Genomic DNA, 144,179 nt, shown 5'->3' with positions numbered 1-144,179 from the left:
ATATGTCTGGAGCAGGGGTGGCTCAACCCATTATGCAAAGTAAGCATTTGCAGTATAGTTGATTTTTCCCAGGGGCGCTCTTGAGGTGCTCTTGGGGAAAAATAGACCTTGACATATGTGAATTGTAGTTACTGGGATGTATAGTTCACCTACAATCGAAGAGCATTCTGAACTCCACCAATGATGGAATTGAACCAAATATGGCACACAGAACTCCCACGACGAACAGAAAATATATATCAATGATTGGTTGGGGGGGGGGGGGTGGCGCCAAAATACTGTTTGCTTACCATTGAAAATGACTTGGAGTTAAGTGACATGGGGAGTGGGGTTGTTCTCTCCCTCTCTCCCCACTAAGCTTGTTGTTTTCTAGATTTTGGGGGAAGAATTCAGAGCAAACTCTGGCTTTGGTTAACACGCTTCGAAGCTGATTAAGCAGCTTTGGCCTGTGTTAACCCGGATCAGCTTTGTGCATTGTTTAGCTGTCATAGAGGCAATTCATGGGTGCCTTCTCACTAAGTGGTCCATGTAGATGTGCCCATGTTTTAGTGATAATAATGTTAGCTACACTATACAACAACATCTTAACACCGTACTGTGACATTAATAGATCTTTGTAGTGACTCTATCTTATTGAGCTGGTATAGCTGGAGGAAATGATTATGCTCCAAAACACCATGTAATTAAGTAGCCTATTTTAAGAGCAATTGAGTACCCAACTTAATGGGCTTTGTTATAATTAGCTGATGACACATAGCCCAAATGTGCATTGGAGGTGTCATGCGGTCACTCTTTATACTGTAGATTAGGATGTGCCCAAGAACAAGAATGTATTTGCCATGTTGTTATATCAGTGTCAGCTTCTTCAACTATTAGTTCAAAGGGACATCCTATGTAAGGGGATACAGCATATGGATCAATCATTATAGCAAATGCAAAATAACTCTTTAATTATTATTTTTCAAATATAGATAAATCTAATCTGTTACTGGGAATCTATAAATACTTTTCTATCCTGGTCTTCTAAGGTGACAGGTTAAGCAGGTTCAAGCTAATCCCTGTTTTCGACCTAGCTTTGGAAGGATGTGGCTAATCATTTTTCCATCAACACCAAGTCTGTGGGAAACAGTAGTATTAGAAATCGGAAATAAAAGACTGAAAAAGCGTGTATATTTTTTTTCACCCTAAAATGTGCTAGTTATGTTCACTCATTTTTATGGTGGTTACACTGAGACAAACCAATCACTGTTATCAAGCTAGATATAGAGTGACACCCCATCATCATGCAACTGATTATGTTATCTGCCTCTGTTATGAACAGACAGATTTTTTGACCTTTGTTGCTGTCATTTCTAGGTTTGCTTTTCCCCCCTTATCTTTCTCACATAATAAAAAAGGGTGACTGAAAAATGTTTTGCTGGAAAATGGAATATCAACTACTGACACTAGATGTCACCAAAAGAGTACAGATTTCTTTCCAAACTGTGTCAGCCCTGTCTTGACCATTCAAAAAATAATGTAGCAATACATTTGATAATCTCTATCAAATATGGCAAAAAATGACATGATAACAATTAAGCTTGGATTTTCATAGCACGGTAAGTGGTTGAAGGCTCCAGCTGTGTTGTAATAAAGTCTGCAATCACTATGTTAGTTCTGTAATAGGCTGAATGGATTGTTGCTTGCCAAATTATTCATGCCCACAATCTTACAGGTTTTTAGAAAAAAAAGAGGCAACAACATCAAACTTCCTTTGAAGAGCATTGCTGTACCTGTTGATGTGCAGTCAAATCAGATTGACTAGAGGCACTGCTTATGCAAGGTTCAAGACTGCTTTAACTGCCATGGCAACATTCTATGGAATCCTTGGATTTGCAGTATAGGTAAAGGGCATTTTGAATTTCCAGACAGCTCTAGTCTCTCATCAGACTACAAATCCCAGAATTTCATAGGATGAAGCGATGGTAGTTAAAATCGAACCATGGTGAACAGGCCCGTAGCCAGGATTTCGTTTTTGGGGGGGGGGGGTTAATTTTTTTCAGGGGGGGGGGTTCGGGGGGGCTGAGTTTCGGGGGGGGGGGGCTGAGTCTGAGTGAAAGAGGGTCTACCCTAGCAAACCTTTTGTATCATTACCCCAATACCCCCATGCATATGGGATATATTGAGCATGGTGATCAGATAATGATATTAATAAACATAACAGTTTAAGTAATGCACCAGTAAGGCCTTTTCGCGAACCACCATGAGAATTTGGGGGGGGGGCTGAAGCCCCCTGAGCCCCCCCCCCCCCCGGCTACATGCCTGATGGTGAAGTATCCTAAGTGAGGCATCCATGTTATGGTTGATATTCCAGTGATGGAAATGTTGGCCAATAAAGATGGTGCCTCTGTGCACACATTGTCAAGCCAGTGTTGACAATGTTGACAAGACTTGACAAGGCTGTCAAGTCAGCCTTGGTGATCTCATGGGGAGTGATGTCATGTATGAAATGTGCCTTGTATCATCTTCCATCACAAGCAACCTTATTCAATATACCATATTGTCTATAAGACTGAAAGACTACAGCAGATATTACTACTACGCTTTTTGTATCCACAGAGTTTTAGGCATTGATTGGTATGGGCACAGATTTAATTTGGGGGTTATCCTTTCCCCCCTGAATGTTTATCTATGGAATATAGTTGCCCATGAGATGGTGAAGCATGGTGGGTGTCACATAAGAGCTATAAGGCAGAAAAGAGAAAGAGAGTGAGAGAAATAGAAAAGATAATTTTCTAAATCGTTTATTCAGTTTTGTAATTGTCCTGGAATAAATATAAACTAGTACAAGAATACTTTAGATCACATAATAGATGTGAAATGTGAATGTTTTTAACCTTCTGGAAACCACTTGAAATATTCCAATCCACCCCCCTCCCCTTCCACCACTTTACATTTCATATGATTTCTATTTTGGTGTGCAAACCACAATATGGGAGGAGGGGGAGGTCTAGTGGGATAAGGTCATATATATATATATATATATATATATATATATATATATATATATATATAATTTATTTATTTATTTATTTATTTTGAGCCCTTCTACCCCGCTCTTCTCAATCCCCGAAGGGGGACTCAGGGCGGCTTACAAAAAGGTACAATTCAATGCCAGCAATACACATAATAAAATAAAATACAGAGCAGCAACAATTATAAACAGTTAAAACAATCCAGTTATACAATAACAGTTAATAAAAACCGATCTAATGACCAACGTTCGCCAAGTTCAAAATCCGTAAATTCATTCTGCATTGTCATAATCTTATCAAAATCTAGTTGTCATTGTCCTTTATCTGTCTGCCAGATTACCCAAAGGCCTGGTCCCATATCCATGTTTTTAGTTTCCTTCTGAACGAGAGGAGGGATGTCGATGACCTAATTTCCCCAGGGAGTGAATTCCACAGGTGAGGGGCCACCACCAAGAAGGCCCTGCTCCTCGTCCCCGCCAGTCTCACTTGTGATAAAGGTGGGGCCAAGAGCAGGGTCTCCCCAGAGGATCTTAAACTCCAAGGTGGGACATAGAAGGAGATGCATTCGGACATACTGGGTGTAAATGGTGAGGCAGACTCATGTTCCACACTGTGTCTAAGTGTTAACATAGGTTCAATAAGGGATTCTGGAGGCAGATGCTGTTCACAGAGTTATCGTGGGACTGGTTAAGATCTGTGTTCCTCCTGTAAAATTAGTTAAGGTAAGATCCCATTCTACTCAGCTAAAGCTTTATTCAGTTATTTTCTCCAGACACACTGCTTCAATATGGCACTGAAAATCTGGATTTTTTAAAGCCTTCATTCACCATCCTCCAAGTGTTGGTGCTGCCAAGATGTCTAGCTGGACACAGAATGAAGAAGAAGATGAGGAGCTGGGTGGGCATAAAAAGACTTTGTAAAAAAGGAACTTCCTTGCCAGAGGAACTCAGGACTTCATCATATGATGGGCTGCAAGTGTCCTAGTATGCTTGCAGAACAGCTGATTGACAGACTCCCAAGCTGCTCTTCACATGATGTAGGCTCACTTCTATTGGGCTCTATTGATGAACTGGGGCACAAGAATCCTACAATGCTGCACCCAGAACATGGGAGGCTTCCCGTGTTCCATTGGAGACTGCAGGGCCAGCATGAGGGGAAGTGATGCTGCAATGCCTCCCCATGTGTGATGGGAGATGTTACTGTTGGTGAGGTGGAGTGCTGGGATTACCCTACTGCCCCGTCAATTCACCACGGAGGCTGGTGAATCACCCTGCAGCACCTCATCTGCGTGTGGAAGTCCTGAGTTATATGTATAAAAATTAAACAGAGCTAGTGATGGCAAAGGAGTAAAGATGAAACTGAGCTAATGATGGAGAGATGCCTTCCCTTCATAGCATAGAAAGTTTGCTACTGGGATTGTGGCGCAGCTGGCTGAGTGTCAGCTGCATTAAAGATCACTCTGACCAAAAGGTCATGAGTTCAAAGTCAGCCCGGGTTGGAGTGGGTTTCCAACCAATTTTGTGTAGCCTGTTGTCGACCTTTGCAACCCGAAAGACAGTTGCATCTGTCAAGTAGGAAAATTAGGTACCACCTTAAAAGTGTGGGGAGGGTAAATTAACTGATTTATGAGGCCATAAAGAAGACTCCAGCAAAGCATTCCAGCGAGGAAGCATTCGGGAATGCGGAAGTGCTTCATCAGCGTCGCAGATGGACAATTAAAGCGACAGCTTCCCTGACGGCCAGAAAAAGTTCAATAGCCTCTGTGTATGTCTGTATATGTTGTATGATAAAATTGGCATTGAATGTTTGCCATATATGTGTACACTGTAATCTGCCCTGAGTCCTCTACGGGGTGAGAAGGGTGGAATATAAAAGCTGTAAATAAATAAATAAATAATAAATAACTTTATTTTAGGTGTCTAAACTTCCATATTAGACACCTAAAATGCAATATAAGTAAGCCAGCCCTTGGAATCAGTATGTAAACTATGGCTGCTACAGAATCTACCCTAACACACACTGATGAGAGCTGCTGTTGAGAGAAAATCAGTGTTGGTTACAGTTTTGTTGTGGAGCCAGCACTGGTTTGGCCTTAAATGTGTTTCTGAACAGTGCATGGAAACCTGGATTGTAAGGTCTGGCAATGACCCTTCCAGATCCTTGTTGTGGGGAGCTGAGATGCTCCTTTATTATGACCAAAGCTGGGAAGGATTACTGATTGGGACAACAATTCCCATTCTCAAACAGTATGGCTACTGACTGTACTTGCCATGGGATCCTGGAGTTTTAGGTCACAAAAGGGAACAATTCCAATTTCCCACCAAGAACAGAACTCCTTCTGGAAATTTACTGGAGTTATGTGCTTCCCTAAAATTCTGGCATTCTCTATTGGTCTTTTTTTTTTCCATAGGCAGGCAAACAACTTTTTGCTGTTGTTCCCAGTCATTTGGAAATCAGATTATTTTTTACTCTTTAAAACCTAGTTTTAAATTGTGGTCTTTACAGTCTTTTTGTCAAATAGTTCAATAGTTCTGTTTAATTTCATGCAAGCTAATCTTCTAAACTAAATATAAAAACATGTGCTTTTGTTGTTTATTTGTTCAGTCATTTCTGATTCTTCGTGACCTCATGGACCAGCCGATGCCAGAGCTTCCCATGTGCTCTAGACAGATTATTATTTGTACCCACACTGACAACTAAATAGTGATCAGAATTTAAATTTTTTGCTTTATTCTTGTTCTGCCATCGCTTCAGTGTTGTTGTTTCTTACATGGGCACACTTCTATAATATATTATTTATTCCACAGTGTGAAGGTACTGAGAATGAGGGAAAGAGTAGTTTGCCAAATGAATTTGTACAGGTTGAATATCCCTTATTCCACATGCTTGGGATCAGAAGTATTTTGCATTTTTGACATTTTTGGATTTTAGAATCCTTATATAAACATAAAGAGATGAGATCCAAGTCCAAACACAAAATACATTTATTTTCTATACACCTCGCTCGAGAGCAGTACGTGTGAAAAAGATCTTGGAGTCTTCGTGGACAACAAGTTAAACATGAGCCAACAATGTGATGTGGCGGCAAAAAAAGCCAATGGGATTTTGGCCTGCATCAGTAGGAGCATAGTGCCTAGATCCAGGGAAGTCATGCTACCCATGCTTTATTCTGCTTTGGTTAGACCACACCTGGAATATTGTGTCCAATTCTGGGCACCACAATTCAAGAGAGATATTGATAAGCTGGAATGTGTCCAGAGAAGGGCGACTAAAATGATCAAGGGTCTGGAGACCAAGCCCTATGAGCAGGGCCATAGCCAGAAAAAAATTTCGGGGAGGGTTGACAATTTCGGGGGGGGGGGGGGTTGACAATTTCAGAGGGGGGGGGTTGAAACCTGCTTCCTAGCTCACGCTGAAGCAAAGAGCACAACAGGGGGCAGAGCAGCCTTCAATAGCCTGCAGCTCCACCCCTGTCAACCACGTCCACCAAGTCTGGCCTGCTTAATGAGAGCATTCAACACACACTCCCCCCCCCCCCAACTTGGTTGCTTCATTACATCGGCTATTGCTGCAAGTGTGAATAAATTGTCAAGATTTGCTTGAGATAGTGCTTACAGTTCTGGAGGGACTTAATTTTTTTGCATCTCATAGACTTAGCATGGGGATTTGGTTAACCAGTTAAAATTCATGAGTAAACCAGGTTTTTTTAAAAAAAATCTGAAACATTTCGGGGGGGGGTTGAACCCCTAAAACCACCCCCTCGCTACAGGCCTGCCTATGAGGAGTGGCTTAAGGAGCTGGGCATGTTTAGCCTGAAGAAGAGAAGGCTGAGAGGAGATATGATAGCCATGTATAAATATGTGAGAGGAAGCCACAGGGAGGAGGGAGCAAGCTTGTTTTCTGCTTCCCTGGAGACTAGGACGCGAAACAATGGCTTCAAACTGCAAGAAAGGAGATTCCATCTGAACATGAGGAAGAACTTCCTGACTGTGAGAACCATTCAGCAGTGGAACTCTCTGCCCCGGAGTGTGGTGGAAGCTCCTTCTTTGGAAGCTTTTAAACAGAGGCTGGATGGCCATCTGTCAGGGGTGATTTGAATGCAATATTCCTGCTTCTTGGCAGGGGGTTGGACTGGATGGCCCCTGAGGTCTCTTCCAACTCTTTGATTCTATGATTCTATGATTCTATGGTCTGAAAGATAGGCCTGGATAACAACGGAAAAATTTGTTTCTAAAATCGATTTGTATTTGGGGGGTTTTTTTGTTTCGACATTTAAAATAATTACAAAATGTTCCTTTAAAAAAGTTCGATATTTACGAAATTTCGTAAATGGTAAAAAATTAACGAATCGATTTCCAAAACAATAACGAATCGATTCGTTAATGGCGGACGCGACTGCGAAATACGCTAAAAAACCTCCAAAACCTTCTGAAGCTTCCCTTTCCCTCTGTTGTTGACTGTTGGTATGATATTATAATTTTTTTCACTAATTAAACCATAAAACTGGCCCAGACATGAGGAAATAATAACGAAACGACCTCAAAACAATAACGAAACGAATACAATATCGAAATACGAAGCATTTACAAAACGTTTTTGAAAATTCTTTTTTTAATAATTGCTCCAGAATGGTTCGTTATCGTTTTGTAATTGAAAAAATTAACGAATTATTAACGAATTACGAATTAACGACACGAAACCGCCCAGCCCTACTGAAAGATATTTCATACAACTTTTTAAATAACTTTCAATAAGAAACAAGTGTGGCATACATTGGAGCATTAGGAAGCAAAGGCATCATTGTCTTAGCCATCCATATGGACAATTTTCGGATTTGAGGTATATCAGATTTTGGAATTTCAAAAAAAGGATATTCAACCTGTAGTGAGTTAGTAAAAGATCTGATTTGAAGCAATGATGTACTGGCTAGAGATATATTCTGATTTTCTTCAGTATGTTTTGATTACATTGGTTGATTCAAAGCTAACTATTGCTTAGGGACAGGCTCATAGATGCCCAAATAAAACCTTTACTTCTTGGTGTGGCATCATTTGGTAAAACATGTCCCACAGTTCATTGAAATCAGGTCCTGCCTTCAGAAGCACATACCTTTGCATCAAGGACAATTACTCTTAATAGGATTTGCTACTTGGAAGCTGTTGGTATGTCTCTTGCAAGATCTGCACTGTGTTTACTCACAGAAGAATATGGACCTCGTGCATCACACGTTTCCGTTCTTTCTTCTTCTCTTCCTTTATGGAACAAAAGTGGCAATTTCATCTTGTGTCACAGGATGCTCCTGTTCCAATGATAACTTTGGAAGGTAAGAATATTGCAAACATGAGAGAAAAATGTGTGGGGAGGGTTCTGTTAGCTAGCAGATTGATTATGCGGAGTACTATCATATATGGAAATGGTGGCAACAAGCACAATTCAGCAAACTGTAAGCTTGCAATAAATGGAAAATAGATGAGCTCTCCAAGTGAGTTACATGCAGATTTATGGGGATAAAAGATGCATAAAAGAGTGAGATGCACTTTTGAATGAATAGGTGTAGGACTGAGCAGCATATTTCATTATTTTCAGTTGAACTTAGCGTCAACTAACTGATTAATAGCTGGATTGTTAGTAGCTGGAGTTTGAAAAAATGCTGTTTGATTTCAAGTGGATTTTTAATGTTAAGGTATTGTGACTTTCCTATTTAGCATTAGGATTTTATGTTAATAACCATTTTAATGTGTTTTTGCACATGTTACCAATTTTATGACCAGTAAGATGAAAATAAATACATTTACTGTTACAGTGCCAATAAACCTGTAAAAAAACCCCTACTCCCCCACAAATCCACAGCACACCTGTGTTTGTCTGTTGTAGAAAAAGAATGAAGGTTTTTTTGGCACACTGAAAATGAATACATTTTATTTAGCATAAGATTTTGCAGACTCCAGACCATGAAAATGCCAAATCACACCCTTTTTTTCCTGTGAAATGAAAAGGCCCTTTGCAAAAAAACAAAGTCTGCCTTGCAGTCAATTCAATGAATTAATATTGTATGGACAATCCATACAAATAATGTGCTAACTTTGCTGATTTCCATTCTAGGAGTTTGCTTTGCATGTCAACATCTCTGAAAAAGATTCCAGCGGGCATCCCACAAGATATCAAAAAAATTAGAATAGAAAACTCCCACCTAACAGAATTGCCTCGTGGGTCATTCTCGAATGTTAGTGCCTTGCAGTATCTTTGGCTTAACTTTAATAACATCACCGTCATGCATCTAAAAAGCCTTGAGTACCTGAAAGATTTGACTGAGCTGAGACTACAGGGGAACAAGTTGAGTTCAGTACCATGGACAGCATTCCAAGACACCCCAGCTTTAAAAATACTGGATCTAAAACACAACAAGCTCGATGTCCTTCCGGAACATGCCCTCCGCTATCTGCCTAGTCTGACCTATTTAGACTTATCTTCCAATCAGCTTACTGTCATCTCCAAGGATGTTTTCTATAATTGGCCTGTGTACCAAAAGGCCCAGCAGCTGGAGAAGAAGGTGGAGGCTATTTCCAATGCAGTCTTGGCCTTGCATGACAACCCTTGGATATGTGACTGCCGTCTTCGTGGATTTGTCCAGTTCATCAAATCTATTAGCCCACCAGTCATTCTGATGAATTCCTATTTAACTTGTTCAGGTCCCAAATTTAGGGCAGGCAAGTACTTCCATGAAGTGGAGCTGAACAGCTGCACGAAGCCCTTGGTATCACCTCTTGAATCAAATGTGACTGTGCTTGTTGGGCTCAATACTACCTTGACCTGTTTGGTGCAGGCCAGCCCCTTCCCAGTAGTCTGGTGGATTTATACACTAAAACACCTACGAGGATTTAATGGTAAGCACAATGTCTTGGAAAGCTATTAATGACCTCATCAGATGGCTCTATATAAAACAGAGGACAATAGGGGAAATCATGGGGCAGCATAGGGAACCATCTTGCTGTGTTCCCTATGGTCGGGGTCCGTGGTATCCCTTTCCACAATAGGTTCTTGTGGGTTTTTTTGGGCTATATGGCCATGTTCTAGAGGCATTTTTTCCTGACGTTTCGCCTGCATCTATGGCAAGCATCCTCAGAGGTAGTGAGGTCTGTTGGAAGTAGGAAAATGGGTTTATATATCTGTGGAATGACTGGGGTGGGGCAAAGAGCTCTCTGCTGCAGCTAGGTGTGAATGTTTCAGCTGACCACCTTCATTAGCATTTGAAGGCCTGGCTGAGCCTGGGAAAATGTTTGTTGAGAGGTGTTAAGATGTGCCTGGTTGTTTGTTTCCTCTCTGCTGTTTTGTAATTTTAGAGTTTTTTTAATACTGGTAGCCAGATTTTGTTCATTTTCATGGTCTCCTCCTTTCTGTTGAAATTGTCCACATGCTTATGGATTTCAATGGCCTCTCTGTGTAGTCTGACATGGTGGTTGTTGGAGTGGTCCGGCCTTCAAATGCTAATGAAGGTGGTCAGCTGAAACATTCACACCTAGCTGCAGCAGAGAGCTCTTTGCCCCACCCCAGTCATTCCACAGATATATAAACCAATTTTCCTACTTCCAACAGACCTCACTACCTCTGAGGATGCTTGCCATAGATGCAGGCGAAACGTCAGGAAAAATGCCTCTAGAACATGGCCATATAGTCCGAAAATACCCACAAGAACCTAGTGACTCCAGCCATGAAAGCCTGCGACCTTTCCACAATGTTTCCACTGTCCCCCATTTCCTCTTTGGCTCCTCTACCTTTTTTTATATGAGGGGTTGGGTGTCCACCTGACTCCTCTTGGCTCCACTCCTGCAATGCTGCCAGCATGGAGCTCCACAGAATTTCGCTGGAAGAAGCCCTGTGTCATATGATGGGCTCTGGGGGACTCCATGTCAGAATCTGAGAAAAGCAGAGATAAGATACTTCTCTCCCTGCATGTGATGATGTCGTAAGTCTCTAGCAGTAGTCCCTGTTTCAAAAAGATTCTCCTGCCCCTGAACTACGAATTGGAGGCTTGACCCTATATCTGCTAAATTGATAAAGTCCATTGAGTTCAGTGGGTGTGAACTGTGATAAGACCAAATATTTTACCTGTTTTGTTGACTGGGTTGCCAGTATTGAAAATAAAGGTTGGGAAGGCCTCAAGCATAGTTTATCTATGTTGATTGAGGAATACAAAACCACAAGATGCCTTCCTGACCAACATTTCCATTTTTATTTCTTAAATTAATATCTTGTCTTTGTTTTCCTAAAATGCTCCAAGTAGACCACCACTGGGCTAAAAGTTTCTAGTCTGGAGTAGGAGTTCCTAAGTTACTAACTCAATCTATTCACACAGATTTCAATTCCAGTTTTGTTGGTTAATCTGCTTTGTGTTTTTTAAGGCCATAGGGTGGAATCCTGTTGATAACAGTGTATGACAATACATGTTGAGAGCAGTATAAGGACCTAAACCTGGTGCCTAAAGACACCAAATCCTGTCCGATCTTGAAAATGAAGTAGAATCATCCCTGGTTAAGACTCAGACCAATGGTAAATAAATACTTGGTGCTGTAGGGTATATTTCAGAGGAGGAGATAGGAAAATTGGTTTTGTGTATTGCTTACCTAAGAACACCCTATAAAGTTCATGAAGTTGCCATGAGTCAGCAAGCATCTTGAAGCTCTCTCACGCAGCAATAGAGCAGCAAGGAGCAGGAGGGAGGGTGAACAGCAGAGAAAAACATCTCCTTTTTCAGAGGAAACTGCCTTGACAGTTCCTATATATTTTGGCAACTGACAGGACACATTTCCTCCCTAACAAGGAAAGTTTTTTTCCCCTGTTGTCTCTACTGGCATTGCATTTACTCGAGCTGTGACTGCTGGTATACTTATACCAGACAACAGGATCATGCCTTAATGAGATTATCCAGGCATGGGGTTCGCCCACCCTTCTGACACCCAGAAGAGTGCTGTTTTCATAGCATTCTTTTAATAATGTTATTATCTTCACTTGTGTCCCAGCTTCTCTAAATCTATGACTCTAGTTCAGGGGTCCTCAAACTACGGCCCTGGGGCCGAATACAGCCCTCCAAGGTCATTTACCCGGCCTCACTCAGGGTCAACCTAAGTTTGAAACGACTTGAAAGCACACAATAACAACAACAACAACAATCCTATCTCATCAGCCAAAACAGGCCCACACTTCTCAAGGAAATACTAATAAATTTATATTTGTTAAAATTGTTCTTCATTTTAATTATTGTATTGTTCTAAAGTGTTTTTTTGCACTACAAATAATATACGTGCAGTGTGCATAGGAATTCATTCATTTTTTTAAAATTATAATCCAGCCCTCCAACAGTTTGAAGGACTATGACCTGGCCCTCTGTTTAAAAAGTTTGTAGACCCCTGCTCTAAAATAAAAACAATATAGTTTAATCATACCCAAAAAATCAACATTCAAATGTAATTAATCTGTCCTTGGTGTTCAAAACACAAGGTTAAAAACCACACTTCTCATCAGTGCTTTCTTTAAAAACCTCCAGTTATCAAAACTGTGTCAGAGGGAGAAAAAACCATTTGCCTGCTGATGAAAGGATAGCAAGGACTTTCTCACCTATCTAGGAAGGTGGATTCAGTGCTTGACTCTATCTCACATCCCCAGCAGCTGTTCCTCTGACAATGATTGGAGTAAGAGAAGGGCTTCCCATGACCTTTTGAGGGCAAGAATAGGCTCATATGGTATGATACAATTTGTGTGAAAGACTGGACATGAACTATATAGGGATTTATAGGCCATAACTGGCACCTTGAATTGTGCCTGGAAGCTGAGCTGCAACTAGTGTTGCAGAAGCAAGGAAGTTATAAGTCTATAACTGCTATACCATAGGATGTGGATAACACATCCCCTTGTGGATGTTGTAAACCTATGATGCCCATCAGTCTACATCAGCCTGTATTGGATAGGGCTGATTAGTCGATCCATGATCTCCAGCCCTGGGGTACTATCTGCTTGCTTTGTTGTCATACAGTATTGAGTTGAAACTGCTGTGTCTCAATAGCCAAGACTCTTCATAATGGCTTGCCTTGCATAACTTTTTGTATCCTTCAAAATGAACTCCTATTAGTAAATAGTGAAGATAAATACTCAGAGGCGGCCCTAGGTAATTTTGAACGGTAAGCAAACAGTATTTTGGCGACCCCCCCCCCCCAACCAATCACTGATATATATTTTCTGTTCATCATGGGAGTTCTGTGTGCCATATTTGGTTCAATTCAATCATTGATGTAGTTCAGAATGCTTTTTGATTGTAGGTGAACTATACATCCCAGTAACTACAACTCGCATATGTCAAGGTCTATTTTCCCCCAAGAGCACCTCAAGAATGCCCCTGGGCAAAATCAACTATACTGCAAATGCTTACTTTGCGTAATGGGTTGATCCGCCCCTGTAAATACTCCTATTAGTAAATAATGAAGATGCATATTGGGACAGCTCATTGAGCTCTCCTGGTGCACATGAGCCACCTCTGGTGCACATTGGACACTTCTGACATTCATTGAGCTTTTCAGATACACATGGGCCTCTTCTGATGTATGCTGGGCACTTCTGATGCAGACTGAGAACATCTGGTACAAATCCAGTACTCTGGTTTTGCTCCAGTACTTTCTAGCTGCACATTAGGGAATACAGGACGTTGATCAGAATGGGGTACTAATTGAGGAGCACCCCAATGCATATTGGCATCCACTGCAGATTGAACCATAGCACATCAGTCATTCACTATTGTACAATGGATGCTCACAAGTAGTAATGTCAGAATATCCCTAGATGATTATGAACATTGCCAAATGGATCCATTCTATTTCCTATACATGTAAGTCCACTTACAATAATATCAGTCCACTATACCAAATTCCAGCTATCATCTTTAACACTCAGCTGCAATGTGACAGCTAAGTATGATCCAACACAAATGAGCCATAACTATTTTAATGGAAATCAATGGGATCCAGGTTACTCACAATTGAGAATGTTTCCATTGCTTTCAATTGAATATAGTTATGACTACCTTGTAGTGCAGTGGTTCTCAACCTGGGGTCCCCAGATGTTTTTGGCCTACAATTCCCAGAAATCCCAGCCGGTTTACCAGCTGTTAGGATTTCTGGGAGTTGAAGGCCAAAAACATCTGGGGACCCCAGGTTGAGAACCACTGTTGTAGTGAGTTGTGCCCGTTCTCTTTACAGTATTACTGATCCTTGGCTTTTTCAGTTGCTCTCTCATGCTGCAGATTTACTGTCATTGTACATGTTAGAACTGAGCATAAAATGGATATCATTGTCAACAAAATTAAGACTCAATTATCATTTTGCAGCCTTAGCACATTGGCAAAATTGCTCATAACTTTCTCAGACAGATTCCTAGAGGGGTTTACATTTTTTTCAACTAGTCTCAGCCCTGTAGTACATTGTTCTTGACAGCTCAGACCAAATTGGTTCAGCTATTTCCAAATTTATCTGCAGACAAAAAACCTAAGATAAATATTTAAACTCAACAAATAGTGTATACCATATTTTCCCATAGGATTTTCTTGCAATTTTCTTGCAGTTCACTCAAATGGTTGCTGCTAGGAACAGTAAACTTGATTTGATTTATGAGTTATGTAGCAGGGCTGGGGAACATGCGGCCTTGTGGATATTGTTGACCTGCATGTCCTACTGATGATGCTGGCTAAGAGTTATGGAAGCTGTACTTCATTTATATCTGGAAAGCCATTTTGTCTGTACCTTAGTGGTACTACTTGCTTTCTTTGTTTGTAACATTTGCATATAATGGACTTAATACAACCCTAGGAGCCCCCGGTGGCACAGTGGGATAAACCCCTGTGTTGGCAGGACTGAAGACGGACAGGTTGCAGGTTCAAATCCGGGGAGAGGCGGATGAGCTCCCTTTATAAGCTCCAGCTCCTCATGCGGGGACATGAGAGAAGCCTCCCACAAGGATGACATCAAAAAATCATCCGGGCGTCCCCTGGGCAACGTCCTTGCAGACGGCCAATTCTCTCACACCAGAAGCAACTTCTGACATGACAAAAAAATACAACTCTAGCCAGCCAATAGTGAAGGATGATGGGTACTGTGATTTAGAATCATCTGGAGAATGATTCCCAGTCCTGCCTTAGGAAGGTTGAAGGGTCATGGGAAGAGTGCCATACTATTTCAATTTTATTCAGGAGACTTCATCACAGATGTGTATGGATTGCTGTTTGCTTGATTTAAAGTTATTTCCAATTTATTGATTGGTTGATTATTTTTGCAATCAAAGTAATATACATTAAAAATATAGAAACAGAAAAATAGAACAAAAAAGGGAAAGTCATATAGCTAAAATATTATAGGAGCCTGAGCCTCCAATCCTTTCACACACAAAAAAAAAATCAAAAGGAAAATATTCTGCTGTTACAGATTTAACTACATTTCTTGTTTAAGTCCCGATTGAATCATAAAGAGAAAAGACATCCTATCTTAAGAGAAGGTTTCTTTTATTTATTTAACCTGCCAGTGTCGCTGTGCCAGTGTGCACAGAAAATTTTAAGATATTAAGATATTTTAAAATAGATTTAGAACAATTCTTAATAACTTTAGACACTATTGTCACTGCTTAGTTATCTCTAGGCTGGGGTGGGCAAATGTTTCCCTCGCGGTCATTTTTGTGGTCCCTAGTTAAGGGTAAAAAGAAAGCTTTGTCCTTCCAAACCCTTTGTGTGTTTTTAAAGCCTATCATTTAGGTGGGGTGGAAAGTGAAAATGTCCAGAGAGTATTTGGAGCATTTCATTTTCAGTTTTTGCAAGCAGCCTCCTGCAGCTGTCCAACCCTGCCCAAGATAATGATGGACAATTTGTATCTAAGATTTTTGTTTGTTCGAATCATATCTGACCTTTCTCTAGTCTGGGGCCCAAAATTACAATACAGTTTTTAAAAGACACCAGTAAAGCTGTGATTTCTTTATAACAAAATGCTCTTAGGAATTTGGAATTTACAAAGGTTGCTGTTCTTCAGCTCAGCAGCTGACCAACGCACTGTTTACTGATATGCACATCATAAAGCCCTATGCCATCATTGCCTTCTCATTCACACAGATTTTGGACCTCATCACACTGAGGTCAATAAGCTGGGTGTCAGCATCAGGATTCACTATGCAGTGGACAGTGGGTGAAATGGTTGTCCCGCACCCTGCATTGTCTGCTGCAACCTTAATAATAATAATAATAATAATAATAATAATAATAATGGTGTTACTGGGGGACACCTGTTCAACTCCACAACCGTTGTCTTGTGGAGTTCCTCAGGGTTCCATACTGTCCCCCATGTTGTTCAACATATACATGAAGCCGCTGGGGGAGATCATCCGGAGTTTCGGGGTACAGTGACAACTGTACGCGGATGACGTCCAACTCTGTCACTCCTTCCCACCTGCTACTAAGGAGGCTGTTCAGGTCCTGAACCGGTGTTTGGCAGCTGTGACGATCTGGATGAGGGCTAACAAATTGAAACTGAATCCAGAAAAGACAGAGGTACTCCTGGTCAGTCGTAAGGCCAAACAGGGCATTGGGTTACATCCTGTGTTGGACGGGGTCACACTCCCCCTGAAGACACAGGTTCGCACTCTGGGTGTGATCCTGGACTCATTGCTGAGCCTAGAACCCCAGGTCTCGGCGACGACCAGGGGAGCATTTGCACAATTAAAGCTTGTGTGCCAGCTGCGCCTGTACCTTGGGAAGTCTGACTTGGCCACGGTAGTCCACGCTCTCATTACATTCCGTATAGACTACTGCAACGCTCTCTACCTGGGGTTGCCTCTGAAAACTGTCCGGAAGCTTAAACTGGTCCAACGGACAGCAGCCAGATTGCTAACTGGAGCGGCTCTCAGGGAGCATACAACCCCCCTGTTGCGCCAGCTCCACTGGCTGCCAGTTTGCTACCGGGCACAATTCAAAGTGCTGGTTTTAACCTTTAAAGCCCTAAAAGGTTCTGGCCTAACTTACCTGTCCGAACGTACCTCCTCTTATGAACCATCTAGAACCTTGAGATCGTCCAGAGAGGCTCTGCTCTTGATCCCACCTTCATCACAGGTACGCTTGGTGGGGACGAGAGACAGGGCCTTTTCAGCAGTGGCCCCCCCAGCTATGGAATGCCCTCCCTAGAGAGATTAGATCTGCTCCTTCCCTCTTAACGTTTTGGAAGCAAGTCAAAACGTGGTTGTTTGAGCAAGCGTTCACAAACACAGAGTAACGGATATGGATAAATGATATAGGAAATTGATGATTGACAATGGAATCGGACAATGCTTGATAATAAGGAGACGCCAATGATGTTGTTTTTATTGTTGCTGTGGTTTATGTAATTGTAATGTTTTAAAATTGTATTGTGATACTATGTATACTGTTTTGTTGGAAACCACCTTGAGTCGCTGATAGGCTGAGAAAGGCAGTATACAAATACTTTATTTATACTCCGCCACCATCTCCTCAAGGGTACTCGGGGTAGCTTACATGAGGCCAAGCCCAACAAAATACATCAGTAAAAACAACACAGTAAACAAGCAAATAAAACACAGCACAATTACTAAAAATAACAAATAAGCTATGACACAGAGAGAATTTAAAAACACCGTGGGTAGGGTCAGACATATTGATTAATTTTTTAAAAACTTCCTGCAGAGGAAGTGTTGCTGCCCAGATTCCCCCCAGTCTTTTGAATGAGAGCACAGGAAGCTTCCCGTGTTCTCTGGAAACATCCTAGCACTGCTAGGACACTTCTTCTATGGATCCCCACCTAAAATAGACTTATGTCATGTGATTACATCCAGTGGACACCATTGAGGAAGCATCCTGGAAGCATACCAAGATGCTTCCCGAAGACCATGTGATGAAGTGGTATAATGAGATTTAATGATGGTGAGGAAGTCTTATTCAAGACCAGAGGCCTTCTACTGTAAGGAGGTCTTGATGTCCCCATTAGTTCATGTAAGAACCTATACTCCTGAAATGAAGTCATGTCATTTCCCCCTCAACGTTCCATTAATTACTTTGCTGCTCAGGGCAAGTTCCTATCACTAATGAAGTCATGAGAAAATTACATTCAAGAACCTATGCCTCCAAGCCAAGCATTAAAATGAAATGAAAGTGGGGGGGGGGGGGGGAATAAGCTGCTACATAAGCAATATGAACTCCTAGCACTCTTTTAAATCCAGTTTCCCTACATCTCTGCCCAGTTCTAGAGTTATGTAAGTATTTCTACATTGGGTTGTTGTAGGTTTTTCCGGGCTATATGGCCATGTTCTGGAGGCAATTTTTCTTCTGACGTTTCGCCTACTTCCAACAGACCTCACTACCTCTGAGGATGCTTGCCATAGATGCAGGCGAAACGTCAGGAGAAAAATTGCCTCCAGAACATGGCCATATTGCCCGGAAAAACCTACAACAACCCAGTGATCCCGGCCATGAAAGCCTTCGACAATATTTCTACATTGTTTGCAACTTCTTGTCTAGTATGTTGGGGGTGTGATAAAGTATTGTAATGACCTCATCAGACGGGGTTGTTTTTGGTGGCATACACTAGTTCTTCAGCAGTTTTGCAACAGAGCCCACGAGCTCCCATCTCACAACACAGAACTACTTTTGTTGGGGTTCCAATGCAAGACTGATGAGGAACCAGCATATGTCATTGCAGTGACAACATGGGAGGCTTCCCATGTTGCCTTGGATCAATGGGAGCATGGGGTGATTGGTTCCCCCGGCACAACTGGATTCGCCATGATCTGTAGGGATTCCGGCAGCACATATAATAATAATAATAATAATAATAATAATAATAATAATAATACTTTATTTGTACCCCGCTACCATCTCCCCAAGGGACTCGGTGCGGCTTACATGAGGCCGAGCCCGAACACAACAATACAAGCAATAATCACAACAATACAAGTAATTAAATAAAAAAACATAAACAGTAAACATATAACATTATCAATAAGACAACACACAATTAAATACTGTGGGAAGGCCAAATGTAAAATTAAAATGGGAAATAGTGCTGAACGTGGATGAAAGGTGATAGTAATGTTTGTGGAAGGACATACGAGCAGACCTAAAAAATATACAGTGCTTAGAGGGACAAAGTGCTATGGGAGCGTTAATCCGGGAAGGCACAGTGGTACAACCACGTCTTCAAGCTCCTCCTGAAAACTGCCAGGGTTGGGGCCTGCCTGATGTCCTTAGGGAGTCGAGAGGCCACCACTGAAAAGGCCCTCTCTCTTGTCCCCACCAATCGTGCCTGTGATGCTGGCGGAATCGAGAGCAGGCCTCTCCAGATGAACGAAGAGATCGTGTGGGTTCGTATACAGAGATGCAGTCATGCAGGTAGGCGGTCCCAAACCGTTCAGGGCATATGACGAGGTTGTACATCTATGCTAAGAAGAAAATGCTTTCCCATGGTTTGGATGGGGCTATTAAGGGAAACAATATTATAGGGCATTTAGGTTGCTACTGTTGCTGAAAGGAAATTTTTAATGTATTTGCATTTTTATCTGTTTTCTCTCTCTAGTTTCCACCACTTATATCAGTGAGGACACAATTAAGTCAGAACTGGTTATTCCTTCAGCCCACCGTGTAGATGAAGGCAATTATACCTGCATAGCGGCCAACTTCCTTGGTAACAGCTCAGCCACAATGATTCTGAAGATCCAGGCCCCTCGAATGGTGGCTTCTTCCTTCTCTTCTTCCATCCCAGAGGAGAATTCATACATTGATGTGAGAATTGCCAAGCAGACTGTCTATGGGATCACTCTTGAGTGGTATAGCATGACGGAGAATCCAGAAGAAACCTGGTATACCCTTCATTTTGGAAAATATGATGACATTAAGAAGGACATGATTTATATTGGACCTGGCATCAATAGCTATTCAGTCAATGATTTGATCCCTGCCACCAAGTATGAAGTCTGTGTCACTTTGAGGAACCAGATGCCTCAAAAGGGGCAATGTATTGTGTTTGTGACAGGAAGTGACATCAGTGGACTGGAACAAAGGGAGAAGCTCATCCACATCATTATCATTGTGTGTGCCATGGTCTTGGCTGTCCCTGCAGGGATGTATGCTTGTACCACCGAGACCAGGTTCAATTGCATGGAGAAATGTACCGAACTCTGCCGCAAGAACCGGAGAGGGCAAAACCTGAAAGCAGTGAATAAAGAGAGCACATTTGACAGCTTACCCACAGGCAGTGAAGAGGGGCTCTGCCGACGAGAATCTAGTGATGACAAGAAAAAGCTGAAAACCAGTGAAGACAAAGAGAAGGCCAACAAGCAGAAACCTGAGCACAGAAACAGTGCTGATCTCTATTAACCTGTCTATAAGCACAATTTTGCATTAGATAAGAGAGAGAGAAAAATACATATAGGAAGGTGGGCAGAAGTATCCCACATGTGTGGACAGTAGACCTTTGAGTTGCAACAGAGTCAATGAGGGGCTAGTATAGAAAACTGATTTTTTTTCTTTTCAAATGATTATAGAGCTGCCAATCCTTGCAATGGGCAGATAGGCAGATAATGCACAATTCATACTGATTCCAATGGGAACACCATGCCTCTTTCAGACATCAAGCTGTGATTTACTGTGTACAAAGTAGAGAATAGATTATGTTTCTTATAGAACAATTGTACCAGTTTGAACTGTCATAATGTGCCTAGAGGACTTTTATGTAGGCCGGTCTACATTTTAGATTGCTAGGCTGTTTGGTCATTTCGTCAACATTACTGTTCCCATTGTAACTGTTTGCTTTTGTTGTTTGATGAACTTTAGAAAATCCTCCTGACTTTACTGACTACAATTGCACTGGCAAAGCTAAGAACAGTTTGCTCAACCGTATTTAACCCAAGCAAATAGCGAAATGTCTCATTTATATGAAGAACAATTTCATATAGCTTTGGCTCAAATGTGAAACTGAAATAATATAAGCAAACAAATCAAACCCAGAAGCAAACAGTTTCTTAACAATGTTCTGGTAAGTTGTGCTGGGCGAGGTGAGGAAGAAATATGTTTTGTAACATTTCTTCCAATCCGTATGTAGTCACTTGAAACTTGAAACTAATAAGTGGCTCTGAAACTAAACATCAGCATTAGAAAAGGCATCATTCCATTTTAGTGGGATAGCCAGTACTCCAGAGGACAGGAGCAGGATTCAAAACGATCTTGACAGATTAGAGAGATGGGCCAAAACTAACAAAATGAAGTTCAACAGGGACAAATGGAAGATACTCCACTTAGGCAGAAAAAAATGAAATTCAAAGATACATAATAGGGGATGCCTGGCTTGAGAGCAGTACGTGTGAAAAAGATCTTGGAGTCCTCGTGGACAACAAGTTAAACATGAGCCAACAATGTGATGTAGCGGCAAAAAAAAGCCAATGGGATTTTGGCCTGCATCAATAGGAGCATAGTGTCTAGATCTAGGGAAGTAATGCTACCCCTCTATTCTGCTTTAGTTAGACCACACCTGGAATATTGTGTCCAATTCTGGGCACCACAATTCAAGAGAGATATTGACAAGCTGGAATATGTCCAGAGGAGGGCGACTAAAATGATCAAGGGTCTGGAGAACAAGCCCTATGAGGAGTGGCTTAAGGAGCTGGGCATGTTTAGCCTGAAGAAGAGAAGGCTGAGAGGAGATATGATAGCTATGTATAAATATGTGAGAGGAAGCCACAGGGAGGAGGGAGCAAACTCGTTTTCTGTTTCCTTGGAGACTAGGACGCGGAACAATGGCTTCAAACTGCAAGAGAGGAGATTCCATCTGAACACGAGGAAGAACTTCCTGACTGTGAGAGCTGTTCAGCAGTGGAACTCTCTGCCCTGGAGTGTGGTGGAGGCTCCTTCTTTGGAAGTTTTCAAACAGAGGCTGGATGGCCATTGTGATTTGAATGCAATATTCCTGCTTCTTGGCAGGGGGTTGGACTGGATGGCCCATGGGGTCTCTTCCAACTCTTTGATTCTATGATTCTATTATTCTAGTGGGATATATTTAGTGTAGAATATATTCACACTGGCGTCACAGGAATAATCTTAACTTCCTTTCAATGATATCATAGACAGTTTCTAAAGGGGAAGGGTAGAAATCATGGACAATGAGTTTACCTATGGTTACTAGCCAGGATAACTAAATCTTATCCAGATGCAGGGCACTTTTTAACATAGTTTAGAAAAATAATATTTTGGAATAATATAGAAGGAAAAAAGAAAGAGGGGTCGATCAAGGGCAAGATGGATGGATGGTATCCTTGAAGTGACTGGCTTGACTCTGAAGGAGCTGGGGGTGGTGACGGCCAACAGGGAGCTCTGGCGTGGGCTGGTCCATGAGGTCACGAAGAGTTGGATGCGACTGAATGAATAAATAACAACAATTCCCAGAACAATCCAGCTGACATGGGAATGCTGGCCAAGAAATTTGGGGAGCTATAGTCCCAAAATTAAATTTGCCATGTTTTGCTTTGAATATTAGTTGCTTAGGATAGACGTGATAGAAGGATAATAGTTTCTTATCTTGCCGATGTACCTCTTGGTACATGTTATGCCAGGCAACTGCTGAAAAAAAGGATATTCAGCTTGGTGTGAACCAGAAAAGATCTTCATAGATTCTAAAAGAAGTTCCTTGCTAGATCAAAGTATAACTGGGTTTAGCTATTCTGTTGAGTCTGCAGTAGTAGCATAAAAAAACAGTAAAAAATCAAAACCAAAAAACACTCGGATTTAGTTAAGGGCCAAATTAAAAGATGGAGCTGAAAATAAAATATATTTATGTTGCTTATTTATCGTGTCATCGGCAACCATTGTTTTACAATTCTAACAGAGCAAAACAAACACAGAGATTAAAAAGAAAAAGAAAAAAAAACCACACAGATTTTGTAAATTTGGTATTTGGTTAAATGTCCTTTGACCAGTATCTGGCCACTTGGAGTGCCTCTGGGGTTGCCGCAAGAAGGTCCTCCATCGTGCATGTGGCAGGGCTCAGGGTGCATTGCAGCAGGTGGTCAGTGGTTTGTTCTTCTCCGCACTCGCATACCGAGGATTCCACCCTGTAGCCCCATTTCTTAAGATTGGCTCTGCATCTCGTGGTGCCAGAGCGCAATCTGTTCAGCGCCTTCCAAGTCGCCCAGTCTTCTGAGTGCCCAGGGGGGAGTCTCTCATCTGGTATCACCCATGAATTGAGGTGCTGGGTTTGGGCCTGCCACTTTTGGACTCTCGCTTGCTGGGGTGTTCCAGCGAGTGTCTCTGTAGTTCTAAGAAAACTATGTCTTGATTTAAGTCGTTGACGTGCTGGCTGATACCCAAACAGGGGATGAGCTGGAGATGTCTCTGCCTTGGTCCTTTCACTATTGGCTGCTACTTCCCGGCGGATGTCAGGTGGTGCAATACCGGCTAAGCAGTGTAATTTCTCCAGTGGTGTGGGTCGCAGACACCCCGTGATAATGCGGCATGTCTCATTAAGAGCCACATCCACTGTTTTAGTGTGATGAGATGTGTTCCACACTGGGCATGCATACTCAGCAGCAGAGTAGCATAGCGCAAGGGCAGATGTCTTCACTGTGTCTGGTTGTGATCCCCAGGTTGTGCCAGTCAGCTTTCGTATGATGTTGTTTCTAGCGCCCACTTTTTGTTTGGTGTTCAGGCAGTGCTTCTTGTAGGTCAGAGCACGGTCCAAAGTGACTCCCAGGTATTTGGGTGCGCTGCAATGCTCCAGTGGGATTCCTTCCCAGGTAATCCTCAGAGCTCGGGATGCTTGTCTGAAACATGCTGAAACATATAGAATTGTGTTGTTGTTTTGAAATGTGTGCACATGTGCATATGTAGCACAAAGTACATATTATTTGGAAATAAATGTATAATTATGAGGATTGGGTTGTTGTAGATTTTTTCGGGCTATATGGCCATGATCTAGAGGCATTCTCTGCTGACGTTTCGCCTGCATCTATGGCAAGCATCCTCAGAAGTAGTGAGGATTCTTCACTTGATGTGTCCATACAGATCACAATCCCGTACATGTGACGAAAAGAGGCAGATTCACATTTTGATTTCTTGGTATGAAAAAAGGCAAGCAAGGGCATTCTTTTACTGAAATTCCTTGCACAGAAAGTGGTAGAGCCTTTGCCTCCACAAAAGATACTGTCACGTTCGGCACTTCTCTCATCCCAACCTGCACTAAAATAATAAAGAAATGATAAATATTTTACAGATCTTCAGTGGCATTGAGGGGAAATGCAATCTCCCCTCTCTCTCTTTTTGAAATATTTATTAATCAATTTCTCTTCATAGAACAAAGGGAATTTACAATTTAAAAAATTAAAAGACAAAGAAATAACAACCAAAATGTAAGAAATGATTGGTGATAGCACAGTACCTAAACAGAAAAAAAATGAAACATTTTTGTCAATATGATTGTGGAAGTAATTTTTTTTGAGTGTGTTGCAACTCTCTAAATGTGCTGCAACATCAATTGAGTTGGTTCTCTACATATAAGGGTTTACCTTTTGTAAACATGTTATTTGTGGATTTAATTAATATGTTCTCTATATGAATTTGTTACTTCCAGCAGCACAACTGAATGTTGACATAGAGTCATATACGAGGCCCTAGAGATTTTTTAAAGAGAACATACTTATAGGAATCTTTAGATCTTCCAACATGATTCTTTGATCAAATTCCAATAGAAGTTGACCCCATAGAGCTATATTGGAGGGCTTAGAGCAGTGTTTCTCAACCTGGGGGTTGGGGACCCCTGAGGGGTGTCAGAGGGGTCGCCAAAGACCATCAGAAAACACAGTATTTTCTGATGGTCATGGGGATTCCATATAGGAAGTTTGAGCCAATTTTATCGTTGGTGGAGTTCAGAATGTTCTTTGATTGTCATGAACTATAAATCCCAGCAACTACAACTCCCAAAAGTCAAGGTATGTTTTCCCCAGGCTCCACCAGTGTTCACATTTGCACATATTGAGTATTTGTGCCAAGTTTGGTCCAGATCCACCATTGCATGAATCTACAGTGCTCTCTGGATATAGGTGAACTACAACTCCCAAACTCAAGATCAATACCCACCAAACCCTTCCAGTGTTTTCCATTGGTCATGGGAGTTCTGTGGCAAATTAGGTTCAAATCCATCGCTGGTGGAGTTCAGAATGCTCTTTGATTATAGGTGAACAACTATAGCAACTATAACTCCCAAATTACAAAATCAATCCTCCCCCAACCCCACTAGCATTTACATGTAGGTGCATTGGGTATTTGTGCCCAGTTTGGTCCAGTGAATGAAAATACATCTTGCATATCTGATATTTACATTATGATTTATAACAGTAGTAAAATGACTGTTATGAAGTAGCAACAAAAACAATGTTATGGTTGTGGGTCACCACAACATGAGGGACTATATTAAGGGGTCACAGCATTAGGAAGGTTGAGAACCACTGGCTTAGAGAATCCTAGAGAGGTGTTTTTTTTTTAATTGATGTTTTCCCACTTTTGTGGAGATCCTGACCCGTTAACCCCTGAGAAAGTGGAGGATGTTTTGTAAAAAGTAAAGGTAAAGGTTTCCCCTTGACATTAAGCCTAGTCGTGACATTAAGCCTAGGGAAGTGGTGCTCACTTCCATTTCTATGTCGAAGAGCTGGCATTGTCCATAGATGCCTCCAAGATCATGTGGCCAGCATGACTGCATGGAGTGCCGTTACCTTCCCACAGAAGCAATATCTATTGATTTACTCACATTTGCATGTTTTCAAACTACTAGGTTGTCAGAAGCTGGGGCTAACAGTGGGAGCTCACCCCGCTACTTGGATTCAAACCATCAACTTTTCGGTCAGCAAGTTCAGCAGCTCAGCAGTTTAACCTGGTGTGCTACCAGGGGATCTACTGTACACACCTGCATATTAAAAATGTATCTTTACAATTGAAGGATGCAATTAAATCTGAAATGATTGAATGTGGAGTTTTGTTACTTTGTTTCTGTTTTTTTTCAAGTATATTCGCAAGTCGCTCCCGACACAAAAAATCAAGTTGAAATACTGGTTTATTTCTTTTTAATGGATGTGTATTTACTCTTTCTGCAAATAGTTCGGAGCGCAATGTTTTCTCCTGGAGGAACTTTGTGAAAATAGTTTTGGAAGATAGTTTTGTCTGATCTAGCATTCAAAATAAACCTATCTAATGATCACATCAGAACATGCCTCACAGAATGCTAATGCCATATCATCCAATCAGAGGCGGCCCTAGGTAATTTTCAACGGTAAGCAAACAGTATTTTGCCCCCCCCCCCCCAACCATCACTGATATATATTTTCTGTTCGTCGGAGTTCTGTGTGCCATATCTGGTTCAATTCCATCATTGGTGGAGTTCAGAATGCTCTTTGGTTGTAGGTGAACTATACATTCCATTAACAACAACTTGCATATGCCAAAGTCTATTTTCCCCCAAGAGCGCCCCTGGGCAAAATCAACTATACTGCAAATGCTTACTTTGCGTAATGGGTTGAGCCGTCCCTGCATCCAATAGATTTAACTCTGAGAAGGTATGCAAATTTGGGTTTCCCCTTGCCCAAATGCATCCTTTTCTATTACATCACAGTAATATAAGTTTTCCTGTGACTCACATCTCAGAGCTTCTAATCAGAATAGTTCCCTTAGGACCTTTCTTAGCTCATCTAATGACAGCCATTACTATATCTTATTATCCTGATCCGTACATAGGATTGTTTCATCACATGTTATCTTTACGATAACAAGAATATGCAATGTAGCAGAAAACTCGTATTAGTTGTAAATCCATGCTTTAAAATTAAATACATAATTTTCCAAATGTTGGAAATGTTCCTGTTCTTATTTTGTTTTGTTGCGCTTTTATATGTTTTATGCCTACACATGGAAATTGACTTGGGAATTGTATTTATTAAAAGCACACAGTAAAATGAAAATTCCTGAGCCATAATGCTTCAAATGATACAAAGGCAATCTATTGGTGAATGACTGTTGTTGTGGAGTGTGTGTGTGGACGGGGGGGGGGGGGGGGAGGGTGTGTGTGTGTGTGCGTGCAATTTCATGCATTCAGAGACTTCATTTACAGGGCCAGTGCAAGGTGCAATTCTGCCCAAGGCAGAGAAGCATACATCACCTGAATGCTACATGAACCTGCTTAGTGCTTAAGAACAGACAGATCATTTTGTCACCTGAGGCAGAATGTTGGAAATGCACTTGTCCCTGTGCTATGGCAACAAAAACACAAACATGTTAAATTAAATAACTAAGAACACACTGCCCTTTCATGACATATTGAAGCTGCTGATAGGCACGCCTTCTTCAGCCTGTTTGATGGTAGGGCCAGTCCTGCTTATTTTATAGCCATAGTGGGTGGAATTTGGAAGTGTGGAAAACTCTGCCTATAGTTGTAGAATTGAAGTGCTCCAGTCACAAAGCACTGTTGGGAATATAGAATCCTTGCATGATGGCTTCACAGTGCTTTGCCATTCATTCTCTTTCATCATCATCATCATCATCATCATCATCATCATCATCATCTTTAATTACTTATTAATTGCTTCTATCTGAGAATGCTCTAGGCGATTTACAGCTAAATTCTCGGCTAACGGGGGCTAATGGGGTCAATGAGACTGAGCAGCACTCTACCTGAGGCAAAGGTAGTGTATGGGCAGCCTCACAAATCAAGCAAGCTGTGGCTCCTCCTCATTTCTTTCCCAGCAGCCCCCTCAATCCCTTCCTGAAGTAACCCCCCCCCAGCACTTTCCCAACAGCTCTTTGTGTGGTGCAGGCATTGATGGAGCCTCTGTGCTCCCTTCCAGGCAGGCCCGTAGCCAGGATTTCGTTTTGGGGGGGGGGGGGGCTGAATTTTTTTCAGGGGGGGGGGGGTTTCGGGGGGGGCTGAGTTTCGGGGGGGGGGGCTGAGTCTGAGTGAAAGAGGGTCTAGCCTAGCAACCTTTTGTATCATTACCCCAATACCCCCATGCATATGGGATATATTGAGTATGGTGATCAGATCATGATATGAATAAACATAACAGTTTAAATAATGCACCAATAAGGCCTTTTCGCGAACCACCATGAAAATTTCGGGGGGGGGGGCTGAAGCCCCCCAAGCCCCCCCCCCTGGCTACATACCTGCTTCCAGGGTATGATGGGAGTTGTGGTTTTCCTCTCTGTGTGTTTCTCACTTTCTTTCTCAGCCAGTCAGAGTCCTGGTTGACTGCGTCCATTCTCCTCCCCTCTTGTGACATACACTTGGGGCTTCAATTCCAAGAACCCCCTCCTGTGTATGTGTTTTTTTAAATGTTATAGTAAAATTTTAACAGTTTTCCAAACATCAGTGGATTAGTGAAATGTTCTGAAACTTGGCAGGCTTGCAGTAATAAATATCCCCTATTAGTGATGTGAGTTTCATGCCAATAGGCCTAAAAATGATGGATAAATTAGCGTCAAAAATTTCCCCATTGGCGCCAATGGATCAAATATTACTGGTATGAAAACAGAATCCCCCTGTTGGTTTTGGGAAATTCCTGGTAAAGAAAAAGGGGGAACAGAGAGAAAACAGAAACTAAAATAGGATGGGTTTTAGCTGAGTTGCACACCTCTAACAATCTGACTATTGCCATTAAAAGTCAGTGTAGGACCTACTTTTTTCCTCTTGTGGAACTGCAGATGGACCAACACATTTTGTCTCCTGAAGAAGAAGATAAAATGCCATCCCTTGTTTATATGCAAACATCACTCAAAATATGCTTGAACAGTGGTGACAAGAAAATATCCTCTGCTGCAGTTGAGGGCAACAAGATAGTGTAAACAAAGTACAGCCTGCAATTGGCTTACAGAGCTCCCCCTCCTTCCCAATATTTGTGTCACCTTCTCATCCCCTCATGGTAACTATTCAGGACTGGAGGACTACATTGGCTCCTCAAGGGGAGCCTCCTCCAACTTTTCAGAAATGTTCCTTATGACCAAATAATGTGACTAAGTTCCCCTGCAGTGATTTCTGCCTCTCTGTGTAACTTCTGTTTCTCCGCCTCACTCTGTTACACTTACCCCTTGCATCACAGAGCTGCAAGAACATAAAATCAAAGCACTCCATCCAGCAGCCTCTGTTTTAAAAAAAAACCCAAAGAAGACTTTTCCACACTCCTGGGCTGCTTATTCTACTGTAGAAAAAGCTCTTATCATCAAAACATTGTTCCTAATGTTTAGGTGGCATCTCTTTACCTGTAGTTTGAAATATTGCACCATGTCCTAATCTCCAGAGCAGCAGAAAATAAGCCTGTTCCATCTTCAATGTGACAGTCTTTCAAATATTTACGAATGGCTGTCATATCACTTATTTGCCTTCTCTTCTCCAGTCTAAACATACCCAGATCACCAGCAGTTCCTCACTCGTCTTGGCTTCCAGACCATTGATTATTTCAGTCATCCTCCTCTGGACACAGTTTGTCAATATCTTTTCTGAATGATGATGTCCAGAACTGGACACAGTATTCTAGGAACCGCATCACTTGGAGTGTTTCCCTCATTATAGAGCACTTTATCCGGGCTACTTCTGGATGAATCCATTGACCTCCATCCTTGAAATGGAGGTGAAATGTGCTGGAAGGAGGTAGATCAGAACATGAGTGAATAATCATGTTCTGAGCCCTTGGTTAATGCCGAAAAACATGTGATGGGATTTGACAGGTTTGCTTGTGTTTAATCATTTCACTGATGTGGAGGAATGGGTGTTCCTCACCACTTGGCTTTGACTGTATTTTCTTCTTAATATAATCTAGGCTTGAAATTGTGCTCTTGCTAGTTTTTAACATAACACTGATCTACTGGAGAGAAGCACAGCCTAGCAGGAGGGAATCGTGGCAAAGTGGTTTATAATTACACTAGTCTAATGAAGGAAAACACAATCTTGCAATAGGGAATAAGAGCAAAGTTGCTTATAATTATATTGCTATAATGGAGGGCGGGAAGGCATAGGAAAAACCTTACCATGCCAAAGGGGTTAAAATTTCCTCCAAGATGGAATGAAGTCCATAGTAATTTTGGCTTTTGATATTGAAGTTTTCCCTGATTAAATAAAGTAATATGGAGAGGAAGGAGGAAAGGATTCTCGATGTGATGGTTCGAATGTGGGCAACAACCAGGGGGAAACGGAAGTGATAAACATGAATGATGAGTCGCCCAAGGGCTTTGAGTCACCCAAGGGCTGAGAAAAGCAGTATATAAATGAAGTAAATAAATAATAATAAATAATAATGGGAAGACAGTGATGGGGAGACAGGAAACACAATGATTGAGGATTGAAAGGTATGATTCCCTTCGCCAGAGAGATCTGTAGATTGGAAGAGGCTATATTTTCATTCAAAACCCTTAGAGGCAATATATTTTCATCCACCCTCCCCCCCCCCCCCCCCCCCCCCCCCGTTTGACAGACATATTGAAATGATATGCCAAGAAAATCCCCGGTTCTTGCCTCTTGAGAATGGGAGGAGCCCTTTTCAGAAGAGGTTTTCACAATTTGAACAAAATGTCTCTGTGTAAAACTAGTATTTTCCCCCTCTTTGAAACAAAAACATGAGGAACACATATAGGTAGACTGACTAATCAATGAAAAATTGCAAAAAAAAAAAAACCCTACCTGATCCTTCAACAGTATTTTTTGAAAGTGCATATAAGAAGACAGCAGGTTTCACAACTCTGCACAACTGTGGTGGTGGGGTGGGGGTGGGGTGGTCCATGCCTTGGTCACCTCTAGATTGGACTACTGTAATGCGCTCTATGTGGGGCTGCCCTTGAAAATGGCTCGGAAATGTCAGTTAGTCCAACGGGCAGCGGCCAGGATGTTAACTGGTGCTCCTTACAGAGAGAGGTCAACCCTCTTGTTCAAGGAGTTCCATTGGCTGATGTTCATTTTCCGGTCCCAATTCAAGGTGCAGGTGCTCACCTACAAAGCCCTAAATGGTTTGGGACCTGCCTACCTGCATGACCGCATCTCCGTTTATGAACCCACGTGTTCTCTTCGTTCATCTGGAGAGGCCCTGCTCGTGATCCCACCTGCGTCGCAGGCGTGCCTGGTGGGGATGAGGGACAGGGCCTTTTCTGTGGTGGCCCCTCGACTTTGGAATACCCTCCCCAAGGACATCAGACAAGCCCCTACACTGGCAGTCTTTAGGAAGAGTTTGAAAACCTGGCTGTTCCGGTGTGCCTTTCCAGAATAGGAACTCCAGCAATATGTCCCAGAAGCACTTTATCAGAGATTTAAGATTGTCTGCACATTGTACTTACCTTAAAATCCTACATTTCACCTGTCATATTCAGCACTTTTTAATCTGTACCCATTACATTCGGCCTGGCCCTAGTTTTACTGGGTTATGGTGTATTGTTTGTACTGTTTACTGTTATTGCTTAACGTTTTGATTTGCTTTATAATGCTATGTGTATTGTTATGCTGCTGTTTTTATTGAGGCCTTGGCCTTTGTGAGCCACATCGAGTCCTTCGGGAGATGTTAGCAGGGTACAAATGAAGTTAATAATAATAATAATAATAATAATAATAATAATAATGATACTAACACATAATTTGTATGAAAAAGCAAAAAGTATACCATCCTCCCGAGTACTTCTGTATCTGCTGAGTTCAGCAGCTATCATACTCTGCTTGACAGCAGGACCAGCCCTGTATGGGAAAATGATTTCACTTCCTATATTGTATTGCAGTAAGTAACCAGTATTGCAGCAAGTAACCAGTTCTGGCAGCATCTGGATTACGTTGAAACAATGTTTTTCTGGCACAGCATAATCACAATATTACAAAGAACCAATTATGAAAAGAATACACTAAAAAAATCGGAATTATGGTAGGTAATGGGTGCATTTTGCAAGTTTTATTATCAAAAACACTGTATTCAGTGAAAAAAACTGCATGTTGTACAATAAAAACAATTTTTCAACCTATACTCTAATGTTTTTCTTAAACACTTTACTTACAGAGGGTTACTATGATTTAACCTTCCAGTCCTACCATTTGACATGCAGGTGGGCCTCTTATTACAGGAAGAAAAATGAGAAATAAAAGATTGCATATACTAAACAACCACAGAATGACAAATAGGCTTGTTCTGAGCAGGAAAAAAGTATTTTGCATGTTTGTTGGATTTTTTTTTCAAGTGATGAAGTAGTACATTGGAAAAGAGGTCAAGAATACAAACCAATGGACACAATAACACCTGGCTCATGGAACTGGAACATGTGGCTATCTAGATGTCCTTGGATTGCAATTCCCATCAACTCTATCAAATGTCAAGGAATTGTGAAAGATGCCAGATCAAGGACTACATGTTCCCCACTCACTGTTTTGGGTGAAAATTCCAGAAAGAAATATGAAAAAACACATTTGCATTTCTTAAATGTATGACCTGCTGTAGCCTTTTTCAGCTTCCAGCAGCGTTACTTTTCTACTTTAAAAGCATCATTTAAAAATGAAATGGATAATGGATTAAACTTTCAGCATAAAAATCTGATTTCACAAAAATATGGCCACATTCTGTGACTATAATAAGCTTTCTAACTGCTATTTGGACAGTGTTTCAAAAATATGAACAATCCATATAAATTACAAGCAGTGGTAATGCTAGAGCCGTTTGATCGTTGCCGCATAAACATTGTTCCTTATGGCAATATGTCATTGTGAAAAGAAAAGAGCAGTACAATCGTTAGGAACTTTTGGTTAAGTATTTCAGTCGATTTAGAAATAAGAGATTGGCATTGTATTATTTAGAAACCATTACTTCAGCTGGATTTAATGTGGACCTCTAGATGGTATAATGGACTTCTTTTCTCCTAGTTATTTATGGCACTTTGTTGTAAGTTTTCCTCCTTAGAGTTCAGAATTGCTTGTATACAGTTCCTAGAATCTGAATATCTTATGCAGCCAGATTTGATAAACTTCCACAGTAGAGGTGATCATGAGGACACCGGCTGCACATTTGGGAAAATAGTGTAATCTAATAGAAGAACAATGCAAATATATAGAGTATGACCTTCGTATCTGGGAAGGATACATTTGCAAGCTTCGTATGGATCTATATAACCATTGATAATAGTGAATCCTATTGTAATGAAGGATTGCCAGTTGTGCTGAAGGTCTTAGATAATATTTTGTTAGAAGCGGATATGTGAAACTGCAGGTGTTGGTCTCAATGATACAAGGATCATACTGTGTTATGGATGTTTTAGAAAGAAATTGAAATGGTGTTATAGGTGTTCTGGACTGAAATTGAGAATCTGTTCCCTGATCAAAACTATTATTGACTTTCTCAGACATTTTTGGATCCTTTCTAATCACAATCCTCTCCCTTCTAGTCAGTATTGTCTTGTGCTGACCCATCTGTGGGTCACAGGTAGTTTCATTTCATGCACATATATTTATGTGTCTTGATATGTAGAACAGTTAAATAAGCAAGCAAACAAAAAAAGTAAGTCTCTCTTCTCACACCACTTTTGGTAAGTAAGTCACAGTGCACAACATTTTATATCTTCTATGTATACTACACATGCCAGGGTCTGATGTATTAACTACGATGGTTACCAATAACACCAGAATAGAGGTTCGACTAAATTATACTATACTTCAACACACAAGATTGCTTGTAAGCTTGCTTTTTAAAAATATCTTGTCCACATACTTTCTTTCCTTGGTTCTATACCAACATACATTTTTGATACCATATTTCCTCTTCAACTTTCCCAATACAGGGAAAACCAACTGATCCCTAATCCAGCTAAAACACAGACATGTGCCTTTCACCTTAAGAACAGACAAGCATCCCGAGCTCTGAGGATTACCTGGGAAGGAATCCCACTGGAGCATTGCAGCACACCCAAATACCTGGGAGTCACTCTGGACCATGCTCTTACCTACAAGAGGCACTGCCTGAACATCAAGCAAAAAGTGGGCGCTAGAAACAACATAGAAAAGCTGACTGGCACAACCTGGGGATCACAACCAGACACAGTGAAGACATCTGCCCTTGCACTATGCTACTCTGCTGCTGAGTATGCATGCCCAGTGTGGAACACATCTCACCACACTAAAACAGTGGTTGTGGCTCTTAATGAGACATGCCGCATTATCACAGGGTATTTGCGCCCTACACCACTGGAGAAATTACATTGCTTAGCCGGTATTGCACCACCTGACATCCGCCAGGAAGTAGCAACCAATAGTGAAAGGACCAAGGCAGTGACATCTCCAGCTCATCCCTTGTTTGGGTATCAGCCAGCACGTCAACGACTTAAATCAAGAAATAGTTTTCTTAGATCTACAGAGACACTCGCTGGAACACCTCAGCGAGTGAGAGTCCAAAAGTGGCAGGCCCAAACCCAGAACCTCAATCCGTGGGTGACTCCCCCTTGGGCACACAGAAGACTGGGCAACTTGGAAGGCGCTGAACAGACTGTGCTCTGGCACCACGAGATGCAGAGCCAATCTTAAGAAATGGGGCTACAGGGTGGAATCCACGGCATGCGAGTGCGGAGAAGAGCAAACCACAGACCACCTGCTGCAATGCACCCTGAGCCCTGCCACATGCACAATGGAGGACCTTCTTGTGGCAACACCAGAGGCACTCCAAGTGGCCAGATACTGGTCAAAGGACATTTAATCAACTACCAAGTTTGCAAAATCTGTGTTATTTTTATCTGTTTGTTTGTTTTGTTCTGTTAGAAATGTAATACAATTGTATGGTTGCTGATGACACGATAAATAAATATCCCAATAATTTGATATAATAGAATTTTTCACATTCTTTCTGTGTAAGACATTGCTTTCTTCTCCTACTTGAAATTCCCACAAATCCAACAAATGGAAACATTCAGTGGTTAAAATACTCATAAATGCTGTAAACAACAACTTTGCAGTGCATAGGGAGCAGTTCTATCTTTCAATATAAAGAGAACTTGACTTCCCACTTGTTTGAAAGAGTTTTATGCCACTGATCTGGAGCATGAAGTCTCCTAATAGATTCACAAATCAATCCTGAATAACATTGAGTGTGTGAGTCAATGAATTGTTCTCTATGACAAGAATACTATCTGGTATTTTCTGGAGGGCTTAACAGGAAAAAGAGCTGCCCTAGATATAGTCAGGCCTCCATTGCCACCACAAAGGGTTTGGATTTAGAATGTTAAGAGGTAACACAGGTCCAAGTGAAGTCATAATAAAACTGGGAGTACTTCAGACAATGCAATGAGTACAGGCAGTTCACAAGTTATGAGCAAGAGGTTTGTTCTCAAGTTGAATTTGTATCTACTAGAACAGGTACATTTTAAGTGAAACCATCTATAAATTTTGGATAGCACAGAGAAGGGCTAACACCCCTGTAGTATTTATTTTTCTGTCTGTGCTCCAGTTCAGAAGATTTCACCTGACTTTCTGTACCTGCATTTTGAAAAAAATTGCTTGTTGTGGAAACAAGGATCAGTGAGAAAGTCTCAGTGGAGATACCCTTTCCCCATGATAACTCTTTCAGGAGTGAATTTCCTTTCTTAGGGTTAGATTTCTCTAACTTCCTGTTGTCTCACCCCAGTACTTAATATGTAAGTTGTAAGGATTCATTTGTAAGTTGAATGTTTTCAACACGGGGACTACCTATAACTAGATTCTTTGTAGGATGAGAAATGAGATTTTCAGGTCAGAGGGTGTGACCTTAAATAATGGTTGAGTCTCAACACCTCTCATTCTACCAAGAATGGTCTTCTTCTCTAGAAACATCATCCCAATAAAAACTGCTGGCACTTCTATGAAGACAATGTATATATCTCCCACGTATAAATTCAGTATAAATTCTGCTATGCTGCCTGTTCCTTGACAGAGGGCAGATGAATGTTGTCTGGCATATTATCTTATATTATTTTTAAAGTATTTTCATTCATCTCACATGAAAGCTACAACTTTCCAAGAAACAAATTTGTATAGCAAAGAAATGCCAATCTGTCAGTGAGAGCAAAGGGTGACAAGCTTATTTGCTCAAAGGAGACAGTTTCAATGGCAGCACCCTTGTTTATATATGTATGTGTGTTGTGTGCAGGCTACTATTTTCTCTCCAAAATGTCCTGAATGATGATCACAAAAGGAAAATAACCAGGAGGCAGCTACCAGATCCCTTGGTACAGCTGACCAATGTATGTCTAACCACTTTAAAATGTTTAGAATAAATAGCAAGTAGATCCAACTGGGAATAATAACATTTTCATTCAATGGAATATCAAGAAAATGCAGTCAATTTGATCAAATTGTCATTCACATCACTATCAAAATATTGAGGCATTTCAATATTTGTATGCTGAAATGAATAGCAATGACGACGACAACAACAACAGCAACATTTATTTCTTACCAGCCTCTCCCCATGGATCAAGGTGGTGAACAACAATGACATTTATTAAATTTTATTAAAATTTTCAGTCATTTTTTTGGGAGTGGTACCCCTATATTTTCATTCTATTTCATTTTCTTTAATAACATTCTTGTAAGCATGTTTCAGCTCAACCAAATCTCTGTAGAAGGAAAGATTGCTGGCCAAGCCAGCATGCTCACATTGGGAGAAGCTTAAAATTTTGGACATGTTGTTTCACAAGTTGTTGAAAAAGATACAATGATCTACTGCAATCCTAAATGTGCTTACTTAAATGTCCCTTTGAAATGAAGGCATACCTTCCAGCTCTTTTTAGCTTTTCTTGTCTTTTTGCTCATGTCCTCAACATAACTTTATACTGCATCCAAACATCCAAGATCTGCCCAAATTACAGCAGTCATGTTTCACTTGGGTCATATCAATCAATTTGCTTAAAAGTCTGCATGGTATCAATTTTTTCTCTCTCCCTGGGCTGTATTTGAGGCTAGATCCCCATATGCTAGTTGGGGCAGTTCAATTTCTGAAATAGATCCAGGACTGACCAAATTTCAATGGTCCACATTTTGAGACTGTTAGCCATGGTCTCTTTGATACTTCTTTGTTATATCTGGAGTTTTGTGGCAGAAAAGTCAAGATTTTAAAATATTTCAGATTGGATTTTTAAGAACTGAAATTTCTTAAAACAAATGTTGCTCAAAATCAGAACAAAATCATCTTGGCATATCACAGAAAACTGACTTTGTACCAATAATATGGATAGAAGTTAACAAATTTACATCATGCATTGTCACAGCGCTATAGATGAAACAATTCCTTAGTGAAATAGGATATGTCTCGTCATGCAGTACAAGCAAATGACTGTGAAATACTGGTATGAAATAGAGAGCATGTGTAGCTTGTGAGATGATGAGACATTGGTACAAAATACAAAAGAACAGACCACATCATGTCCCCGGAGATACACCCACATACTTGACATGCAGCTTTTGGAGCAGGAATACGCATTAAACCTGGAGTTGATCAGATACTGCATTTCTCAATTCAAACTTCTGCTTGAGCTCTGACACCAGGGCGTTGTGTGACATGCAAGTGGTGCCTGCTTTCTTCTTCAGCTTGCTTACAACCTTGTCAGGGCTCAATGATCCTGATACTGTGGGCACTCTCCATTCAGAGGCATGAGTCTTGAAAGCTGAGGCCGGAGGCAGGGCCGGAGCAGTAGGTGGTGGTGGAGGTGGTGGCACCTGGAAGTTGTTATTGCTGTTCTCATTGTGCAGGCTCTTGGCATCCTCTTGTACTGTAAACTTTTCTGCAGCACTGCTGGACCTCTTGAATTTCAGCCACTCCATCCTGATTGTCCTGGGTTGATAGTTCTGCCTCTTTTTAATGATCCGTCGCACAGGCATGACTTTGTTGGACCTTTTATTGCGCCAGAACATGGCAGTGGAGATCAAGATGGTGATCACCACCATCACCCCCATGACACCAGCTAGCACTCCTAAGGCTTTCATGGGGTTATCTTTTGTTTGCATCAAAAAGGCGGCCATAGGCCCTTTGTGGAGAGTCTGTAAAAGAGTACAAAGAGAACATGTGACTTACTCTGGGGCAAAGACAGAGACAGCATTTTCATTTGTCCAAAATATGTGACAACCAGGGTTGACCACCATACCCACACACTGTCTCCAATTTGGCATTTGTAATTCAGGTTTAATATCAAAAGGCTAAAGGCAATGCTCCCACAGTATTGAATTGTAGAAATTAAAGAGTGGAGCCTTTCACCCAGGATGTTGCAATAGTTTTGAAGCATTCATATGCAAGAGTTTATAATCTGTTCTTTGCAAGTGGAAGAAAAACCACTGGAGCCCCTGTAGTGTACAGCCAAGGGAATACAGTATCTATACTACAAATTGGTTTAACAATTACTTCCTCTTCCCATGGCAACCTGGGAGCTGCTGTTTTGTGAAAAGGGAACTTCTCACAAACAGTTAAAAATGCTAAACACAAAGATAAACTATAATTCCTGGGATTATTTTAAGAGAAGCCATCTCTCTGAGATAATTTTAGAGGACCCGATATACCAAAGGTGGTCGTTATTTCTTTGAGGTGCATTTTAGAATTCCCCCAAAGTAACACAGCATTCTCAGAGCAAATATTAGCAGCAGACTTCTCTCAGCTGAATATTCAATAGAGTAAGTTTTCAATTTTCAATTTTGAGAGTGTTCAATCAGTTTTGAGGGGCAGAAACTGAGCATGCTTTCTAGTACTCTTTTACAGACATTACAAAAATAAAACAAACTGTTCCATCATTCTGAGGTAAAGAAACAGATTTGAATTAAAAAATTGTTTTCTAAAAAATTCCAAGAGTTAAATAAGAGGTAATGTAAGTTTTTATATATGGCATATTGAGGACAAATGAATAAACAGTTCATTTAGCAGTTTAGCACACAGTATGCCGTGGTGGTCCCCGTTTAATTTTCCTGATTTTAGCCAGAGGATGAAGTCTGGATTTTTTCACACTTTTCCAATACATGATGGTGGAGATCATCATGGTTAAAGAAATGGTGGAAGCGATGCCACTCATGCAAATCCCAAATATTGTCCATGGACGTCTCTTGAGGCCCAAGACATAGGATCTTACCCTTGATTTGATCTGAAAATGTCAAAAATAATAATTATAATCAAACAGCCCACAAACTAAAGTTGTATTCCCCACCCTCTTTTCAGTGTAGTTTTGCTGCTGAGGAGCTAATTGATATGTCTAACCCTTCATGAGAAAATTGATGGGAGAAAGGGGAATTATTTGTATTACAAACTTATAAACTACCTTTGGAATACTGATTGAATGTCTGAGGTTGTTCATAATAAAATAAACAGAATGATTAGATGACTAAAGGAAGGAAATACAGAATGAAAGAGGGAAATACAGAAGATAAGAAGAGCTACAATCTTCCTAATTATGGCTTTGTGGGTATATTGTATAGCAAGGGTGGGCAATTGCAGGGGGTTCATCTCTCCCCCACCCCTACCCTTTGGTGGGCTAAACTGTTGTGTTTCAGGAAACTGAAAGTGATAAATCATCAACTCCTGTTGCCATTTTCTTTTATTTGACTTTTTGGAGGGTGGTGGTTGAAAACTAAGTACCTCACCCCATTGACCTATTTTCCAGTCCACTTCAGGCTCATTTCAATGATGGAAAGGCACAAAGCCCATCACATGATGTTGAAGTACTTCCCACCATCATGTGTTCCCATCCATCATTGAAATGAACCTAAAGGAAGGAGCTCCCACTACTGGTGAGTAATTGCCTTGTGAGCTGCTACTGCAATTTGATCCTCTCTTTAAAGCTAAAAACATGTGGGATGGGAAGGATCCTTCCTCGTCCCATTTTGTTGCTGCAAAGCCAGAAAGAGCTGCTGCAGACAGGGAGAACAGTTTGGGGAGAACAGTTTGGGGAGGCAGTAGCAAAGGCAGCAAAGAAAAAAGAGAAAAAGAGAGGTTTTTTGGCTGATAGAGAAGGAAGAAAAGCAGAGAGGACTTGACAAGCCTTCCTCCATGTGATAAATGTGAAGGCGGGCAATAAGGGGTCAAGAATGCTTCAAGAAAACAGTGGTATAGGAAGAAGTAAATGTTTCACTGAACGATTTGCAATTGAAAAGCATTATTGCCATTGCTATAGGGACAGACCCCCACGCTTCTCTACAAATCTGTAAGTCCATGTGATGAAGTCCTAACTCACACGTTCACTGATGGTTTTGGGGTGTTTGAGGATGTGCGACTTTTTCTTAATGTGGAGGTTGGATTTTGCAGGCTTCTGGGAGGCTTCAGGAATCACACAAGGGCTACATATTGTTTGCAGGCCACCATTTGCCTATCCCTGAGTCTTTTTGGAGAGAGGGGGTGGGATATATTGTAAATAAAGCTATTGTTAAAGTTATTATCCTTGCAGCACAGCATGTGCAGGAATGGTGCATTTTTGGGTACACCCAGACCTGATATATGAAACTTTTTTTTTTCACCTGGGGATTCCTGAGCCTCGAGACAGAGCTGGAAATGGAGTGTGAACTCTAATAGGCAGATAGTATTCATTACTTGACCAGCAAAACAATAAAAAACAGGCTTCTGTTATTGATATTGCATTTGGGAAAACCAGAAGTTTCTTGTTGAAAAGGTTATTAATATAAAGCCTACATCAAATCACATAGCACATCTCTGCAGTATTTACTTATTTACTGTATTTATACTGTGCCCTTCTTGCTCCGAGGGGAACTCAGAGCGGCTTACATGCACCACTCATTTTTAACATCTGTGTGTCCTTTCTTACTTCCTATTAGGTGCTACAATGGTGGAAGCATAATGGGGGGGGGGGGGGATGCCCAATATGTTTTGCTCCCTGAGTGAAAGAACAAGATGATGGTATTGTATATAATGGGTGAGTATACTGGCTGTTGATTTTCTTCAACACTGCTAATGGAAGATCATCTCCTATCACACACAAGAGTGATAGCTTAATGTAGGGATGTGAGACAACATTGTATTGTCGAAGGCTTTCATGGCTGGAATCACTGGGTTGTTGTAGGTTTCTTTGGGCAATATGGCTATGTTCTAGAGGCATTTTCTCATGACGTTTTGCCTGCATCTATGGCAAGCATCCTCAGAGGTAGTGAGAAGACAACATTCTTTTCTCAACCCCTTGCTGCTATCTCCCAGCATTTGCCACCTGAGGTAGTAGCTACCTCACTTTGCTTAATTGTAGGACTGGTCCTGGTAGCAGTAAGTAATTACAGCAGCACAAAGGATTGAAGCCTTAGAACAGTGGTTCTCAACCTGGGGTCCCCAGATGTTTTTGGCCTACAATTCCCAGAAATTCCAGCCAGTTTACCTACTGTTAGGATTTCTGGGAGTTGAAGGCCAAAAACATCTGGGGATCCCAGGTTGAGAACCACTGCCTTAGAACATAACCAAGTCCAAGTCAATGGGAGTGTTTTCCCACTGATCATCAAGGTTTCTGAGATTAACTGGTAGCTGGAGTACAATTACTATATAGGGACTTTGAATAAGATTATCCCTGATGAGCTTTACATTCTGCATACAAAGAAGTCTATGCACAGAAAAGCACCATATATATATATATATATATATATATATATATATATATATATATGAATGACCAGAATTGTTTCTTCAGTTGCTTTGAATCCAAGGAGCATTATAAGAATTCTATTGACCAATAAAATTAGATGGGACTGTATATAACATACTTATGCAGGTGTGTTGTTGCTACAGCAGCCATTTCATTTGAAATCTCTTTTCTGTCTGTATTGCTTGGGCATAAAGTTAAGAGCCTTAAAAATATGTCATCTGAATGCCATCTAAGGGCCCATCCTGGCGGGCACAAAATGCGGGACCTGTCTCAGTTTTTACCGAAGGTGTCCAAACAACTCTTTTGGTATAAATGAATTAATTTAGAATTTATTCTGAATTAAATACCTTATTAGATTTGGGCCTTTCTGAAAGGCCCAGGTCTAATAAAGTATTCGGTCTGTGGGGACACTTTCGGGGTTGCAGACCACAACACTGGGGGTCAGACTCCACAGCCATCCTGCACATTTTGGGTTCACTCCTTCTCTCCAGCTCCTGATTTTCCCCTAAAACTTACTAAAAAGGTCCCTTGATGTCATAAAGCCTCTCCTTGCACCCCCCTGGTATGAAAAAATGATGACTGAGGAGACTAGTGGGTTGGGGGAGAGAAAGATTTTCTTCCTCATCCCTACCATCTCCTCTGGTGTCATTTTCTCATACCAGGAGAATGCGAAGAGCTGCAAGGGACCTTTTTTAGTCAGTTTTACAGGGAAAATGGGGGACCGAGTTGGCTTCATTCCATCCCAATTTTAACCACCCCCTCCCCCTAGGGAAAGCCCAGAGTTTGGGTGGGTGGGTGTAAACTAGAGCCTGCACCAAAGTGGATTATTTTTACCCACTTTGCCACATCCTAAAAAATCCCACTTCACCACCACAAGGTGACATGAAGGTCTATTTTAGATGGATTGAAAAAAAACCAAAAACCCCATTACCATTCATGCCATTTTCTACCTGACATGGACTTGTGCTACGAAAAGAGTAGGGATTGGTTTGGCTAAGCTATATCTCCCAGGTTTCCCAGAGGCTTCAGCATCTTTTTGGATAGATTGTCTGTCAGAATCTAAAGTGTACTGATACAGTCATTTTGATTGTAAGTGCAGATCTGGCTGAGTGGCATTTATGCTTAGAGTTTGGGGAAAAATTCCCCTCTCACCCCATGGTTTTGAATATCTATATTCCAGTGTGCCTTCCCAGGATAAGGAATCTCCCAGCAATATGTCCTTAAAGGCACTTTATTAATGATCTAGGATTGTCTGCACGTCCCATCCCTCTCCGAAAACTATATCCTAGCCATATTTCACCTGTTCATGCACAGCATTATCTTTAAAATTTAATTATTACATTTGGCCCAGCCATAGGTTTTTTAATGTCATTGTGTTACTGTTAATGTTTATTGGTTATTTTTTGTTATGAGTTTTATTTTATTGCTGTATTATTGTTGTTATTGTTTGTATTACTGATGTATTGTGGGCTCAGCCTCATGTAAGCCACACCGAGTCCCTTGGGGAGATGGTAGCGGGGTATCAATAAAGATTATTATTATTATTATTATTATTATTATTATTATTATTATAATATACATGAAAATATTTTGAAATCATAGTATTTCCTAGATAGACACAATCTATTGTGAAAACCTCCATCTTTGAACATCAAGTGAATGTGGGACTGCCTCTGAAGATTGTCTAGAATCTAAACTTAGTACAAAATGCAATTGCATGTCTAATAACTGAGACCCTATCTGACAGTGCTTGAATAACTGTACTGGCACAATACAAAGTTTTGATGCCCTCCTTTAATACATAATATGATATGAAGGATGAGTTGACCCCACATCACTGGTGTAAATCCTCCTCTGGCTTCTCCCACCATCGGATGTGAGGTCAATAGCAACTGTATGTAAGTGCTTCTCATTTGTGAGATACATATTATATAATTCTCCTTCCAGAGTGTTGCAGTTTTAACTATCAACAATTCTCTATTTTCCTAGTCTTTTTATAACATGAGATATTTTATGCAGCTGCATTACATAATACTCTTTTATTGGTGCATTTTGTTTTAGATATTTTTGTTTATTTTTTAATCATTCTCAAAATATTTCTTGAATATATAATGAACTGATGAACAAACAAATAAAGGAAGGAAACTTATTAAGTTAATTGAACCAAGAATTGAACCAAGTTATTACCATACCTGCAGACAAAATAATATCTCTATGAGGTAGTGTGTGGCCACTGCCTCAGGTGACCAAATGGTTTTGGGGAAACAGTATTCCTTTAATATTTTGTCTTGTTCAGGATTGAGACTCAGAGGTGGGAAATATGTAGCTCTCTAGCTATTTTGGGAATGCAATGATCTTCACATGACCCACTTACTGTGCTGGGTGGAACTGATGGGATCTGGTGTCTGCCAGCATTTGGTAGGCCAGAGTCCCTACTTTTGGTCTGTTCATGACTGTCAACCTTACTAATTCCAATTGTAATGGCTTTTTACATATGGCTTTTTACATAGTCAAGTAGAATAGTTCTTGCAGGGTATCAGGAACCACTCTACTGGTTCCAGGCTACAGAACAATCCTGTCATAAAAATATCTGTATTCATGGTCAGATGGAATTAAATAGCCTATGTTCTTTGGCACATAGAATCATAGAATCATAGAATCAAAGAGTTGGAAGAGACCTCATGGGCCATCCAGTCCAACCCCCTGCCAAGAAGCAGGAATATTGCATTCAAATCACCCCCGACAGATGGCCATCCAGCCTCTGCTTATAAGCTTCCAAAGAAGGAGCCTCCACCACACTCCGGGGCAGAGAGTTCCACTGCTGAACGGCTCTCACAGTCAGGAAGTTCTTCCTAATGTTCAGATGGAATCTCCTCTCTTGTAGTTTGAAGCCATTGTTCCGCGTCCTAGTCTCCAAGGAAGCCGAAAACAAGCTTGCTCCCTCCTCCCAAAATTTTGTTTTGTAATCGATGGCATTTTCCAATAATGAATCCATTAAATTAAAATACCTGGGGATTTTTTTTAAAAAATCACTGCATTGTTCCAAAAGCAACAGATCTTTAGAAGGATGACGGCACCACGCCTAGCCTCAAGGCATCCATCTCAAAGGGAGCAGCCTCATGCTAATTGTGGTGGTAAATGTTAATCAAAAATATGGCTGTTTAATTACTCAACGTGATTAACACTGCTGGGCACCTCTAGTTATGTTGTCAAAGAAGCTTTTGCTTCAAAAGGAAAAAACAGTGGCTCGGTCTGTAGGCAGCAGAGGGGTGGGTCACATACAATGAAAGAGGAACAGATGCATTCAGTGACAGCCTGAGTACATAATTCAAAGAAGAGGCCTCATTTGCATGCTGTTGGTTTTGATCATGCTATTTCCATCTGAAATGATTCTCCAATGACATATGCTGATCTTTTTTTTTGCTTCTGAAAATGTTTAACTCAGCCTTAAAGAGAGAGGTCACGGAAACATTCATGCCCCATTGTTACAAGGGTAAATGCAGTTGCCATGAAGGTACAATAAGAAGGCAAAAAGCAACAGGACCTCATCTAGAAAGTCAAGAGACTGAAGATTTACAATCAATTTTTCAAGCTGGGTTGTTGTAGGTTTTTCTGGTTGTATGGCCATGTTCTAGAAACATTCTCTCCTGACAACAACCCAGTGATTCCAGCCATGAAAGCCTTCAACAATACATATTTTCAAGTGACTGCTGAGGAAATTACAAGCAATATATTGAAAGCTAGGGTGTAGGAACATCATGCGAAGCCCTGAAGATTTTAAGTTCTAGGGATAATAAAGCTTGGGTTGGGGAAAATTTTAATCTCTTTCATTATTCATTTGCAAGTATTGTTTCATTGTTTTGTTGTTTTTAAATTGCTTGTATTGTTGTTGTTATTGCTTGTATTGTTGTATTTTGGGCTCGGCCTCATGTTAGCCGCACCGAATCCCTTGGGGAGATGGTAGTGGGGTATAAATAAAGTATTATTATTATTATTATTATTGTTGTTGTTGTTGTTGTTGTTATAAGTTTTAATTAATACAAATCAGTATTTAAAGTAGATTGCTTGATGGAGCCCTGGTGGCTGCTATTAACAGCAATGAGATAACATTTTGTGGGGTGGGCTTTCATGAACATGAGTTTCATTTGTCAAATTGTACCACCATGTCTGGTTCCTGAAATTGGGGATGATGCCATGTGAACATGGCAGCTCTGTCCTCAGGAAGTAATTGGAGAGGTGCTATTTAGAAGGTGGGCATGGTGGGGGGAGTGATGACTAGCCCCCTAACTTACCTCCTGACAGGCATGTAGCCGGGGGGGGGGCTTGAGGGGCTTCAGCCCCCCCCCGAAATTCTCATGGTGGTTCGCGAAAAGGCCTTACTGGTGCATTATTTAAACTTTTATGTTTATTCATATCATGATCTGATCACCATACTCAATATATCCCATATGCATGGGGGTATTGGGGTAATGATACAAAAGGTTTGCTAGGGTAGACCCTCTTTCACTCAGACTCAGCCCCCCCGAAACTCAGCCCCCCCCCCAAAAAAACCCCCTGAAAATTTTTTACCCCCCCCCCTGAAACGAAATCCTGGCTACGGGCCTGCCTCCTGAAGATCAGACTGCCATATGAAAGTTCACAGGGCAGTCCCATCTTTGGGAGCAGGGTGTGCCATGTGTGTTTCATTCAGTACCTTGCTTCATTTCCCTGGGCAAAACATACACAGGAAAAGGAGAGGAGCAAGATCTACAGCAGTGGTTCTCAACCTGGGGTCCCCAATTATTTTGGCCTACAACTCCCAGAAATCCCAGCCAGTTTACCAGCTGTTAGGATTTCTGGGAGCGGAAGGCCAAAAACATCTGGGGACCCCAGGTTGAGAACCACTGATCTACAGGATATGTGAAGTGGTGGCAGTGCATGGGGTCTGTTCTCCCTCCTATTTTTCCTGGGATCACAGGAGGTAGCTCCTCCCCGTCTCCAAAGACCAAAGTTACATCACCTCATTTCTCCCTCCCCAGAGATATTGACAGTTTTCAACTTCTTGTGGGGGGAGGGGGGAGAGTGTAGGCCAAGAAAATTGAGGGTCTCACTATAATCATATATGAAAGAAAGGTTGATTGATTAGAAATATCTCATGACGTTTGAAATTGTAACCTCACAGATCTTGTTACACAGTTTATTCTAGTTTATTCCTCCCTCCACCAAACCCCAGAACAATAATGTTTTATAGGCAGGGATAACACATGGGGTGGACATTTTGCTCTTCACCTACCATCTTGACACAATTCATTCTTTATATATTTTATAGACTGCTAAGTAACAAGAAAGCCAGAGCATTTTCTAAGAGACCTCCATCAACAGCAGCATTCTGCAATCACTTAAGCGATTTCTAAGCAATTTTACAAAAACATACAAAATTTTACAAATTTTACCATGTTATTATAGTTCAAAGGAAATGGTAGTCAAACCTGCCTTTTACAAGAATGCTAAGCAAAGGGATGTTGTAGTCACCATAACCACCAGAAATGGAAGTAGATCCAGAAGCATCCTAAAATTGAGAATCTGCTTCTATAGCAGGTACCTCTCTTCTTTCCCAAGAAGTCATCTCTAATCTGAGATCAGTTTTCTTACTGACCAACATCATTCCCATCTTGTCCAGGTGGCTTGCCAACCCATTTTGTGGGCTATTAAAGGCACCGGTTATCTCCACTCCCTTCCAGGATTCAGTTGACAAATATAGATAGAGTTCTATTGTCACCCTACACCACTCTCCCAGCCTATGAACAGCGTTTCTCGGGGATTTCATCCAGATACATACAGATATATATATATATATATATATATATATATATATATATATATATAAGCACTACTTTCGGGAATCTATCCTTCAAGGAAGACCAAAATCAGCAAAAAAGAAAAACCACTTGCAATATGTCCAGCTGATTCAGAAACATACCATAATGGTACTAGGAGAAACTAAATACTATTGGAAAGAACCAAGAGGATACAACCTATCTAGTTCTTGTTGCAGATCATTAACCACGGTGACCAAGGCATTGTGAATCCTCAAACCAGAGGTAAATCTAATTATTAAATCCTATTAATATTGCATCACTGTAAAGGGAAGGGGGACACTATCAGCTTCCCAGTTGAAAATATTCCCTTCTTCCTTTCAACCAAGAATCAATATACTTAATATATTTTCTTTGGTGCATTACTAACTGCATTTCGTTTTTCAGGCAAAAAACTTGCTCTCACATTTTCCCCTAGTGTGCTGTCTGCTTACCTCTTCTGTGATATCAATCTTCAGGACAGCTGTGGTGCTAAATGAAGGAGAGCCGCGATCTTTGGCTTGAACTACCACTGACCATATGCAATCTTTGTTATTGGTGATGTTATGAATGATGTCCAAGGATCTTATGTAGGATTTCAGCTTTATTTCCCCAGTGTTTTGGTCTATATCAAACACATTGGCTGGATCTGCTTGCATAATGGAATAATCGACTATGTTATTGGGTTCTTCTGCATCTTGGTCTATTGCCTATATTTTTGTGAGGAATGAGAGGAAACAAAGAGAAAATGTTATTGAATGTCAATTTATTTTAACAAGAGGAAGCAAAATAATTCAGCTGATAGTTATGGAAAGCAAAAGAATTCACCTAGTTTATGTTCTGGATTTAATTTTTTTTTCCATTTCTAAAATGGTTTTTGAGAATTTGGTGGTGGTGGGGAAATAGAGGCATATCTTAATATTTCCCTAGGTTAAACTAACATTTTTTTAAAAAAATGAAAAATTGTGCAGTACTGATTTACACACACACATTTATTTATTTATTTATTCATTCATTTATTTACATTATTTATATCCCGCCCATATCAGCCCGCAGGCGACTCAGGGCGGTCTACATATCAGCAAAATTCGATGCCATCAATACATACATTCAAAAAGTAAAAACAATTAAGTGCATTTAGACAAAAAAGACAGTGCAATAACAGTTTAAAAAGAGCTATATCCTCTCATTCCAGTCCTCATCCGTTTCATCGTCTTGGCCATTCCGGAGTCATTCTCCATCTCAAGCTTGACTATCTATTCAGTGGTTCCGAAAGTTTGCTCGAAGAGCCAGGTTTTTACTCTCTTCTGAAAAGTCAGGAGGGAGGGGGCTGATCTAATATCCCTAGGCAGGGAATTCCACAGCCGAGGGGCCACCACAGAGAAGGCCCTGTCCCTCGTCCCCGCCATATATACACACACTGAAGAAATGGAGCCAGCTATCATTAGATTTGTTTTTATAAAGAAGGGGAAAGGAATAAGAGATCTCATTTTGAAAAGCTAAAGCCACCAATTAAAGATTGATTCTCACCAATCCACATAACCAACCTATCCTATCCTATCCAATTTATCATCAATCCACTCCTTTGGGCTTTATGCAAATCTATCATTTTCCACATTACCATATCAACATCAACATAGCCAAAATAGCATTTCTGATTAATATGCTTTTAATAATGTTGTGTATTGTATTGTCTATGTTTTTTAATTGCTTGTATCAATGTTTTATTGCTTTTGTTGTTGCATTGGGCTCGGCGTCATATAAGCCGCACTGAGTCCCTTGGGGAGATGGTAGCGGGGTACAAATAAAGTTAATAATAATAATAATAATAATAATAAGTAATGGAATGCACAATATTAAAGTTTTTTCTCCTAATCCCGCATTTCTACTATCCTTCCCACAAGGCTTGTGCAATTTAGCTGGAGGGCAATCCATTTTTGGTATCCAAATTTTGTTGGATATCCAGATCCATTTTTGGGAGCCTCCTGAAAATTGGCTAATGGGGAAAGATCCGGGAAAATTCGGCCCATTGGTGGGAATGGGGAACTTATGAGGCTACCCTTTCCTTTCCTGGGATGATTTCCTTTCTTCCTTTCAAGGGAGTCCGGGTTTGAGCAATGTTTTTTTTTTTTTGTCATGTTAGGAGCAACTTGAGAAACTGCAAGTCACTTCTGGTGTGAGAGAATTGGCCGTCTGCAAGGACATTGCTCCGGGGATGCCCGGATGATTTGATGTTTTTATCATCCTTGTGGGAGGCTTCTCTCATGTCCCTGCATGAGGAACTGGAGTCGATAGAGGGAACTCATCTGCCTCTCCTCGGATTCGAACCTGCAACCTGTCGGTCTTCAGTCCTGGCAGCACAGGGGTTTAACCCACTGCGCCACCATGGGCTCCTTGAGCAATGGTGTTAAGAAAGCATCCTTCTCAGTACCTTTTCCTCTTTTCCTTTCAAGGGAGCCTGGGTTGGAAGAATGGGGATAAGGAAGCACCCCTCCTGGGACCTTTTTCTTTCTTCCTTTCAAAGGTGTCTGGGTTTGAGCAATGGGGTTAAAGAAGCACCCTTCCTGGGCTCCTTTTCTTCCTTCATTTTGAGGGAGCCTGGGTTTGAGGAATAGGGTTAAGGAAGCATGCACTACAAGCTCCTGAATAGAAAGGAAGAAGTTGTGCCCAGCAGCCATGTGGGCTGTTTCAGGAAAAAAAACACATGGTGGCTGAGCCTTTATCATTACGGTTGTCTGAACAAGTCGGATTGGCTGAAGGGAACAGACCAAGCCGATTCCATGCACAAGCATACTTCTCGCTTACTTAACCTGAATGACTTCATGAGTCAGTAATTGTCAGAAAAGCCAGAAACAATAAAGCAAATAAACAGAATTGCAGAAGACATCAGGTGGTAAGAAGACTTTCTCTGTCCTCCAAATCTTCATTCAATTTCTTTGAACTATATATACCTCCCTGAAAATATTTCACTGGCTCTGTTTTTCTCTTACTCCAATGTCCCCTAAGATCTCTCTGTTTTCCTTAAAACACTGCTCTGCCTTTGGGCTTTTACAGTTAAAGAAGTGTGAGTTCTCATGATAAAGCTCCTTGAGTTTTGCTATTTTCTGCCTGCTTTTATCACCTCTTCATTTACCTGCCCTGTCTTCTGAGGGGCTATTTCTGGCTATTTCATGTATTGGCCCTAGAGCTTTTCAAGGGCTTTTAAAACTATGACATGGTTTGTTGAGGTGACTCTATGGTTTGAAGGGCAAGATTTCTCCTAAGTTCTTTTTTTAAAAAATGGAAAAGTTATAGTATAGAAGTGCCATTTCACTATAGTAAGTATAGTACTATAACTCAAAGAAAAAGTTAAAAGAAAGGAAGTCACAGAACTTTTTTGTTCTATGTATTGTTGAAGGCTTTCATGGCCGGAATTACTGGGTTGTTGTAAGGTTTTTATGGCCATGGTCTAGAGGCATTCTCTCCTGATGTTTCGCCTGCATCTATGGCGAGCATCCTTAGAGGTAGTGAGGTCTGTTGTAACTAGGAAAAAGGGTTTATATATCTGTGGAATGACCAGGGTGAGACAAAGGACTCTTGTCTGCTGGAGCTAGGTGTGAATGTTTTTTGTTCTAGTTGGTATTGGAACTACAAATACCACCACCACCCCCCAGACAGTGAGAATAAAATGTTGCACCCTATGTTAGGAGTTGCCAAAAATCCAAACATAGCTACATTGTTTGGATATTTTAAAACCCCCGAAGAATTATGATAAAAATATGGCATGCCTCAATACATTTGTCTGAATTGGAGGACTTGAAGGACTCTCTGTCTAGCTCTGTCTTTCCATTTCAAGGTTTGTTCTCTTTGTCCACTGGTGCCCTTTTTCTCTCCCTTTCTTCCTCCCCAAATGCAGGTTTCAGTGTTTCTATAGACATTTTCCCTTAATATTTCCACAAAAATATACAGAAGCCCTATCACGACTTTTGCTCCTTGGTTTCTCTAAGGCAGAATAAAATAATTAAAGGAGTTAATAACCATACGGATAAGTTCACATATAACTGGATGTTAATGAAAACATATTATTATGAAACATGACTTTACAATGAAATGATCATAATGATACATGCCAGCACATATACTCATGAATATAAGTATCATGGATCATGACTCACCTCTACTTTCACCGGCGATCCAATAATCATTGTTTTTTCCTGGATGTTCTCATTGAACTCTGGGGAGTGGTCATTGACATCAAGCACAGTAATAAAGACTTCTGCTAAGCTGTACTTTCCTTCAGTATCTTCTGCCTTCACATAAAAGTTATATTTGGAAATGACTTCTGCATCTAATGTAGCCCATGGCTGGGTGTAGATAATTCCAGTGGATGGATGGATCAGGAATCTAGAAAACAATATACGAGGGGTATTTTTTAAGTAAGGTTCGTTTGAACATAAGTACACAACGAAAGTTTATTTCAAAAAAGTAAATTTATTTTCAGAAAGTACATACTTCACTCTATTTTTCGACATAGTTGCCAAGTTTGTTCAAACACTTATCATACCTCTGAACCAATTTTAAAATACCCTCTTCATAAATCCTCGCTTCAACTGAAGCCACCAAATCGTCTGTAATCAAAGAAGGGCGACCGGAGCGGTCCTCATCATGGACGTTGTCACAGTCATCTTTGAATTGTTGTACCCACTTACGCACTTTGCTTTCACTCATAACAGTATCACCGTACACTTCACAAATCTGTCGATGAATTTCTGCAGCAGGCAGGTTCCTTGCTGACAAAAACCGTATCACTGAGCGAACCTCACATGCGGAGGGTGAGTTGATAGTCTTAAACATTTTTAAAGCACAGAACAGAACCGTACAGGTTAGCTACAGAGCGAAAACTGCGCACAGTTGTTCCCGAGGCATGCCAGTACACGACGCATGCACTTGTTGCGGTATGCACGCGAACTACTAGTGTCTACAACAAAACGGACCTTACTTAAAAAGTACCCCTCGTAGAAAGTTCATCAACTACAAAGAAAAGAGTAGAAGGAAGGACAAATTCTTTGTCCAGATGGATAATTTTCAGAGCAAATTCTCCCACTTACTGCTACATTGGCTCTATTCCCAATAATGCATGAATAGTTGGAAAGTATTTGTTAATTGGTTTATTTACAAATTCCATTAGACCATTCTCTATAAAACACACAGTAAAACAGAATTAATTACTGGAATGCATCTGTTCAAAACAACATTTGATATTGATAGCAATAAAATACTTGTTTTAGAATCAAGCTGAACTCAACCATCCAGCATTTTCAGAAACTATTCAGAATACATTAAAATTTCAGGTTAAAATGCACATTGCACAATTAATTCTTTGGAAAACAAGCTAAGCAGAAGCAATACCAGGATTTAGAATTGCATATCTTCGGCCCTTCTGAATTTGCTGGGTATGTTGTTGCTGTTGTTATACCAACACAATGTATTTTGTGTTGTTTTATTAAAATACAAGTAAGTAAAATCCTCAACAACCTGCATTTCTCAACTTTCTTAAAAACTGCTCCAAAGTCCCTGTCCATCTAACTCACTGTAATAGAAAACCTAGCATTTATCCACAGCCCGATTACCAATTGCTTAAGGCAGTAGTTCTCAACCTCCGTATGTCTTAGAATAACTCCCAGAAGTTTCATCTATCATGCCCAATGGTCAGGGATTCTGGAAAATATCAGGAGGTCCAAAGGTTGAGAACCATTGGCTTAAAGGATGCGCGGTGTTGTATCTAAAGTCAATAATGGCTTTAAATCCAAATCCATGCTAGTCAATACTGCAAAAATCAGTACAACATTGATATGTTTAGCTGTAATGCTAAGTATTATACAAGTTCTCTTGGGCCTCTTTGTCTGGCAAAGAAATGTGAGTGGGAAAGATTTATTGCCTGTCATTTCAAATTGCGTATTTCTAATCCACTTTGGTTATATTTCCTGTTAACCATTTTTTGTAAGTGGGTGGCACAATCTAATAGTTTTCCTTTCACTGCACTGAAAGAAAACAGCACTGCACAGTTGTGGTGGTGGTGGTGGTGTGTATCTATCTATTTTCTGTTTGTGTGTATACACACATACACAGAGAGAGAGAGAGAGAGAGAGATTCAGTCATGCTCTAAATAAGATAAGACCGAGACATTCAGAATACCAGCATAGCAAACATGATACACACAATATTTGGCAGTTTTGTTAGTTTTATCAGCCCTCATTTAGAACTTCAAGGGGAGAAGACTTTATTTTCTTCTAATGCTCAAGCTAATGCAAAACAGTAATTGTCTGGTATGTTTGGAATGTCCTGTACTAGATATGCTGGAAATTTTAAAGTTAAATGCTTGTAATATTGAATCCTTACCCTTTCTAATACATGCTAATGGAGAAAGGGTAGAATGCATTTACACTTACTCAAATAATCCAAAGCATTGTTATCCTTCCCAAACAAATACAGCTGGAGGGATGGCATCTACACTTACCCAAATAATCCAAAGTTCTGTGGCCCGGAGCTGCCCCAAAGCAACAGGAAAGAGCTCCTGGAATCCTTTTGGTGTCCCGATGGTTGGCCCAGCTGAGAGTGCATTGTGGCTGCCACCATTAACTGTGCACTGGCCAAAAGCAGCTCTCTCTCACACCTCATCGGAAATTATGTCACCAGCAAGCATCTGTAAGGACCAGCTTCTGGCCAGCTACACAGTAGTAGGTCTGTTGGACACTGTATCGGGCTGGATCCAGCCAGATCCAACTGTTTACACTTCAAAAAAACTAGGATCACTCCAAAGCTTCTTGGAAGCTCCAACTGTACATGATGTAGATATCATGCGGCAATCACAGGGTGAGTCTGTGCCTCTCCAGAGAAGAAAAGAAAGTCTGTGAGAGTTCCAGTTTTTGTTCCTGTACAAACTGATTTTATTTTGCAATGTTTTCCTCATTGCAAAGAATTCTGAAATTAATCCCCTGCATAGCTAAGGATTTTTCCCAATCTCTAGGGACCTCATCAGATAGGCAAAATTGCCCATCCTACAACAGTTCACCCTCACTTCAGGCATGGAGCCTGCCAGATCCCATCAGGTGATGTCAACCTGCTTCCGATGGGGCTCTGTGCCTAAAGTGAGGGTTTTTTAAATTATTTTTTATAGTGTCAGAGGCAACCGGACAATTGTATTACATTTCTAACAGAACAAAACAAACAAACAGATAAAAAAACCCACAAAGTTTGCAAGCTTGGTAGGTGATTAAATGTCCCTTGACCAGTATCTGGCTACTTGGAGTGCCTCTGGTGTTGCTGTGAGAAGGTCTTCCATTGTGCATGTAGCAGGGCTCAGGTTACATTGCAGCAGGTGGTCAGTGGTTTGCTCTTCTCCATACTCGCATGTTATAGATTCCACTTTGTAGCCCCATTTCTTAAGGTTGGCTCTGCATCTCGTGGTGCCAGAGCACAGTCTATTCAGCGCCTTCCAAGTCGCCCAGTCTTCTGTGTGCCCATGGGGGAGTCTCTCATTTGGTATCAGCCATTGGTTGAGGTTCTGGGTTTGAGCCTGCTACTTTTGGACTCTCGCTTGCTGAGGTGTTCCAGCGAGTGTCTCTGTAGATCTTAGAAAACTATTTCTAGATTTAAGTCATTGACGTACTGGCTGATACCCGAACAGGGAGTGGGCTGGAGATGTCTCTGCCTTGGTCCTTTTACTATTGGCTGCTACTTCCCGGTGGATGTCAGGTGGTGCAATACCAGCTAAACAGTGTAATTTCTCCAGTGGTGTAGGGCGCAGACACCCCGTAATAATGCGGCATGTATCATTAAGAGCCACATCCACTGTTTTAGCGTGGTGAGATGTGTTCCACACTGGGCATGCATACTCAGCAGCAGAGTAGCATAGCGCAAGGGCAGATGTCTTCACTGTGTCTGGTTGTGATCCCCAGGTTGTGCCAGTCAGCTTTTGTATGATATTGTTTCTAGCACCCACTTTTTGCTTGAAGTGAGGGTGAACTATCATAAAAAGCAGTGCCAGCAACACGAGTGGGTTCCTGCGTTGCACAGAGAACAACAAAGCTGGGCAGTGATGCTTTCCCCCATGGGATGAGGTAGTGGTAATTTGGGCAAAGTAGGGTAGGGTTTCCCTGCAACCTCCACTGCATTTGCCACAATCCATGATGAATCCGCACTCCAGATCAGTGACCTCAATGTTATGAGGTCCTAGGTCAGTTTAAACCCAGTGTAATCTTAAATGACAAGTAGCTCTCTATGACTGTTTGCGTTAAACATTAACCCAGTTAGATACATTTGAAAGGTACCAGATAAACTCTGATTAAAAGGGAGAGAGTGGTGCATTGTTCAAACTTGGAGAGAAGAAACAGATTATAGTTAAGAATGAACCGCCATCATCTCTTAGCCTGACTTATACCACAGGGTTGTTGTGATAGCACAATGGGGAAGTTTAAAATACAGTCAAAGAAAAACTAGCTAATAAATCACATTAAATAATTTGGAGTAGTGGGAAAATTGTTTTGGCATGACCATGAATAGTAATGGCAAAATATTGGATTCTTCCCGTTCTTCTTCTACAGTAACAATAACAAACATCTAGGGATGTACAATTCATGCTGAGCAAAAAAATTCTTGTCAATAATTTCAGTTAAAGAGGGGAAGATAATGAGTCACTGTTCTCACTTTTTTATTTGTCAATGGCCACAACTGGTTCATGGTCCTGATTATAGCAGTATCCCTAATTACTTGTTTGCAAAAGCAAACGGGAGAAATGATATTTGAGAGCAGGAGAAAACTGAGGGGCATTGCCCTTCCAATATGAATTCTGCCTTCTATGGGGGCCTAGATAACCTAAAGGCACCATACCCTATCTGATAGCTAAGCAGGGCCATCTTTGGCTAGTACTTGGATGGGAGACTACCAATGAATACCAGGTTGTAAAAGGATATTTCAGAGGAAGGAATTGGCAAACTGCCTCTGAGCATTCCCCATCTAAGAAAATTCTGCAAAGTTCTTGGGGTCCCATAAGTGAACAGGTGACTTGAAGGCACACACACACACAAACACACATACAGCATTTGCCTTCAGTCCTTGCATTTCTAGCATTGGAAGAACTTAAAATATCAATCAAACATTTTAAAATACAGTTTAGGCATCTAAATAATATGAAGTTACTAAGGGAATTCAAAAACAGCAAATAAAAAGTAGTGTTTAAAATAGAGCCCTGTTAACTAGCATACATCATCTTTAAGAAATAAATACTGTGCTTGAATTGGATTCATCACAGAACTACCTTTATTCTTGTACTTTACCCACGACCTCTCAATAATATCCAAACTTGTTCTATAAAAAAATCATTAAGCTATCTATCTATCTATCTATCTATCTATCCATCTATCCATCTATCTGTCTGTCTGTCTGCAATACTTACAGATCTGCTCCTGTTCCGTATATAGAGTATTTTGTTTCACCCCAAAGTCCTGAATCCGGGTCTGTAGCCTTAAACACAGAAAGGAAGAAGGGATCTGATAAAAATGGAAATGATTCAACTTTCACATTGAATACTGAAGTAGCTGCACTGAGGATGGAACTACAATGTATAAATAACAGGGGCATCTCCCGGGGGGGGGGGGGGGACATTCTTATGGTCATTTACTAAGTCCACGGATATGTCACCCTTTTCTCCAGCTTAGGATCCAATGTGGCTGACAAAGCTAAAAGCACTGCCTGAGAGCCCACGTTAGGGACATTCATTCACTGATCTGTTTTGTGGCACTGGTGAGCAAGATGTGACAACAGTGCAATTCGGAGTTGAGACAGGACTTGGTAGGGAATCCTACTTCTGCTCCTCACATCATCGCCTGCTGGTAGGAGAGAGTTGTGGAATGCTACATAGATCTTCATATAGTGCCTCCTCCAATGTCACAGAACTCCATCTTTCAAGAATGGCTGATTGGCTTTTAAGATAGCATTTACCCGACCCTTGCTCAGGGTCAACCTAAGTCTGAAATGACTTGAAAGCACACAACAACAACAACAACAACAACAACAACAACAATCCTATCTCACCAGCCAAAAGCAGGCCCACACTTCCCATTGAAATACTATTAAGTTTATATTTGTTAAAATTGTTCTTCATTTTAATTGTTGTATTATTTTTAAGTGTTTTTTTGCACTACAAATAAGATATGTGGAGTGTGCATAGGAATTCATTCATGTTTTTTTTTTCAAATTATAAAACGGGCCCTCCAACAGTTTGAGGGATTGTGACCTGGTCCTCTGCTTAAAAAGTTTGAAGACCCCTGCTATATACATTGAACTTTACATAGTTTTAATCAATTTTATCAATTTTATTTTAATAACATTATTTTTCAAAAGTTAAAAATAGTGCAACATAAAAGTCTCCCCTGCAGGCAGTTACACATTCAAAGCTAGTTGAACAAAAAGGATCTTGTCAGTGAAAGGAGATTGGGAAAAGGACTAGGTTCGCTTTCTGTTTGAAAAAGCATTATTTGGTGAGTGTATTTCTGAGAGTGCCTTGGACTGCGAGAAGATCCAACCAGTCCATCCTCCAGGAAATAAAGCCTGACTGCTCATTGGAGGGAAGGATACTAGAGACAAAGTTGAAGTACTTTGGCCACATCATGAGGAGACAGCAAAGCCTAGAGAAGACAATGATGCTGGGGAAAGTGGAAGGCAAAAGGAAGAGGGGCCAACCAAGGGCAAGATGGATGGATGGCATCCTTGAAGTGACTGGACTGACCTTGAAAGAGCTGGGGGTGGTGATGGCCGACAAGGAGCTCTGGCGTGGGCTGGTCCATGAGGTCATGAAGAGTTGGAGAGGACTGAACGAATGAACAACAACAACAGATTCATATAAACTGCATGATAATGATTCTACGTTGATCATACAAAGCAGTTTCAAATTGCAGATGTGTAGATGGGACCAGAGTTTTGCAGGATGGAAGCAGCTTTGGGAATCTGAAATATTGAAAACAGTAGCTGTACATAGATGGCACTTCTGAGATGTGTAAAACACTTCTGAGATGTGTAAAACACTAAAATATGTCTCAAGATCAGGTTCCAGTAACCATTAACTTGGACTCAAGACAAACCATACAAAGAAATAGATGAAAATTTCCACCCAAACTCTCTGAACCGGCAGCATAAACTTGTCTGACCACATGATGGCTCTCTACACTTAGGAGAGATGCTGCTGACTTTAGGCTAAGGACAGCAAACATAGGAAATGTTCCTTGATCCATTTATACTGTCTATTAACAAAATATCTTGGCATTATGGAGATTGGGAAATTAGAAAATAAAGTCTATTTCTGAAAATCATGCTTTTGCTCTTTGCCATCTACGTACAGCCACTGTTTTCAATTGTTGTATGATATTCCAGTTTAACAATATATGAAAGAGAGGAAGCATGCAGTGCAGGAAAGGGCAAATCTATAGTAAATAGATACATTGTATTTGCATATACTGAATTTAGATGACCGCAGGCAAAGAATTCTGGGAACTGCAATTTGGTGAAGTACAAAGACCCTTTAAAATGGTTTGAATGTTATTGGTTAGTAACAGCTAGAGCAGACCAAATGAATCAATGTTGGAGTGATGAGTCAACACAAATCAATCCAATTGATTGAAAGCTGTACTCTAGTTGGGACTAACAATTGGATTTGAGCCACTGTTATTAGGGTGCATTAGTACCATCAAACCACAAAAAGGCAAACAATGGCAGCTGAAAATCCATATTGCAGATATGCTTTTGATAACCCAGACATTACTAAAAAGGTCACAGAATAGCAGTAATTTGATGTGCCACTCAGCCATACTGTCATAAAGTCAAACTACTCTGCTCCTAACTGTCATACTGAATATGCTCTGCGATCGGGACTGTATAAAAGAATTTCCACTTTAAGATAATTATGTGGGAAATATTTTGTGGAAAATATTCTACATATCTGTTATTCTTCCTGTGCAATTCTTGTTTCAGAATGTAGGGAAAAATGCTGGAGGAAATTCAGTGTCCTGCACCATTTCAAGTGGAAGTTCTGTTATACTATTTTCTCAGGGTGACTCTATTACAGATCAGATGTATAGTGTAGCCATTTAACCAATGCATTTCAACTTGTCACATAAGTTCCAGATTTCACTTCACCACAGTAGACCTCCTGATGAATTCAAATTTAGTCTGAAAATTCATTTTAATTTGATTTTCATAGAATCATAGAAACATAGAATCCTAGAGTTGGAAGAGACCTCATGGGCCATCCAGTCCAACCCCCTGCCAAGAAGCAGGAATATTGCATTCAAATCACCCCTGACAGATGGCCATCCAGCCTCTGTTTAAAAGCTTCCAAAGAATGAGCCTCCACCACACTCCGGGGCAGAGAGTTCCACTGCTGAACGGCTCTCACAGTTCGGAAGTTCTTCCTAATGTTCTGTATTTAAAATAAAGTGAGATCCTACTGTCAATGCATGATAACCTAGTGTTTTGTGATTTTTCAGAGGAACTTACTGGGATGTACATAAACCAATTTAGAAAATAACTACTGGGAACGTACATCTTTTTAAATTTTGTTCTTGAAAGCAAGAATGAATAAGTTGACCCCTTTTCTCTTTGCTACAAGAAAGATGTTGAAAATGGCACCAGTTTCAAAGACTATTTGCAATCTGGGAATTGCTCTCTGCAAAAACATTCATGTGGGATTTTGTGCAGAAAATTCATTTTTTTGTGTGTACATTTTTTGTGTACATTTCTGTAAATTACAACCGCCCTAAGTCACTTCAGGGAGAGAGAGTGGGTTAGAAATAAATACATAAATTATTATTATTATTATTATTATTATTATTATTACTTCCTGTGCTGGAAAAAACATTATTTTTGTGTGTAGATTATTATCATTATTATTATCACTATTATTATTATTATTATTATTATTTATACCCCACCACCATCTCCCCAACGGGGACTCAGGCCAAGCTCAGACAACATATTACAGCAAAACAAAACCAAAAACATAGGCAACAAGCAACAGCATCATAATCACATAAAAAAACATATGAATACAATAACAATATAACATTACAATAAGTCTCAAAATTTGAATTTTCATCTTTCTAGGAGTCTTCATAATTTCCTGACTTTTGAAATATCTATTTTTCAAACATTCTTTTAATATTTTCATTTTTTCTACCCCTCATAACTACAGATATTGAGATAATAATGAATTCAGTAAATTTAAACAGAACATGAATCTCATGGAATAAAACTTACTGTTACAGCCACTACATTGGAGCCACCAGGAGAATTCTCTGGAATTCTAGCAATGTAGTAATCAGAGGAAAATTTGGGGACATTATCATTAGTATCCAAAAGACGGATCACAATATCCGCTGTGGAACTAAACTTCTCAGGTGTGTTGACTTCTATTGCAAGAAGCTAGGGAGGTAATGGGAGAAATACCATTATTAGAGTTAGAAAAAATTGAGAAAACCACATAGTATCTTATTTTTTTAGATCACTGGAATTTTATATGAAATTTACAAAAGCGTTATGAAGAAAAACAAGAGAAAGCTCAACACACTTCACATAGAATCAAATAAAGTGGTGACCTTCAAAAGGTTAGCAAAGCTGATAAGAAAAAGGAAGTCAATCTGCTAAAATCTACGAATAAACATCTTAGCCACATTCCTGTTGTATATTTTTTGAGTTGACCCTCTTGGTGATTATTAGCTTCTCAAAAGTTTCAACTCATTCAAAATCTATAGGGGAAATTAGACAACTCGCACATTTCTAACCATTGGTTAGTCAAGCTTCTGATAGCTATAGTCACAAACGACTGGATGCCACCAGATTGTGATGCAACGGTTGCATCATCAGAAGGTTTTGCCAAATAAGGATATTATGTGATAACTGGGCACAGCATTAAAAGAGGAGGAAATGAAGGAAGAGAAGGCAAGGAGTTGATTATGTTACACACTATACCAGAACAGATTATGTGATATTCAGATATATTAAGCTAGAGGGAGAATTGCAGAAATTTTATGAGAATTATGAGTTTATCCTTGTGTTCAGTTATTTGATCCCTTACTATGCCAAGCTGTCTCACTCCCTTACCATTTGAATATTTGATCATTCTACAGTGGTTTGAATGTAAGACTTTATGAGATTGTTTGTTTAGTCATTAGGATTAATGAATATTCTTGGGGCACTTAATATTAAGCAACAGGATTCTTAAGAGGACAACATACAGAAACTTTCATATTCATCTCCAACTGTGAATTTAGGTAAGGTGGTAAATCTAATGTAGGATATAAAGGATAATAATTATGAAGATATTTGGGTTGAGAAAGCACATCCTTAACTTTGGTTGTCCTATTGTTCCCCTTTCTAGTTCAGGAAAGAAATTCTTCTTGATCACGGTAGGGATTAGAAGTTCATTCTGGGATGCTTTGTTTCTTTTATAATGTATAACATAACTCACCATCCTAAGCCATTCAGATTTCATATTCTCTCTCATTCTCTCTATTTTTATTAGAATAAATATTTAATACAATATCATAAAATAGGGATAGTAAGGGCAGGAGAGTGGGCTTTTAGGATAGAAGTAGGGAACAACTATCGCCTATGGAGGGACTATTTCTAGGAATACAGGGAATGACAAAGAATATGAGGAAAGGAAGAAAAAAAGGGGGAGTTTGTTGACCTTCAATCTTCTTCATAATGGTTAAAAAGTCTTTTTTTCATCTCTTGTTGATTTCTGCTTCCCTACTTGTCTTTTCCCCAAGTGTAAACAGTTTTTCTATTTCCCTTTGTTATACTATATTATCATTTTCATTTTCTCTTGTTTCAAATAGTCTTTGAATGGTGGCCAGTATATTGTTCTTTTGGTCCTACATTGGTGGTTAGTTAGTAGCTGAGTCAGGCTGTCCATACTCATTATTTTGGCTATTTTCATAAGCCATTCATCCACTGATGAAACTTCTTTCTTTCTTCAATTTCTTGCATAAATTATTCTCCATTGAGTTTACGCCTAACATTTAATTCTTTGGGAGGTGCCAAAATTTCGTCTTGCTTTCAGTTGGGCCTGATTTAATGCCCTCAAATCAGATACAAAGGGATGGATTACGAACACAGAGTCTGCCCTTGCGGGGAGGGTAAAATCGAAACTGTAATACATGTACTTTTTATTTGCACAGTTTGCAAGAATGATAGACTAAGGTTAATATCCCCTCTACTCACCAAGTGGCCAGGAAGAACCCTAAGTTGGTACTGTACTTATTTACTGTCTGATCTTGACAAAAGGGTAACGGAACAGGTGGCCAAATTTCTCTTTGCAGCTGCAAAAAGCCGCAAGTGCTTAATGAATAACCTGTAAACGCTAAGAGTGTAACAAAGAGTACTCAGGAGACTTATTAATTGGTGATCAGTTTTTAGATTATAAAGACAGCCATTCAACCGATAGAATCATAGAATCATAGAATCAAAGAGTTGGAAGAGACCTCATGGGCCATCCAGTCCAACCCCCTGCCAAGAAGCAGGAATATTGCATTCAAATCACCCCTGACAGATGGCCATCCAGCCTCTGTTTAAAAGCTTCCAAAGAAGGAGCCTCCACCACACTCCGGGGCAGAGAGTTCCACTGCTGAACGGCTCTCACAGTCAGGAAGTTCTTCCTCATGTTCAGATGGAATCTCCTCTCTTGTAGTTTGAAGCCATTGTTCCGCATCCTAGTCTCCAGGGAAGCAGAAAACAAGCTTCCTCCCTCCTCCCTGTGGCTTCCTCTCACATATTTATACATGGCTATCATGTCCCCTCTCAGCCTTCTCTTCTTCAGGCTAAACAGGCCCAGCTCCTTAAGCCGCTCCTCATAGGGCTTGTTCTCCAGACCCTTGATCATTTTAGTTGCCCTCCTCTGGACATATTCCAGCTTGTCAATATCTCTTTTGAATTGTGGTGCCCAGAATTGGACACAGTATTCCAGGTGTGGTCTAACCAAAGCAGAATAGAGGGGTAGCATAACTTCCCTAGATCTAGACACTATGCTCCTATTGATGCAGGCCAAAATCCCATTGCCTTTTTTTTCCGCCACATCACATTATTGGCTCATGTTTAACTTGTTGTCCACGAGGACTCCAAGATCTTTTTCACACGTACTGCTCTCAAGCCAGGCACTCCCCATTCTGTATCTTGGCATTTTGTTTTTCCTGCCTAAGTGGAGTATCTTGCATTTGTCCCTGTTGAACCTCATTTTGTTAGTTTTGGCCCATCTCTCTAATCTGTCAAGATCGTTTTGAATCCTGCTCCTGTCCTCTGGAGTATTGGCTATCCCTCCCAATTTGGTGTTGTCTGCAAACTTGATGACCCTGCCTTTATTTCGATAGCGAATGGTGATACCTGTTTTCTAGGCCTGGGCGGTTTCGTTCGTTAATTTTGTAATTCGTTAAATATTCGTTATTTTTAGCAATTACAAAACGATTACAAAACATATTTTCAAACCCAGAAGTGTTTTTAAATATCGAAACGGCATCCTCCATTTTTTTTACGGGCTTCCGCCCATTTCGGAAATGACATTTTAGGGATGGAGGATGCTGGGTGCGCTGGGAGCCAATCCTGTGCTCCCAAGCACCATGGCTGATTGTGATTGGGCGGGCTGCCCTTTAAAAGCGGCTCCGCGTGGCCGCATTGCTCATTGCTGGCGAAGGTGAGGAGACGGGAGGTTCGGGAGGGAGGCTTGGCTTGCATTCATTCATTGCTTGCATTCATTCATTCCCTGGGCTGGGAGCAGCGGGGAGGCTTTGCCGTTCGCTCCACAACAGGGCAAGCATTTTTAAATATTTCTGAAAAATATCTTTCTTTTATTCTTAAAAAAATTCAAAAAATATTCTAAAGAAAGAAAAGACCCTTGTGTGCCTGTGTGTGTGAGTTTGTCCCTGTCCTGTGGCTGTGTTCGCTCCACAACAGGGCAAGCATTGTTAATTTTCCATTTTTAAATATTTCTGAAAAATATCTTTCTTTTATTCTTAAAAAAATTCAAAAAATATTCTAAAAAAAGAAAAGACCCTTGTGTGCCTGTGTGTGTGAGTTTGTCCCTGTCCTGTGGATGTGTTCACTCCACAGCAGGGCAAGCATTGTTAATTTTCCATTTTTAAATATTTCTGATAAATATTTCTTTTTTAACGAATCGATTCGTTGCCACCTTAACGAATCGACCCCCGTCTTCATAACGAAGTTTCAGAGGTGATTTGCGCATGCGCGGGGGGTCCGCCATCTTAATGAATCGATTCGTTAATATTAACGAAATTTCGTAAATACTGAACTTTTTTAAAGGAAAGTTTTGTAATTATTTTAAATATTGAAACGCAAAAACCCCCCAAATACAAATCGATTTTATAAACAAATTTTTGCGTTGTTACCCAGGCCTACTGTTTTCATTAATCATAAGCCAAATGTGATGTTATTAATTACTTAAATGTTGTATTTCATTATTTTACTTTCACTTGACTTAGCCGAAGGTTTGTTGACCGAAATAAAGGCTACTGACTGACTGGCATAAATTATTCTAGCTGCCGTCACAAGGTAATTGAACAATATATCCTTGTTTTTATCTATGTCCATGTCCATTATGCCCAATAGGGAAATATTCCAGTTTCAATTGAATTTTTATTTATATATATTTTCTGAATTCTTTCTTGTATATTTTTCCAGTAGTTAATTTGCTAATTTTACAAGTCCACCACATGTGCATGGACAGTTGGACACTGCTTTCAAAAACAGTTCAAAAGTTATGGATTGCCCTGTTCCTGATAGCTATGGCTGCTTCCAGGTATGTTCTGCCACTTATACAGTGTCATTGTAGTGTTGATCTCACAGTTCTTTAAAACCTTCTGAAGGCTCAAAAACTAGGATGTAAAGGTAAACTTTAAAACATTAACTTGCTTGGGCAACAGTTTTGGCTTGACCTACAACGTATTCAGTCAGGAGGATTCAGGGAATTGTAATCTGATTTTTTCCCCTTACTCTGCTTAAAAAATGAGTAAGAACAGAGATAATCAAAGGATAATAGTGGCAGTGTTGTGTAGTGGGGGTTATCAATTAATCTGAAGGATGGCCAGAAACTGCTAACTGAATCTATATAAATAAAAATGTAATGTTCGTTTGTGGGATTAAGAGAACTAAAAAACAACTGGACGAATTGACACCAAATTTGGACACAAGACGCCTAACAACCCAAGGTATGTCCTTCACTCAAAAAAATGATTTTGTCATTTCGGAGTTGTAGCTGCTGGGATTTATAGTTCACCTAAAATCAAAGATCGTTCTGAATTCCACCAATGATGGAATTGAACCAATCATGGCACACAGTTCTCCCATGACCAACAGAAAATACTGGAAGGGTTTGGTGGGCAGTGTCCTTTGGTTTTGGAGTTGTAGTTCACCTACATCCAGAGATCACTGTGGACTCAAACAATGATGGATCTGGACCAAACTCTACACAAAAACTCAATATGCCCAAATGTGAACACTGGTGGAGTTTGGGAGAAATAGAATCTTGACATTTGGGAGTTGTCATTGCTGGGATTTATAGTTCACCTACAATCACAGAGCATTCCGAACTCCACAAATGATAGAATTGGGCCAAACATCCCACACAGATCCCCCATGTGGGCCACAGCAACATGTGGGTAGATATGAGCAGAATTGACCATCAGCATTTAAAATCTACACCCCTAAAGTCAAGGCTGAAATAATGCTTTTGGCTCAAATCAAACAGGAATGTGATTTGCTTATGAGAAACCACTAGAAAAAAAAGCTGTTAACTGTTCCTGTGATTTAAACTAGTCAGATATTAGAGATAGGCTTTAAAAAGGAAATCTAAAATTATCTTTGCATGATGTGTACCTCAGCTGAGAACTAGAAACCAGCTGACAAATAGCTAAAAGTCCCTCCCCTTATATATTAATATAAAATTACATTTGAAAATCTGGTCCCCTAAATGAAGCCAGTGAGAATTTCATTATTTGCATCTGTGAAAAAGTGACTTTCCCTTTGACTCCTTTCTTGCTAAAATATTTTGAATCTGGAAAATAGCTGTATAGTTTCTAACAAAGCCCTTTGGAGATTGTATTCAGATAATAATACCTAGTAATAACAGTTTTGCCTGAGACAGAGTGTGCAATTTCATAAGTAAAAAGAAACACACTCTTTTCTCTTTTTAATTACTTCCTTCAGTGTTTACAGCAGCCCTGTTAATCATGCTGAATTCTATTAGTATTCATGAGTCCACACCATGTAATTTCTTTACCATGAATACTTGGGCAAGGTTTCATAACCTTCTGTGATGGTTCTAGTTTTAGTATGAATAATTATATCTTTCATTCTGGTTACACCTGCTTAATCTAAACCAATGAATTTATGAAGCAAAGGTCATGACGGGTTCAAAAGGAGTCTGGAATTGTCAATTCCAGTCCTTTAACACTAGACTGAAATATTCATAAAAATCATAGAAACACAGAAGCTTTAAGCTGGAAGGGATCAGAAAAACCATCTAGTACAACTCTCTGCCATGCAGGAATACACAACCAAAGCTCTCCTGAAAGAGAGCCCATCCAACCTTGATTTAAAGTTTTCTGAAGAAAGAGCATCCACTACCCTCTGAGGAAGTCTATTCTACTATTGAACCATTCTTACAGTATGCAAATATTCCCTAATGTTTAGGTGGAATCTCTTCTCTTGTAATTTCAAGCTATTAATGTGAGCCATAAGATCTCATCATATAGGCTAATTTGTCCTTCGTATGCTGTTCGCTCTCCCCTTTTGCCACGGAGCCTGTTACATGACATACATCTACTTCCAGCAGGGCTCCATGGCGAAAGGGGAGAGCAAGTGGTGTACACTACCTCTGCAGAAACATGGGACACTTCCCATGTTGCCTCTACAACAGTGGGGGAAAGCCACGTGGTGAGCATTTCCTCCTGTGGGATGGGGCCAGTGGTAATTTGGGCGATGCAGGTTGTAGGGCACAGATACTCCATGCCCCTCACCAGGACCCCATTGATTCGCCATGATGCATAGTGAAGCCTGACCTTACTGTAAGAAGGTTCTTACTCTCTGAAGCAGAAAAAAAACCAGGCTTGCTTCATCTTCTACCCGATGCCCCTTCAGATATTTAAACATAGCAGTCATGTCACCTCTCAGTCTTTTCTTCTCCAAGTTTAACATACTCAGCTTCCAAGGTAATTCCTCATAAGGCTTGGTTTCAGATCTGTAATCATCTCAGTGGCCTATTCCCAATTGATTAACCATTGCAATGCAGCACAGGGAACTACTCACAAAAAGAAGAATTGTGTATACTCATGTATAAGGTGAGGGTAGTTTTGAGGGCTAAAATTATGGATTTTATATGACTTGTTGATAAGTCAAAATCATTCTGCAAGGAAGGGAAAGTACCAATGCTGTCTTATAGGTCATGGCAGGGAGAGTACTGGCACTTGGTGCTTCTTTTAGGTTCTCCTAGAATGGACTACACTTTTGTCTTTCCTCACTTTATTCAGAGAAGGGAATTGTTCCTATTTAATTATAATTAAGTATAGTACTCACACTGGCCCACAAATATGTTGACTCAGAGTTTTTGGCTATATTTTTGAACTAAAATTTCTAGACTTATCTACAGTAGTATATGGCGTAATCACAGTAAGATTATTGTAACATAGGTAGGCTCAGAAAGTGATATGAAGGCACATACACATTCAGATGGCAATCATAGTCAGCCTCATTTTGGAAAAAAACAAAAAAAACAAAACCCAACAACTTATATAAAAACATGAAGTTAATATGAAATAGCACCCTTTATGGCTGAGGAAGTGCACAAATATTTCTTGTTCATGTAACCAAACCATACCAAATACAAACTCTTGAGAGTGATGAATTAACATCAAAAGGACAGTCATTATTTGGGCAGCTTGGGGGAACATAAGGAATCAGAGATGTCTAATGGAGAAAATGGTACAGAACAAAGTGGGAGAAATGTTGCCTTCTTATTACTGTTTACACACCTAGGGACCTGGTTGTTCTATCTGGGTACTTTAAAGATCTGCAAAGGATGTTGTCATTTCTATAACAAGTTTGGAGTCTTGAACTATATGTGTGTCCTCAGTACAGTTTGTTTGTTAAAAAATGCAATACAACTGTTTGGTTTGTTCCTGACATGATAAATAAAAGTACAGTCACAATATTGTGTTGCATTCCAGCCAGCTGAAAACAAGAACCACACTCCTTCACACATGTGTTTTGGCCATGCTTTAACTAAAGAAGGAAAATGTAGATACAATACCTTGAAGGTGAAAACTTGGAACTTTTCATAATCTATGGCACCAGAGTCTTCTACTATTATTGTGACTTGTGCTTCATTAAGGACCGTTTGAGGGACAACCCGGAAAATACCACCAGGCCCAACAAGACGGAGATTGAATTTAGCATTTGCTCCCTGTGGAAAAAAGAATTGATATGGAAAAAGAAATAGTAACTTAAGACAGCACATAATAGTATTGCTGCATTTCTTATTGACAAGTTTGCTAGTATGTATGTATTTTTGTAAAGAAACTCACTTTTTACACACTATTCAGTTTTCATATAAACAGAAAACAGTCTGTCCCTCTAGACTGTTTTTTGTTTGCCAACTCTACTCCATTTCTGTGCATGGAATAGAATGCAAGAATGGGGGCTCTCTGCATGTAACTGAATACGTGTACAGCCTGCAATCATATTTAGGAACAGTGCTGTGACATTTGTTCCTAGTTACATAAAAGGTCTGTCCTTATACTCAGACTTTTCTATTTCATTTGTGGAAAGGAGTACACAAAGAGGGCCAGAAGGACTGTTTTGAATCCTTGGGTCACAGATATTGGTGGAGAGGAAACTAAGAAGCTTTCTTAAGTAATCTACCCAGCTGACAAGATAGATAAAGCTTTTACATAAATAGATTTGGCTGTTTGCCTATTTATCTAATCACAATGGAAGAATTGCTATATCCACTGGTTAAGTGTGGAATCATCTGGAAGGCAGACTTTGGTGCTAACTTCAGAAAGAAGTTGCTATCTAAAAAATCAATCTATCTATTATTTATTTATTTATTTATTTATTTACTTTGCTTATATACCGCTGTATCTCAAGCCCGAAGGCGACTCACAGCGGTTCACAAACAGTAAAAACAGTAGAAACAGCAGTGGTTCCATACAACATATAACAATTGACTTAACACATTATCCATAAATTACCGATAAGCAATTACAATGCACAATTATTACAAAAAACAACCGTACCCAATCTTCTCATCATCCAAGCGTAGTCCAGGTTCGTCGTCCATTGTTCCATTCCTATGTTCCATTACCAGATTGCACTAAATTACTCAAACGCCTGCACAAACATCCAGGTCTTCACCTTTTTGCGGAATACCATTAGAGATGGTGCCAGTCTAATGTCCGCAGGAAGGGCGTTCCACAGCCGAGGAGCCACCACCGAGAAGGCCCTATCTCTCGTCCCCGCCAGCCGAGCCTGAGAAGCAGGCGGGATCGAGAGCAGGGTCTCCCCGGAAGATCTCAAAGTCCTGGTGGTTTCATAGGCGGAGATGCGGTCAGATAGGTAGCTTGGGCCGGAACCGTTTAGGGCTTTAAAGGCCAACGCCAGCACTATCTATCTATCTATCTATCTATCTATCTATCTATCTATCGATGTATCTATCTAAAAATCTGCCTATCAGTTTAAATGGAAATGTATTTCATTATTCTGTGACCAGGAACATATTTGAACATTATCCCCTTTATCTACTCCTGGCAAGAAATACATGTAACTGTGTCTTTTTGCTAGCCTCTTCTTACAGTTTTGCCATGAAAATGAATATGGATTTTGTCACTACACTCTGCTAAAAGCGAGTTTCAAATTATACAGTTATTTACTGTTCTGTTTTTTCCTCTGAAGGGGAGTGTCACAGGGTGTTAAGACCATAATGTGTTATGGTATTAATTGATATGTAAATGCTTTTAAATGTTTTAAATGTTTTTTATGATATTGTTGGCATTGAATTGTTGCCTTGTGAACCGCCTCGAGTTGCCTGTGGGCTGAGAGGGGTGGTATAAAAATGTAGCAAATAAATAAATAAATAAATATATCAGGTTGACCTTGAACAAAACACAGTCTCACTTTTGCAGTGTCATTTCATAGCAAAGAGAAAATCTCACTTCAAACAATACCTTAAAAACATGGCCTACTGAGTCAAGCCACTGGTCTGTACAGTAGGCATGGTTAGGTTTGGTCGGAATCTTCGTAATTCGGAATAAATTAGGAAAGATTTCCTTTTTGAAGCGATTTCGAAGTTTTTAAGGAAACCGGAAGTCCCTTCCGAAGCTTTTTCTGCTATTTCTCTTACGAATCAATAAGTGAGTCGGAAATAATTCAGCTTCCCCCCCCCCTTCTGTTGTGTTCCCTGGCCTCGGTTCAAGCCAGAGAAGCGTTCTAAACCAGTGTGGATGGATTCCCTTCTTTTCTCTTCCCTCCCTCGTCAGTTTAAACCAGTGCAGATGGATTCCCTTCCTTTCCTTTCCCTCCTGCTTCAGTTTAAACCAGTGCGGGTGGATTCTCTTCCTTTCCTTTCCCTCCTGCATCAGTTGGATGGATTCCTTTCCTTTCCCTCCTGTGTCAGTTTAAACCAGTGCAGATGGATTCCCTTCCTTTCCTTTCCCTCCTGCGAGAGAAGCAGTTTTAACCCGTCAGTTTAAACTAGTGTGGATGGATTTCCTTCCTTTCCTTTCCCTCCCACATCATTTTAAACCAGTGTGGATGGATTCCCTTCCTTTCTTTTCCCTCTCGCAAGAGAAGCAGACCAGCGTGGATGGATCCGCATCAGTTTAAACCAGTGTGGATGGATCCCCTTCATTTCCTTTCCTTCCTGCATCAGTCTTAAGCGAGAGAAGCGGTTTTAACCAGAGTGGATGGATTTCTTCCCTTTGCTTCTCCCCCACCCTTTTCTGGAGTAAAGCAACTACTTTCAAAGTAAAGACCACCCAATTAAATTGGAAATAACACTTTGAGACCATTAATGAAGGATTCAGAAGTCTCGGAAGTTTCGCAAAGTTTTGAACTTTTTTTCTGTGAAAATCGGAATTGACTTTAGATCTGAACCACCAGCACCCCCTACATCCAAAATGAGTTTTGAACCATTTTTTTAAATCAAACAAGCCTACTGTACAGCCCAGTCTCATTAATCTATCCTAGTACTTATGACATGGACAGGCAACAGAAGAGAAGTTTGTGTAGAATATACATGCACAAAAAAAAAAATGCTCTACTCAGATAAGTTGTGGAAGGCAGGGGAGAGAAATTCAGTTGAGATTGCCAGAGTGATTTCAGGAAGGATATTTCTTTAGCTTTAAATTGTTCACAGCTCAGGCAAAATTGCAGAATATCTCTCTCTCTCTCTCTCTCTCTCTCTCTCTCTCTCTCTTAAACCTTCAATACCACATCCTGACTGTATTCTCTGAGGCAAGCTTCTGCCTTCTGATATATTCTGTTCCCCTGTAGCCTCATCTACACAGCCTGTTGAGCTGCAATTGGCTGCCTTGAAATGCTTCCTTCACATCCATACATCTAAATCAGTATGTTTTTAAATACATAGCAATAGGAATCTATATAAATAAAAATGTAATGTTCATTTGTGAGATTAACATAACTCAAAAACCACTGGACAAATTGTCACAAAATTTGGACACAATACACCTATAAGGCCAACCAGTTACCATCACTCATAAAAACACTGAAAAATACAGCAGAAGAGACTGAAAAAGCCAAAAAAGCCAAAAAATACATTACAATGCATGTGCAAAACCACATATGTACACAAACACATATATATACACAAATATATACAGATATATATGCACACATATATGCACACACAAAACACATACACAGAAAGGGGGAAGGAAGGAAGGAGAGGAGAGAGAAAGAGGGAAAGAAGGAGGGAAAGAGAGAAGGAAAGAAAGAAAGGCAGAGAAGGAAGGAAGAAGAGAAGGAAATAAAAAAGTGAAAGAGGAATGGAAGGAGAGAATGAACGAAAGAGGGAAATAGGGAAGGAAGGAAAGAGACAAGGAAGGATGGAACCAAAGAGCAAAGGAAGCGAGAAAAGAAACAGGTAGAGAAGGAAGAAACAGGAAAGGAAAGAAAAAGATGGAAGGAAGGAAAGAGGGAGGGAGGGAAGGAAGGAGAGAAAGAAAGTAGAGAAAGAGGGAGTAAAGGCAGGTACAGGTAAATAAAAATGTATTGTTCGTTTGTGGGATCAGCATAACTCAAAAACCACTGGATGAATTGACACCAAATTTGGACACAGTACACCTATCAAGCCAACGATTGACCATCACTCATAAAAACACTGAAAAACACAACTTAAGGGACTTAAAAGGCCAAAAAAGCAAAAAGACACTACAGCACATGAACAAAAATGACTCTCCTGGCAAACAAAACACACAATAGCATATCCACACTCTCTTCCAGACTACAGCTCTCAGCATCCCTAGGCCAGGCCTTTTAGGAGAGGAGGATGATCCAAATGCACTGCTTCCAAGCTGCAAGCTTTCTTCTTGGATTTTTTTGAGAGCATCTAAGTCCCTGCATATTTCCAATTTCCTATTCCTGGACTGCAACTTGCAGCTATCCTCCAGATAGATAGATTATATATAGAAAGGTAGCTAGGTAGGTAGATAGATAGATGGATGAGGAGGACTGCTGGGAGTTGCAGTCCAAGAATAAGTAGAGAAGGAAGAAAGGGGAGAACGAGGAAGGGAAAGAAACTGGGGGGATGGAAGGGAAGAAGGAGAGAAAGGAAAGAAGGAGAGAAAGAAAGAAGAGAAAGAGGGAAGGAAGGCTGGCCACAGCAACGCGTGGTGGATACAGCTAGTAAACAATAAAAATAGCCCTTCTGTACAGTCATTTAATTCCCAAATATCCAGAATCTGAGACGGCGCTTTCCTGTGATGGACCTGTGAAGATGATGGGAGTGAGTGTTGGGGTTCAGCCTGAGTTTGAACTTGAACCTGATTCTCTGTTTGTTCCTCCTGATGCTAATGAAAATATATTTACTGATGCTAATGAAAATGTACCTCTTGATGCCAATGCTCCTGAAATTAGTGAGGAAGAAACTTCTGTAGGTTTGGAAAATGCCAATGTTCCTGAAATTAGTAAGGAAGGAACTTCTGTAGATTTGGAAAATGAAAGTACCAGTGTTCATGAGAATGTTTCAGAGGGAAGCCATGACCTTTCACTCCCTTCTGCACCTGGTAACTTTAATGAGAACAGAAGGGGCCAGATTTGGCAAGACAGAAGTAAATCACTCAGCTTGTGTAGGTCTTCCCGATTAAGAGAAATACAAACAATGGCTTCAAAGCAGAGGGGCGGTTCACGGAACCAATTCTTTGGCTTTAAGTGCCTTCCGCTGGGCTGACTTTCTCAGTTCAGGCATCGTTTCAGATTGATGAAGACCTTGGCAGTTCTCCCGGTTTCCCTGGCCATGGTCTTGAAAGATTTCTAGGATATCAAGCACGGTTAGTGGATTGCTAACAGGTTCCAGTATTTTACAGTGTGGCTTTGGGTTTTGTTTTGTCCATTTAAATTCATGTTTGCTGATTTTGCTGTGACTTTTGACTTGCATTTTTCCTTTATTTTGTAACCATTTTTCTTCAATAAAAAAGGATTGTTTTTCACAGTCAAGTGTGGTGGATAGTTATCTTAAGGCCTCGTTCCCTGCTCTGGATTGCAACAGTGAGATAAAACCCTCCACAAGATTTTAGACACATATTAAGACAATCCTGATTTGACATGTATTAGGTTTTATAGGGGTGGAAACAGTAACCACTGAAACTCTTTCAATAGAAAAGTTATGTACTCTTTATAACCCTTGTGTCAATAAAATACACTAGCCAGCTGCATTACAAATGATATACACCCTCCATAGGCCTCTGGTTATTTTATGTTATTAACTGTTTACATGTTAGTTCTACCACCTTCTGTGACCATAATAACAGTCCTTACAAGGTTTGGCTGCTGCAAACACTGATTCTCATCTCTTTAAAACAGGCTTGCAGGGAAGCAGTTGCCTTTTCTATAGCATGGCATTGGGAACACAATACTGAAGATATGCTACATGTTGATGGGCTAGATTTTCTTTTCAATAATTGCAACCCTTTCATGTGTATTAAGCCCTCGGGTCTCAACTTTTCCTCTTAGGTTAGCTCAGGTGCAAGCCAGTTCTGGTGTTTCTATAGCAACCTTTGTCATAGTTTCCGTATGAATTATACTGCATTAGAAGGTCTTCGGTAAACGTGAAAGGAACCCTGCTCCTTTTTGGTTAACATTTGTCGATAGTGTTCCAGTAGCACAGATTTAAAAATTGCAGCTTTGGAGCAGTATGGACAGCTAGATTGGATCCAATCCAGACCAGTTCAGATGAGACACTGCCAACATCAACTTTCCCCTGAGCTGATGACTGCAGGGGAAGGGGGATGAATCCCATTCTGACATCCCGTGTGACCAGAATGAAGGAGGGTAGATCAAGCAAACCTTTCTTCGTAGTTGTGCAAGCATGTCTGTCTATGTTAGAATTCAGGGCCTATGAGGAACAGGAGCTTGCACAGTGCTCTGTGGCTGACTGGGAGTGGTAACAGTGACAAAGAGCGTAAGTTGACAGTCCATTTATTTATTTGGGTTGTTGTAGGTTTTCTCGGGCTATATGGCCATGGTCTCGAGGCATTCTCTCCGGACGTTTCGCCTGCATCTATGGCAAGCATCTTCAGAGGTAGTGAGGTCTGTTGGAACTAGGAAAAAGGGGTTTATATATCTGTGGAATGACCAGGGTGAGACAAAGGACTCTTGTCTGCTGGAGCTAGGTGTGAATGTTTCAACTGACTACCTTGATTAGCATATAATGGCCTCACAGTGCCTATAGCAAACGTTTGTTGTCCTTCACTCAAAAAATTCTGATTTTGTCATTTGGGAGTTGTAGTTGCTGGGATTTATAGTTCACCTACAATCAAAGAGCCTTCTGAACTCCACCAATGATGGAATTGAACCAATCTTGGGACAGAGAACTCCCATGACCAACAGAAAATACTGTAAGGGTCTGGTGGGCATTGACCAAACTGTTATGTTTATTCATATCATGGTCTGGTCACCATACTCAATATATCCCATATGCATGGGTGTATTGGGGTAATGATACAAAAGGTTTGCTAGGCTAGACCCTCTTTCACTCAGACTCAGCCCCCCCCAAAGCTCAGCCCCCCCGAACCCCCCCCCTGAAATTTTTTTAGCCCCCCCCCCTCGAAACGAAATCCTGGCTACGGGCCTGCAGACAGCACTGTGGACTCAAACAATGATGGATCTGGACCACACTTGGCACAAATCCTCAATTTGCCCAAATGTGAATATTGGTGGAGTTGGGGGAAATAGACCATGACATATTGGAGTTGCAGTTTCTGGGATTTATAGTCACCTACAATCAAAGAGCATTCTGAACCCCACCAACGACAGAATTGGGGCAAACTTCCCACACAGAACCACCATATTTATTTATTTATTTCGAGTACTTCTACCCCGCCATTCTCAACCCCCGAGGGGGGACTCAGGGCGGCTTACAAAAAGGCACAATTTGATGCCTACACAAATTACACATACGTACAAAACAGCAGTTAAAACAATTAAGGCCATCTATACTTACGGCCATCCAATCCAACTCCCTTCACCAGGGCAAGAAAATGTAATCAAAGCCCTCCTGACAAAGAGCCATCCAGCCATAGATATAGATAGATAGATATGATTCACACAGAGAGAGATATATAGTATCATCGATTTGAAAGGGACCCCTAAGGAAGGACAATTATATGTTGCATGCTCCAGAGGAGGCAAACCAGACAATCTCCACAACAACACTGACATAGAAACAACAAGGAATACTGTTTACCCACAAGAATAAAGACATTACATAGATTAGAAACCATTACTTTATTTTCCAGATCACCAGACTGGGCCACAGAAATGCGTGGCAAGGGACAGCTAGTAGAATATAAGTCTTAAAGGAAAGGAAACCACAGATACTAAACTGACAGAAGATAACCTGATGTTAAAAGTTTATTACTAACAATGTCATATTTCTGGAAGAACAAGGAGTTAAGTGTACGTTAATAAGGAGAGACTGTGTAACTGCAAAGCATATGTGAACCTGAGAAATATTCAAATAAATGTTTCTATTCAGTTCAAAATACTGAGTGTTTATGACTACTTATTAAAGATTTTCTAGAAGATAAGAAGTTGAAGATCTTGTGGAGCCAAAGATAAATTTGTTGCATTGGATTATACATATTAAAGTAACATAAACAGGAGTCCTAGAATTATCTCTCTCTCACATAAACCCCACTCTCAAATAAACAAAGCCTCATCTTTTATGCAATTGAAGGCAAGGTGGGATGATAAAGTAAAGGTCCCCCCCACCTGAAGATTTTTACCGGCATCTCGTAGGCATGTGCATTTCAGGGACCTAATGCTCCATACCATCCTAGCTTCCTCCCTACCTCATCACATGGTGGGAAGCCTGTTTAAGCTGGTTCAACCCATCTTCCCAATGGAAAGATGGGGAGCCTCCCAATCTCAGCCTCCAGGGGTTTTGTGCCAGTTCCATCACAGAGCTGCCCGGAATTAATTTTTACTGAATGTGTTGGGAGCTGGTGGCTTCCGTGACAAAAGGGCAAAAAACCCAACACCACCTAATTTTAGACCATTTGAAGAGGACTCAACCATGGATCAATAACCTTAAAACTGTCCTTGGCAATAACAACACTGTTTCAGTAATACTTTAACTGATAATGGAAAGTAGAATATATACAAAGACACATTGGTTATAAGGCACTGACCTGATCAGAGTCATTTACTGTAATTTTGAGACCTCTCAGGATCTCACCCTCTGGCGGATGCTCATACATTGTGAGTTCAAATCTATTCTGTATCCCATTTTCTCCGTAGAATGTTGGTGGGTGATTGTTGAGGTCAACAATTCTTATGGTTACTACGGCGAAGGCATATGTAGGTTCTTCATTTTCAGGGCTGATTTCTGAGGCCTGAAAAAAGCAAGAGACAAAAGAACAGAGGTTTTCCCCCTTCTCAAGATAAGCATAAATTCCTGTCTTTCTTTCCCAACTCTTTGCCCTTTCTCCACCCCACCTCTTTAATATGTACGCAATTGTGTATTTCTGCAGACTGGCAAGTTGAATTGCATGGCTGGGTCTCTTCCCGCTCTCAGTTCCTATGATTTTATATTATAGGAGCACCCAGTGGCACAGTGGGTTAAACCCCTGTGCCAGCAGGACTGAAGACTGACAGGTCGCAGGTTCGAATCCAGGGAGATCACGGATGAGATCCCTCTATCAGCCTTAGCTCCTTATGCGGGGACATGAGAGAAGCCTCCCACAAGGATGGTAAGACATCAAAACATCCGGGCATCCCCTGGGGAAAAACATCCTTGCAAATGGCCAATTCTCTCACACCAGACATGACTTGCAGTTTCTCAAGTCGCTCCTGACATGACAAAAGGCCTTATATGGTCTGGGGCCGGCATACCTGAGGGCCCGCTTATCCCTCTACCAACCCCAGAGATTACTTCGGTCAAAGACCAAAATTTGCTTGAAGTCCCTAACATCCGGACTTATCATATGTCCTCTACGAGGCAGAGAGCCTTCTTGATTGTAGCCCCTTATTTATGGAATGCCTTGCCAGTTGAAACCCGATCTATCCGAGACCTACTTGCTTTTTGGAAAGCCTGTAAAACCTTTCTCTTCCAACAAGCTTTCGATGGGTGTTTAACTCGGGACTATGTCTGTTCTTGTTTTTATTGTATTTTAAAGTTAATTGTATTATTTTAATCTACTGCTATAAACCGCTCCGAGCCAAATTGGGAGTAAGGTCATGTCTGACTCTGGGGTGTGGTGCTCATCTCCATTTCTAAGCCGAAGAGCCAGCGTTGTCCGTAGACACCTCCAAGGTCATGTGGCCGGCATGACTGCATGGAGCGCCGTTACCTTCCCGCCGGAGCGGTACCTATTGATCTACTCACATTTGCATGTTTTCGAACTGCTAGGTTGGCAGAAGCTAGGGCTGACAGCGGAAGCTCATGCCGCTCCCCAGAATCGAACCTGTGACCTTTCGATCAACAAGCTCAGCAGCTCAGTGCTTTAACCCACTACGCCACCGGGGGCTCCTAAATTGGGAGTAGCGGTATACAAGTCAAATAAATAAATAAAAATAAAAAACAAAATCTAATATTGTAGATATTTTCTAATGTTCTCAGTTCTTCAGAGTTTTCAAGCTATTTCCTTTAAGACTAAAGGAAGAGACAATAAGGGACTGGGAGAAACCAACCAACTTCAAAGATAAATAAATAAATGATTTTTTTTCTTAAATATAGAACAAAAGCTTTAAGTAAAACAATTTACTCCTTTTAATGAAGAATGTAACTTGCCTGAGGTCACCCCAGTGGATTTCTATGACTGAAGAAGGACTTGATCCCTAGCCTCATAAAATACTAGTCTAACATATAAAGCACTACATCATGCTGACTGTCTAAATCAGGGGTCCTCAAACTAAGGCCCGAGGGCCGGATACGGCTCTCCAAGGTCATTTATCCGGTCCTTGCTCAGGGTCAACCTAAGTCTGAAATGACTTGAAAGCACACAACAAAAAGAACAACAATTCTATCTCATCATCCAAAAGCAGGAGCACCCGGTGGCGCAGTGGGTTAAACCCCTGTGCCGCAGGAGTGAAGACTGACAGGTTGCAGGTTCAAATCCAGGGAGAGCGTGGATGAGCTCCCTCTATCAGCTCCAACTCCCCATACGGGGACATGAGAGAAGCCTCCCACAAGGATGATAAAACATCAAAACATCCAGGCGTCCCCTGGGCAACGTCCTTGCAGACGGCCAATTCTCTCACACCAGAAGTGACTTGCAGTTTCTCAAGTTGCTCCTGACACGACCCAATAAAATAATCCAAAAGCAGGTCCACACTTCCCATTGAAATACTAATAATTTTATATTTGTTAAAATTATTCTTCATTTTAATCATTTTATTGTTTTTAAGTGTTTTTTGCACTACAGATAAGTTATGTGCAATGTGCATAGAAATAGATTCATTTTTTTTTCAAATTATAATCTGGCCCTCCAACAGTTTGAGGGACTGTGACCTGGCCCTCTGTTTAAAGAGTTTGAGGACCCCTGGTCTAAATACTGCCATATATTAGATGAAAACCCAACTTTAACTTAACAGGCATGGTATTAAAAGGCATAGTCTCAGTCACTATAAGTATGCAAATAGATATTGTAGCTTCTTTGAGGCTGAGAGAAAGTTGTTTGTAGCATACGATCCACTCAGAATGTGTTACTGTATGTGACATTTTGTCATGTTTCAAGGAATATCAAATGCTATCTTATTTGACACACTTTTCCCTCAATGCTTCCAGTAAGAACAGACAGACATGCACATTGACCTTTAGGAAACAAAGACAGAGTTCATGTACAATTTCAAGTGTAATAAAAGAGAGAGATCTCAGGTAGGTAAAAAAAATTGCAGTTCTGAAAGCTGGAACTGATTTTACCTTTTCTTCCTCTTAAAAAACTCCTTTCATGGAGTTGTTTTAATCCCACAATCCAGTATGTATAGCAAAGGGAAATCTTCAGGCCACTTCTTCAACATTGAATATCAATGTTGGTAATGGCAAACTAACCAATAGTTATAGATTTGGTAATAATCCCCTCTAACAGCCATAGATTTAACAATCAAGGGACACTCTGTTTAGAGATTATTATTTGCAGCTAAAACTTTCTTCTGAAACTAAACTGATTTAGTGATCTTATGTAATATTTTTAGGCTATTGCATGTGTTTATATAGCATTTTCTATGTGTTTTTACATTCTTATAAGCTTTTAAAAGGAAAAGTGGTCAATACATTTCAAAAATGTTATATAGAAATCCTTCACACAAAAATAACCATGGCAATGAGCTGTTAAGTGCTTGCTGCAATTCCCAGTTTTATTAACTGGGCTGTTATATTTGGACAACTTTGTGTAACTGCACAATTCTCTGGTGTGAAGTAGAATGGTAGAATGAAGTAGAAATGCCAGGCAAGCATGGCATTTCAGGTATTAGGAAACTCCATGAAATACCAAGTTTAACTCTCAACACCTTTTAAATGTTGTACTCTGGAAAAAGAAAAAGGATACAAGGATTCTAGGAATCTGATCATTTAGGTCTGAGTCTCCACTCTGAAAATGTGTGGAGCCATATCTTCCAATCTTTTCCAGTTCCACCTTTCACCTGTTGATCATATATTGCTTGCTTGGCTGTGTAACTAACAAACTTCCTTGGAAAGTCAGAGGGGTCTTGCACTGAGATGACAAATATCTTCTTATAGAAGAAGTGTTAGTATAGGTCCCCAGGGTAGTAATAATAATAACAACAACAACAACAACAACAACAACAACAACAACAACAACTTTATTTGTACTCCACTACCATCTCTCCAAGGGACTCAGTGTGGCTTACATGAGGCCGAGCCCAAACACAACAATACAAGCAATAACAACAACAATACAAGCAATTAAAAAACATAAACAATAAAATACACAACATTATCAAAAGACAACACACAATTAAAAACAGTGGGAAGGCCAAATGTAGTGTTAAAATTGGAAATAATGCTGGGACATGGACGAAAGGTGATACTGGTGTTTGTGGAAGGGCATATGAGCAGACCTAAAGAAACGTAAAGGACAAAGTGCTATGGGATAATAATGATGATGATGATGATGATGATGATGGAGGACCCTGACTTAGCTGCTTAAAGTCCAAAGATGACACTGTGTGAGACCTGCTGACATCCAAACCAAAATTCTGGGAAGTATAACTCCTTCACAAGAGATCAAAGCATGGCTTTTATGACAAAAGAATGAGAAAAATACCTCAATTTTTAGTTCATATACTTCTTTCTTCAGCTGATTTGGAGGTTTAACAACAGAAATGGCACCAGTTGTATTATTTATTTCAAATGAACTTTCACTTCCTGTCACAATACAAAGACAGATATGGTTATGCACATTAAGTTTTCCATCACTCCTCGAAAATAAGAAAATTCTCAATTTACTTATAATCATGAACAATTACTTATATTAAAAGCTAGTGGCCCTCCATGGGGATATATACAAAACAGCAAGGTGAATGCATGTAAATATTTATATATTTTTTCGCTCATGGACATATAACACACAATTGAAACATTTTCTGCTCCCTGTGAGAAACTTGTCCAAAGCTTCTATAATGTTTGAGGACTATTCATAATTTATGAATTTTGTGAAGAAACCTGCGTTCACATTTTGTACATAGAAATTGGCAGAAAATCATGTTCTTTGAGCAGAAAATTTGCCTTCTGCGCATAAAATAACATTTCTGTTTTGAAAAGTCTGCTTTCTATGCAAAACCCACTTCTGTTCTTCGTGCAGAATAAGTCCTGAATGATGAACATTCTCATTAGTTCAGAGGTCTCTTCATGGGAGATGTGAATGTTTATTAATATTCATTCTGCATCTGGTGTACCAAAAATAGCTTTATCTAAAAGCAAGGTAAAACTGTTGTTGTTGTTGTATTATATTTATTTCTATCCTGCTTTCTCACTTTTTTTATTTAATAATCTTTATTAAAAGGTTTATCTGTGAAAATATATTAAAAAAGAAGAAAATAAAGAAATAAGGAGAGTTTAAGGGGAGGGTAATGATGAGGGGGTAGTGGAGGGGATCGGGGTGTGTGGGATGTGAATAGAGGGAAAGGGGGAAGTAGGGGGGAATGTTATTTTAAAAAGAGACCCAAAGTGGCGAACAACACTAAAAACAATATACTGCATATAAGACGACTGGGCGTATAAGATGATCCCAACTTTTCCACTTAAAATATAGAGTTTGGGATATATTCGCCATATAAGACTATCCCTCTTCCAATGCACACCAAATAAAATTTTTTAAAGCATCAGATTTGATTTCAATATGGTAATTTTCCTATTACTGTACCTCCTTCTCTGCCTCTCAGATCTCGCACCTGCGCACCTGCACCGCTTCACTGCAGTCTTCAGGAGTGAGATCTGAGAGGCAGAGGAGGAGGTATGGTAATAAGATACAAGGGTGGGTCAGACAGGTAAAAGAGTTGTGGTTTTCTGGGCCCAGAGCCACTCTATCTCTTTTTTCTATACCTCGGACGCCCCGGATGCCTGCAGCTTGCAATGCCCTTCACTTACACCTTCCCGGTGAGGCGCCCCTTCACCTCACCATTGGGACCGCATTAAGTCCACGAATCCTGATGAATGGATTTTCTTCTACCATACCTGTACAGTGTCACCCTTAATGCTTTCATACAGTCACTATATATGGCAGGGACGCGGACACTGCCATTTTTGAGCTCCCCCCACCATATGCGACAACCACAGATTCTCCAATCCGATTTGAAGTTTCAGCACCTGCTCTATAGGGCTACTCCTGTGTATAAGACTACTCCAGTGTATAAGACTACTCCCGCGTATAAGACGACCCCACATATAAGACGACCCCTGACTTTTGAGAAGATTTTCTTGGGTTAAAGAGTAGTCTTATACACCAGAATATATGGTAATATATTGTCTGGTCTGATCCACAATCATCTCAACCCAGGCCAGTGTTTCTCAAACTGTTGGTCCCCAGATGTTTTGGCCTTAAACTCCCAGAAATCCTAGAAGCTGGTAGTGCCTGGGATTTCTGGGAGTTGTAGGCCAAAACACTTGAGGACCCACAGGTTGAGACCCACTGCCTTAGTCTTTCATTTGCCTGTGATTTTATTCAAGTCACATCTAAATGATGGAACATTGGGGGACACCATCATGCAGGAAGGGAAAATGAATGTCCCTTTCTCCCTGTCTACCTCCTCTCTTTCTGTCCCCACAGATATTGCCAATGCTGTTACCAAGTGTCTAACCATGCCCCCATGTAGGTGGTCCTAGATACTACATGTTTATTCAATCTACTCATTATAACAAGAGTGCATATTCCTCAGTTGGTGTTTTCATATACTAGGGATGAAACATGTTCTTGAGCCTTGCTAGAAAATAGATTTGTAGCAAAGCCAGCTAAAGAAAACATCGAAATCATTATTCTCTCTGCCTTCGTTTCTCTAATTTGATATCAATGCTCATTTTTTAAAACTGCCGAATAATGTCCCATTTTGCTAATATCTGCAATAAGCATGACTTCATTAGAGGGCATTAGACGCCACACTGAGTACATATTGACTTATCTGGAGGGCCATTACCAAGATGCATAGACCAAAAAAGTAAATCTTGACTACAATGGAAATGAAGTCAATAGCAGTTTCTAGTACTCATACATCATGATATTTCTAATTGCTGTGTGGAAATTGGTAATTTAGAACAAGGTCAATTGTGAGCTTTCAATGCTGCAGAGATTTGGAAGGATTAGCTTGATATTAAAATATAAATTATGAACAAAACACTTTTTAATAATTGTATTAGTCATTATACATGTCTATAATACATGCAGACACCTTTGCCTGCACATTTACTTGCAACAGATTACAATTCACTAATGAGGCAATGTTGTGCAAACTTCATGAATTCCATGACAATAAAATTATGCTTTGTCTCTCTTGATGTGGGATGTATGATATTGTTTTTACTGTAAGTGTTATTTATTTTAAATAATGCAGGAACATAGAAAGCTTATTAATGAAAATAATCTACGTATTGCAGAAGGCTTTCATGGCCAGAATCACTGGGTTGTTGTAGGTTTTTCCGGGCTATATGGCCATGTTCTCTAGAACATGGCCATATAGCCCGGAAAAACCTACAACAACCCAAAATAATCTACCATCAAAAATTAAAATAATACAAGTTTATTCATCTCAAAATATTATAAAGAACAACATATCCAAAACTGAATATTAGTGTACCTATAGCTGTGTGATCTATGAAAAAAAATGTTTCAAAAGTCATTACAAATTAGGGGGTGCCAGCATTTCATTTCTAAAGTGTTTCTAAAGTATCATTAGTGAAAGTTTCATTATTCTAAAAAAATTGTTACTTTCTCATTATAGTAAGTAATTGCGCAAGTAGGAAAACTTCAGGGACTCCTTTCTCCCTCACTTTTACATCTATTGGGTGAAACTTGCTACCATGGTAGACAGGCACGTAGCCAGGGGGGGGGGGCTTGAGGGGCTTCAGCCCCCCCCCTGAAATTCTAGGGTAGACCCTCTTTCACTCAGACTCAGCCCCCCCCCCCGAATCAAACTCAGCCCCTCCCGAATCAAAATCCTGGCTACGGGCCTAATGGTAGAACACATTTACCAATGTTAGCCCATCAAGTTACAAAATATTTTGTTTATCCACTGATTTTGGGGGAATTTAAAAAAAAATTATAAACATTTTTAAAGAACAACTACAAGACCTATCGCCTTGAATTTTCTATACAATGACACAAGATAACAGGAGATAATTCCCCACAACTTTCAGAAATATTTACACATCTACTGACTTTAGAGATTTTTAAAAAGTTTTAACCAAATTGTTTTTTTTAAAGCCTCAACAGCTATTTCATTGAATGTCTCTCATTTTCACCAATAGAAGTTCCATTTAGGGATTTCTTGATAAGCCCAGCACAGAGATTTACTTACTAGAAGTATCAACCAGTCATCTCTTTGCAGATTCAACAATTTATTGGAACTCTGGCTGGCTGGTGCTACAAAGAGACACATCTCTGATGTTAAGCAGAATTCTGGGAAATCTAGTTTAGGGCAGGGACTTTCAAGTGTTCTGGCATAGGGCTCCTCACTTTCCCAAACTATGTTTCCCAGAATTCTGTGCTTTTCTCAGTCTCTTTCCCAGTGAACTCTGTTTTCTCCCTGCTGCTTCCCTCTCTTAATGGTGGGAGGCCATTAAAGAGGAATGGCAGCCTTTTTGGCTTGGCTTTGCTTGCTTGCACTGAAAATAAAACTGACTTTTGAAGTCATCCGAGGTTTACAAAATTAAAAAAAAGTATTAGGTAAGTTTCGATTCTTTTGGTGTGGGCCATGCCCATGTGCTGTATGTAAAAAATTTAACAAATTTGATACAACTTACAAAAATGAACAACAATCTTTCAATGCCCTAGTGTATACTATTGTTTGCAGTAAAGTGTTTAGATTATTTTGTTGTTGAACATTTTGGGACAGGCATGGGGATAGCTTTGACTGGCTTTTGCTTCTGTAGCTATCACTTTCCTTGTGTATCATGTAGATCAGTGGTTCTCAAGCTTTGCTCCTCCAGACGTTTTGGACTTCAGTTTCCATAATTCCTAACATGTTGTTCTGTTTCTTATTGTGATATGGCCTAAGGGCTAATGAATAAAATTACTACCATTACTACCATAATTCCTAACAGCTGGAAAGTTGGCTGGAATTTCTGGGGCGTTGAAGTCCAAAACACCTATAAGAGGAGAGTCTCTGAATCACTGCTCTAGGTAATTGGCTCAATTACCAAACTGATCTTACTTTTAAAAGTAAGATTCAATCAAAATCTACCTTGCACCTTAAACCATTAAAATTTGCTCTACTCTCCAGTTCGACAGAAAGCATACCTGTCCCCTTCTCTCTGTGACAACCCTTCAACTATTTTATAAAGTGCAGTCATGTCATCTCCTCGGTCTTCTCTTCAGCAGCCTGAACATGTCCAAATCATTCAACTTCCCTTCACATGTACCGTTCTCCATACCTCTTATCATCTTTGTTGTCTTTTCTTGGACCCACTCCAACTTATATTTGTTTTTGTGTGCTTTCAAGTCCTTTCCATTTTATGGTGACTTTAAGGTGAACCTAACACATTTGGGGTTTTTTTGTACACTATTTGTTCAAAGGGGATTGTTCAATTGCCTTCCTTTGAGGCTGAGAAAAAAAAATCCAGTGAGATTCCAAGGTGTCACAGGAATTCATTTCCTGGTCTCCAGGATACTAGTCCAACATTCAAATCACTACACCACACTGGCTCTTTAACTTGTTTATATGCTTCTTAAAATTAGTCACCCGAATGCAGTACTACAGGTGATGCCTGATGAGTGAGTAATATAGACTATGATTGCCCTCAACTTGAAAACTTTGTCCCTATTAATGCAAACTGGAATTGCATTCATCATTTTGCTCCAGCATCACATAATTGGCTCATGTCCATGTCCAATTTATGATAAACAATAATCCCAAGGACTTTGCAGCACTGAGACATTTACTGCCAACACCCCCCCCCCAAACCGGGATTGTGGCACAGCTGGCTGAGTGTCAGCTGCATTAAGATCACTCTGACCAAAAAGTCATGAGTTCGAAGCCAGACCGGGCTGGAGTGGGCTTCCAACCAATTGTGTAGCCTGTTGTCGACCTTTGCAACCCGAAAGACAGTTGCATCTGTCAAGTAGGAAAATTAGGTACCACCTTAAAGTGTGGGGAGGCCATAAAAAAGACTCCAGCAAAGCACTCCAGCAAAAAGCATGTGGGGAATGCGGAAGTTCTTCATCAGTGTCGCAGATGGACGATGAAAGCGGCAGCTCCCCTGGTGGCCAGAAAAAGTTAAATAGCCTCTGTGTATGTCTGTATATGTTTGTATGTCAAAAATTGGCATTGAATGTTTGCCATATATGTGTACACTGTAATCCGCCCTGAGTCACCTGCGGGGTGAGAAGGGCGGAATATAAAAGCTGTAAATAAATAAATAATAAATAATAAATAACAGCTGGTAAGCTGGCTAGAATTTCTGGGACCTGAAGTCCAAAACACCTATAAGAGCAGAGTCTCTGAATCACTGCTCTAGGAAATTGGATCAATTGCCAAACTGATCTTACTTTTAAAAGTTTCTTTTAACATTCAATCAAAATATATCTTGCACCTTAAACCATTAAAATTTGCTCTACTCTCCAGTTCGACAGAAAACATACTAGTCCTCTTCTCTCTGTGACAACCCTTCAACTATTTTATAAAGTGCAGTCATGTCATCTCCTCGGTCTTCTCTTCAGCAGCCTGGACATGTCCAAATCATTCAACATGTACTGTTCTCCATACCTCTTGTCATCTTTGTTGTCTTTTCTTGGACCCACTCCAATTTATATTTTGTTTTGTGTGCTTTCAAGTCCTTTCCATTTTATGGTGACTTTAAGGTGAACCTAACACACCACACTGGCTCTTTAACTTGTTTATATGCTTCTTAAAATTAGTCACTCAAATGCAGTACTACAGGTGATGCCTGATGAGTGCAGAATATAGACTATTATTGCCAGGGTCGTAGCCAGAAAGAAATTTTGGGGAGGGTCGAAAATTTCCGGGGGGGGGGGGGTGGTGTGAAAATTTGGGGGGGGGGGGTGAAAATTGGGGGGGGTGAAACCTGCCTCCTAGCTCATGCTGAAACAAAGAGCTCAGCAGGGGGCAGTGCAGCCTTCAATAGCCTGCAGCTCCGCCCCTGTCAACCACCTCCACCAAGTCTGGCCTCCTTAATGAGAGCATTCAACACACACACACCAAACTTGGTTGCTTCTCTACATTGGCTATTGCTGCAAGTAATGACAGTGTGAATAAATTGTCAATATATGCTTGAGATATATTGGAGGGTTTCACCCCCCCCCCCAATTTTTTGTGTCCCATAGACTTAGCATGGAGATTTGGTTAACTAGTTGAAATTCATGAGTAAACCAGGATATTTTTTAACCTGAATATTTGGGGGGGGGGGGGTTGAACCCCTAATCCCCCCCCCCCCCCCCCGGCTACAGGCCTGATTATTGCCCTCAACTTGGAAACTTTGTCCCTATTAATGCAAACTGGAATTGCATTCATCATTTTGCTCCAGCATCACATTATTGACTCATGTCCATGTCCAATTTATGATCAACAATAATCCCAAGGACTTTGTAGCACTGAGACATTTACTGCCAACACCCCCTCTCCCAAATCTCCTATCCCAGGCCCGTAGCCAGGATTTCGTTTCGGGGGGGGGGGGGCTGAATTTTTTTCAGGGGGGGGTTTGGGGGGGGCTGAGTTTTGGGGGGGGCTGAGTCTGAGTGAAAGAGGGTCTGCCCTAGCAAACCTATCGTATCATTACCCCAATACCCCCATGCATATGGGATATATTGAGTATGGTGATCAGATCATGATATGAATAAACATAACAGTTTAAATAATACACCATTAAGGCCTTTTCGCGAACCACCATGAAAATTTGGGGGGGGGGGGCTGAAGCCCCCCGAGCCCCCCCCCCCCTGGCTACATGCCTGTCCTATCCTGTACCTGTGCCTTTCCTTCTAAGTTAATCAAATTTTCCTTTTTAATGAGAACAATGTTTGTTCTTCTCCAGTCCTATCACCTAACCCTATTCCCCAAGATTTCTAAAAAATTATGGCAAGTGGTTCTGTGAGCATGTCAATACTCTGAGATGCAGTACATCTTGCCCTACAGATATGGACTCATTCAGGTCAACTAAATGATTACACATCCTTATCAATCTTGATTTGCCATCCTGCTTCCTTGCCAAGATATTTGCTGATTTAGTCCTCTTTATTATGTAGTTCTGCTGTTTTCCATATTTGAAGGCATTATTTAGAAGAAGTTTAAACTAAGTATTTGCTTAAACTAAGTATGAGACGAGTACTGATGAAAGGAGTTTAATCTTCCTCATCACATTACACATTCCTCCAAGCTGTACTATGCTACTATAAAACTGGATATGCCCAAGAAAAGGTTATAAAAAATAACCTGGGGAAATAAGGGCTGTTCAACCTCCTTTGTCGCATGCCTTTTTATCTATATCATTCTCTCTTCGATATGTATGTGACTGGAGCAGACCTAAGTTTAAACAAACAAGGTACACTGATATAATTTGTTCTTTGAACTTCCAAGGGGAAGGCCCCTCACGCTTCTAAATCATTGTTTTCCTGGTCTAAACTACAACTGAAATTACAATTGAACTTGTACATTCTGAGGGTGTGGCTAATTTCCAGTTGTAACCCAGGAACCCCCAGTAGCGCAGTGGGTTTGAACTCATTGAAAACCCATTGGGTGATCTTGGAAAAGCCACACACTCTTGGGAGACACCACTGATTTCTTAAGTCAGTTTGGATATGGATCAATTCCACTGCAGCTAAATGCTATGTGGGCCACCTTAACATGGGTTTGCCCTCAGGTTAATTTAAGTTGGGGGAAAGCCCACATTTGATTTCCTCATGACTTCTTGGCTGTCAAGACAGTTGGCCCAGTTCCCAATTGGCCATCCTGTGTATTCTGGGCTTGGGTGACAGACCCCTCTGTCCCTTCTCCCTGTGTTACTGCTTCCTGGTGTTTTGCCCAGGTTCAGGCAGAGTGCTGCCATGCTAAGGGAGAATGGAAGAGGGAGATGGGATGGCTTTCCTCCTTTCCCTGCTTCCTCCTCGATTGGCATGCTGGCACACTGCAGAGTACCAGGGAAAAGGTAGATGTCATATCACAGCTGGGTACTGCCACAGACAGGGGCAGGGGAACACTAGGATGACTACCTAGCAGTGCCAAACTGTCTCTGAGGTGGCTGAGGGAGTTCCAGTGAGAACTCCCAGCAGACCTGATCTGGCATTGGGAATGTTGGATCAGACCCATATTAGAGGTCTGTGTCAAAGGGCCCTTAGCCTCAGAAAACCAGCAGTGATAGGTTCACCTTAGTGTCATCATAAGTTAGAAACAAAGGCATGCAATTCCAAGAACAATATAAGGGGAAACAATCTTCCATCCACCCATTCGATGTACTTTTAGGTCTGGAACACAATGGTATTTCTATATATTTTTGCAATTATTTTTGATATATTGGGGAAGGGTTGCATTTTTAATGTTTCTCCCCATCGGCATACATTGCTGCATTAAGTTCTTTCTGTCTAGAGATGGTGGAAAACAACACTTTCTTGATTCGAAATTAATGCTGTGGCTTCTTGGTCCATTCAAAGGAAGGTATATTTAAAAAGCCATGAAGAATAAAAAATCAGAGGAGAAGTTTTCTTTCTACAGTGCACCGGGATTGTGGTGCAGCTGGCTGAGTGTCAGCTGCATTAAGATCACTCTGACTAAAAGGTCATAAGTTCAAAGCCAGCCCGGTTGGAGTGGGTTTCCAACCAATTGTGTGTAGCCTGTTGTCGACCTTTGCAACCCGAAAGACAGTTGTATCTGTCAAGTAGGAAAATTAGGTACCACCTTAAAGTGTGGGGAGGCTAAATTAACTGATTTATGAGGCCATAAAGAAGACTCCAGCTAAGCATTCCAGCGGGGAAGCATGAGGGGAATGAGGAAGTGCTTCATCAGCGTCACAGATGGACGATGAAAGCGACAGCTCCCCTGGTGGCCAGAAAAAGTTAAAATAACCTCTGTGTATGTCTGTATATGTTTGTATGTCAAAAATTGGCATTGAATGTTTGTCATATATGTGTACACTGTAATCCGCCCTGAGTCCCCGAGGTGAGAAGGGCGGAATATAAATGCTGTAAATACATAAATAAATAAATAAATAAATAAATAAATACATTTTACAGTGTCATCCCAGACAAAGCATGCCAATCTTTGCTTATTTTGTTATAATGTTTTCTCCCTGCTGAAAACAGCAACGGGCATTTTAATGCATTTTGCATTCTATTATTCTTTTGCAAATAATGCATTTTGCATTTTATTATTCTTTTGCTGGCAGGACTGCTGACTGACAGGTCAGTAGATCAATTCCAGGAAGAGTAGGTTGAGCTCCCTCTGTCAGCTCCAGCTCCCCAAGCGGTGACATGAGAGAAGCCTCTCACAAGGATGGTAAAACATCAAACATCTGAGCATCCCCTGCCCCACTTTATATCCCCAAAGAGGACTCAAAGCGGCTTGACAGAAAAGCATCAGCATAACCAGTGGAGTGCCCGGTGACATGATGGGTTAAACCTCTGTGCCGGCCGGACTGAAGACCGACAGGTTGCAAGTTCGAATCCAGGGAGAGCATGGATGAGCTCTCTCTAACAGCTCCAGCTCCCCATGCGGTGACATGAGAGTAGCCTCCCACAAGGATGGTAAAACATCAAACATCTGGGTGTCCCCTGGGCAATGTCCTTGTAGACAGCCAATTCTCTCACACCAGAAGTGACTTGCAGTTTCTCACGTCTCTCCTGACACACAATAATAATAATAATAATAATTTTTGCAAAATTGTTTTTTTAAATGATTTTATGAAGAAATTGCTGGAATTAGCATGGACACATTAAAAATATGTTCATGTGTGCGAAATCCCCATAGATTTTTGCTGCATGTGAATTTGTACTTTTAAAAAGTATCAAATGTGAAAAAATCGTGACATTTACCTCTTTCACAGTGTGAATAGATAAGCTATATAGAAGATCAACACAATTTTAAATTAACTAACTAGATATATCAAACTACAACCAGGCTGCCTGTTATGTTGCACCACAAATGGCTGTACTATTCTTAGATTCTTCTACCAATCTACTTACCGTTGATAATATGGTAATGAATATCATTAGGTTTTCCTCGATCACCATCAATAGCAACCACTGTTATTACCTCAGAACCCTAAAGAGAAAAAAGGGAAAGGTTTTATACAGACAGTTCTGTGGTATAAAACTGTTGCAAAATGCACATCAAGTCAACTGCATGCAGAAACCTTCCTCCCTGAAACCAGATACTCCAAAATGGCACATAGAATCTGAGACCCTACATCACTTCAGTGCATCATAAATATCCACAAGTGGATTTTAATTATATAATCTCCTTATTGAATACTAGCCATCCCCTGCCACACATTGCTGTGGTCCAGCCTGGAGATCTGGAAAATAATGAGAAAGTGTTGATTTCTAATATACGTAATGTCTATGCTTTTGGCTAAACAGTATTTCTTGCTGTTTCTTTGTCAGTGTTGATGTGGAAATTGTCTGGTTTGCCTACTCTGGAACATGCAACATATCATTGTCCTTCTTTAGGGGCCCCTTTCAAATCTATGATACTATATCTCTCTGTGTGAATCATATCTATCTATCTATATCTACGGCTGGATGGCTCTTTGTCAGGAGGGCTTTGATTACATTTTCTTGCCCTTGTGAAGGGAGGTGGACTGGATGGTCTTAAGTATTTTCTGTTGGTCATGTGGGATGTTTGCCCAAATTCTGTCAATGGTGGGGTTCAGAATGCTCTTTGATTGTAGGTGAACTACAAATCTCAGCAACTACAACTCCCAAATGTCAAGGTCTATTTTCCCCAAACCCCATCTGTGTTCATATTTGGGCATATGGAATATTCATGCCAAGTTTGGTCCAGATTCATCATTGTTTGAGTCCACAGGGCTCTCTGGATGTAGGTGAACTACAACTCCCAAACTCAAGATCAATGCCCACCAAACCCTTCTATTGTTTTCTGCTGGTCATGGGAGTTTTGTGTGCCGCATTTGGTTCAATTCCATCATTGGTGGAGAACAGAATGCTCTTTGATTGTAGGTGTACTATAAATCCCAGCAACTACAACTCCCAAATGACAAAATCATTTTTTTTTGAAATGATGGTTACTCCTTGGGTTAGTAGGTGGTCTTGTGGCCAAACTTGGTGTCAATTCGTCCAGTGGTTTTTGAGTTATGTTAATCCGACAAACGAACATTACATTTTTATTTATATAGTTCAATACAAGTGGCATATATGAGACAATGTTCAATGCACATGGTTGACAACCCATTGTACATTGCAACACCCAACATTCAAAGGCAATGTATTGAAGCATTACTCATTCATATACTAATCTGTTTAGTTTAATGCATTGATAGCCTCACATGCACAACTTTGCTTGTGACAGTCTCAGTTGGATATGATCTTTGTACATAATATATAAAAAAAAACACTCCACTTGCATAGCACAAGAAAAGTCCAGTATTTCAGTAGCAGACATGGGCAATCTATATAAATAAAAATGTAATGTTCGTTTGTGGGATTAGCAGAACTCAAAAACCACTGGATGAATTGACACCAAATTTGGACACAATACACCTAACAACTCAATGTATGTCCTTCACTCAAAAAAGTTGATTTTGTCATTTGGGAGTTGTAGTTGCTGGGATTTATAGTTCACCTACAATCAAAGAGCATTCCGACCTCCACCAATGATGGAATTGAACCAAACTTGGCACACAGGACTCCCATGACCAACAGAAAACACTGGAAGGGTTTGGTGGGCAGTGTCCTTTGGTTTTGGAGTTGTGGTTCACCTACATCCAGAGATCACTGTGGACTCAAACAATAATGGATCTGGACCAAACTCTACACAAAGACTCAATATGCCCAAATGTGAACACTGGTGGAGTTTGGGGGAAATAGAATCTTGACATTTGGGAGTTGTAGTTGCTGGGATTTATAGTTCACCTACAATCACAGAGCATTCTGAACCCCACCAATGATAGAAATGGGCCAAACCTCCCACACAGAAACCCTCACGTGGGCCACAGCAACACGTGGCAGGGGACAGCTAGTGGAGTTATAAATTTGTAGTTCTTATGACAGAACTACTTTTTTGGGAAAAACAAATGAAATGTAAACAGCTTACAGTTTTGGTGGGTGCATGGCTATATTGAACTTGAAATGCTTACTAAATAAATAAATAGCAAAATAATTCAGAAATCAGTGGTGGAAATGCCCAGTGGAAGATGGCCACATGAAACATTGCCTTGAACTAGTTGTCAGAGCCAGCAATACAAGTTTTTGTAAGGGTGTTTCTTTCATTTGAACAAAGATATCAGATAATGGAACTGAAAAGAATAATTGATTTAGCATATCTGCACTTGGTGAGATTGAGAAAAAGATGGGCAGACTGATCTTGGACTTGTTTAGAAGAGATCGTTCAACTCAATATGCACATACGTTTCACTTTGGACAGTTAAAGAGTAAAAAATATAGAAAATAATAGACCTGTTCCTACCATTAAATGGAGAGATCTATGTTGGGGGGGGGGGGGGGGGGGGATGACAGTCCCTGTCGCCTACTACTCTGAATTTTTTTCTTGTTGTTAATTGCTCTCAAGTTCAGTTTTTTTTCCAAAAATGTGAATGTGCAAAGTATTGAAAAGAACTACAAGAAATGCATTTCACTGCCTAAGAATGTGATCTAAAAAAGCAATGCAGTTAAAATGTTAGATCTGAAAATGTACAATACCTCTCCCCTGCTTATAATGGACAACATCGGGTCTATAAATATTCCTAGACCTAGCAAATGCTTTTTACGATGTGGAATTTCCTGATATAAGTAAATTAGGAAAGATGTCTGCATTTCCATCATTATAATATGATATGTTTTTGTTATGGGTCTCTGTATAAAAGTAATTAATGCCTAATTACCCTTGATTTCCTCACTGGATCCCATAAAAATACAACATACTGAATAATTATGGGCATTTCCAGATCGTTAGTTAATAGCAGCCCAAGGTAAATTATGATGTTTCACAATTTTATGGCATTTTTTATTGCCAAGGATTACAAAGTGCATGAAAAACACCTCCAATGTTCTCAGAAATCATTTTCTCCTGCCCTCTCACTCAGCGGGCTGCAACAATTTCTGCAGCGAAATATGGCAGAAGATTATTAAGGGAGGAAACTCTTCAGTATAGGACAAAAGGTGGCGGAAGAAGAAGTTCTGTAAACATGAGCTGCAGAGCCTGAGAGATAAATGAGGCATTGGCCTCACCTCTGGATAGCTTTATATCTGTTTGTAGTCCAACAAGCTAAACCAGGATTAACTAAATCTTATACGCTGCTGGAGGCTGAACATGAATCTCTGCCAAGGTTAAAGCTTGCCGTTAGCTGTACTGTGCTGAGCAGTTGGATTATGACTTAAAGCAACAGGGCAGACCCAAAACACTGGGTGAAATCCAATGTCAGTCTTGTACATCAACGCCAGAAATACTGAAATTTCCACCCTTCCTATTGCAGCTCTTAGTTACACAGACAATCCAACTCAGAATGGATGAGTCTGTAGCAGTTCATTGGGGGCTGAAGCGAAGAAAGGCGTTCACACCCTTCCATTTTCACAGACAGAAATAGCTTCATCCTCATTGGATTTTGGCCAATTTGATACCTTGAGGTGGAGCAGGAAATCTCTTTCTCCCATCAAAGAGCATTATATCTCAATCTAAACAAGTTATTTTTGGAACACAAGGCAGAAAAGTCCCACAAGAACCTCTCCCTATCCCTGGCAGGAAAAAAAAACGCAGTAATGACAAAATAAATAATTATCAGTTTGTTGTCAATTCATGTTATACTTGAGCAGGGGCGGTTCAACCCATTACGCAAAGTAAGCATTTGCAGTATAGTTGATTTTGCCCAGTGGCGCTCTTGAGGTGCTCTTGGGGGAAAATAGACCTTGATATATGCGAGTTGTAGTTACTGGGATGTATAGTTCACCCAGAATCAAAGAGCATTCTGAACTTCACCAATGATGGAATTGAACCAAATATGGCACACAGAACTCCCACGACAAACAGAAAATATATATCAGTGATTGGTTGGGGGGAGTGTGTGTGCCAAAATACTGTTTGCTTACCATTGAAAATTACCTAAGGCCACCTCTGTAGTTGAGTGACATAAATTCCTTGGACATAAGCTTCTTTAACAATTTTCCCGTCAAACTGTTTATGCTGCTTTAGCCTATTCCCATCTCCTGTATTACTCTGATGTCTTATCTTTCCTTAATGTTAATCCCTTACAGAGCTTCTGGAGCTCACTTTTGCAGCTCACAAAGCCCTTCACAGATCTCCCAAATCCTGCCACCCATTCATCATCATCATCATCATCATATTTAATTACTTATTAATCACCCTCCATCCGAGAATGCTCTAGGCGATTTACAGCTAAATTGTAAAAGATAAAATACATACATACAGAATTTAAAAATTAACAGAGATCGAATTCTCTAGTAAAAAGCCAGTTCTTAAGTGCTAGAGTAAAAGGCCCTAAATCATGCATGGCTCTCATATAGGGTGGCAAGGAATTCCATAAGGCAGGGGCAGAAATAGAAAAAGCCCTGCGTCTGGTACTCTCCAAGTGCACTTCTCTACGACCCGGTATATAGAGTAAGTTGCGTTGGGCTGGTCGTTGCGACCTCCGATGATGGGAGAAGGAGAGGCGGTCCCTAAGATACGATGGACCCTGGCCGTAAAGAATTTTAAAGGTCAGACCTAACATCTTATACAGGCCACGGTACTCAGCCAATGTAAATGTTGCAGCACTGGTGTTATATGGCATTTCATGGGCGTTCTTCATTCCCCATCACTCATGATGAAGTTTGAACATTAGATTTAAGCACTGGAAAGAAATTTGTCCTAAGTCCTACCATGGCAATAACCCCTTCTAGCCATAGTGTCCCAAGTCTTGTTCATTTGTTCAGTCACTTCCGACTCTTCATGACCTCATCAACCAGCCCAGAGCTCCCTGTCAACCGTCACCACCCCCAGCTCCTTCAAGGTCAAGCCAAGTCTACCTATTTCTAATAGACAAGTGATATCATTCTCCATATTGTACTAGTATCATTCCCTCAGAAGGAACCAGACAGTCACCTTCTGTAAAGTGCAGGAAGATTTTGCACACACAGAGAGGTCTGAGTGATCCTAGAAATAGTGTTTTAAGTTCAGTATTCAAGAAATTCACCTTATTTTGATTAAGACATGCATGATCCTAGCGATACTCACCGCCAGAGTGTCTTCATAGACATATCCATAATAGGGAGTGCCAATGAACATTGGTGGTGTATCCTGCACATCTTCCACATTGATAGTGACTGTGGTTGTGGCTGAAAACACCTTGTTGTGACCACGGAGCTTACCTCCACCATCCTATGAGTACAAAACAGTTTCAATATCATTAAGATGAAGTTTATGGTCTTTCATTCTCTATTTTTCCCTCGTCTTGCTGAGAAATTTCATTGGCTATCTGAATGGCCAAAATACCATTGATTATGTGGGCATAGGATTCTGGGAAGTGGCAATCAGCCTAACAATGTCTGAAGCACCACCTGATATCCATCACTACTCTAGATGTTACTAGATGTGAAGTTAAGCCTTGGTTCTTCATTGAAGCCTTTGAGACCTAACAATTTCATCCATGTATTGTCAAAGGCTTTCATGGCCAGAATCACTGGGTTGTTGTAGGTTTTTTCGGGCTATATGGCCATGGTCTAGAGGCATTCTCTCCTGATGTTTCGCCTGCATCTATGGCAAGCCTCCTCAGAGGTAGTGAGGTCTGTTGGAACTAGGAAAAGGGGTTTATATATCTGTGGAATGACCAGGGTGGGACAAAGGACTTTTGTCTGTTAATCAAGGTGGTCAGTTGAAACATTCCCACCTAGCTCCAGCAGACAAGAGTCCTTTGTCACACCCTGGTCATTCCACAGATATATAAACCCTTTTTCCTAGTTCCAACAGACCTCACTACCTCTGAGGATGCTTGTCATAGATGCAGGCAAAACATCAGGAGAGAATGCCTCTAGACCATGGCCATATAGCCCGAAAAAACCTACAACAACCCAATTTCATCCATGTTTTTTCATTGTTCTAACTTCTTGATTTTTTCAAATGTGAAGTATGTTTTTAGGAATATATAGAAAAATAGAAATAGAAAACTCAGTCTCTTCCAAACAGCATAGCCCAAACTGAATGATGATGAATGTAATAGTTGAATAATATCTGGAAAGTTCAGGTTTTCTCAGATCTTTATAGGTCCTTGTATTATCTTTGTTGGGAAGTGTTTTGTTACTTTTTTCATTCCTGAACTAAGGAACTAAGTGTAGAGCCATAAAATATTTGTAAATTTAAGATTCTACTGGTGAAAGGAGAGATTCCCTCCATAAAGTATGCTTTTCAATATAGAAATACATTTTATTTAAAGGCTACAATCAAATTTACCAAGAATCCTTTACTAGGATCAATGAATGAATACAGTCCTATTTTTGGCAATGTTTTTCTACCAAGGCAAAGTCACATAATAAGAAACTTCTTCAGATTTCCTTGTGATGATCAATAACACAGAAACAAAGGGAAGAAAACAGACCAACAGTAGGGACTGTAAAAGAACTGAGCTGCACATAAACCCAGATAATTTTCCCGAATATCTCTTGATCATTTATGTATAATTTATATAACTACAATTTATATAACCATAACTATATAACTACAAATAATTTGGACAAATAGAAATAATAGTATCAAGAGATTTTCAAATAATGAGCTTTATTTCTGAGCAGGAATGCCCACCTCATGGTTGATCTATGCTAATGAGCAGATTATGGGATAAAGTTCTCTGTTCTTATAGTTACTATGTACTTCACAGTACATAGCCTTGGCATTCCCAACACAACACCATTCATGCTCTGTGTGACTTATCAGTTGAGACATACACTTTAGCCAACAGTGGAAATACAGAAAGAAATTGCACAAACAGATCCTACAAATAGATTCTGACCAGAAATCTGCACAGATGGGCAAAAATGTTTTTGCAAGGTCCTCCATACAGTGCCAGACAGATTAATGTCTTAAGGCTGTAAACACATACTAGAAATAGCATATGAGATGTCCTGTTTGGGTTTGTATCATTTTAGGCAGACTTTCTGACACGAATGGACATTCTGTTACATAAATACTTCCTGAACTCAGAAAATTAAAATGCCAGGAGAAAAAGTTCTAACTCCAGGTTACTCACTTCCAACCCAATATTCTAAGGAGCCCCCGGTGGTGCAGTGGGTTAAACCCCTGTGCCGGCTGGACTGAAGACCGACAGGTCGCAGGTTCAAATCCGGGGAGAGACAAATGAGCTCCCTCTATCAGCTCCAGCTCATGCGGGGACATGAGAGAAGCCTCCCACAAGGATGATAAAAACATCAAATCATCCGGGCATCCCCTGGGCAATATCCTTGCAGACGGCCAATTCTCTCACACCAGAAGCGAACTTGCAGTTTGTCAAGTCGCTCCTGACATGACATAAATAAAACCCAATATTCTAGCAATTGTACAATGCTAATCAAGCTGTGAAAAATGTTGTGTTTTGTGCAAATGCATTGTATTTTTTTTTGCAAGAGGCTGAATTTTTGTATGAAATCATTCTTCAAAAAACTTCACAAGTTTATTTTTGAAACCCTAACATTTGAAGTATCTGAATAATGCCCAAAATGTAATTTTGTCCATTAGGATAGGCATTCTTAACTTTCTTACTCTGTAATTTGAGAATGAAATCAACCAAGGTTTCAATGTCTAATGTAGACTCTAGGCTTGGGCGGTTTCGTTCGTTAATTTCGTAATTCGTTATTAATTCGTATTTAAATTAGCTTACGATCCAATATTGAGCCATGCAGGAATAGTGTGAGGGGTAATTAAGATTCAAAACAATGTTTCCAATTTATTTTGTAATTATTTTGTAATTATTTCGTAATTATTTTGTAATTATTTCATAATTATTTTCACATGTCTGGTGCAAGTTTTATAGTTGTTTGTTTTATCACACCAACAGTCAACAACAGAGGGAGAGGGAAGCTTCAGAAGTTCCTCCTGTTCCATTTGGAGGTTTTTTTAGCATATTGTGTAATCTCATCCGCCATTAACGAATCAATTCGTAATTTTATGAAATTTCGTAAATTTCGAAATTTTTAAAGGAAAATTTCGGAATTATTAAAAAAAATGAAACACAAGGGCCCCCTAAGAACAAAACGAGTTTAGAACCAAATTTTTCCGTGGTTACCCAAGCCTAGTAGACTCCAGTTCCATCCTGTCTGTGCATACCCCACAGCTCAGTGATAGAACATATCATTTGCATGGTGAAAATATCAGTTTTAAATACATACTGGCTCCAGTTAAAAAGGTCGGAATTTGGGAAAGAGCTCTTCCTGTGATTTTGCTGAGTTGTTGGCCAGATTAGATATTCTGGAAATTAATAGACAATTTACTATAAAGCAGTTCCCTATATTGACATAAGAAAAGCTGATATATCCATTATTACCACCTTTTTCAAAATGTATACTAAATGTTTATACACTCCATTAAAAATTACTAAGGGCCACATCACATGGGGCAATTGAAACGTCATAGGACACCTCTGTCCTGGTTTGCCCATGGTGCTCCACCTCACCCATCAAATGACACACAGCAACTTCTAGTGGGGCTCCATGGACAAACTGGCACAGCAGCATGGTAGGATGCTGCCATTGCCATCATATAGGCTGCCCCATATTCCATAAGGAACAACTGGGCTTTGGTGCAGCAGCGATGCTTCCCCATGTGGGATGGGAAAGAATCAGCTGAGAGCCGGAGCACCAGGATTGACCTGCTGCTGCTCCACTGCCTCAATGATTCACCACGGTCATTGGTGAATCACAGTGCTGGACCTCATCCATGTTGCAACAAACCTAGGGAAATTTTGTTGCATAAACCATTTCACTATAATCTTGGAACAAATATACAGAAGCTTACAAGCCCTTTACTGAAAACCCCAGGAGAAATCACAGCAAGACATCTTGAGAAACAGTTTGATAGACTGTCACAATGACTGTCAATCCAGGAATCATAAAAGATTAGATGTCACAAGTTATTCTGGGCCTGTTAGGTCTTGCACCATTTTTATCAGCAGCGAGGATGCCCAGTCTTGCTTTCACACAATTGTTCCTAAAGTTGGGAGATGTGCAGTCAGAATAATATACAATACCTTTGCCACCACAGTAACGAAATAAGTTCTTGATTTTTCATAGTCAAGAGTGACCCCTGATTTGATACGAAGGACACCACTGTGACGATCTATAGTAAACTTATTTGTACGGATGTTCTAGGAAGCGAGAAAAAAAGAGAGAAATCAAGTAAGGTTACACATGACTTTAAGAGATAACTTAGAGATTGTATTTTGCTTATTTTACACCAGCTGTAAGACACCAGATGTTATTTATTTTAGGAGGATGAGCTGAATGACAAAGCAAAGAGACAAATAAAATAAATTATATTTTCCTATACACTATTGTCTTTTTTAAAATCAATGGTTAGCCATTATCACGCTAAAGTGAGCTGAATAAAGCCAAATAGGCACAGAACCAGGCCCGTAGCCAGGATTTCATTTCGGGGGGGGGGGGGGGGGGGGGCTAAAAAATTTTCAGGGGGAGTTTCGGGGGGGGCTGAGTTTCGGGGGGGGGGGCTGAGTCTGAGTGAAAGAGGGTCTAACCTAGCAAACCTTTTGTATCATTACCCCAATACCCCCATACATATGGGATATATTGAGAATGGTGATCAAATCATGATATTAATAAACATAACAGTTTAAATAATGCACCAGTAAGGCCTTTTCGCGAACCACCATGAGAATTTTGGGGGGGGGGGGCTGAAGCCCCCCGAGCCCCCCCCCCTCCCCCCCCCGGCTACATGCCTGCACAGAACACATTCACAATAGATTAGAAAAGATTATTAGAAAACGGATAGAAACATATTCATTCATCAGATGTTTGGAATCCTTGATGAGACACATTTCCATTTCTTGCATTAGAGAGCCTGTTCCAAGCAGAACAAGAATGTCTCTGAACATTTATGGAGAACTTCATTTCGGGGAGAAATCCTAACTAGAACCCTCTCCTCTCTGGTGAGATTAGTTTTCTAAGTGGTTCCAAGTAAGGTTTTTGTCATACCTTCACCCTGCCCCAACCATTTTAAATTGTATGAGGACTTCAGATAATGTGGATATTTACTATTTATTAGAGGTGTGCAAAATATCATTTTGGTGTCCAGATTCCAGCAATTTGAGGGATTCATATAGACTACTGCAACACTCTCTACATGGGGTTGCCTTTGAAGACTGTCTGGAAGCTTCAAATGGTCCAATGGTCAGCAGCCAGGTTACTAACGGGAGCGGCGCTCAGGGAGCATATAACCCCTCAGTTGCGCCAACTCCACTGGCTGCTGGTTTGCTACTAGGCACAATTCAAAGTGCTGGCTTTAGCCTATAAAGCCCTAAACGGTTCTGGCCCAACTTACCTGTCCGAATGCATCTCCTCCTATGAACCAGCTAGGGTGTTAAGATCGTCTGGGGAGGCCCTGCTCTTGGTCCCACTTGCGTCACAAGTACGTTTGGCAGGGACGAGAGACAGGGCTTTCCAAGTGGTGGCTCCTCGGCTGTGGAACACCCTTCCTAGAGATATTAGATCGGCCCCCTCCTTGACATTTCGGAGGAAAGTGAAGACCTGGTTGTTCGAGCAGGCATTTGAATAGGCAGTGTAATGAATATAGGAATACAGAACAATTGGATGATGAGACTGGATTTCGATCTTAACTATGAGACGTAAATGAGATGTTTTTATTGATTTATATTAACTGTATGCTTCTGTTTTAATTGTTTTTAACTGTTTTATGATGTTTTTGAGCATTGAATTTTGCTATTGTTAACTGCTCTGAGTTACCCAAGGGCTGAGAAGAGTGGTATACAAATATAGTAAATAAATAAATAACTAGTAAATAAATAAATTCATCTGCAGAAATGAACCTGAAGGGGGGGCACTGAAACTTTAGTCAAAACAGAGCAAAGCAGCCTTCCCTATGTCTGCTCAAAAGAAAATGGAAACCTGTTTTCCCAGCAGGACTTTGTGTGGTGCGGGCATTCGTGGCATCTGTTTTCTCTCCCAGGGCATGATGGGAGTTGAAGTTTTTTCCTTTTTCTGTGTTTCTCACTTTCTTTCTCAGCCAATCAGAGGTCTGGTTGACTGTGTCCATTCTTCTCCCCTCTTGTGGCATGCACTTGGGAATTTCCAGAAGTTCTCTTGCATTTGTTTTTGTTTTGTTTTGTTTTGACAATACATTGTTTTTGTTTTGTTTTTTTAAAAAACACTATGGTAAAAACTTTTAAAAATTTCCCCAAAATTAGTGGATTGGTGGAATGTTCTAAAACATTGCAGGCTTGCAGTTGTTAATGTGGCCTACATGTGAGGCAGGTTTCATGCTGATAGGCCTAAAAATGACAGAGAAATTAACCTTTAAAATTTCCCCATTGATGCCAATTGGCTGAATCTTTCTGGCACAAAAACAGAAACCTCCCAAATTTTGGAAGTTTATTTATTTATTTATTTCATATATACCCTGCCTTTCTCATCCCAAAGGGGACTCAAAGCAGCTTACAAACTCTGGCAAAAATTCAATGCTGCATCATCGACATAACAATAAAAAACATCCTATCAAACTGTAAAACAGTAAAAACATATGAACAAATTAAAACACATAACAATAAAACAGATTGAAAACATATGAAAAACCGAGTCTTGATTTTCCATACTTATTCATTTTTCCATAGTCATTATTCAAATTGTTGATGTTGAATTTCGTATTGCCCTACTCTCTGAATACCTGTGTACAAAGCCAAGTCTTTAACTTTTTTTCTGAAGACCAGGAGGGATGGGGTTAGCCTTGTGTCACTGGGAAGGGAGTTCCACAGTCAAGGGAACACCACTGAGAAGGCCCTGCCTATCATTCCCACCAGTCGCACTTGTGAAGGAGCTAAGACTAAGAGCAGGGCCTCCCCAGCAGATCTTAAATCTGTAGTTGGCTTATAAAGAGAGATACATTTGGACAGGTAAGTTGGAACAGAACCATTTAGGGCAGTGGTTCTCAACCTCGGGTCCCAAGATGTTTCTGGCCTACAACTCCCAGAAATCCCAGCCAGTTTACCAGCTGTTAGGATTTCTGGGAGTTGAAGGCCAAAAACATCTGGGGACCCCAGGTTGAGAACCACTGATCTAGGGCTTCATAAGCCAAAGCCAGCACTTTGAACTGAGCCTGGTAACTAACTGGTAGCTAGTGGAGCTGAACAACAGGGGGGTCGTACGCTCCCTGTACATCGCTCCAGTGAGAAATTTGGCTGCCGCCCAATTCCCTAAAAATGGAATGGCGGGGGAGCCAGAAACCGAGTACCAAAAAATGGCATGGAATTTTACTGAATTCCACGCCTCTACTGTTTATTCTTTTTGTTAGCCATGTGTGTGTATTGCCACTAAGAACGGCAACATATGTTACAATAGAAAACGGTGCACAGTACCATATAACTGTTCATGTATGGAGATACCAACAGTAAACATCCTATGCTTTGGGCACTTTATTATTTTATTTTATTGTACTCATTCAATCAATTGGTCCTGATTTCATAGAATCATAGAATCAAAGAGTTGGAAGAGACCTCATGGGCCATCCAGTCCAACCCCCTGCCAAGAAGCAGGAATATTGCATTCAAATCACCCCCGACAGATGGCCATCCAGACTCTGTTTAAAAGCTTCCAAAGAAGGAGCCTCCACCACACTCCGGGGCAGAGAGTTCCACTGCTGAATGGCTCTCATGTTCAAATGGAATCTCCTCTCTTGTAGTTTGAAGCCATTGTTCCGCGTCCTAGTCTCCAGGGAAGCAGAAAACAAGCTTGCTCCCTCCTCCCTGTGGCTTCCTCTCACATATTTATACATGGCTATCATATCCCCTCTCAGCCTTCTCTTCTTCAGGCTAAACATGCCCAACTCCTTAAGCCGCTCCTCATAGGGCTTGTTCTCCAGACCTTTTATCATTTTAGTCGCTCTCCTCTGGACACATTCCAGCTTGTCAATATCTCTCTTGAATTGTGGTGCCCAGAATTGGACACAATATTCCAGGTGTGGTCTAACCAAAGCGGAATAGAGGGGTAGCATTACTTCCCTAGATCTAGACACTATGCTCCTATTGATGCAGGCCAAAATCCCATTGGCTTTTTTTGCCGCCACATCACATTGTTGGCTCATGTTTAACTTGTTGTCCATGAGGACTCCAAGATCTTTTTCACACGTACTGCTCTCGGGCCTAAAAGATTTTTCACTGTAAAATGAAGAAATGGGCACCATAAAACCAAAAGCTTTCATGACCAGGAAGACAAGAACAAAACAAAAGAGTACTGCAGTTGAAAGCTAGGTGGAATCACCCTCCTAGGAGCTTTGCTGGAGTTTTCTCATTTCCTGGGTGAATTCTAAGGTGGCACAAGTTTGGACAAAATGGTATTTATTTATGCCAGGTATGGATCGGCTGAGAAAGAAAGACTGATTGATATAGAAGAAGAAGGGCTTATCTCTTCCAGTAAAGAAGGGTGATTGCTTTTCTAGCTTCTCTCCTTCCATTTTTTTTCTCCTGTTAAGTAGGATTGAATTTAATCCTATTTAAATATTTGTGGTTTGAAAAGCAGCTATCTGATTAGTGAGATCTCCTGCATCCAAGGAAACATCAAAATAAATTTGTGTACATGAATTCTCTAGTTGGGTGGAAATCAAAGTTACTCAGCTGTGAGATTTTTATATTGCAAGCTGTATTAGTCCAGGAAACAAGAAGGTTTTGTTTGCAGTGAAATTTTATCTTTGCAAGAAAATGCACCCAGTAAAAAGCACTTGAAATGACACAAAAGAATAGCTTGGTAGTCTCAAAGAAATAATCAGTTAGGTATAAGGAGTTAACAAGTGCTGTGCACATGACAAGCACACATGAAGATCTTTCTTGTAATTTAAGGACTCTTCTTTGTGAACAGAATAAAAGGTAAAATGAGCAATGAATGTAAGTACAAACACACACACACACACAAAGCAGAGTACAAATATCCATAAAGCCTCAATCCTCATCAAAATAATAATAATCCTGCCTTTTCCCCAGTTTACAATAGATTAAAATAAAATTCACAAAATACAAAAGTTAAAAATGATAAACGGTGAAATGATAAAAAACTAATAAAATATTTAAACCAGTAAAAGCATTGACCACAACAACCACAACGTCAAAACAAAAATCACTAATATAGATTTCAGCACATTGTACAAGTCCCATCCTGACAAACAATCATCCCTCTACAGCCTCTTGAAACAAAAAAGGAAAGAGAGTAGAAAGGATGTCAATCTAACTCTGGAATTCCCTGAGCAGGGAATTTCTCAGTTATTTCTTCCTCAGTACTTCAACGTTTTTTGTTCTTTTATTTTTCTCTTTCATGGATGCAGTGTTCTTCGGAAGCTTGTTTAGACCAAATTAATTGCTTTTTAATCTTCCTTCATTTGAACAAGATTTTACTTTTTGAATAATAAGGGTTATATGTCATGAGTGGGGGGATCAAAATGCTATAAATGCTAGGCATGGTTAGGTTCGGTTGGAATCTTCGTAATTCAGAATAAATTTGGAAAGATTTGCTTTTTGAAGCGATTTCTAAGTTTGTAAGGAAACCAGAAATCCCTTTGCCCTTCTGAAGCTTTTCCCACCATTTCTGTTACAAAGCAGTAAGTGAGTCGGAAATGATTCAGCCTTTCCCCGCTTCTGGTCCCTGGCCTCAGCTCAAGCCTGGGAAGCTGGTTTAAAGCAGAGTGGATGAATTTCCTTCCTCTCCTCTCCCCTCGCTTCTGCCTGGAGCCTGGGAAGCATTTTAAAGCAGAGTGGATGAATTTCCTCCCTTTGCCCCCCCCCCCCCCCAGCTTCTGGAGTAAAACAACTACTTTCAAAGTAAAGACCACCCAATGAAACAGGAAATAACACTTTCAAACCATTAAGGAAGGATTCGGAAGTCTCAGAAGTTTCAAAAAGTTTTGAACATTTTTTTCTGTGAAAATTGGAATTGACTTTAGAATTGAACCACCAGCACCCCCTACATCCAAAATGAGTTTTGACCCATTTTTTTGTGGGGGGGGGGGGTCAAACAAGCCTAATAAATGCTTAGGTGGAGCATGGCCAAAAAAGGTTGGGAATCACTGTTCTAGACAGACGGAAATCTTTTGAGAACATGTTTATTTCATGCTATACCTGATTGCACTCATACCCTGAGGTATGGAGGTTCTAGTGCATGTAAGTAGTAGGAATGTGCAATCTGGGTAAACTGCTATTAGTTTTGATAGTTTCTGGTGAGAGTCCCAATCCATTTTTCATGAGCCTCCTGAATTTGAGAGGTCAGGAATCCATTTTCGATCTGGGAAGCTGAAAGATCAATTTTCTATTGGGCCCATTATAGGATGGGGGGACTTCCCAGAAACCCCTTCCCATCATTTTAGGCATTGTTTGTCCTTATAAACTTCATTAAGACCTGGATTAAAAGCATCAGAGTTAAGATACCACTCTTTCTGCATTCCTTTTCCTTCTGTCTGTAGAGGAGACCGGGTTTAATGCTTAGTTAAAGCTGTTTCTAATAGAGAGGAGATAGGTGCTGCAGGCATGCGCAGCGCTCTCTCCCTGCAGCATGCAGGTTTCCAAGGCATTTTTAGGAGGTTTCCCCACCTTCCAGGGAAGGAAGCGGGATCAACCTGGAGCTATGCTACCATGGGCTTCCTTTAAATAGTCCTCTATTTTCTCTTGATTTGCAGGCCATGGAGTTGTGCCTTTCCCCCTCATGCTTTTCCTTCTAGAGGCTGCCTCCTTCCTGGACTCCACTTGTAACTGATGGCAGCCGGTTTTCAACAGCCACTGTTCTGTTGTCACAACCCCCCCCCCCCCCCCAAAAAAAACATGGAGGTTGAGCCCTTGCCATTATGGCCACCGAAACAAACCAGACAGGCCAGTTAGCTGAAGGGAACTGGCCACATTGAATCCATGCACAAGCCTAGTAAATAGGTTAGATATTTTAGTACCCCTCACTCCACTTTCAAGTGTCCACCCTCTTCTTTGTGTTTTTGTCTTTCTATTGACTCTGGGCCGTTTAGTCCATGTTTACCTGTAAGAAGTAGGTAATGCTTCCTCCTGAACCTGTGTCTTTATCTACTGCTTCAATCTTGAATATGCTGCTTCCTGAAGGAGTGTCCTGTGAATGGAAAGAGAGTAGATAGTCAAAACTAAGAAAAAGACAAAGATTGATGGAGCAAAATGGAGAAGAGAGAAGACAGAACAATTAGGTGACATTAAAAAAAAGACTACATGCTACAATGAGAAAAAGTGTGTTATAGAGAAAACAGGAGGAACATCATGACGTGAGTGGTGTAAAGATAATAAAATTTACAGAATTGCAAATACCCCTCCCAAGACAACAAGAAACACAGAATAACTGAGAATATACTCAGAAGTAGGTCAGGAAAAGTCTGGTAGACAATTTGACCAATATGGCATTTGTAGGATAGTAGGGATGTTGAGATGTTTTCTCCATGTGATCAATGCACACTCCTGTTTTTTTAACCTCCTTCAGAAATGATTTTGACAGTATCTAGGAAAAGTTGACCTTAGAGAACACTAGTTTTTAAGTTAGTTCTGTAAGATCATCAGAAAAGTGCCTCGCAGACCCTCAAGCAGTTCTGTATGTTAACCAAATAAATCAACAATTTTGCTTTAAAAAAGCATAGTAATGAAACTTTGCTCAAATTGCAGAATGTGCAATGTCTCCATAGATATTATCATCAGCAGATTATGATACAAGCAAAATCTTTGTGTTCCATTGGATTGATAAATGCAGATTTTGTAGCTTGATTTATATAGGACCTTTTGACTTCTGGAGGATTTGACAGACTTTGCAGATCCAAAGCAATATCTTTATCCATGAACATAGCTCAAAAGACTATGGTTGCTGGAGGTTCCCCAGCTTTAGTGATGAGTGGCCACTTTCTAAATCCATGGAGCTTCTTCCAAAGTCCTTAAAATTTTACACTTTATTTTGTTTTGAGACAAACATGAAATCTTATGCTTCTTGGAAATGTGTCACTTCTAATGGTGAGGCCACTTAGAATATCACCATTTGGAACATCACCAGAAGTCCACATTTTTAATGGAGTTGTCTGGACTTAAAGTGCCTCACGGAAGCAACTTTCTGTGATGAGTGGGCAACCTTGTACAGGTCAAAGCTGGTCCTAGTTCATCATGCCAAGTCTGCTTCCCAATTAGAGTTATTAGAGAGAATGAATAAACTTCACCAACCTCTGGAACTTGGACTATATATGGTGTGTTGATAAATTCTGGGCTCTCATCATTAGCATCCGTCACTAGTATTCGGACCTTTTCAGCCACCTGTAATTGAATATAATGAAATTTTAACTGAGTAAAGTGAATTAACAGCCAGAAGTGATCATTTCCATGCATCCTTAGGTTTCATCTGTCATAACTTAATGACAATCATTTTGAAAACCATAAAAATGGAAAATATTGCAGAAAGCCGGTTAGCAGGGTAGTGACCCCAATCACTCTTCTGAACTACTCTGTTCCAAGAAAATTAAATGCGACAAGAAACAGGCCAGAAAATGCCTATTTATAGTACATTTTCTTATTTTATCACTTGCTTTAAGTAAAAAATATAGCCACTTTAGAAAATAATTCCTACCATCTGCAAATGTGGCTAGAAAAGAACCCTATCTAATAGAATGGAGAGAGGAGATATAAGTCATTGTCCATTTGACTATTATTTATTATTTATTATTTATTAACTTTATTTATACCCCGCTAACATCTCCCGGAGGACTCAGTGCGGCTTACAAAAGGCCAAGGCCCTCAATAAAACAACAGCATAACAAATACAACAATAAACCCATAAAACAAAACAATAAACATTAAAACAATAACAATAAACATTAAAACAATAATACCACGGCGCATTTAAAACTAAGACTGAGCCAAATGTAATGAATAAAATTTAAAAAGTGCTGGACATGAGAGGTAAAATGTATAGGTTTTTTAGAGGTAGGTGCGGTGTGCAGACAATCTTAAATCTCTAATAAAGTGCATTTGGGACATGATGCTAGGAGTTTCCTATTCTGGAAAGGCACACTGGAACAGCCACATCTTCAAGCTCTTCCTAAAGACTGCCAACGTTGGGGCTTGTCTTATGTCCTTGGGGAGAGAGTTCCAGAGTCGGTGGGCTACCACAGAGAAGGCCCTGTCCCTCGTTCCCACACTAGCCACAGACTAACATCCTATCTTCTCAAATATAGTGCTCACCTTTTTTTGGCTAAATTACCTTCCCCAAATTAGGATGTGCTTTAGATTCGCGCTGTATAGTAATCTTAGTGTGAGCCAAATCAAAAGGGAAAGCAGCTTCAAGAACACCTGGAGCTCCTATTTGAGATATGCCATCTGTAATTTAATTGTCATGGCCCAATGCTATGCAATTCTGGGATCTGTAGATTGGTGAGGCATCAGCATTCCTTCGCAAATAAGGCTCAAGACCTTTTAAAGCTACAACATCCATGATTCCATAGCACTGAGCCAGGGCAGTTAAAGTGGACTCATTCTACACATAGATGTACCCAAAGATTTTCTTTCCCATTGCTGGAAGCTCTGGTGTTTTAACATTTTTGTTTGTCAAAAGGGAATTCTAAGCATTCAGTAACTGTGATGTATACCTTTTTGGGTCAAATTACAAAGAATACACTTTGCTGCTGAGCATTACATTTGGTAGCAAGTATTTATTGATTTATTTATTTATCATATTTGTATACTGCCCTTCTAAGTCCGAAGGCGACTCGGGGCGGTTCACAGTTGGCAACACTTAATGCCTCAACAAGTAAAACCATCATAAAATACTGTTAAATACTTTTTTTTGGTTTCAGAGTTTTGAAAATTGCGGTGGACATTAGATTCGATGGTGCATTAGACTCAGGATAAAGTAGAATTCTTTTTACTTATGAAGATTAAACCAATGGGCTGTTCTCTCTTGGTATTTAAAGTCTGTTTAAACTTTGATAAGGAGGAATCCCACTGGCTCTAATTTAGAGTAGAGCTAGGGAAAGTGTTTTTTGTTTGCTTGCTTGCTTGCTTGTTTTGATATTTTGCTTGTTTGCTTTGTTTATTTTGAATATACTCTCAGAAACTCTCAAAAATGGCCACTCTCCATGTCAGTCGGGTGTTTCTGGTGCTGTATTGTTCTCCAAAATACTAATGTTTTCAACTTCTCGGCCAACATCCTACTTCCAAAAGTAGCTAACTAGGTGCAAATAGAAAATTGCAAGAAGGCACCTCCTCAATTGTTTGTCCACAAGCTGATTGTATGTGGAAGTACTATTGATCTATCATGGTTCATGGATACTGATAGATCCATTGTCTATGGTGCATTTACACTGTGGAATGCATGCAGTTTGGCAGCACTTGATTTCCTACAGTTCAATGCTTTGGGATCTTGGGAGTTATAGTTTGGTGAGTCACTAGCACTGTTTGGCAGAAAAGGCCAAAGCTCTTGTAAAATGACAACTCCCATGATTCCACAGAATTCAATCATGGAAACTAAAGTGGGGTCAAACTGCATTAATTCCACAGTGTAGATGCACCCCTTGTTTCACATACATATTGGATATGTCGAAGGGTGTTGGAGCAGCAATTCATTCCTTCCTTTGCTCTTTCCTTCTCTCTCTCTCTCTCTCTCTCTCTCTCTCTCTCTCCTTCCTTCCCTCCCTCTTCCTTTCCTTTTTCTATGTCATCATTTAGCTTTTCGTCAATGAGCTTTTTGGGGTTTTTAAGTCGTTTCTGCTATTTTGAGGTTTTTTTAAATGAGTGATGGTGTCTCATTGGTCTGTTAGGGGTATAGTGTCCAAATTTCGTGTCAATTCACCCAGTGTTTTTTTAGTTATGTTAATCCCACAAACGAACATTACATTTTTTAATTTATATAGATAATGTATATATAACAGGCATGGACAAACTTTCTGACCAACATAAACTTAGCAGTATTTCAGTGGAAGATCCCAGGGATCATGCAATTCAACTCCCTTCAGCCATGCACGAAAAGCACAATCAAAGAACCCCCTAAGTGGTGGGTGCAAAATAGGGTTTTGGAAGCAAAGAAGGTGAGGGGAAAAGTGTCTGAGTGGGGGAAAAAGGTAGGGAAAAATGCTTTCAGGAGCGTGCGAGGCATGGGAATGGGGAGGAGCAGAAAAGAGGGGGAAAGCTTGGAAGGAGAGGGGAAGGAGGGAACTGCAGAGGCCCTCGGAATACTTTGTGGAGCTTCAAAGGCTCCACGGAGCATACTTTGGGAATCGCTGATGTAGATCATCAATTGACAATAACAGGAGTGTCCCTTTTGTATGGTAACACTTACTGTACTTAAGCCATCTGAAATGCTGACAACAACTTCAATCTCATCTTCTCTCTAAAAATGGAAATCAAAGAATTAGTTGTAGAATAGTTGTTGAACTATAGACCTCACAGTTTTCCGGTTACAAAACTAATCTGGTTATGCAACTTTTGCTTGGTTTTTATTGCTTTGGTTACATAAGTATATCATTTTGCCAGAAGAAAACTTCCAGGAAACATTAAACAACACAAGCCTACAGAAAGCTACAGAAATAAGTCTTATTTAGTTCTTATTTGACAGGATGGTATTTCTGTTCAAACATGCACTGGACCTGTCTATTCAAACTACCTGCATTGATAGATTTGAGGGGAAATACTTGTCTTTTTTTTTTTTGCACTGACATATGTAAATAAATACATCAATTAGCAAAGTCTCATTTAAAAAACTCTTTTCCACAAAGTCTTTTTATGCTTGCCAATCTCCCAATTTCCTCATCATCCCCTATCTAGTTGGAAAGGTTCAGCACCAACATTTGGAGAATAATGAAAGAAGGCTGAAGAACTTTTGGAATTGGGTTGCACCAGCATCTTTGAGGTAAACAACACAATAACTAGGTTCTTGTGGGTTTTTTCGGGCTATAGGGCCATGTTCTAGAGGCATTTCTCCTGACGTTTTGCCTGCATCTATGGCAAGCATCCTCAGAAACGTCAGGAGAAATGCCTCTAGAACATGACCCTATAGCCCGAAAAAAACCCACAAGAACCTAGTGATTCCGGCCATGAAAGCCTTCGACAATACATTGAACACAATAACTCTTCAGCTGAGGAAAAGAGGAATTGTCTTCTGGCTGATTCTGCCCTTACTTTGCATGCTTACCAGCGATGGTCAAGGTAAATTAGAAATGCTTCCAGAATCCCTTATTGATCATGTGTGAACAGCAAAACTTACTAGCATATTTTTGAAAAGTATGTAACTGTAAGTTTGGTCATCAACAGAAAAAAGGAAGTTGGTAAAAGAAAGAGGAAAATCAAAATTTGGATGAACTTTGAAAGGCTCAGAATCTTTTTCCTTACTTATGCAAGGCTTATCTGACCTGGTTGTTTTATTTCACATAAACATCATTAGTTTTGAATAAACAATTTTCTGAAACAAGTTAATTTGCTCTTCTTTTTGTTAATTCAATGTTATTTCTGTCTCCGGTACTAAATTTTATGTTAAAAGGTCTTGCTCAGGAAAACATCTACTTTGTACCTGAGGTACACTTGGATGTGAATTTTAGGAAGTAAGTAATAAGCATGAAATTAACCAGCAAATCAAATTGTACTGCAATAAATATTAAAATAACAATTATTTAAAATAATAAGCATTCATCATACTGATAGTCCACTTACCTAAAATGTTGCCATAAATACATTTTGTCTACTCCAATGGATGAGTAATATAATCTTACAACTAACTGAAAAATTTCCAGTGCATGTAATAAACCTATCTCTGGCTATACCATTTAAGACAAAAAGTGGAGAAATCACAAATGCAAATACATTTAAAACTACTGAACATACTAATGTCAGGAGAGGATTTCTAGATTTGACAGCTCTCTCTTTTTCTATGTAGAAGCTGTTTCTTGATAGTGTATTGATCACACAAGACTGTGATAAATATGATGTGTGGTTTGAATGAAATTCTATGAAGGTGTATGGTTGAGGTCTATATACCATCCTAATAAGAATAAATTATAGAAAACTGCAAAAAGCGGATGAGGGTAAAACTGCAAAACTGCTGACATGACCAGAGACAAATTATTAACTCTGTGGTGGAAAACAACATGTTTACATTACCATAGACAATGACATTTTTAAGTTAAGGAAGTCAAACAATGCTCCTTAGTTAAAAAGGAAAATTAACATCTGTCTGGAACTGATGGAGTCAGCACGTTTTAGCTGGCAAAACAACCTGTCAGTCATTTACAACAATTTGGAACATCATCAGGAAAATTGCTATATAAGAGATCAATTTATTTTCCAAAATTGTGTCAGATCTGCAGTGGAACAGAGTCTGTTCACCTGTCACTTTCTCCAAGGGACAGAGAGAAATGGTATATTTGCAGAATGACAGATCTGCAGGAAAAAGCAATCCAGCCTACGTGCGGTTTTCTTCTCCAGGACAGAAAAAAAAGATAGTAATGTATGCATGATGAATGAATGAATGTTTATATGTGTGTGAATGCTGAGTAAAATGTAATAACTCCTTTGGTTGTGTACCCAAAATAGCTATATAGTCTGCGGGGGTCTACATCTTACTCTGTATTGCTCGGTGATATTCTCTGTTTCACTGGAAATGGAATCAAATAACCTTTTTAATGTTTAAAAAGTATTCATGACAAGACTTCCTCCTAGAAGCAATATAACCCAAATATGAATTTATCATCTCAGTAAAACTAGACCATCAACAGCTAGCATATTAAAAACCAAAATTGGGTGTTGAGGCATAGCTAGGCTTTGCTGTTTTGCATTATACCTCTCGGTCCAGCTCCTCGATGAGCGTAACATTTCCATAATATGCATTGATGGCAAAGTAATTTCTTGACCCAGCTTCAAACGCCATGCCATATGTTACAGGATCTCCTTCTGGATCAGTTCCATTTAGAGTATATACATGAGTACCTGGAAGGAAGAGATTTGGAAAATGACTTATAAATAGTTCTAGGAGATTTCATCAATAAAAAATCATCCTTACGAAATATACCCGTTAAAGTAACAATCTGGAATCCCGTTAAAGAATGGCCGAAGGAAAATAAGATAAAGATGCTACTATGATACCACCAAACAGTAAGAGGACTACGATTAATAATAAGTTATAAAGATAAAGCAAATAGTATGGAAAATGAGAGTAAAGAATAAAGAAAAGTTTAGTGACGAGGGGAAAAAAGAGAAAAAAAGAACGAGAAAGGATGAAGATAGGAAAAACGAAAATAAAATAAAAAAGAGAACGAGAAAGAAATGAAGAACAGAAATAAAAAAAGGAAAGAAATGTGAAACTACTGATGCTTGCAAATTAGAAAAAGAATAAACTAGAAGATGTTCAATGTATTGTCGAAGGCCTTCATGGCTGGAATCACTCAGTTCTTGGGGGTTTTTTCGGGCTATATGGCCATGTTCTAGAGGCAGGCGAAACGTCAGGAGAAATGCCTCTAGAACATGGCCATATAGCCCGAAAAAACCCACAAGAACTAAACTAGAAGAGTTGTTTTAAAAGTAACTATAAAGGCCATGCTACAGAGAGGTGGAGGTTTACTATTGTCGTTGTTGTTATGGTTGTTGTTTTTTTTGGTTTTTTTCTTCCTTCCCTTTTTCTCTCTCTTCCCCTTTCCCTCCCCCTTTTCTCTCATCTTTCCGTTAACCTTCTATTTAGCACTATAATACAATACTAAAAAAAAATCATGTTAAATGTCAATATTATTTTATAATAGCAATATCATTTTAAAAAGAAAAGAATCAAGCCTTACTTATAATAGTATATTTTTAACATGTAAATGCGTCTATTATAGGCATTGTACATATTTCAAGCAGAGCTTGAAAAGTTCCTTTTTAAATTAACCCCCCCCCAAAAATTCTATGATTAAATTCTTAATCTGATTTCCTATATTACATTAACTGAATTGATTCTGTTCCTGTTAATTTGCTCTGTTTTTATGATATTTCCTATGCTATTATACGCTGCTATCCACCTTATTGAACCATCTTATCCTTTAGCCAGCTCACATAGTGGTCCTCTCCCCCCCCCCTCCAAAATTAGTCTGCAGTTATTGTTGATGCTTGCTATTATTGTTATGCTGTTTTATGCTACCTTAATTGTTATTATTTTGTTTTTAATTGTATTCTGCCTTGGGATTGGCCCCATGTAAGCTGCCCTGAGTCCCTTCGGGGAGATAGAGGCGGGGTAGAAAACTAAACTACTACTATGAGGGGTATTTTTTAAGTAAAGTCCGTTTTGTTGTAGACACTAGTAGTTCGCACGCATACCACAATGAGCACGTGCGTCATGTACCAGCATGCCTCGGGAACAACTGTGCTCAGTTTCCGCTCTGTAGCTAACCTGTACGGTTCTGTTCTGTGCTTTAAAAATGTCTATCATTTTAAAAGCAAGACTATCAACTCACCCTCCGCATGTGAGGTTCGCTCAGTGATACGGTTTTTGTCAGCAAGGAACCTGCCTGCTGCAGAAATTCATTGACAGATTTGTGAAGTGTACAATGATACGAAAGCGAAATGCGTACGTGGGTACGACAATTCAAAAATGGCCATGACAACGTCCATGATGAGGACCACTCCGGTCACCCTTCTTTGATTACAGACAATTTGGTGGCTTCAGTTGAAGCGAGTGAACCTCACATGCGGAGGGTGAGTTGATAGTCTTAAACATTTTTAAAGCACAGAACAGAACCGTACAGGTTAGCTAAGGAGCGGAAACTGAGCACAGTTGTTCCCGAGGCATGCGCTACATGGTACACGACTCGCTCGTGAACTACTAGTGTCTACAACACAACAGACCTTACTTAAAACTACCCCTTGTACTTCTCTTCTTCTTCTTCTTCTTCTTCTTCTTCTTCTTCTTCTTCTTCTTCTTCTTCTTCTATTCTTAATTACAATTTCTAAAAGTGACAGTTTACTTTCCTAATCCCCCCCCCTAAATTAATCGTAATTATTATTCTATAGCTTGTAGGAATGCTACAAAGTGCTAGACATTCTTTTTTCCTAACTCATTGTCAAGTAAACAAAGACAACCTAATAGAGATCAAGAATCAGTACATGAAACATGTGACATTCAGTTAGTGCGGTCACACTTCTGCAATGATGAAAGTAACTTCAAATAACACTTACATTCTAAAAAAAGTGAATTTTCCTTATCACGTTGTCATTGTAGTGTAGTCATAATTTTATTACAATGTAATCATAACCACAATTATGTGGAACTTACTACTCTGACATTCTGGAAGTAGTACTATATTTGTATGGAGGTAGTAATCAGTCAATTAACCTTAATGCTGTGCTTCTGCCTGTTAGGAGGTTAGGAGGAGGTGAGGATTTACTTGAGATGCCTCTGTAAAAGTGGGTTTCAAGAAAGGATTTATATAGGCTTCCTAAGCTACGGGCTCTTACAGAACAATCTAGAGATAATACTTCAATAAAGAAAAATGTTTTATTACAGCTCCTAGATTTTGCATATTATTTTTACCTCTATATCCACTCATTCTATTTTTTGGATTGGTTATAGCAACTTCTTATTTCTGCACCAGGGCTCTGCTCTTCTGAATTTGTTTTTTTTTTAATGGGAGCAGAGTCATCCTGGTTCAAAGGACAAAATTCTTTTAAAAATGTTTCAGGGTTATAATATTAGAGTGTCAAAGTGTAATCTTACTGATGCACTGACATACTATTACACTCCAACTCTATAGGGGAAAAATTAAAAAGGAGAAGAAAAGCAGATTATTTTTTGTTCTTAGAACTAAAAAGAAACCCATATGAAGATAGAAATAAAATGTTCCAGGAATTGTCAGAAAATAGACTGGGACAAAAGAAATATCAAATACCAGTATATAAAACAAACTAAGGCCCCTTCCACACAGCTGAGTAAAATCCCATATTATCTGCTTTATTTTTTAAAATATTTTTATTATTTTATCATAGTTATTATTATTATTATTATTATTATTATTATTATTATTATTATTACTTTATTTGTATCCCGCTAGCATCTCCCGAAGGATTAGATGCGGCTTACACAGGCCGAAGCCCCAAAACACAATACAACAATACAATACCTAAAGCAAATTAAAAACAGTTAAGCAGAAAACAATAACAGTAACAATACAACAAGACACTATTAAAACTGGGCCGGCCAGAGTAGGGGTACAGGATTAAAAGTGCTGATGTGGCGGGAGGAATGTAGGATTATAAAATAAGTGTAGTGTGCAGTGTGCAGTGATCTTGGTTCTACTAAAGTGCTTCTAGGACTTGGTGCTGGAGATTCCTAATCTGAAAAGGCACATCAGAACAGCCAGGTTTTCAAATTCTTTCTGAAGACTGCCAATGTAGGGGCCTGTCTGAGATCTTTTGGGAGGGCGTTCCAAAGTCGGGGGGCCACCACAGAAAGTCGGGGGCACCACAGAAAAGGCCCTGTCTCGCGTCCCCATCAAGCGCGCTTGCGATGCAGGCGGGATCACGAGCAGGGCCTCTCCAGATGACCGAAGTGAGCGTGTGGGTTCGTAGACGGCGATACGGTCACGCAGGTAGGGTGGTCCCAAACCGTTCAGGGTTTTGTAGGAAAGCACCTGCACCTTAAATTGGGCTCGGAAAATAAACGGCAGCCAGTGGAGCTCCTTAAACAGGAGGGATGACCTCTCTCTGTAATGAGCCCCGGTTAACATCCTGGCTGCTGCCCATTGGACCAGTTGAAATTTCCGAGCCGTTTTCAAGGGCAGCCCTACGTAGAGCGCATTATACATTTGTTTTACAGCAGTTACATATTATTCAATACGCCTAACATACTTTGACATCTAGTATTATTATTCTGCTTAAACATATTTTCTATTCCTCACCGCTGTGCTCCCCTCCCCCCCTCTCAAGCCACAACTTTTACTTGTCGTCTGTCCAAAATCTCAATTCTTCTTGTGTCAGTAACTTTCCTTCTTTATTTTTTAAATCCTTTTACAATAAATTTTCTCCATACATCATCAAAATCACTTTGTTTCCATATACCTCTTTTAACTTTTAATATACATGTCAGCTTATCATTTATTGCCAGTTTCCATACTTCTTTACGCCACTCCTCTATTTGTATATTTATTTCTTTTTTCCAACTCCTTGCTATAAGCAGTCTTGCTGTTGTTAATAAATTTGTTATCGCTTCTTTATCCTCTTTTTTCAATTGATTATTGTTATATATTCTGCTTTAAACTGGGATATACTTAGGCAATCCTTGTTGTCCAAGTATGAAGTATGAATTGTTTATTGTACTAGCCATAGGCCATGACATCAGTAATACACTAACTTTATAAACACTTTCCAATATAAACCTTAAAACGTAACAAGAATTAAAACTAAAACAAGTTCTTTAAAATTATGAAAGCAGAAACATGACAATAACAGTGTCTGCTTTGTGTCATTCCAAACTGTTTCCATTTCTGACCCTCAGTATGGATTTTGCTACTTTGGCTCTGATCTTTTGGGCTGCGATTGTGAGAGTGATCCTAGGAGATTTTTCCTAGGGTCATTGTACAAGGGGCAACGTAGCAAATAGTATGTTAGGTCTTCTATTTCCCCTGTGCCACAAATGCAAAGTCATTGTGTTGTCCGAGTAGGATTGTCTTCCAAGCTTGGTGTACTGGTGGTGGGTCTGTAGGTAACTGTGGAGTCCTATGACTGAAGAACACTCAGGCAAATGCTTAATCCAATACCACCCTGAACCCCACCCCGCAGTTCCTGAGAACCCTTTTGGTAGCCCTAGTTCCAATTTGAGCTGACTGACAATTACCAGTTTCTTCTCAGCTAGATTCGCTTTATCAGTTTTTTCCCCATGCTAGGCCTCCAGCCTTCAGATAGTTTACATTCTTCCACTTGGGTTGAGCTCATGGCATGGATTCTGGTCTGGTCTTTCAAAGACACCAGAGTATCTCCATGACAATGCCGGTGCTCCCCAGATTTTAAGACAGAAATTAGGAAAGGTTATGGGTACGTCTTACAGAGGAATCATTCCTCAATGGCTACATCCCTCACCCTCCCTTTTGCACATATAAAGCAAAGTCTGGTATTTTATGTGCTCATTCTATTGATTCTTTCATGGAAAAGAAATACCAAATGCAAGAGAGTCTTGGGCAGCTAAAAAAGAAATGACCAATAACCAAGGAAAGCATGAAATATTTATCTTCGTGGCTTTTTGGAGATCAGGGATATTATCCAAAAATGGAACAAATCCACTGATCATTCCTGTGGTTTTCCTACCAAACTGATGTTGCAAATATCTACAGATGCTTCACTAGTTGTGTGGCTGTTAAAATGTTAATAAAGAATTATAACTGGAGGGTTTTATGACTACTCTTTTCAGCTCAGGCTCATGACTAAGTGATATTTTTTACACCTTTCTTAGCACCAACTCTCCATACCATTAACACCCTGGGAACACTTCCCAGCACAGAATTAACACCAATTAAAAATCTATCTTTGGCACCCCTGCCTCCTCTTACTGAAAGCAAAAGTGAGTTAAAAGAAAGTCTTATCTTTATGGGCACAACCAAATACAAACAAAAGCAAATACAGCAATCTCTTCCCCTGTGGCCATTAGTAAGGTTCCGATTGTTCTGAAACTTCATCCCGGCATCTAGCCAACTAAAGAACCAATTTATCAGAAATTTAATGGGGATAATAAATGTTGGGTGGATAAACAAAAGGTAGAATTTATGCTTGCATGAGAAGGAAGGTAGGGAGCAGAACAAAGGGAGAAATTGTCAGTGGGGCAGGTGACTCAATCCAGCCTTTGTTTCAGACCCCGATATCAAGGAAACCTCAAACACTATGCTTGTTAACTTCTCTGTTCTGTATGCCAACAGAAGCTGAGGTACAAGAAGAGAGATTCTGGAAAAGTCTACGCTGCAGTTCAGATGCAAACTGGTGGAAATCTAAAGAGCAATTTGCCTATGTTTTGGTAGCAAGTTGCTGAAAACCAAGACAATATGCCATGGGATTTCAATAGATCTTGAAAGCATGTTGCGGCTTATATATCCCAAAGCTGCCAGCAACATCTCAGAAACCAAAAAGGGTCAGCACTTGTTATTACTTGAATGTATGGCCACTAACAAATGCCACATATTGTAGGATATAGTTCAGTGGAAGATACTGGCAAAAAACCTCTGAATATCCCTAGCCCAAGGAAACCCCCCCCCCCCCAAAAAAAAAATATTGGACCATCACATGTTGATAGGTGATTAAAGACACATACAAACAGAAATACTCATAGTCATCATCTGGATAATACTTTTCATAAAACCAGCTAGAATGCCATAAAAGCACTGAAACATTTCACACATGTTATGCTGTTATAACCTTTACAACAGAGATTAGGAACTGGTGATCCATGTGCCTGTTTTGATACCACTTCTCCCTATTCAGTCCACAAAGGTCCCTGCCGAATTCCCTCTGTTCGGTCCCAATGCCCTCAAAAACTGGGAAGAGGCAGGACAGCAGACCCTAAACTTGGCCTGTAGGTAATTGTGAGGGCAAATGGACTCAGTTAGAAGCATTGCTTTGAAGCAACAGATGTCATCTGTGGTCATGCTTGAGTTAATGAGATATTTTATTTAAATAGGTTCTGTTCCAGTCCATGCTCTAATGCAGAGAAAACATGAAAAGAGCAGGAGTTTTCAGGTGCCCACTTAGACTACCAACAGAGGCGGCCCTAGGTAAATTTCAACGGTAAGCAAACAGTATTTTGGCAGCCCCCCCTCCCCAACCAATCATTGATATATATTTTCTGTTTGTCGTGGGAGTTCTGTGTGCCATATTTGGTTCAATTCCATCATTGGTGGAGTTCAGAATGCTCTTTGATTGTAGGTGAACTATACATCCCAGTAACTACACTTGCTGCATTTGCTCCCTTACCTGGCCCGCTTTGGGTCCGGAGGCGTGCCTGAAGACCCCGGCGTGTGCACCAAAAATCACCTCTTCTCCTGACTTTCTCCTTAGCCATTGGGACCGAGAGAGAGAGAGAAAGAGACAGAGGTGGAAATGCCCACCTTTCCTGAAGGTAGGCGCAAAAACAAAGGAGGGAGCAGAGGTGGGAGATACCTCCAGCCAGAGGGGCTCTCTCTCTCTCTCTCGGTCCCAATGGCTGAAGAGAAAGTCAGGAGAAGAGGCGGCTTTTGGTGCGTACGCTGGGGTCTTCAGACACGCCTCCAGACCCAAAGCGGGCCAGGCGCGGTGGCTCCGCCCCTTGGCCCACCCACAGATTGGGGAGAGGAGAGGAGGTGGGTGGAGAGCCGGGGGATCGGGAAAGGGAGCCGGTCATGGGGAAAGGATCAAATGAGGAGAACGATTGAGCGCAGGCTCTGCTTGTGCACCTGGTGGCCGGGTGGAGCAGGAACGAGAGGGGCTAGGCGAGGCTCAAGGGCCCGGCCCCTTTGGGAAAAGGATCGCCCGGCAGTGAGGCAAGAAAGCCGAGGCTCCCCCTGGACTGCTAGGGCTGTTGTGAGCTGAGGGGGTGCTCCTCAAGTGGCGGTCGAGGGGCATTTACAGAGGCGCCTCTGCACCCCTGGCAAAAAAAGTGTTCTGCGACCGCTTACTTCGCGTAATGGACGAGCTGCCTCTGACTACCAACTGACTAAATAGATATTGAAGCCTGTTGGTCATAGCTTTATTTCACCTGGATACAGTCTTCTGCACTATGTGAGATGCAATGTTGTTCTCCTGGAATTATAGTAATTCTATCCAAACATGCATCTACACATATACATTGGCATATATAGATGATTTTTTTTGCTCTATATAAAGGGGAGAAAAACTAGTCCTTATATATTTGCCTACATATCACTAACCCTGCCAAGGAAATGAAGGAAGAGTGAAGACCAGATTAAATCATCACTTCAGGATGCTACCATCATCTTGTACTGACAGTTCCTAAAGGCTTACATCACTCGTCATCTTTCTCAGCCAAAAAGGTTGCAGGTTTACTGACTCTTTCTTTGTGTGAAAGAGTGAGTGGAGAGTATGTAGGTACTGCAAGAACATTTGGATTTTCTTTTTAAAATGTTAAAAACAGATTTCTTGAGTTGGGAAAACTTTTCCAAGACAAACTTGAGCTGATTTATTTTATTTTATTTCAGATATTTGTATCTCTATCCCCGAAGGGGGACTCAGGACGGCTTACAGCTGACAACAATTTGATGCCTCCCATATACATACAGATAAAACAGTGATTACACAATAGATAAAATATTAATATAAATTAAAAACCATTTAAAATAGTGCAAATTCAATTAGTTGGCCAAGTCTAAATCTGAGTTCTACAATAAACAACTTGATCTGAAGCCTGCCCATGGTCCATTTACCATAGCATTGTCATCATTCTTCTATCCTTCTATCCAAATGTGGTGCAGCTGGCTGAGTGTCAGCTGCATTAAGATCACTCTGACCAAAAGGTCATGAGTTTGAAGCCAGCCCGGGTTGGAGTGGGTTTGAAACCAATTGTGTAGCCCGTTGTCAACCTTTGCAACCCGAAAGACAGTTGCATCTGTCAATTAGGAAAATTAGGTACCACCTTAAAGTGTGGGGAGGCTAAATTAACTAATTTATGAGGCCATAAAGTCTTCAGCAAAGCATGCGGGAATGCGGAAGTACTTCATCAGTGTTGCAGATGGACACTAGCGGCCAGAAAAAGTTAAATAGCCTCTGTCTATGTCTGTATATGTTGTATGTCAAAATTGGCATTGAATGTTTGCCATATATGTGTACACTGTAATCCGCCCTGAGTCCCCTGCAGGGTGAGAAGGGCGGAATATAAAAGCTGTAAATAAATAAATAAATAAATAAATAGATACCTGGTCCCATAGCCACAATTTCAACTTTTTCCTGAAGGACAGGAAGGAAGCACTTGACCTAATTTCTCTGGGGAGCGAGTTCCACAGGTGGGGGTCACCGCCAAGAAGGCCCTGCCTGTCATCTCCACCAAGCACATTTGTGACAGAGGCAGGATCAAGAGCAGGGCCTCCCCGGAAGATCGTAAGCTTTGAGGTGGGATGTAGGGGGAGATGCGTTCAGACAAGTAAGCTGGACAAGTAATTATGAGACTATTCATAATTTGACACTTATTCTGCAAAAAAGTAGCATGCATTGTGCATGCTGAGAACAGCATTTTATGCATGGAAGCATATTTGTTTTCATGGTGTTCTCTGTGTAAAAGAATTTGGTGTTGTTTTCTGCACAAAAATACCCATGTACAAATTTTGTACAGAATAAACCCTGTAGTGCAGTTTTTGAAAGCTTTTCTTGTAGGAAGGATAAATTCCTAAAATTTCTTGTTTCTTCTTTCAAGAATGACATTACTGAAGAATAACCTCCGTGTCTGAGAGAAGAAGGGAGATTTGTATAGATGTGTTCATGAAAACACATATGAAATGCATTTCCTGCATGTGGCTTTCCATCGTGCTTGTCACAAGCTGAAACAACCATCACCCTAAAAGATATCATATCACTGCCTTACAACAATCTTGAAAATAAGGTGAGCATTATTAAATCCTTATTGTCAAGGTGTGAGGATAGGAGAATAACATGCTTAAGGATCAAATTAGATATGATTCTAGCAGCACATAACAGTTTATAAAAGCAATTTCTAATGGGAAAATAGTAAAGGTAAGAGCTTCTTTTAAGGCACAATGCTGTTAACTGAAAAATATACATATTTCCAATGCAATATCTAATTTAGCTACCCAAGGATAGTTGTGTGACAGAGACAAAATCTGAATGAAGAACTCTTAGTCTGGCCCATCTGACTCAATCTGACAGCATAAAGTGTTAACATACAAAGCACTAACTCTTTACATTAATTTTTAACTTTGAATATGTTTTAATGGTTTTAAATGGGAATGTTTTAATGCTGTTTAATATTTAATTGTATTTTTAATGTTTGGATATTTGTATATTTTAAATTGTATGCTGATGTTTTTATGTTAAGCCACTTTGAGTCTCCTGCAGGAGAGATAAAGCAGGGATGATGATGATGATGATGATGATGATGATGATGATGATAATAATAATCTGCCAGCTGCAGAAGGCCACCTTACTGGGATCTGCACACATTATTCAGCGATACATCACACAGTCTTAGACACTTGGGAAGTGTCCGATGTGTGATCCAATAGAACAGCCAGCAGAGTGTCTGCTGAGTACTCATCTTGTTGTGTTTCTAATAATAGTAATAGTAATAATAATAATAATAATAATACATTATGCAGCTGATAAAAGCAAAGAATAATGGGGTGGGGAGATCCATAGGCAATTCTACATATCAACCAGGATGCAACCTTCTTTAATGGAAAGTGAATTTTCTGCTATGTAGTTTAATCTGTGATTTTAGCCTATTGTCTGACAAAAGTGTACAATCTGTTCTGTGCCAACATGTGTAGGTTCAATGAAGCAGAAGAGTCGTTGAGCTTGTGCAGACTACCACTTCTTCACTATCTTCACTTCATGGTTCTGTATGCAAACTCCTGAGCATATGGAATAACCATCAAGGTTGTTAAGATCTTCTGGAGGGGCCCTGCTTTCAGTCCCACCACCCTCACAAGTGCGTCTGGTGGGGACGAGGGACAGGGCCTTCTCGGTGGTGGCACCTCGGCTCTGGAACTCTCTCCCACTGGAGATTAGAACTGCCCCTTCTCGCCTGACTTTTAGAAAATTGGTGAAAACCTGGCTCTGGAATTTAGCATTTGATGAGTAAGTCAATAACTTTTGACCACACGGACGGATGGTAATGAATAATGAATTGTGATTTCTCTTTGACAACTTGGCCTTATGTAATTATATAACTGCTTTTTAATGTATTTTATGTATTATTATGTTATGGGGTGTGATGTTAATGAATCTTTTTGTAAACCGGCCTGAGTCCCTCTCCGGAGGTGAGAAGACCAGTATATAAAAGTTCTAAATAAATAAATAAATAAATAAATAAATAAATAACATTTCCAGGTGTGTAGCATTAGTGGGTTATATTACAAGTTTTTGAAGAAGAAACATATATTGTTTACACGTTGTTCAATTGCTTTTGTCAATAAGGTTGAATCAGCATTTTCCTCTGGAATGTGTTGTGAGAGGACAGAAGTGTGCCAAGATAATATGATTCGCCATGTTGGCTGTACTCATCATTATTCTGTCCTTTAATATCATCCCAAATGATAAACCACAATATTCAAACAAAGCTTGTTTTACAGAGAAATGTCAATATTCTTCAGATATGAAAAGGGTGTTGGAGGAAAATTCTAAGAGTGTTTTAGAGTAATCTTTTCAAGAGTAACAATTCCATAATATGGGGATATGAGATTACTAGCTCTCAAAAGCATTATATATATTCATTATATACCCTTAAACACTATTTTTAAGATATTTATAAATTGGTAGTGTTGAAAAGAAAGAATAGTTTTTTTACAGCAGGATTATAAGAAATAATGACCTTTTGTTAATGTAGTATATCCATAGACGCAAATGGTCTTTGCTTAAACCCTTTTGGATTAAGTAGAAGTATTGTCCTATAGCAGTATAAAGTGTAATTGATGGGATTGTGGAGTCCACTTTCTTTACACTGCCAGGAGAATCTCCCTGCCTTCTTGCACTTTATTATAATAGCTTGCAACACAGTACAAACAGTTAGGAATGTCACTCAGTGGCTTAGGGAATGTCAAGATTTATTGAACCCTTGGTCCACTTTTGTACCACCACCTTCAACAAATAGCACATTTACTCAAATCTAATGCTCAACATTTTGGCTAAATGACCTCTCCAAACTTAGGGTGCACATTAGATTTGCATCATACGGTGATCTTAGTCCTGAGCCAAAGAGGAAGCAGCTTCAGGAGCTGCACCTGGAGCTCTTTTCTGAGGGACATCATCTTTCATTTAGTGACCATGGCTTGATGCTGTGCAATCCTAGGATTTGTAGTTTGATGAAGCATCAGCATTCTTTGACAGAGAAGACTCAAGTCCTTCTCAAACTACAGCCCCTAGGTTTGTATACCATTGAACCAAGAAGTTAAAGTATGTTTATTCTATAGCATAGATGCATCCCATGGTTTTCTTTCAATTGCTGGAAACTTTGGTGCTCTAACACATTTGTTTTGAAAGTGAAGACTACTAAGCAGAAAGCAATGGCAATGCACACCTTTCTTGGCCAAATGATAGAGTGCACTTTTTGCCACTGTGTATTACATTTGCCAGCAAATGTTCCACATGCACTTTTACATCCTTGGATGCCATTCCAAACACAATACTTCTCAGAGAACTATATGCAGTCGCCAATTGCCCAAACACTTCACACCAGATTGGGCAATACAGGTGAATTTTGCCCCCAGGCCATTTTGTCACATTTCTGTAAACTGTAGATTGCTCCCAGTGCAAAGCCCTAAATTGTGATGATTCTAATCAGTCCATTACAATTTATATCTGTGTTTCTCAATACTAAATAAACATTTTTGACCACTTTCAAACATTTTCAAATATGATTTATATTCTTAGGTACAACCTTTCCCAGACCCCAGGAGGTAGTAGGGAACAGGGGATGGGACTGAAGCTGTTGACTACATTTTAATGCAAAAATGCATTTGGAGGCAAACTGGGAGTGGAATTTCTTGGTGCCTACTACTATTACACCATAAAAGATTGTCAGTACACTGCAATCTATGGCAGCATTTAGGGGCATGGAATTCACCTGGGGACACACCAAAAGTACTGCCCCTGCTCCCCTTAAACAATTTAATTATCTTTAGGGCAAGAAGGTTGACTGCAGTGGCATTTGATATCTTATAAGCCAACTAGAGGAGTCCCCGGTGGCACAACGAGTTAAACCGCTGAGCTGCTGAACTTGCTGACCAAAAGGCTGGCTATTAGAATCTGGGGAGTGGGGTGAGCTCCTGCTGTTAGCTCCAGCTTCTGCCAACCTAGCAGTTTGAAAACATGCAAATGTGAGTAGATCAATAGGTACTGCCTCGGAGGGAAGGTAATGGAGCTCCATGCTGACATGCCAGCCACATGACCTTGGAGATGTCTACGGACAACACCAGCTGTTTGCTTTATAAATGGAGATGAGCACCACCCCTCAGAGTCAGATATGACTACCCTCCAGAGTCATGCTCAACTAGACTTAATGTCAAGGGACAACCTTTACCTTTACTATATCAGCTAGAGCAATGGATCTCCTCTGAGTTTTCATTAACTTCAATTGAGCCGACTATGTAAAAGGTATTTTATACATAGGACTCAAGACCCTTAAAGTTGGAGTATTTGAGTGGGATCCATCCATTAGCATGCTAATGCATAGATCCCACTCAAACACTAAACACACTTCACACTTGATTAATAGACATTGGTCCTTTCTCCCTCCCTGAACTACACACACACACACACTCACATTCAGGAGAAAATTCTGCTAAAACACAGCCATATAGCCTGAAAACCACACAACACTCCAGTGATTCGAGCCGTGAAAACCTTAGACAGTACCTTTAAAGTTCATACTAAAAGTCAGAGCAGATCCACTGTCCTGACATGGAAGCCACTACTTCCCACTTTAATAAGTACAGCAAAGAGATTTACTCTGTCATTACTAGAGCTGCCTGCTAGAGCTTTAGTCATTCTTATAACTTTGCATTGCATATGGCATGAAGATTAAAAGTAGAAGTGAGTTGTGATGTGGTGTACTGGTTTAGAACAAAGATGGCTGCAGAATTTGCTCTTTGCCTGGATATGTCCATGTGGAATCCACTGTTGTGTCCAAAAGAGTAGGAAGCTGGAATAGCAAGAATGTTTAGGCTGGCTAGATAGCACTTGAGAGACTACTAGGAGTCAAACCGGGGCATGTGCAGATGCAGCATAGAATGTGGCATTTTGGGGCTGTTTAGTATAGAATCATAGAATCAAAGAGTTGGAAGAGACCTCATGGGCCATCCAGTCCAACCCCATTCTGCCAAGAAGCAGGAATATTGCATTCAAATCACCCCTGACAGATGGCCATCCAGCCTCTGTTTAAAAGCTTCCAAAGAAGGAGCCTCCACCACACTCTGGGGCAGAGAGTTCCACTGCTGAACAGCTCTCACAGTCAGGAAGTTCTTCCTCGTGTTCAGATGGAATCTCCTCTCTTGAAGTTTGAAGCCATTGTTCCACGTCCTAGTCTCCAAGGAAGCAGAAAACAAGCTTGCTCCCTCCTCTCTGTGGCTTCCTCTCACATATTTATACATGGCTATCATATCTCCTCTCAGCCTTCTCTTCTTCAGGCTAAACATGCCCAGCTCCTTAAGCCGCTCCTCATAGGGCTTGTTCTCCAGACCCTTGATAGTAATATTAGCTATGGGGAGGGAAAGCTTATGATTGGTGGTACTAGTGGTATTTGCAATGCAATTTAATCAGACAAGATATAGAAGAAGTAAACCTGTGTGAGAAGGTGAATTTGTATATATGTAAGCAAGTATGCATTTAGCCAAAGCTTCTCTGTCAATGTCTGTGCAAAAGGAAAAGTGGGATATGTCCCCTGACTTGGGACGGAAAGGGCCTTGAGCCTGTCATTTCATTTAAGTTTTGATGCCCCTTCACTATCTTAATATCTCATGGATGAAATGGCATAGAGGTTTACTGATCTAGTTAAGCAACAAAAAGAAACAAGTATCAGCAACATAGGGTACCTATAAGTAGGATGTGGTGAGACATTCTCAATACCCCATTCTAGGAAACAAGATTATGTATACAGAACAAATGCAGATGAAAACACACATCTGGGTGCTTTCTTTTGTTAATGGAATCCCTATTTAATTAGCTGGATGGCACAATTTGTTGTGTACAACTACAGATTAGAACACACACACACGTGTGTGAGAGAGACTACACATGCACTCAAATTATCATCACAAAGCATCTTGAGCTCTGAGGATTACCTGGGAAGAAATCTCACTGGAGCACTGCAGCACATCAAAATACTTGGGAGTTACCCTGGACCATGCTGACTTATAAGAAGTAATGCTTGACTATCAAGCAAAAAGTAGACACTAGAAATAATATCATACGAAAGCTGACTGGCACAACCTGGGGATCACAACAAGACACAGTGAAGACATCTGCCCTTGTGCTTTGCTATTCTGCCGCTGAATACGCATGCCCAGTATAGAATACATCCCACCATGTTAAAACAGTGGATATTGCTCTTAATAAGACATGCCACATAATCACAGGGTGCCTACACCCAACACTGCTGGAGAAATTATACTGTTTAGCCGGTATTGCACCACCTAATATCCATTGGGAATTAGCAATCTGTAATGAAAAGACCAAGGCATTGACATCTATGGCCTATCCTCTGTTTGGATATCATCCTCTGTTTGGATATCAACACTGCTGGAGAAATTATATTGTTTAGCCAGTATTGTACCACATGACATCCATTGGGAAGTAGCAGTCTGTAATGAAAGGACCAAGGCATTGACATCTCTGGCCCATCCTCTGTTTGGATATCAGCCAGCACACCAATGTCTTAAATCAAGAAATAGCTTCCTAAGATCTACAGAGATACTCGCAGGATCACCACAGCAAACGCGAGCCCAAAAGTGGCAGGCAAAAACCCAGAACCTCAATCAGTGCTTGATAGCAGATAAGAAACTCCCTCCTGGGCACACAGAAGACTGGGCGACTTGGAAGGTGCTGAAAAGACTGCGGTCTGGCACCATGAGATGCAGACCCAACCTTAAGAAATGGGGCTACAAAGTGGAGTCCACAATATGCAAGTGTGGAGAAGAGCAAACCACAGACCACCTACTACAATGCAGCCTGGGCCCTGCTACATGCACAATGGAGGACCTTCTTACAGCGACACCAGAGGCACTCCAAGTGGCTAGCTTCTGGCCAAATGGCATTTAGCATAATACCAAGTTTTTAACTTTGTGTTTTTAAATACATCATAACTGTACAAGATAAATAAATAAAATCATCACAAAATGATCAATTAAGTTAACACATTTTATGATAAAGTCTCACCAAGTAGACATAGGCTACAGCCCTTATAAACACACCTGTGATGTCCTTTTTGTTATCTATATAAATAAAAATGTAATGTTCGTTTGTGATACCATCAGAACTCAAAAACCACTGGGGGAATTGACACCAAATTTGGAGACAAGACACCTAACAGTCAAATGTATGTCCTCCACTCAAAAAAATTGATTTTGTCATTTGGGAATTGTCGTTGCTGGGATTTATAGTTTACCTACAATCAAAGAGCATTCTGAACTCCACCAATGATGGAATTGGGCCAAACTTAGCATACAGGGCTCCCATGACCAACAGAAAAAACTGGAAGGGTTTGGTGGACACTGACCTTGAGTTTGGGAATTGTAGTTCACCCACATTCAAAGAACACTGTGGACTCAAACAATGATGGATCTGGACCAAACTTGGCACGAATATTCCATATGCCCAAATATGAACACAGATGGAGTATAAGGGAAATAAACCTTGACATTTGGGAGTTGTAGTTGCTGGGATTTATAGTTCACTTACAATCAAAGAGCATTCTGAACTCCACCAATGATGGAATTGAACCAAACATGGCATACAGGACTTCCATGACCAACAGAACACACTGGAAGGGTTTGGTGGGCATTGACTTTGAGTTTGGGAGTTGTAGTTCACCTACATCCAGAGAGCACTATGGACTCAATCAATGATGGATCTGGATCAAACTTGACACAAAAATTCCATATGCCTAAATATGAACACAGATGGAGTTTGGAGGAAATAGACCTTGACATTTGGGATTTGTAGTTACTGGGATTTATAGTTCACTACAATTAAAGAGCATTCTGAAACCCACAAACAACAGAAATTGGGCAAACTCCCCACACAGAACCCCCATGACCAACAGAAAATACTTAAGGCCATCCAGTCCAACTCTCTTCACCAGGGCAAGAAAATGTAATAAGAGCCCTCCTCACAAAGAGCCATCCAACCATAGATATAGATAGATATGATTCTCTCTCACACACACAGATATAGTATCATAGATTTGAAAGAGACCCTTAAAGAAGGGTATGTTGCATATTCCAGAGTAGGCAAACCAGACACTCTCCACATCAACACTGACAAAGAAACAACAAATACTGTTTACTCACAAGCATAAAGGAATTACATATATTAGAAACCAACACTTTCTCATTACTTTATTTACCAGATCACTAGAGTGGGCCACAGCAATGCGTGGCAGGGGACAGCTAGTTTAACAATAAAAACAGATTTCATCATTTTAGAAATTGGCACTGCATTTTGCTACTAACCGACTTCGGTGTCTTCTGAAAGGCTGAGAAGGGCCATGTTCCCATTGGTGCTGCTGGGTCCATTGTCAAAGAAGTAAGGAGCATAATTTGCCTGCGCTGCAAATTAAAGTGAAAATAAGCCAGAAGGAAAGCATTCTGTAAATTTAAAGTGGATGAATTGCCTACCCTGCCTCTTTTGTATACAACACAAAGATCAAAGCCCATCGGAATAATCTGACTTCATAACACAACCAATTAGGTTAATAGATTTCATCTACCATTTAGAAAGTTTATGGGCATCTTAAAAGGCTCCAATGCCATGTTTTTAACAACACAGACAGCTAAGAAGCATATTATATATATATACATATAGATAATGCAATTAAAGGGATTAAGAACAACCTCAGTTTATGCTTCAAAGTATTCTATTCAGTGAACGTTCACAAAATGCTCCCTAACGGTACATAAATGCAGTGTGTTTTCTTGACTGCGTTTGACCTCGAGGCAATCCCTAAATAAGCTAAACAATATCCTAAGACTTATTTTTTTTCTCCTTTTCTTTCTCAGGGATGCCTACCAAGAAGCCATAATGAAATAATTACTTACTTGCTGCAAGAGAACAGCAAAGTTCAAAGAAAGTAAAAAAATAAAAATATAATTAGTGATCATTCTAATGACAGATGAATAATTGCTTTTTAAATAATAATAATAATAATAATAATAATCAGCCCATTAGAAGCTATGAGTATATAATTATCAGGAGAAGAGGAAAGGAGATCCATGGGATCGAGGAGAGGAATAGCAAATTCTATTTATGAAAGAGTTAGGAGGTAACATTACCAAGGATAGCTACAAAGCTTAAGCATATGCTATCATCCTACTTTTAGGAGCCAAGAGGTTTGTTGTACTTACCCAAGCAAATATGCATCAAATTGAGAAATAAAGATGGGTGGAGGCGCCATACTTGCTTCATTTCACCAAAATGAAGGCCAGCTCTTCTTAGTTTGAGGAAGGGGGGAAAATACGGCCCCCGATCCAGAGCAAGAAGTGTCCTTCAGACCTGTATGGTGGGAGCTGCGCAAGAGGTAGGAACAGATGTTAAGAAGTTAAGTGGATGACACGACTTAATTTTCTGAGGAATTTAAAGGCGCTCCTTCCTTCCACCTAATTAGACCAATTACTTTGCATAGAGCGGAGGGACTCATTTCTAAGGCAGCGTTTGAAGGAACCAGCATCATTCTCTGCTGGGGCTGCTATTGTTTGTGCTAGACTTCACATCGCCTAACTGGAAAATGTTCTCCAGATCCGGAAAAAGCAAGGTAACCAAGGATTTAAAGCACTTCTCTTCCCTTTTTTTCCATTCATTATTTTGACTTTTCTCTTTTTCTTCCCCGGAGTGAAAGGAAATGCTAATTGCTCCAAATACACTGTTCTCACTTGCTTCTTTCTCGGAACACTTTAGGAATAAATTCTCAAAAGTAAACTAACTCTGCATTGATTTATTGAACAAGTATGTGATATTTTTCTGAGTTGGGAAAATCAATGCATGAGATTTTGAAGCCAAAGTAATGAATTTAATTTATTTATTTATTTATTTCACAGTTTTGTATACCGAGCTTCTCAACCTCATTGAGGGACTCAGCCCAGTTTACAGCCATAAAAACATATACATTCATTAAAATATCATATATCACAATTACAAAAACTTTAAAATAACACTATGTCTAAAACTACTGTGGTCAGTCGTCCTATTAAGATGGATCTACATCAACTTCCATCCAGGGTCCTATGGTGTTCTCTCATTCCTTGAAGGCCTGACTCCACAGCCACGTCTTCACCTGTTTCCTAAATGTTAGGATGGATGGGGCGGTTCTGGCCTCCAGAGGGAGAGAGTTCCAGAGTTAATCAAACATTCATTTAAGTTAATCAAACATTCATTTATCAAGAGGGTTCTTTTATTGTCATTTTATTATTTTGTTGACATAATAAAAGAACCCTCTTGATAAATGAATGTTTGATTGACTTAAATTCGTTACTTTGGCTTCAATATTTCATGCATTGATTTTCCCAACTCTGAAAAATATCATTTATTATATCATTTTATTATTTTGTTGGAGCCCCCGGTGGCGCAGTGTGTTAAAGCACTGAGCTGCTGAGCTTGTTGATCAAAAGGTCGCAGGTTCGATTCCGGGGAGCGGCCTGAGCTTCCGCTGTCAGCCCTAGCTTCTGCCAACCTAGCAGTTCGAAAACATGCAAATGTAAGTAGATCAATAGGTACCGCTCCGGTGGGAAGGTAACGGCGTTCCATGCAGTCATGCCGGCCACATGACCTTGGAGGTATCTACGGACAACGCTGGCTCTTCGGCTTAGAAATGGAGATGAGCACCACACCCCAGAGTCAGACATGACTGGACTTAGTGTCAGGGGACTACCTTTACCTTTACTATTATTTTGTTATGTTTTAGAGAGTGACTTTCTCTTAAGTTGTAATGCTTCGTTGGAAATTCAACTAATTTTATAAGCAACACAGATAGTTTGAAAATGCCTCCGCTAAGTAATTAAAGAGAGCTTTTTATATTTTCATCTCATTTTTATAGAATCAAAAGTGCTCTTCTTTTTATAGACTCAGAACTGCTGTTCTTAACAAAAAATTAATTTGGAAGCACTAATTAAAATAACTGTATTCACTAAACCAAATGAGAAACTATCCAGAAAGCATATTCCACCAGAATTTGTGTATGCAGCTTATGCTTATCCAATCATTTTTCTCTCTTCCCACACATTATATAATTTGAAATCTCGCTGAACTGAGATGGGTTGCAGACTATGCAGAGCTCTCCAACATGGCTCTTTGGGATAACCCAAAAATGCAGAGATTAAAATTCCACATGCGGATTTGTAGCCATTTCCTTTGAATTGCTAAATAAACACATGCATTAAAAATGTCATTCAAATTTCTTGTCTCTGTATGCTTTTTTTCCTGGGGGAGCTATTTTATGGTGAACCAACAGCTGCAGGAATCAATAGCCATGTACCTAGAACAGTGGTTCTCAACCTGTGGGTCCCCAGATGTTTTGGCCTTCAACTCCCATAAATTCTAACAGCTGGTAGACTGGCTGGGATTTCTGGGTGTTGTAGGTCAAAACACCTGGGGACCCACAGGTTGAGAACCACTGAACTAGAAGTATTATCACAGTTTCTACCAGGTAATGATAACTACCACTAGAAGAAGGACAAATGAAGCATTGGGCCATCTCAAAGAATAACACTTTCAGAGATTGGAGACACTGAATTACAAGTAATGCAGTTTCTGAAATGAGTTAATTATTTTGTGTCCCAGATCCTGTGAAGAATCATTAACAATGAGTAGGAAGGAAGTTACTTAACAGATGTACATGAAACTCCTAATAATTTTACTCTACTTTCTGAAGGCACTTTAAAGTATTTGACAGAAACTGTAATGTACTTAAAAATAAATTTTTAAAAAATCAAAAAACATAGAATGTAATGCAAAGGCTTTAACCCAATGCTGTAATGTGTAAAGGTAGTCACCTCACTACCTCTGAGGATGCTTGCCATAGATGCAGGAGAAACATCAGGAGAAAATGCCTCTAGAACATGGCCATATAGCCCGAAAAAACCCACAAGAACCTAGTGATTCCAGCCATGAAAGCCTTCAACAATGTAATGATGTAGTTTAGCAAAACACCACAATGAGTAGTTGCGTGTGCAAGGAAATGTGCCCCGCCTCTCCACCCAAAAATAGACAAGCCACAGAGTGATTGAGGTAACCAAAGCCACAACTTGAATCTATTGGTTACAGCTGAAATAGGATTGGCAGCAACACAAGGATCCTGGGTCTCAACATCAGCCAGTCCGCACACTGAGCCAATGACCCCAGAGGGAGAGGTAAACACAAACTGTACCAATTGCCTCATTTATTTATTTATTTATTTACAGCTTTTATATTCTGCCCTTCTCACCCCTCAGGGGACTCAGGGCGGATTACAGTGTACACATATATGGCAAAAATTCAATGCCAATTTTTGACATACAAACATATACAGACATACACAGAGGCTATTTAACGTTTTCTGGCCGCCAGGGGAGCTGTCGCTTTCATCGTCCATCTGCGATACTGATGAAGCACTTCCGCATTCCCCGCATGCTTCCCCACTGGAATGCTTTGCTGGAGTCTTCTTTATGGCCTCGTAAATCAGTTAATTTAGCCTCCCCACACTTTAAGGTGGTACCTAATTTTCTTACTTGACAGATGCAACTGTCTTTCGGATTGCAAAGGTCGACAACAGGCTACACACAATTGGTTGGAAACCCACTCCAACCCGGGCTGGCTTCGAACTCATGACCTTTTGGTCAGAGTGATCTTAATGCAGCTGACACTCAGCCAGCTGCGCCAGAATCATGCAAACCAAGGCTGGAATCTACTGAGATGGATCCTGTGCAGGCATCAGTCTGACACTACTCCAGGCTCCCTTTGCAGCCAGCTGTGCCACAATCATGCAAACCAGGGCTGGAATCTACTGAGATGGATCCTGTGCAGGCATCAGTCTGACACTACTCCAGGCTCCCTTTGCAGCCTGCCCCTGGCATAAGATTGGGAAAACCCTGAATATCCTGAGAGGGTACAAGAGCAAAACTGGATCCAGAGCCCGTGCCAAATGTCCACAAGTTATGATGGATAACAAAATACAGAACCAGGCGAAACTCAAACAGCAAACAAACCAACTACCTAAAGTAAGTGGGTGGGTGAGTGGGCAGGCAGGGAGAGCTTGAAGCCAACTGAGCTGGAGAAGCAGCTAGACCTGGGATACATACCCAGCTAGAGGACTAGAGGGAAGAGGTCTGCCTCAAGTCTGCCCCCTTGCAGCCAATTTGACTGAATTGTAGGTGTTCAGTCTGATTGCCAAGCCAAAGAGGAACACCCACCCTGCAACTACTTTGCCCGGTAAGTTGGGCAAGGAATTTTTAACAAAGTTCTTTCAAAAAAGTAACTTTCCAAACTCTGAAACAAATTAACCCATATGTCCTGTTGTGTATAGCTGTCATGCATAGCTGTCTGGAAACATTAAAGTATTGTCACACAACGTTGTGGCCCACTCCAGCAGCAAAACCAGGCAGGTATTCTTCAGAAAAGACAGCAATGTAATTTAGGAAAACAAGAGACACTTCATTTGTCAACACTTTATCATACAAAATCAGGTCACCCTCCCTATGTCTCTTTCACAAGGCTTCTATTTCCAGAAAGCTGTTCCCATTCTATGCAAATTACTTTGTTACAGAGGTAAAGTTTTCACAGTTCTTCAGGGTCTTCCTCTACACACACCTCTACTAGCTCTGCCTTTAATATATATATAAAACCCAAAGTTTGTAAGTCTGTTGCTGTATCTGTCTGTACAACAAAGGCTATTGCTATGTGAAGTGGCCCTCTGTGATGTTACAGGGAAAGAAAGGTGACATATGGATGGATGGAGGGAGAGAAGAGCCACAAAGAGAACTGTACTGCCTTGTATATATTGCGAGTAGGCCTTCTCAGAACTAGGGAAGGGAAAGAAAAGGAAGAGAGAGAGGGAGAGAGAAATAAGGGAAAGGAGAAGGAAGTGAGGGAGGGGAATGAAAGAAAAAAGAGAGGGAGGGAGGGAGGGAGGGAGGGAGGGAGGGAAAGGAAAGAGGGATGGATATGAGGAGAGGGATAGAGAAAGAAGGGATGAAAGCAGGAGAGCAGCCCCTACAACACTTGTGCAACACTGGATATATATGCTAGTAGTACATAGAGGAGGAGGAGATGAAAAAGAAGAAGAAGAAGAAGAAGAAGAAGAAGAAGAAGAAGAAGAAGAAGAAGAAGAACAACAACAACAACTTTATTTTTCTACCCCGCCTCCATCTCCCCGAGGGGACTCAGGACGGCTTACATGGGGCCAAGCCCAAGGTAACATACAATTAAAAACAGAACAATAACATTAAAATAGCATTAAAACAGCATAAACAATAATAAACAAGCATCAAAAGCAACAACAGACTCCTTTGAGCCCATCTTTAAATCTCTTTTTCTGTCCTCCAACATTCCATTTTCCATTCTTGAGTTCGGAATAGAGCAACTGCTTTGGGAGATGGTGGTTGGGCATCCGGACAACGTGGCTGATCCAGCGGAGTTGACGGTGGAGGACCATCACTTCAATGGTGCTCTTTGCTTCTTCCAGCACACTGAGATTTGTCTGCTGGTCTTCCTAATAGATTTGCAGGATTTTTCGGAGGCAACGCTGATGGAATCATTCTGCTTCATTCGGAAAAATGCTGTACTCACAGAGCTCAGGTGGTGTTGTAATTTGGTGTCGATGTTGACTTTGGTGGAGAGATGGCTGCCAAGGTAGTGGAAATGGTCAACATTTTCTAATGTTACACCATTAAGCTGTATTTCTGGCATTGGAGAGGGATTGGCTGGTGACTGCTGGAACAGCACTTTGGTTTTCTCGATGTTCAGTGACAGGCTGAGTTTCAAGTATGTTTCTGCAAAGGTGTTTAGAGTGGCTTTTAGGTCTTCTTCTGAATGCGCACAGATGATGTTGTCATCAGCATATTGGAGTTCTGTAGCAGAAGTTGTTGTGACCTTGGTTTTGGCTTTCAGTCTGCTGAGGTTAAATAGCTTGCTATCTGACCAACTGATGATTTCCACTCTGGTGGGAAGCTTCCCATCAACAAGATGAAGTATCATAGCAATGAAGATGGAAAATAAGGTTCGGGGCAATAACACATCCCTGTTTGACACCTGATTCCACCTTAAATGAGTCACTTTGGGAGCCATTGCTGTCCAAGACTGTTGTCATCATGGAGGAGCCACAGGATCATATGCACATCTAATTCTGTAACGGGAAAACCTCTCTAATATTTTGGGGTTGCATTCTTTATCTTTGAGAGAGTTGCATTCAGTTTTATTTTTAAATTATTATTTTAATCAGTTTAGAAACAGTTCCAAATTAGATTTCTTTAATGGGATTGCTCGCATAATCTTTTTCAATTGTAAATTGTCTGGCTGTATTTTGTTCAACTTACACTGTAAATGGTATTGGGTCCCACACTAGGAAAAAGTTAAGCTACAAATTAAACAAAGAAATTAATCTGTTTAATCCATACAGAAGTTGACTCACTCAAGAAGGCCTCCTCCTATCTCAAAACCACTCATCTAACTTCCATTCCTCCGTGATCAATGCAAGCCCAGTTTATAAAACAGTTAAATCCCATCCTCTTCTGAAAGCTATGAAAAACGTTCTATCACAGAGAGCTCTATAATTCCACATCCAGCTCCAGTTATCTGATATGGTGAAGTCCAGAAAAGTCTATATCACATATGTCTGTCACATACACAGAAAATATTTTCTGCAGCAGTGCTAGATTGTGTGTGTGCCCCCTCCTCTTCCCCCACTTTTAAGGAGTTATTGTGGCACAGGGATTGGTGCAAGAATATTACTCACACCCTTGACAAAGAAGAGAATTGCTTCATCTTTCATGTCAAGGCAAGGAAAGGCAGCCTGAATTTAGTCTACTTTACAGTGTTGTTTAATCAGAGAAATTGTGTATTGCATCTCACTAGCAGCCAACTCTCCCACACCTCTTTTTTTTTTTTGTAATCACATTATTCCAAGCTTCTCTTGCAGCATCACACCTGAAGCGAGAAGTGCTAAGGCACAGGAAGGAAGCATAATAACACACATTTCACCATCATCCTTGGATGCAAACTCCATTTTACAGCACATCGCTTGTTAACAACATTGTGGGTTTAAATAGAACTAAAAAGTATTGACAGAAAGAGATTCAAAGCTAAAAGCACAGTTCAACCACAAGACAACGGAGATTCTTCACTCCCATTTATGTGATGTGCTTTTTTTAAAAAACACTACCCATCCACTACAATGCAATGGGAAATGATACATTCTCTAAGACACATTGAGTTTTTACGGGAAGTAGCAACCAATAGTGAAAGGACCAAGGCAGAGACATCTCCATCTCATCCCCTGTTTGGGTATCAGCCAGCACGTCAACGACTTAAATCTAGAAATAGTTTTCTAAGATCTACAGAGACACTCGCTGGAACACCTCAGCAAGCGAGAGTTCAAAAGTGGCAGGCTCAAACCCAGAACCTCAACCAATGGCTGATACCAAATGAGAGACTCCCCCCTGGGCACACAGAGGACTGGGTGACTTGGAAGGTGCTGAACAGACTGCGCTATGGCACCATGAGATGCAGAGCCAACCTTCAGAAATGGGGCTACAAGTGGAATCCTTGACATGCGAGTGTGGAGAAGAGCAAACCACTGATCACCTGCTGCAATGCACCCTGAGCCCTGCCACATGCACCATGGAGGACCTTCTTGCAGCAACACCAGAAGCACTCCAAGTGGCCAGATACTGGTCAAAGGACATTTAATCAACTACCAAACCCACAAATTTTGTATTTTGTCTGTTTGTTTGCTTTGTTCCGTTAGAAATGTAATATAATTGACTGGTTGCCCTGACACGACAAATAAATAAAAATGCACAATTTTCTTCCAATATTTGAATGTCTCAAAGTGTTTTTGTGGGTACAGAGTTCCAAAATCCTTTTTTCTGTACAGAAAATATATGTTTTGTACAAAAATGTAATATTGTGCAGAATATTTTCTCCAGAATACTTCAAAGTGTTCAAATATGGCAAGATGGGGAGAACACTGAAGAGCAATATTTATTTTATCCTACTGTGGGAAGAAAAATGCTGTCATTATTTATCTTCACATTTAAGCACAAGATTTGTGTGTGTGTTCATTCGTTCAGTCGTCTCCGACTCTTCGTGACCTCATGGACCAGCCTACGCCAGAGCTCCCTGTCGGCCGTTACCACCCCCAGCTCCCTCAAGGTCAGTCCAGTCACTTCAAGGATGCCATCCATCCATCTTGCCCTTGGTCGGCCCCTCTTCCTTTTGCCTTCTACTTTCCCCAGCATTATTGTCTTCTCTAGGCTTTCCTGTCTCCTCATGATGTGGCCAAAGTACTTCAACTTTGTCTCTAGTATCTTTCCCTCCAGTGAGAAGTCGGGCTTTATTTCCTGGAGGATGGACTGGTTGGATCTTCTCGCAGTCCAAGGCACTCTCAGCACTTTCCTCCAACACCACAGCTCAAAAGCATCGATCTTCCTTCGCTCAGCCTTCCCTAAGGTCCAGCTCTCACATCCGTAGGTTACTACAGGGAATACCATGGCTTTGACTAGGCGGATCTTTGTTGCCAGTCTGATGTCTCTACTCTTCACTATTTTATCGAGACTGGACATTGCTCTCCTCCCAAGAAGTAAGCGTCTTCTGATTTCCTGGCTACAGTCTGCATCTGCAGTAATCTTTGCACCTAGAAATACAAAGTCTGTCACGGCCTCCACGGTTTCTCCCTCTATTTTCCAGTTGTCAATCATTCTTGTTGCCATAATCTTGGTTTTTTTGACGTTTAGCTGCAACCCAGCTTTTGCAAAGGATCACCGCCTTGTCGGGGCGCTGGAGCTTGAGCACCTCAATGATGTCATGAGTGAAACCGTGAAGGGCCACCCAAGACGGGACGGTTGTGGCAGAGAGGTCAGACCAAGCGTGATCCCTGGGGAAGGCAATGGCAAACCACTCCAGTATCCTTGCCAAGAAAACTAAATGGACCAGCACAAGATTTACATCCACGTATTTCCAAACTTCTTTTTTTTTTAAAAAAAAAAAAAACCAAACAAACATAAAATAAGATTAAAATGTGAAGAACTGTTGTAACTTGGGAACAGATGTCAACTCTTGCACATTCTCAGTTAATGGGCACTCACAGGGATTGGCAGGTACTGGATAAATGTAGTTTCTCCTAGCTTGGGAGTTACTACGAGGGGTATTTTTAAAGTAAGGTCCGTTTTGTTGTAGACACCAGTAATTCGCATATTGCAACGAGCACGTGCGTTGTGTACCGGCATGCCTCGGGAACAACTGTGCTCAGTTTCCGCTCTGTAGCTAACCTGTATGGTTCTGTTCTGTGCTTTAAAAATGTTTAAGACTATGAACTCACCCTCCGCATGTGAGGTTCGCTCAGTGATACGGTTTTTGTCAGCAAGGAACTTGCCTGCTGCAGAAATTCATCGACAGATTTGTGAAGTGTACGGTGATACTGTTATGAGTAAAGCAAAGTGTATAAGTGGGTACGACAATTCAAAGATGGCCATGACAACGTCCATGTTGAGGACCACTCCAGTCGACCTTCTTTGATTACAGTGAACTCTTGGTTATCGGAGCAGGCGGCAAGTTTTTATGAAGAGGGTATTTGAAAATTGGTTCAGAGGTATGATAAGTGTTTGAACAAACTTGGCAACTATGTTGAAAAATAGAATGAAGTATGCACTTTCTGAAAATAAATTTACTTTTTTGAAATAAACTTTTGTTGTGTACTTATGTTCAAACGGACCTTACTTAAAAAATACCCCTCGTATTAAAAATCGACCTAAGAAGTACCATAATCCACATTACGCCATACCATTAACTCTGTATTTACTTGATTTTAATATTGAAATACAGTAATTCAAAGCAAATAAAGACAGACCTAACTGAAAATAATAGTTTTACTGTTTTACTGTATTATTACAGCTTTTTACATTTCAAGTATTATTTTGATTAATTTTTTTTTGGCTTGTGAGTTCCAGTTGAACGAGAATCTACTGCACAACAATGCATCTACATAGTATTCAGAGCCATGTTCTGAAAGCTCTTGACACATTTGGAAGATAAAAGATGTCAGCTAGAACACCAGTTTGATACACAAAGAACAAATGTGAGGTGCAGAGTTTGAAAAGTTTCCAAAACTTTTCATATTGTTGCTCAATAGATGCCTCTGTGTATATTGTAAAGAATTCTACAACATTTGTTTAATTGTTTGTTTGGGTCCATCTAGTTGAGTGCCTAAAGCAGGTATGGGCAAACCCAGGCTTAGGGGCCGGATGTGGCCCCTTGGGCTCTTTTCTCAGGCCCCTGTCTTTCTCACCATCCTATCCTTTCTTCCTTCTCTCTTTGCTTCCTCCTTTCCTGCTTCCCTCCCTTCCTTCCATCCCTCCCTTTTTCCCCTCCCTCCTTCCTTCCCTTCCACCCTTTTTTCCTTCCCTCTTTCCTCCCTCCTTTCCTCTCTCTCTTTCTCCTTCCTTCCTTCCTTCCTTCCTTCCTTCCTTCCTTCCTTCTTTCCCTTTGTCTTTCCTTCTTTCTCTCTTCCCTCCCTCCCTCCCTTTCTTCCCTCAATTCCCCCTTCCTTCTCTTTTTCCTCCCTCCTTTCCTCCTGGGGGATGTTTAGGTGAGAGAAGACCAGGTAGAGAGGAGCCATGTTTCAAGATTTGAAAGGGTGTACCATTGAGGAGGGGGGGGGGGGGGGCGGCGGGCTGAATTTCTGCTGCTCTAGAGACCAGAGCACAAAGGAGCAATGATTTCAAATGGCAGGGAAAGAAATTCAACAGAAAAGATTAGGAAGAACTTCCTGAGAGCAAGAGCTGTTG

At 40.4% G+C, this 144,179-nt stretch overlaps 2 protein-coding genes across 3 annotated transcripts; one reads left to right on the top strand and one right to left on the bottom strand.

The window, feature by feature from the left end:
• Positions 1-8,147: 8,147 nt before the first annotated feature.
• Positions 8,148-21,417, top strand: LRIT2 (leucine rich repeat, Ig-like and transmembrane domains 2). The gene is made up of 3 exons (XM_060769004.2): positions 8,148-8,337; positions 9,117-9,898; positions 19,616-21,417. Exons 1-3 carry the CDS (start codon positions 8,222-8,224, stop codon positions 20,413-20,415), a joined length of 1,698 nt encoding a protein of 565 aa, XP_060624987.2. The 5' UTR covers positions 8,148-8,221; the 3' UTR covers positions 20,416-21,417.
• A 14,913-nt stretch (positions 21,418-36,330) lies between these two features.
• On the bottom strand, positions 36,331-133,780 carry CDHR1 (cadherin related family member 1). Of its 2 annotated transcripts, none has more exons than XM_060769005.2 (17): positions 133,557-133,779; positions 132,666-132,761; positions 115,115-115,260; positions 112,622-112,672; positions 109,516-109,605; positions 108,329-108,415; positions 101,329-101,445; positions 97,332-97,475; positions 92,111-92,189; positions 81,542-81,642; positions 77,447-77,650; positions 68,830-68,982; positions 60,771-60,935; positions 56,917-56,984; positions 51,638-51,866; positions 47,939-48,193; positions 36,331-38,074 (listed from the first exon to the last, which is right to left on the bottom strand). In XM_060769005.2, the coding sequence occupies exons 1-17, from the start codon at positions 133,615-133,617 to the stop codon at positions 37,517-37,519; spliced, it is 2,604 nt and encodes an 867-aa protein (XP_060624988.2). In that variant the 5' UTR covers positions 133,618-133,779; the 3' UTR covers positions 36,331-37,516. The 2 variants fall into 2 exon arrangements, with proteins under 2 accessions (XP_060624988.2, XP_060624989.2); XM_060769006.2 differs by having other exon boundaries at positions 38,064-39,159; positions 133,557-133,780.
• Positions 133,781-144,179: the final 10,399 nt, after the last annotated feature.

The sequence above is a fragment of the Anolis sagrei genome, chromosome 3, assembly GCF_037176765.1.
Source record: "Anolis sagrei isolate rAnoSag1 chromosome 3, rAnoSag1.mat, whole genome shotgun sequence".
Lineage (NCBI taxonomy): Eukaryota > Metazoa > Chordata > Lepidosauria > Squamata > Dactyloidae > Anolis > Anolis sagrei.
This window is presented reverse-complemented; position numbering and strand designations above follow the sequence as displayed.

Excerpts from the sequence above, each read along its gene's own strand:
- LRIT2 (XM_060769004.2), top strand. The coding sequence starts at position 8,222 with ATGGACCTCGTGCATCACACGTTTCCGTTCTTTCTTCTTCTCTTCCTT. Across the intron at positions 8,338-9,116 it reads TCCAATGATAACTTTGGAAG|GAGTTTGCTTTGCATGTCAA; the intron begins GTAAGAATATTG and ends TTTCCATTCTAG. Across the intron at positions 9,899-19,615 it reads ACACCTACGAGGATTTAATG|TTTCCACCACTTATATCAGT; the intron begins GTAAGCACAATG and ends TTCTCTCTCTAG.
- CDHR1 (XM_060769005.2), bottom strand. The coding sequence starts at position 133,617 with ATGAAGCAAGTATGGCGCCTCCACCCATCTTTATTTCTCAATTTGATG. Across the intron at positions 92,190-97,331 it reads TCTATGAAGACACTCTGGCG|GGTTCTGAGGTAATAACAGT; the intron begins GTGAGTATCGCT and ends TTTTCTCTTTAG. Across the intron at positions 56,985-60,770 it reads CCAATGTAGTGGCTGTAACA|GCTACAGACCCGGATTCAGG; the intron begins GTAAGTTTTATT and ends TCTGTGTTTAAG.